Raw genomic sequence first — 144,179 nt, forward strand, 5'->3', positions numbered from 1 at the left:
CTGATTAATATCGAGAGCTTCTTCATAGGAAGAAATTACTTCGCAATAGTTGAAGTCCTGCCAAATATAGGGAAACCCATGGCTATTAACCCTTCAGCAGATGTTGAATCCAGTTAGGTACTCAGTGAGCACTGTACTATAATGTTCTGCAAGTAGCAGCTAGTGATTTCTAAAAATATTTTAATTTTTCAAAGTTATGGATTTTCTCAGTGAATCATCATTGTTTCAGCAAGAAACCCTCAGCTACATGAAGACAAATGTTTAGATCTGCATTCACAATTCTTTGTGGCCAGTCCATTGCTGTGACAGGAACAATTATGTTAAAACATATAGTGATACCTGAAAAATATACAGTCAATGTTCTTAATTTATTTTCTTGTCCTCTTTAATCAAGCAAGATTTTGTACTGGTTTTATAGAGGAATGCTTCCTGAATAGACCAGGACTCTGTTATGAAATAATGAACCAGCTTCTTTGAAAGAAAGCAACTTTATTTAGAAATGTTACAATATAAAGTGTGTTTGTGTATATATATGTGACTCTAAGATCATTGCATCTATTTTTTCCAATTTTAATATTAAAGATCTATCTTTTTTAAAAAATTACTGCCTACAAATTAACTGGACTTTCTCAGACTCCCAAACTCCACTAAATACCAGCTTCTTTCTATTTATAACTCCGCTTTTGAAAGATTTATTTGTTTTTCCAGTTCTACTTATCTGGAGCCACAATAATTAACTTTTAGAACATTACATGACGGGAAAAAAACAATTACACAAATTAGAGAAATAAATAGTTGCTAAGGAAAACATACCTGGTAAGGCAGATAATTATTTCATGGCTGTCACACTTTCCAAGGATGCTGCTTCTGTAGTTGTTCCATTGAATGAGCAGATTTCAGATACAACAAATCCTCTCTGAACACTGCGAATATAAGAAGCCAATCCCCATTATGAGAGGTCAGACTAGTTCTGCTCTCTGAATTCCAGCTCTGAAATTAACTTATCCAAACAAACACCAGACTGAGTTTTTCTCCTGCCATTGACTGGAAATCTCTCATATAAGGAAGAGCTTGGTGGAAGCAGTTTAATGTGTTTTGTCCTTCTGCATTTTATGAGTGCAGATATAATCCTGTGCAATATTAGTCCTATGACTGATTTAATAGGGAATAGAAAATATGCTGGAAAGGCTGTCCATTGTGCAGTCAGGAATAAATGGGCCTCTTAAATGACTGTACTAGGACAGTGTTTAATTTAGATGCACTGTAGTGATAGATACAGTGATAGACTGACCAGCAAAGTACTTCCTGGGCAGATGTACTGTACTGACTGCAAGTCACTGGCAGCAGCACAATTTTGCTTGTATAAAAACACTTAATCTTTATATTGTTTGATGTTCAAAGAGCTGACACTTTTTTTTTTGTTCATCCTCTGTGCAAAACATATACTCAAATGCATATATACATATGAATAACACATTTATCATATTCATATGTAAAGCAGATGCAACTAACTGTCAGGACAATACAGAGGCCAAATCTAGTGTGATAGCCACATGGAAATGATATTCAAGGTTTACAGTGCTGAAATGCAGAATATACTGTTTTATTCTGCCCTGACAATGCAGTTTAAGGTAACAAACAAACAAACAAACAAACAACAAAAAAAAAACCAAAAAAAAACCCAAAAAAAAAGAAAAAAAAAAAAGAAAAAAAGAGGTGTCAGAAAGGCAAAGTTTCCTGAATTACTCTAGATCTGAAACCATTTAAAAATTTCTAAGGAATTCCTGGTTACCTGCACTATCACTATTACACACCTACACCAGAAATGGACAATATTATTAGAAGTAAAATTATGAATTTAAATGTTGATTTTTGTATTCAAATCTGCCACTGTTTCAGTATGTTCAGATTAGATAGCAAAGAAAATTGTGGAGTTGGAGTGCAATGGTCTTAATGTGTTTAACACTCGTCTAAGAAACAAGCAGACAGGAGAGTGTTAGTAAATGTTTATGCATTTCAGAAATGCCTTCTGCACCACATACTATGTACTCAGACTATGAATGTACATAGCAACAGTGCTGATTGAAAACAACCCATTTAATTACTGTGATATATGGAAGCACACACTCTAAATGCAATTTGTTGGTGTATTTTGCACGTAAATGATCTTAGGAGAATCATGGTTAGAAGAGTTAGAATAAGGAGTTAAGGACAAGAGCAAAATCCCACTGCCCTTGGAGTTAATTAATTGCTCTTGTCAGCTCTGAATCTTATTTCACACAAAAAAATTAAGCAACACTGGTCAGCTGAGAGGAAGGGGAGATACTCCCCTCAACAGCATCTAGGGCTGTGAGGGAGAGTGTATGATATTCTTGCAGACCTGAGAGACCCCTTGCTTTCAAAATCTCCACTAATGTAAATTGTAGCAATACACCAAATTATTTAAAAAATATTTCTGAGTGATTTAGCTTTTACATAGAATGATGCATATTTTCTTCCAGCTTCATTTTTGCATTAATTGCTTTTAACTATTAACATAAAATCTTAGTTATCCTATGGTGAAAAAATCCACAGTATATTGTAAAAAAATACCGTTGCAGTGCACAAGTGATAAAAATACCTCATTTGCATTAATTCAGTTCCTGTGGAAGGATATTTCATTGTAATCCCTGATGTCCATTCTTAAGAAACTATTTTCCACACCACATTTATACTCATATTCTTGGTGTGTTCATTCAGGGAACTACAATTTAAAAAATATTATTTCTTAGAAATATTTATTTTCCATATTAGAGCTAGACAGGAAGAAATCCTGTCTAGCTCTAATGCCAAAATGATGCCAAAAGAGAAAACCCAGCTCAGCAGCTGGGCAAGGGGGTTTAACAGGTCAAGAGTTTTATCAGTGGAGGAGATGTTGCTTTTGGAAAGTGCATTCTATCAATACCAGACAGCTGAAACTGTGCTGTGTCCTAAAGAGGAGCTGACTCGCTTCCAAAGTGTCTGGAAATGTCAGCACATGTCTTCTGGTTATCACCAGCATTTGGGTTGATGTGTAGATGACAGGTCTGTTGCAGAAATGAAGCTCAGGAGACACAAGTCCTCCTGCCGACAGGTCCTTGATCTCCCAGTCCTGCGGAAAAGTGCCCAGGAGCGGCCCACTGATAAAATATTCATCTCCGCTATCGGTCACTTCCACCCGGCTGGAGCCCCCGCGGTGACTCGCCAGTCACGTCGTGCCCGGAGCCGAAAGGGGCCCTGCGCGGCCCCGGAATCTCCGCGGCCTCTCCGCGCCAGGTCCCAAGCTCTGCGCTGAGGCATGGCCCCATCTCTCCCTCTCTCCGTCCCTCCCGGCCCTGTTTTCCATCTCGTCCCCACAGTGGTGGCCCCGGGGCCCAGCGGCAGCCCCGTTAGGCGGACAGACAGACGGACAGACAGACGGTCAGACAGACGGTCGGTCTGTCGGTCGCCGCTCCTGCCCGCTGCCGCCACCGGGGGGCGCTCCGGCACCACGGATGGCCCCGGCGCGGCGCTGGGGTTCCGGGACGAGCGGCGCTGCGGCTGGGAGAAACCCGCAGCTTTCCCCCCTCCCTGTTTACCCCCGCTCCTCGCTATCTCTGTTCCGCGTCCCGAGTGTGCGCACCCGCTCCGAGGGGACGGTGACATCCCGTATTTTAGCCCGAAGGGGTCCCGGAGGACCGCGAGCGTTAGCGGGGATGCCGTTCCCCACGGGTGTGGGAGCAGCCCCGCTGCTGGCGCGGGGCCCCCTGGGATGCTCTGTCTGGGCCCTGGGGCAGAGAAGGGCCCGGCTATTTCGCCGTGTCACTCTTTGGCACGGCGAGCTGCATAGGCCGGAACACGTCGGGTGACCCGCGAGGCACCCTAGAGAGAGACCCTCGCGGAGCCTGTCCCCCAGCGAATTATCTGATTTTGGAAAGTGAAGTTCCTGAAAGCACAGAATTTCAGACATGGGTTACGGGCGCGGATTTTCCGCGGGGTCCGAGGGAGGGTGGGTTCGGCCGTGCGCCCCGTCCCTCAGCCCGGGGAACCGTACCCGCCCCGCCGCAGGCGGAGGGCTGTCGGAGGGAGTGTGTATTTAATGCAGGTTTAATGTATGTATGGCTGCATAGCGTTGAGGCTAGACACACCTGAACCGTGTCACAATGATTATTATCACCTTTGCCCTCAAGGCTCCCGGGAGCTCAGCCCAGCCTCGGGTCCTCCGCGGGGGCGGCGGGGGCTGCGTGGAACCCCCCGCCCGGGGACACCCTCCGCGCCGCCGTCCGTCGAAGCCTGCCCGAAGACTCAATTTTTCCACTGCCCTCCCGTGTCCTCCCCGTTTGGGAAGCCTAGGGGAGGGAGGGGGCGGCGGGCCGGGCCCCTGCCTCCGGGCGCGCTGCCGCCGCGGCTCCCGTCTCATGCCGCAGGAATGCGCGGAGGTATGCGCCAGTTTCCAGAAGTGGATCCCCTTCCTTGCTGGAGCACAGCAGCGCATATATCACCCGGTGGCAGCAGTCCACCTTCCCTGAAGTTTCGTAACCGCTTACGAGGGTAAATTGAGAGTTGGGAACAGCCCTCTATTAAGTAGCAGATTGAGAAGAGGCTCTTCCCACTTGGAGAAGGCAAGTCTTCCCAGACAGACCCCTCGCATCGGGAGCTACAGTAATCGAGACGCCTCCTCTGCGCTCACTGTTGCCGCTGCTGCTGCTCCTCATTCGCCGCTGCTGCTACTTGCTGCTCCCTCCACAAGGTGCCCCCGGAGCTTCATCCTTTATCCTCCTCCCTTTATCCAGGTCCGACGGTGCGGCTCTCGCCGCTGCGGGCACCACCGGAGTCATCGCCGGAGGATCTGTCCCGTCACGGACCCCGGCGCCCTGCGGCCACCCCGGAAGGTCTGTGTGTGCCCGCGCAGGAGCGGGGTCCCCTGCCCGGCCCGCCGCCGAGCCCCGTGTCCCGCTCCGTCCGCACGCAGCCCCTGCCAGTGCACCGTGGGCTGGAAGCTGACACGGGATTAGCAGGGAGCGTGTGTGCGCGCGTTGGGCATGTCAGAGCCGGCTGCAGGCGTGCGGCCGGGCGGGCGGAGAGGCTCAGGGCACAGCGCCCCGGGGCTGCTGGCTGTCAGCCCGGCAAAGGCACGGGGAAGCCCGGCGGGATGCCGGCCCCGAGCGCTGCCCGGCGATGCTGGGCAGAAAGGCGGGCAGGGGCGGCGGTGTCCCCGAGACGGAGGCTCAGGGCGGCCGGAGGCTCCAGGCGGAGCCGGCTGTCAGCGCCCAGGGCGCCTGCAGGCACGCTACCGCTGCGGCTTTGGCAGGAGCTCTCGCTTCCCTCCCTTGTGTGTGCAGCTGCCGGTGATGCTTTATGCTGCTTCCAGTTTTTTATATCTTTGATAGGTAGTGGATTTTTCCTGCATTTTTTTTTTCTTTTCCCGTTTACGTTAGTTTTTTCTTCTTGGAAATGTTAAATGTCGTGCATTGTGTGGTTTAGAAATGCTTTGGCTAAGTTTTTGTAGGTTGAATTAGCCTGAGGTGGGACTGGCACTGTGAAAGCTCGGGTTTGACTTTTTCTAAGTGGTCTCCAAAGATCAGTGAGAAAACCCTTAGTCCTGACACGAAGTCTGCTGTGTCCCCGCTGAGCAAGGAGGTGTCCTCTGCCACCTCCAGGGCTTCTTTCTCACACCAACATTCGCGAGAAGGAAACAGGTTTTTAGGTTAGCAAATGAATGCTTTAACTGAGGTGGTGTATTTAATGAAATCAAAACGTGTATTAGGAATGGTAGACCTGCAGCAGTGGAGAATTCCTAGATGCCTTTGTGAGATGATTAATTTCTGTTGCTTTTCAAAATGATCAAAAGATGGCAGTCAAAGCTCGCACGAGATTGTCAGGACAAAATGTCCTTTTGCGTTGAATTTAGGCAATCCTTAAGCTCACTGCAGGATGCTGTAGATCTGCCCAGGGGCAGCCGTTTCCCACGCAGAGCAGTGATATGATTTTGAAGCTTTCAGAGCATTTTAATACTAACCTTGGCCTTTCTTGTGTTAGTGACATTATGGTCAATATTACTCTTCTGTTTAGCTGCTGGAGCTGCCATTAGACTGAAACCTTTGCTTAGAGTTTTGTTGAGCTTTTGGTATTTTTGTGTGCAGTTAAGGCATTTGGCTAAGGCAAGTATGTACAGCTGCTGAAATGAAGCCTATTAAGCTCAGAGTCAGTAACTGGGAAATTCCTGGATCTCCATAGCGTCTTCCCACCAAATGTGCCTTGCTGGGTAGTTCTTTAGATGGTAGAAGAATATTGTTTTCCCTTTCAGTTGTTTCTGCGGACTAATGATTTATAGGTTTTCTCCTTTTGTTTTGCTCTTGGAACATTCCTGATAAAATCTGTTGCCTAATTGCTTTTGGAATTCTCTTTCCCACAGCCTAATCATGATATATGAAGCATGTATGACTTTATTCATACAAATTGCCACTCTCCTACTTCTTGAGATAGAAAATCTGAAACTATAGAAACACTTACATGCATGTGTAGGTTCACATTAGGCTTTACTTAGACAAGGAAATAATTTGGAAGTTTTGCTGGAGTAATTGGCAGTAATTTTACATGAACTAGAGCATATAGTTATGAAGGTATGGCTGTTTGCAATTAAGAGCCACTAACTTGGCCTAATCCCACTTCTTTTTCTAGACAACCTGCAGTGGTTGTGAGACTTTTATGCCTGTCAGCTTTATATAGCGAATTTTAAATATATTTTCTCTCAGGACATGTAAATGAATTATCAGATGTTGAAACATCATGGCTAGACAGACGTGTCAAATTTCAGATGTGTGTTACACACACTTCTGTATAACCTATTTCAGACTTTCAAGAAATGAAGAATAGCGCAATTGTAGGCAGAACTCCTCAAAAAAGTTTTATTACAGTTTCCAAACTGCCTTGAGACCAGTAAAACAAAGCTAACTAAGTGGTTCAACAGTTATGAAAAGGAGCCGATTAAAATCCCCAGCTGAAAGAGACATTTAGTTGATCCAAAGCAGGAATGACCTCTGAATTAGCTATCATCACATTCAGCGATGAAGTCATGGAGCTCCCTTCTGGCTCCTGCCTGTGCGGAGGCACAGATCTTCACTGCTCTTCCCTGATCAAATTAACCCTAACTAGGTTAAAGCTTCATGTGCTTACTGTGATTGGAAAGGGTTCAGCAACAAAAGGCACATTATTGCGAGACGAGACTCTCCAGTTAGTCATACAAATCATTTGTCGTCTTGGACAGCTTTCAAGTCTAGAGGTTTCAACCTGGTCCCGTGGGTGGGGGGCTGGGGATAAGGGAACAATATGAAATCCACGGTTTGTCTTTTTTATGTTTCATGAATACACCCACGCAATCCTTTAATCCACATGTATCATTTCCTTCTTGTTTCTCCCCCTTCCTCCCTTCCCCATCATTGCAGATTCATTCATGTTGTTGTGATCTGAAAGGGCAGAAATGAAGACAGCGCTGTGCTCGGCAGTCGCTGCTCTGTGTGCAGCCGCCCTCCTCTCCTCCATCGAGGCTGAAGGTAACCTTCTCCTCCCTGCCCTCTTGCCCCGGTGCCCTGCTGACCAGCAAACCTCCCAATCAGCCTTGAGCTATTGGTTCTCTCCCTCTCTGTTTTTGAGTGTGAATACTTCACCTTCTTTCTTTCTCTCCTTCAGAGAAACGCCTCTCCTTCCTTGCCCAGCTCCTTCTGTGTTCTGTTTCTCCCGGCTAGTGAGCCGGACCGTAGCTCCCTCTCTCTGTCCCTCTGGTGTGCTGTCCACACCACCCCACAGACAGGACGTGGGCCAGCTGCCGTGGCCACCCGGGCGCAGCGCCCCGAGGAGCCCTTTGCCACTGGCGGGCAGCCCGGCGTGGCCGGGGACATGGCTCTGCCCCCAGGATGGACCAAGAAGGGCTGGCCTCTTTTAGTAATTTTGAGAGAGGAAACAGAAAACCTACTACTCAACAACCTGCATCTTTGAAATAAAATGCTCCAACAGTCTGGCTCTCTGCGCCTGTGTGTTTTGTCCAGCTGGACGCCTCGCCCCTGCCCCTCCGGCCTGCCGGTGCATCGGCCTCCCCTGCTCGGCGGGGCGACCCCCGGCTGAGCCTCGGGGTGGCCGGACCCTCCCTCAGGGACACCTCAGCTTCTGTGGTGGGTCTGACCCGGGGAACACGCCTGGGGAGGTGCTGCCAGCGCTGTGACACGCGTCATGGGCACCGCTGAAGGGAAGGCTGGGCCAGGCCTTGCTGTGGCAGCCAGGGCTCCAAGGTTCTGGCAGGCATGTAGTACTGTCACCTCCAAAAAGGCTTTCCTTTTCCTTCTCCTCCTCCTCCTCAGCGCAGTCTCTCTGGAGGCTGAGGCCCCTGGCAGCCCTGGCAGCATCCTTTCTCCAGCTGAAGACATGGGGAGACCCATCTTCACTGCCACACTTGCCACAGCGTGGCTCAACATGGCCTGGCCTGGCATTTGCTCTCCAGTGGATTAACAGCAGCTGTGTCCTCTGCCCTCAGTGTGAGCTGCTTGGCTTTGTGGTCATAGTCATGGCATTTCTGCCAGCAGTGGCTTCCAGGGGAAATAAAAAGGCTGAACGTCCTTCACTGAAATGACTTGATCTGACCTCTGGGACCTGACTCCATCGTAGGTGTGAACTCCCCTGGATTTACCGGAAAAAAAAAGAAACCAGCAACTGATAATTCTATTTTTTTGCCTTCCTTCTCTTTCTGTCTTGAACTGAAACAAATTCCCTGATCATGGCTTGCCACACGATCCCTTGTCTGGACCTGGTAACCTTGGCTGATCTCTTCTAAAACACGGGGTGTCAGAGCTGCCTCTGCAGTGTTTGCCCCCTAAGCATTAGTAATAGTGCTTGCTTGGGGCATGCAGATGTAAAATACACTGGCTTTCTGGAAAAAGATGGCATTTTGGCCAGTAGTGCAACATCTGGTCATCCTAGGAGTGAATCAGTCCACTGCCTTCCTCTCGTGCTGTGTTGCTATTGGCAAAGGAACCGAAGAAGGTCATTTGAACTCATTTCAGAGTTGCATTTGAAACGCAGGACTGCTGTGCCAGAGAAAGCAGAGAAAGTGTACATTTTTGATGGAGGAAGGGAGTGGATATGTTTGTGCATTCTTCCCCATCTTAGAAAGGAGCTCACTTAGAGCTGGAGTAATATTGCTGTTATCCTGCACTATGATTTACATATGTGGAGTATGTTATTTTGGAACGTAAGTGAAGGTGTTTTATTTAGCTATAGTGTAGACTAAACCAGCCATAGCTTTAGTACTGTTAAAGCAAGCTACAGAAATATATTTGGAGCAGCAGAGTTATAATAGCAAATCTTGACACATAGCTGGATGACCTTGATTAGATGTTGGAGGATGCACTATTGCCAAGCAAAAGAGTGGATAAAACCTGATCTTGAGAGTTGTAGAGGGCTCTTGGACAGAATTTACATTACTTTGCACTCAGAAATGTTTGATAAATAAAATACCTAATTTACAGTGATCATATTTCTATGAGAAAATTCTCCTAGCTCCAGAGTTTTGAAGTAAGAGTAGGGAAGTGTGGGGTGAAAAACTGTGGTGCTGAAAACAGAGTGAGAAATAGTGGCGCTGAAAATGAAAGTTCAAAACTAGGAGTGCCTTAGAACTTGCTGTGGTGGGAACTGCTTTTGCAGAGATTTTTACAGTGGGGTTTTTGTTTGCACTATACTGATCATTCTTCTATACTGTTTTAATTTTGTGCTGAAGTTTGCATAATTTTGTAAATTGCATCTTATTTACTTTAGCAAGTTATTTCCTTAATTATTTATTTACTTTATGTTGGTGTCATTGCAACTTGGATCCTGTCTTCTGAACTGACTTCGTCCTGTGAGCATTTGTTCCTTGGTCTTATTTTTCCAAATAAGACCAAGGAACAAATTTTTCACATCACTTTGTGGCAAAGCTATCTTCCCAGTCAGTCAGTCAGTCAGTCAGTCAGTCAGTCAGTCAGTCAGTCAGTCCTGTTTCTCTTTTCTTGCTTCTTTTTGACTTTCCATGTACCTTTCACAGGACATGCATTTTAAAATTTCTTTCCCAAAGATGTGGGTAGACACTTGATGGGATGAAAAAGTGAGAGCAGAATAAAGGAGAGGGCCATTTAATGTGATGAAGATTCTTGATGTGGAAAGATGGGGTGAGAGCAGAGGAAAGAAAAAGCTTAGTTTTATTTTCTCCCCTCCTTCAGCTTTCATTTTTCAGTCTCCCCTGGGAGCAGATCTGGTGTTTATCTGATGCTGCTGTCCACAGATGCCTGAACTTTCAAGTATGAAACTGATTCTTCATCAGCATCACAGCTGCTCTGAAGTCCTTTGTGAGGACTGTGCTCTGCTGCTCTTGGCAATGAGCAGTAAGTGAGCTGCAGTAATGGCATTAGAGCTTTTCTACAGAGGTACAGCAGAACAGGGGCTTCCAATTGGGCAGTCAGTGTAGGAGTAGAGAGGGGAAAGCCCACATATAGTCTAAATGCCTTCATGGCCTTTCACTGGGGAAGTTGTTTGTTTACGGTGGTCAAGGAAGCGAATCTGTTTCCATGCTCAGCATTTTTGCTCTTTTCTTTTACAGTGAAATTCTTGCTTTATTTTGCAATCCTTCTGATATCTCCCAGTTTAAACTCCTTGTGTGTGATTCCATATTTTATACTTACACGTAAAGTTGTTTAAACATAAAATTGTTTTGTGCCTTTTTAGTCCAGAACAGCAGTATTCCAGTGCATTCCATGTCTGTCCACATGTCGGAATTTCTTTCTGTTAGAGTATTTTATTCATCTGTGGTCACAGAGAGCCAAGAGCTCTTATTCTAGTCATAGTTAAGTACATTGGCATGTGAAGAATCTATTAATTATAACCTCCAGTTGCTGCTGTGCTGTTGTCATGGCTTCTGTAGCATATCATGTTTCTTAATATAGAGGGATTTTCAAAGGCACAGGAAAGAAATGAGGAAATCATTGGTTTTGTGTAGTCTAACTGAGCTTCTGAAAGTGCTGACTTTATAGTTTTTCAGGGATTGGTTCAGACCTGGAAAAGTCTGTTTTCTAGGCTGGAGGTAGGGAAGGAGGGCATCACTGATCCAGGTGTGGAACCTTTGTGTTGCACATAAAAAGGTTTGTCTGGTGAAAAATTTGTTACCAGAACACCAGTATAGTAAGTGACAAATAATTGCAGCATAGCAGTTGCAAAGGATTGGAATTTTTGGCTTGTAATAAAGCTGTATTGAGTACATTAATTTTCATTGACTGAATGATTCAGAGGTGATCTGGGATAGCTAAAACTTTTGAAGTTTTGAAACTGGTTGGTAGAACCATTACTTTATTGTCTTTTGATGGCAATATCTTTTGAGAAAGAATCTGTTGATTTCAAAGTTCCTAAATAGAGAGCCATGTAGATTGGCATTGGAATTTTTATGTACATGAGGATGACTATACTTTTTCCTGCTGCTAATTAGAAGCAAAATATACATGTATGTGTAAGTGTATATACACATGCATATACATATATATGCACGCTGGTGTAAAATTGGGTAAATATTCATACATACAATGTGTGTATATATATATGGGTTATGTTGAGATATGTATGTCTTTATTTGTATAGGTATATAGTTTTATATACCTTTTTAAAAGTACATTTATGAGCTATGCATCTTCAATTTTGAAGAAGTTGCATAAACATATAAAATATTTAAAAATGCAGAGATACCGATGGCAATGTTTCTGTGTTATGATTGGCAATGAATAGCTAACAAGTGTAATAACTGCTCTTTTTAGAAGCTGCTCTTTACTACATTTCTAGGCTGTAGGTCATTCCAGTCACGTTGACAATGCAGGCTTCAGAGGAGCTTAACTGGGGTCATGATCTAATTAGTTGTACCAAATTCCTGCCATTTCTGAAAAAAAATAGTAAATAAAGAGTTCTGGCACCTTCCAGCTTCAGCAGGCCTTATCCCTGAGATGGTTAGGCTGAGCTTACTCTTCAGCTTCTGTAGATTGTATGATATCTTAGCATGGGCTAATGCATTATTTTATATGCTAATTATAGTGTGTCCTTTCCAGCGATAGAATCACAAAATATGTTTCACATAGGGATTGTGGATGGCAGCTACTTCAAACTTAATATCACTTCTAAATCTGGTTCTAGATATAAATTACTTGATATTCCAGTTTAATTTTATTTATCTCTTGTTAAGGTATTAATTGGATCCACTAGATACCAATAACATTGTGTTATCTGCAAAAAGCTGTAAAATTTTCATATTTCCTGTGAAGTAATACAAGATAATATAAGACATATAAGACCTGCATAGCATGAGAAAGATGCTTTGCCCTCTTTTTTTTTGTTTCAGAAATCATAACCTTATTACATGTGTATATAACACAAAAACGGGCAATATTTTAAGTATATTATGTATGATTTTTTTTTCTTTTGTTTTTTTTTTTTTGTGATGCATAATATAGAAGATCCAGTTAAGGAAATTATCATAACACAAATCGTAATTTACACAAATTGTCAAAATTAATGCTGTGGAAACATGATTGTTGTACAACAGGATATGTTTTTGCTACTCTGGAAACCTGTAGGGGAGCCATGCATTTCTGTGCATCAACAGCTGAATCACTGTATGAAGGCAATACCACAATACCATGACACATTGTGATCATGATCCTCTACCTTGACAAGTCAGTGAGAGGTTTGGCATGGATTTTGATGGATACAGGATCAGTGTTGTGATTATGATCCTGTACTTGACAAGTCAGTGAGAGGTTTGGCATGGATTTTGATGGACACAGGATCAGCAGTGTCACTACAATCAGAATAGGTGCAACTTCACTGCTGCAAGTAGCCTGACATCAAGACTGCTTGCTGGAGTTAAGCTGCATGCACACATAAGATTTAGTTATGTGAAGTTTTAAGGTTTGTCCCTGTAAAGGGGCAAACTCCTACTACAACAAGGGGCATTTTTTTTCCTAGAGTCTGGTTTGATTCAGTATTGCAAATGTATTATTTTTCCACTTATGAATTCCTTTCTGGAGAAGAATTTTAATGAGATGGAGTAACAGTTGCCCTGTTTTATTATCACAATAAGGTTTTTATAATCTAAACATTTTTCTGTACTTCAGATCAGCTTACTACTTTCAGTCATATGACCATGGTTTGGTCTTCACCCCACAGCTGGTTTCACTTGGGTGAAATCTGACCCCTGTGAAGGTCCATGGATGTTTTGGAGATTCTGTTTGAATATCAAAAGCTCACAGGCCATCTGGAAGACATTTTGATGACATTGGATCCAAACAGCTTTTTTTTCCACTCAAGAAAGATTCCTTTTTGGATTTCTATGGGAGAAGTATTCAGTGCTTGAGTTTGATAAGCCAGCCATAGGCTGAGAATGAATGGATTTAAAGTACAGCAATGAAGGCAGGGATTAGGTGTCAGAAATAAATATGATGATAAAGGCATTGAGGTCTTGGTGTAATTTCTGTGGGAAGCTGTCAGTCTTGACAATAGTGAAGGTCTTTAAGAATGATCTCAGGAAAACGTCAGGAATGACACAAGGTGGCCAATCTTGTCTTGACCATGGGATGGACAAGGGGACTTTCAAGTTCCCCTGCAATGCCATTGTTATGATTACCTGGATGAATGGATACATCACTCATGTGTCAATGTACTATTCTTGTTACCTGCCAAGACCCACATCTGAATTTTCATAAAACAGAAAAACATCCTTTAAAATGCTAAAGACTTTTCCTCACAGTCAGCTTTTTCAGTTTATCTGGAATCCGGTCATTTGGATATCAACAAGCTGGGCTGCTGCTGTCCTTCAGCAGTTAAAGCCTAAAGTCTCTGCTGCAACATGCCAATTTACTTGCAAGGTTGGTGGTGCTATTTTTTCCATGTACTGAATTTTTTTTAAAAGCATGCTCAGGTCAGTTGTCTCTGCCTTTGCATTAAATTTGTCCTGAGCCATTGCTACTGAAACAATATTTTATAATGATATTCTTATAATCTAAATGTATTTTACTATTAACACATGTTGCATGATTTTGATACTAAGTAACTACCCTGCCATCTCTAGCATTGTGATACTCATAAACTGAATGATGAATAAACTGTGCATGCAGGTTAATGGTCTAATCTCACTGCCTGTGTATGGACAACAGGAAACATAACATTTACTTCAGTACTAGTGTTATCTATTGTATCAATATTATAAAGCCATATTATCCTATGGTTGGAAATTACAGAAAATTAAAAGGAAAAAATGTCATCCATTTTTAGCTCAGTTTTATTTTTTGTAATTGGACAGTGTCTTTTCATATTTAAACATTCTAGCATTTACTACTTTATCTGCTTTTAAAATTATATTCAAATCTGATATGAAATCTGACATATGATGGACATCTTCTATGAAACAGAAGATCTGTCTTTTAAAAATGCCTGCAAAACTCTCTCACTAGTAGTTAAGGAAAGTATGGCTGGATCTAATCTTACTTTGTAGACCTATTTAAACAATAATATATAATACACCTACCATGCACTGACAGTGAATCAGTAAAATACTGCATGAATAAGCATGACAATTTTAAAAAGAGAATATCATTATAAAATATTTATTAAATGTCTTTGTGTAATGAATCTTGTACATGGAGGCTTTGTCCATTGTGGGAAGCTAAAAAAACAATAATCAACATTTCATTTATGTATGCATGATGCTGCAAATAAGCATATATAAACTATTTCTTTCTGTACTGTTCAGTTACTTCTGTCATCAGCTCCTACAAGTTTTATTTGCAGTCATTTGTTCAGTTCACTGGTGCCCTCTTTGCCGTTTCCTATAAATTCTGTAAAATAAATGTCCTTAAATATATTTTGATGTTGTCTCTTCATAATTAACCATTGTGTTGTTTGGAACCATACTGGCATTTTATGTTAAAATGCCGCTATTAGTATGGGTACACCTGCTGCAAAGGGAACATGAAAACATAGTTTGCACCTTTGAAATTGTACAGAAATCTGGTGTAAACAGGTAGAATTTTATTTTTGAGAACTTCGCATCAGCTTGAATATTTTGGCAAATTGCAACCACTACTAATGCCATTGATTATTCCCTTAGTTCCTAAATCCTTTGTTGCTATATGCAAAGTATGTCACTTTAGTGGCTTCTAGGAACAAAGGGGTGGAGTTCTCCATATTTTGTAATATAATGATACATCAGTGTATCATTATTGCTGATATACATTTTGCATGTATATGCCTATCTAGACCCTAACAGAAATTGTTTTACTGAACATAAAATGCCCAGTCTTTTCTTATATTCTTTAAATAGTTTATTTCTCTGCCAAGTTTCTAGTTTCAGTGAAATTGTTAAGAAATATAATACGCAGAGACTATATAAAAAAAACCTGATAAATTCTTTGATGTCTAATTAAGAAGAGTATTGTGTTCTCCACATCCTTAATGATCTCATGATATTGTAAGCAGGTTGTGATTTGGCATGCTTGTACGGATTGCACCCAGCATGTAAAAAAAATTCCTTTAATTGTTATGTGAAATGTTTGCATATGTGGTGATTATCTGTGAACTCATTGTACATGTATCCAAATGTGTTTTCTATTGTGCTTGATTTTGCTGGCCATTCTTGAATGTCTTGGCAACTCAAGAAACATATGTTCTGTGCTGTCCTCTGTAATGCATATACTCTGATGTTTTGTCATATTTTGTCAGCTTTTATTTTGCTCTTTTTCCAACAATATATCTTTATATTTGTTGGAAACAAATTTATGCAAAGACAATTTTAGTAAGCTTTGCTCAACATTGTCTTATTTATTAATTTGCCAAAAATTGTTCAAGATTTTAAACATCTACCTGATATAAATCTTTTGCAGTTAACCCACCATCAGACTTGAATTTTACAATTATAGATGAACATAATGTTCAAATGTCATGGAAAAGGCCACCAGATGCAATAGTGGGTTACAGAATAACTGTGGTTCCAACAAATGGTGAGTTCTGTCAAATTTTTTAATGTGATTACAAGCTTTGAAATGTTGAGTTTATTTTTGCCTGTATCTAACTTAGGTATGAGAGTAGCCATTAAAATCTTTTGTAAGTTAGTGATCAAGCCTGGGTAGCAGCAAAGGGCATGCAGGAAAAACAGTTATTCTTCCAAGTTAGAGCTATTCTTGCATTAGTGTTTACCATTTTGGAACTGCAAGTAACAAGTTTTGGATGCCTTTGCTTTGTAAGTGGCAAAAGAAGGTTGAATCATCATTCTGCTCCTCTTCTATGCTTTCACCTTAAAGTTCAAGAATTGTATTATGCCGTGTAAGACAGCCATTATTCTATTTCACTTTGAGAAACAATCAGTATAAAAATGATATTGAATCAGAACAGGACATGATTTGTTAGATGATAGTACATTTTGTATGCACATTTCAAGTTTCAAATTTCCTGGAATTTATTAAACACTTTAGCAATTTTTTCACTATAAAAAAATTACATTGGCCTAAAGTTTCATGTTTCAATATTTATACTTCATGAAAACAGAAAGTGTATAATTCTAAAATTATTATTGTGTTTGAGATAGGTTATTGCCTGTTGCATTTTGTTTTACAATCAGCTTATCAATATTACTGGATTTTAAGGCTGCATTGAGTGTTTTATATATTTATTGCAGATGGACCTACTAAAGAATTTACTCTTTCACCTAGCACTACCCAAACTGTCATATCAGATCTTATACCTGATGTAGAGTATATTGTATCAATAGCTTCATATGACAACAGAGAGGAGAGTCTGCCTGTTTTTGGCCAGCTGACAAGTAAGTAGCTGCAGTACAATTAGAATGCAAATTAAGAAATCTGAGCGGTCATTCACAAAACTTGGCTTTGATTCAGTTCTCCAACCAAATTGCCACATACCTAAACTCTCCTTCAATGGAGCTGCCTGAACAGCTTTTTTCCATTAGTCCTAGTAGAAGCAGAGAAAATTTGCACGAGATCAAAGGACACTAACATGGATATAGTGTCTGCCAACCCTACATAATTCTTGGCAGGAGGCCACTACGTTTTTTGAGCTATACCTACTTCCAATAAATTGCATCTGCTGAATTCAAGGGGAAGACAATCCTTGACCTCAGAAACAAATTAATTGAACTGGCATCCTGTGTGAGAAAGCAAACTATATTAATCAAATAATAATAAAATGTGACACAATATAACTAAATGCATACTAAAATATGGAATTTAAGCTTTAATAGTTTATATGAATAATTAAAAAGCATAAAATAAATTTAATTAAATAAATATGCATAGCAGACTCTTTTCTATGACACATTTCGTATCATGTCTCAGGCTTCACAAAGAACCATGGGAAAATTATCAATTCCCCTAGGTGTTAGAGACGGGTAATACTGGTATTTCTTCCAGGCATGTTGCAGTTAATTTTCAGGAATTTTGTACATCTACAAGATGTACCAATACAGAAGTTTCTTAAATATTTACATTTTTGGTATTTTGTGTCATGCCGAATACTACGTTGTCAAATCTGGAAGTACAGGTGGTATATTCAGGATCTGCATTTATGTTTTTGTGTTCTGAGGCTTGTTAGATGCATGTCTCTAATTCCTTATGTGCTTTTCTTTGATGTTTAAAAATTTAACTCTGTTTCCCCCATTCATTCTGTCTATGTTGTGCTTTGTGTAGTTCAGACAGGCGGCCCAGGGATACCAGAGGAAAAGAAGGTTGAGGCTCAATTACAAAGTAAGGTGCTTTGCTTTTCGACTTATCTGACATTTATCTTATCTGAAGTCTAGCTCGCAAAGTTAAACTGTGCTTCTGTGCTACCTACCAAGAAGTTAACTTGTAAAGTTGTGCAGAGTTGAGAAAACTTGTGAAGAGACTTGTGATAGAAAGACAAGCTGCACTTAAAGATTAAGGTACAAAGTTGGCATTGAAACTAGGGATTTCATGCAACTAACTTGAGCAAGCCCATGAGTGTCTTGGTCCTATCAACAAAAGGTGTCGTGCTGTGAATAAAAGGCTTTGCAAAAGAGCCTGTGCAGCTACAATGGGGAAATAAAGATGTGAGGCACAAATGGTAAAAAAATAAATTTTTTCTGTAACATCAAATCATTGCAAAAAGTTTTGTATGGGTGTTTTCATCTGTTGTGGCATAACGGATCTTGTGGATTAGCGTGAAAGGTGTCTCAAAGCAGTTCCGTTTTGATAATGGCTGTTAGAAAACTCATATGGGTGTTCACTTATGTGAGTAATGTTTCTCCAAGCAAAGCATCCCAGATAAGATCAATCTTTTAAATATTGCTTTGGCTTTTACCTACTAAGTTTCATTAGACATTTCTCACTGATTTGTAAGAATGCAATTGCCAATTTGCTAATAGAGTTGGTTTTCCTTTTTTCCCTGTTTTGTTTCAGGATGCTCCATAAGTGCGATGACAGATTTAGTTTTCCTGGTAGATGGTTCATGGAGTGTAGGAAGAAATAACTTCGGATATATTCTGGACTTCATGGTTGCCCTTGTATCAGCTTTTGATATTGGGGAAGAAAAAACGAGAGTTGGAGTTGTTCAGTACAGTTCAGATACAAGAACAGAGTTCAATTTAAATCAGTATTTCAGAAGAAGTGATCTCATTGATGCAATTAAAAGGATACCTTACAAAGGTGGCAACACAATGACAGGTACAGATTTCCCACATACATGTTTATTCAGCATTTGATTTCATAGTTCAAATTTGCTTTAAATCCTAGTTCATACAAGTCTAAAAACACACAACTTGTGATGTTGATTTTAGGTGAGGCTATTGATTACCTTGTTCAAAACACCTTCACCGAGTCTGCTGGAGCAAGAAAAGGCTTTCCCAAAGTAGCCATTGTCATTACTGATGGAAAAGCTCAAGATGACGTAGAAATTCCTGCAAGAGAGCTTCGTAACATAGGAGTTGAAGTTTTTTCCTTAGGTATGTTGAGTTTTTCTAATGATTGAGAGATTAACTTTCATAAAAAGTTAACTTATAAGTTTTGCAGACAGTTTGAAGAATTTCCTTATGCCCCTCTTTTCGTGTGTGCACCTTGAAATGGGTCATTTGTGCCCTCCAGAGGGGAACACACCAGTTATGTTAATTTGATGGTAAATATGTAGCTTCTACATTGAGATTAATATGACTGACTAGCATGGTTTCAACCTTGGCCTAATTGTCCCTTACACCATGTTATTTTCCCTGGTTGAAAATTGAGTCTGCCACTTCATTTTATTAATCATTATTTTGTAGTCTGATTGTTGATCATGACAGAGGCAGAACTAATTTAAACCCAGATTTACCCCAGGATGTTTTAATACTTCACAAATACGTTGAAGGTGTATGTATTTTAAGGCTACTTAACCATAGCCCTGTCTATTACAACTTCTAGGTATCAAAGCAGCAGATGCAAAGGAACTCAAGCTAATTGCATCTCAGCCATCACTGAAGCATGTGTTCAATGTGGCTAATTTTGATGGAATTGTGGATATACAGAATGAAATTATCTTGCAAGTGTGCTCCGGTGTTGATGAACAACTAGGTGAACTGGTTAGTGGGGAAGAAGGTGAGATACTTTATAAAAAAGTATTTGTAGCTTCAGTTTATCCCAATGTCTGTTGAGGAGGCTATCCCTACTTCCTTTGCTTTATTTCTAGAGTTTCATCCGTTGCCTCACTTAGCAAGTGTGGAAAACTGGTTTCAGTTTTGTGTCTTTAAACACAGGATAACAGAACATGTGATGTAGCAGATTTGGATTAGCTCCATTATTCCCTAGTTTCAAAGGCAACACAGTGATGTGCAGTTTGGACATAGGTATCACTTCTGTGGAAAAATGTGTTAAAGGGAAAAAAATTGCTTGGTGAAGGGTCAAAATATGTAATGGATGGAGAACCAAAGCATGAAAACTGGAGAAAACTAAGAAAACAAAGCCATGAAGCTGTATCACTGCAGATTTCTTGCCCTGTAAAGTTTTAATAACTAGTTATTTTTTGGCAAAAATGGCAGTAGAGATGACTCTGCTGTTGTATTCTGCTTAAGCTGCATTTTTTCACACTTTCTAACGTGTTCCTTTGAGTGGTTCCTTCACTTTTGGTTGAAGCAGTTTTAGAGCTGGGCAGCACTTCTCCTGGAACTTATGCCTGAGGGACCACAAATGCATTGCTCATATTTTTGCCTTCTCACTGATGTCTCATTTGGACTGTCCTGTAGTTAATTTCTGTCTATTTATGCTAAAAAAAAAAAACAAACCCAAAAATGATTTCAGTAAAAAACAAGCAAAGATAACTAAACTTATTCCAGAAATAAAAACTGTTAAGAACATATGTTTATAATTGTAACTAATATTTTGGATTTGCATTTGATTTCTTTCAGTGGTGGAGCCTCCTTCAAATCTGGTGGCAACTCAAATCTCCTCAAAGTCTATTAGAATCACTTGGGATCCATCCACAAGCCAAATAACTGGCTACCGTCTGCAGTTTATTCCAATGATAGCTGGGGGAAAACAACATGTACTGAGTGTGGGTCCTCAGACAACTGCTCTGAATGTTAAAGATCTCTCTCCAGACACAGAGTACCAAATTAATGTTTATGCGATGAAAGGACTGACCCCCAGTGAGCCAATAACGATAATGGAAAAAACACAGCAAGTAAAAGTTCAAGTGGGTAAGTCTGGACCCACCTTATTTTCAAATTGTAGCTCTTTGTTGGTGGAACCTCTGATGCTTGTTTTAATATCATACCTTTATTATTTTTGAGAAACAGCTTTGCTCAGCATCATTTACATTGTTTATAAGCAGCTGTGCGTGATACACGAACTACAGATACAATTGTAATGCTATGTGGCTATTGAAAATGCATTTACAGTGGTTTTTCTTTCTCTTTGCAGAATGCTCACGTGGTGTGGATGTAAAAGCTGATGTTGTGTTTTTAGTGGACGGTTCCTACAGCATTGGTATCGCCAATTTTGTAAAAGTAAGAGCCTTTTTGGAAGTGTTAGTTAAAAGCTTTGAGATATCACCTCGAAAAGTGCAGATAAGTCTTGTCCAGTACAGCAGAGATCCCCATATGGAGTTTTCTTTGAACAGATACAACAGAGTGGAAGACATAATTCAGGCTATTAACACCTTCCCCTACAGAGGTGGATCTACCAACACAGGCAAAGCAATGACATATGTGAGGGAGAAAGTGTTTGTTACCAGCAAAGGATCAAGACCAAATGTGCCAAGAGTAATGATTCTTATCACTGATGGAAAATCGTCAGATGCTTTTAAAGAACCTGCAATTAAGCTGAGGGATGCAGATGTAGAAATATTTGCAGTTGGTGTGAAGGATGCAGTGCGTACAGAGTTGGAAGCTATCGCATCACCTCCTGCGGACACCCATGTTTACACAGTGGAAGATTTTGATGCTTTTCAAAGAATATCATTTGAACTTACACAGTCTGTCTGCCTACGAATTGAGCAGGAGCTGGCTGCTATAAGGAGAAAATGTAAGCAACTACTATTACTTAGAGGAATGTAGAAAATGCAATGAAAAGAGGATCTGAACCAATGTTTTGTGCTTATAGTTACCTTAAGAATTTATTTTGATGAAATTGTCCATATACAAATGATAATTTTAATAACTGGGGATTTGCTTTCATTTTCAAATATATTAAAAGCAACAGATGAAATTAATGGATAAATGGAAATGAAAAAAATATTAGAGAATTTTTTCCCCCACCCCTGCTAGGTATTTAAAAAGCTAATAAAATGTGTGTCTATTGGAATGACCTTAGTGCATATGCTCTGCTTTTGTATTCAATGTCTGGAGTAAAACAGTTACCAGAGCATTCTTTTTTTAGCTCTACAAAGAGAGGTGGCAAGTCTAGGCTTGTCTTTTAGATGCTGAAAGGCAATGAAGTAAGGCCAACAACTCTAAAGGGCAATTTGATAAAGTTTTAGGGTAAAATTAATGGCCCTCTGGAACGGGCTTAGACAAGACAACTTGAGACAGAAGATGCTAGGTGATAGTGATTGCAATCTAATGGTAAAGACTGAAGTGAAGAGCACATGAAACCCTTCACATGCATCCAAATTAGGCCAGCATGGATAATATTTAACATTCAGCAGTTTTCTTAATTGCCAACTTTGGTCAGATAAAGTTACTTATAGTTGCACCCATAACGTCCCTACCTATGCTTAGCAAGACACTAACATTGAAAAGTCCCTGTTGTTGAAAGCCCAGTTCTCTTTAAAATGAAACCTTTTGTTTCAGGATAGCTTTGAGGAACAAACCAGCAAAGCAGCCTTTGTTTTAGAGGGCTTGAATGGTTTTAAGATCCCCACTGACAGGATGGCTAGGCCAAGCAAAACAAGCCCAGGATGTCAGATTTGTGTTTGTGCCTAGTGTCAAATTCCTTGATCAAGTTCCCCCTTTGACTTCACTCCTGAAAAAATACTGGGTTTTATTTTGTCTTGTTTTTAATCTAGATCTGAAAAAAAACCCCAACACTTTTTAGTTTCCATTGAGGACATAATGTTATTGCTGTTCATTGAACACATGAAATCGGGAACCCAGTTTGATAATCAGATTCTAAATTAAGTTTTCATAACTATATATTTTTTTAGAGTCACTGTTTTCATTTGATCTAGAAATCACTGAGTTGGTGCTTCTACTTACTGTGAATGATTTTAGGCAACCTAGATATGATGTTCTTGAAATTTGATAGATATAAGCAAGTGTAGAAAACAAATCTTGTGTGCATGCAAAAAAAAAATCTGTTAAATTAGAATAAGTCAAATGATCGAGGAACATTTAATTATTTGTTGTAGAAATTTTGTATTTAACATATTCTTGCCAGTCTGTCTCATATGCACATTTTTGTTTCCATACAGCTTACGTACCTGCAAAGAACATGGTCTTTTCTGACATAACATCGGAGAGTTTCAAAGTGAGCTGGTCTCCAGCTGGGTCTGAGGTTTTGTCCTATCTCATTAAATATAAAGTAGCAGTCGGTGGAGATGAATTCATTGTTTCTGTACCAGCTTCAAGTACTAGCTCAGTTCTCACCAACTTACTACCTGAAACTACTTATGCAGTCAGTGTGATTTCTGAATATGAAGATGGTGATGGCCCTCCCTTGGATGGAGAGGAAACCACCTTAGAAGGTAGGATTCCCATTATTCTCAGACACAAGGGAGCCATATGTTCAAATAAGAATTTCCTTAACTGGAGAAAGGGGAAATGAGGAACAGCCAACGAAGGCCGAGAAGCTGTACAGCTGTGCAGGATGAGAACAAACAATGTTGTATCTCAGTGCATTCAGTGAAGATTTAAAATTCCAATAATATGCAAGCAAAATTGCTAAGATTGGACTTTAATTTTTCTGAGGTTGGATGTGTTCCTGTGCTGTGTTCCTTTGCAGTGGCAAATTAAATAGTGTGCTCTCAACATTAAATTCCATGGCATGAATTACTGTCAATATAGACTCAAGTTGGACTAGATGAACATTGCAAATCCTTTCCAATGGAACTGTTCAGTTCTATTCTATTCTATTCTATTCTATTCTATTCTATTCTATTCTATTCTATTCTATTTAATAATTATGAGACTGATGCAGGAATGCATGCTGACTTCAATCCATTTAAACACAAATATGTGCCTATGCAATTTGCTATGTCTACTAATATAACACTAATAGAAATCTTGTTCTATATACAATAGGCTTAAAAGGCCTTGAGTTTTAGTTAACTGTTTTTTTATCAGAAATTAATTGGTCTGATCCAATAACTGGTTCAAAACTTCCATTGATGTCAGTATGTCTTTTATGTGATCAGTGGCTGTAAATTTGGTAGCTTTACTTTCTCTTGATAGAGTTGCCATGATGCATTTCTCCTGATTGAAAAGAGCAGCATGGCAGTGGATTTGATAGTCTATTCCAGTAGTTGAACACTCAGTCTACTTTAAATTATGCTTTTAAAAATATTGATCTACTCTTTTTCATTATTCCATGCTGTCATTTGTGACCTTTGGTGACACAAATGGTTCCAAAGAGCAAAAGAAACAGCTTGAAGATTTGTTAGTTGCTCTTTCCTCTTAAGACTGATAGAGATAAACACTTTTAAAATTGCTTAGTTTGGATGTTAAGTTTGGAAGATACAGGTTTCACTGTCAGTGTGCACATTTCCATGACTGTACCAGAATATTTTGGCCACACATAATTTTCCCTTAGGAAAACAGACAAACTCTTGGCTGATAGAACATGCATCTTGTGTGCATAAGGGACAGGAGAAGGAAAAGATTTAATAAAAATAATCTGTCTTCCCATTTGTAACTGATACTACCTTAAATAATTATTAACATTGTGATCTGATGATATCCCAGCACATCTCAGAAGACAGAGTTCTTCTACAGCCACGTAAACATCAGCAGCTCTCCATGCAGATCTAGCTGACAGTTTGAGCCAGATGGCTTTCTTGGCAATTAAGTTTGGTTTCAGGCTTTTAAAGGATTTGAGGTTGAATATTGTGTTTCTGATTAATAGAAAACAAGTTTCTTTTTTTTAAACTGGGATTATTAATTACTCCACTCTTAACTTTGAAGAACAATACTTATGGAATATAGATAGCAAACAACAAAAACCCAGAACTTTTTCCTCCTACGTGACAGTGCTATGTACTGCTAGGCAGCATGCAGTACAGTAGATCTTTATTTCTGTTGGAAGTGTCAAGCCTTTTTTGCTGTGCTCACTGAGCTCATCTGAACTGCTGTATCTTTTGTCAAGGAGCAGGCTAGGTTAAAGGATTAACCACAGTTTTTTTTTTCTTTACTTTTTAGGGTAACAAGCCATTTCTTTGAGTTAGAGACTAAATTAGGAAACCTTTTTAAATATTAGATGCAATTCATATTTCAATGAATATATTTTTTTGTTTGAAATATTCAAAGAAATAGAATTGGTTTGGTGGGGTTTTTTTTCCCTTTGTTCCTTGTTTGTTCTTGCAAATAGGATAGCTGAGCGTGTAGTCAGGTGTATCTGACAAATGCCATTTTCTACCTGTAAATGGAAGAGGTGCAGAAGCAAAGGGCCACAGCAAGGAAACTTGTACCATTTGTTGTGTTAAGAAGTTTCCTCACTATGCCCGAATGTCCCCTTAGACTGTTCAGTTCTACTGTTACCACTAAACACAGTCAGACTATCTTAAGTTTCAGAAGCAGTTGTATAAACTGGGATGAATGTACTTTTGGAGACAACTTCGTTCCACTGCTGAATGTAACTATGATCCTAAATTTTCAGAACTTACTAAAGATGTGTGTAACCTAAAGCAATGGTAGGGCAATATAAGCAGTTTTGGTAAGCTGGATGAACTAACAGAATGGTTGACGTGGTTTTGCTTCAGATACTTCTTCATTAAAGGCAAATATTTACAACTTACATGTGTATATTTTTTGTAGTTAAAGGTGCTCCTCGAAACTTAAGGATTACAGATGAAACTACTGATAGCTTCGTAGTTGGCTGGACTCCAGCTCCAGGAAATGTTCTGCGGTACAGGCTTGTTTATAGACCACTTACTGGAGGAGAAAGGAGACAAGTGACTGTCTCAGCAAATGATAGGTCAACTACTCTGCAGAATTTGATCCAAGATACAAGATATGAAGTGTCTGTTGTTCCTGAGTATCAGTCTGGGCCTGGGAATTCATTGAATGGATATGCAAAAACTGATGAAGGTACATGATCAATGTTGTGAACTTAGTAAGCATGAGAAAAACTCGCTGCATGTTGACATATTCATACTGAAAGGAGAATAAGCCATATAGTCTATATGTATTATCATAAATGAACAGAAAATTATAATATTGCTCAAGCCTAGCTGAGAGATAATGTAAGACAATGGAATTTATCAAAATTGCAATATTTCATTTTAAAATACAGTGTTTTGAACCTGATACGGCAAGGTAACTTGGGTGAAGAATCTACTTGTATGTTTAATTAATTGTCTCCATGATTCTTCATATAGTCAATGATATAAATTATATACCTTTTGAGAAAATTAGTTTACACTTTGTGCTGAATGTTTAGCAATAAATTAATGGAACATTTAATTTTCTCAAGTTATCACTGTAGATTTAATATATGTGAAAATCCATGATCCTTTAACATGTATCATGCCTTATTAAACAAAATCCAGAGAATACTGAAGGTATGGCTGTCCTGATCATTGTTGAAGTTTCACTGATCCATCAAAGTCATTATCAAAAAGACCTCTTTAGGAAATCAAAACATGTTAATTTCACATTTCATTTGTCATCTTCAATTTGATTCTGAAGACAGTGACTTCAACATGGATCTTTGTTGAATCTGAGCATATCTAGAGGTGCTAGTATGTGTAAGTGCTCCAGGATTGAGCCTGCTTTAACAGGGAAAAAAGAAATTAAGTGGACCTTATTGTGCATTTTTGCCTAAGGAGGGTGGGGATGAGAATGTACAGTCCTGATTACAGTAAAGGTACACTGTAGCAGTGTTGGTCCAGCCTATTAGAGAATTATATTTTAGCATAAAATCCTATGTAGTGTTAGCCTAAGAGATAAACCAAGAAATTAAGCTTGCTTCAACTTGTTTTCAATATCTTTTCACATTTGCAGTCCGAGGAAATCCAAGGAATTTGAGGGTTTCTGATGCTACAACATCAACAATGAAGCTGTCTTGGGGTGCTGCTCCTGGCAAAGTGCAGCAGTACTTTATCACCTACACTCCAGTCGCAGGTGGTGAAACTAAGGAAGTGACTGTGAAAGGTGACACTACCTCTAAAGTGCTGAAAGGCTTGGACCAAGCCACTAGGTATGCACTGACTGTGTCTGCCTTGTATGCCTCTGGAGCAGGAGATGCCCTTTCTGGAGAGGGAGAAACACTTGAAGGTAATTATTTATTGTTTCTGTTATTATTTATTCATTATCAGACTGATGTTTATGGTGTCTTAAAGTGTCTTTCCAAGTTTTCTGTAGAAGTAAATATCTAAATGAAAAGTAGATGTGGACACTCTCCTACTTTGCATGGACTTTCCAAACCTTCTGTCCTTAGAGAAGAAAAGTGGGTTAAATCACTAGTTGTGGAGATGACTCTGTGTCTCTTGAAAAAGCTATTGCCAGAAGCACCAACCACAACTGACTGTACTTCCACACCAGCCTCCATTAAATATTTTGTCTTATAACTATTATCTTCCAAGCTGTTTTAGTGGCATATTCTTCTTAATGTAAGGATTAATTAATTGGGTTAAAGCATCCATTTGAAAATTTGAAGCATTTCTACAGTACTGAGTTTGAAAGATGTTCAGGAGCCATTTTGGCATCAGAGAAACACATAGTCTTAGGCATGTGGAGTCAATTTCTGCTTCTAACAAAGAACCTGAAGCTAACCATAAACAGAATGCTGGCAAAAACATAAGTCAGACCCAAAGGCTTTCTTATAAGGAGGAAAGGCTGTTCTTTTTCTGACATTGAGCAGATAATTTCCCAGACTAATTCTCTGTGAGCATTCTCAATGTCATCTGTAGATTGTCAGAGGATAGGGAAAGCTTCCTCGTAGGCCTTGAAAGGAAGTGTGACTCTGCTCTGTGCTGGCCAGGGATGCACTGCTGAAATCTGGCACTGCAGCTGTGTAGATGAAGAGATGAAAACATTTTATGGATGAATTATGTGGAATTAAGTCTTGTCTCTTGATGCTAGTCAAGTTACAATAGGAGTATACTTGATTCTCAGTATCTCCACCAGTTCAACTTTTTGTTTATTACATAGGTTATGAAAAAATCCAGAAAACTTATTTTAAATAGGAAAATATAAAATAAAATAATTTAAAAAATCACTTTCAATGATTCATCAGTGTGCTGAATTCTTCCTACTAAAATGTAGGCACTTGAACACTGCTGTTTGCAGCATGGGCTCCCCAGGATTCTTCTGTGATTGATGAAGAAAGGCAAATACTTCCAGTAGGCAGATAGTCCATCTGAGATATAATTTTTCCTTCAAATGAGCATTTCTCAGTCCACTGACTATACAAGGAGTAAGTGGGAGATCTAGATACTGACTGCCCATCCCACTGCCTGAGACCCGCTTACTCTGATGGATACAGCTGTCAGAGAATTAGGCACCTTGCAGTTCATGCTGAAAATTTCCTAACTGCCTTGCTTTCTCTACAAATGCAAGGTCCAAAGAGATCCTTTTGTAGGAGAAAAGAGCCTGTCTCCTGTTCAGAACATTGCTGAGATCCAGGTAAATGAAATCAGGTATGAATATTCTGCCCACAATCCCCAGAAAAGCCAGAGATGATCAGGACATAATGAACTTGCCTGTCGGTGGTGGCACTGCTATTTCCTAGGTCTAAAATTTTTGGAAGGAAGAGGGAGGGTGAAAATGTGGATTTTGTGCTGTGTGGGAGAGTTTGAATTCACCTCCACACCCCAGCAGGTTCACAATACTGCAGAATATATTGGGTAAGAGTCTCCTTTATTTTTTCCACTGAACATGAGCCATTGTCCATCCAGGAATCAAATTTCACCCTTGGAACAAAAACAAACTGGGTCCCAGCAGACAAAGGAAGCTGACAGCCCTGCTTTCTGCTCTGTGCTATCAGTGTGTAGAGCAATGCCTCAGTCTTCCTTTGCAAATCTTAAGAAGCCTCTGTCTCACTGTTAAACAGACTGAATGGTTCACTTCCTTAGGGACATACCTCAAATTTTAGTAAAGGTTTGACCAAGTTAGCTGTTTACATTTGGTAGAAACATTTTCATTGCGTATGTTTGCAGTAAACTTAAGAGAGCTCCTTTATTAACATGGAGTCGTGGAGACACCAAGTGTGTTTCAAATTCATAAAGTAAGCTTAGCATTTTATCCTATCATAAAACTTGAGCAAAAGAAAAATCTTTTAGGGCACTGCCCAGAACTGCAGTTAAAACACATCCTAGAGAGAGTGGTGAATGAAATACAGTAGAATCCAAAAGCCAAAATCATCAGAAAAACAGAATTCAGTCTCAAGTACAGATTGTCTTGTCCTTGTGCTCCCTGCCCTGTATCTCTCTCAAAGGCTCTGCTTCTTATTTGGACTTTCTGCATTGCTAAATTGTTAACAAGAAGAAAAACATTCTCAACATTGCCTAAAGAGCTAAATAATTTAAAAGAATATTTTCCTCTATCTTAAGAATAGGCTTATATGCAACCAGATGAAGTTTAAAATAGGTGTTGGACTTAAAGGGTCACCACAGCATTTCTGTAAGATATTTTGCTCTAAGTAACTGAATTAAAACATTACATTAAAATTCAGACAGATTTCTTCTTGGGATAAATATGAATAAAGGAGCATCCTATCACTCAACTGAATGACTTATCCAGTTCTTCAGCTGGGAAAAAAACAAATTAAAAATTACTTACTATTTTTACATGTATAGCTTTATGACTCAAGTGTAAATTCTTTGAAGATTTAGCAGGATATGAAAATCCTTTCAGGATGTTCTTCAGAAAACATTACTCTTCATATTAAAGCTGTCTCTTAAATTTTCTTGGTTAGATAAAATGTTAGTAAAAGCACTGTAGAGATGTCAATCCTTACTGAGTGATCAAAGGGAAGTGTGGTTAGATAAAAGGTAGGAGAATAGAGACAGTGGTGAAGGTAATCTGGCCCCTAAAGAGTTACAGCTGTGCTAATTATCAAGAACAAAGAACAAGCCTGCCCTTAATAGGCCACAGCTGGATCCAATTAAGAGGGGTATTATAAAAGAGCAGGTTGGTTGCTCGAGAGATGAGGTGCAGTTTGTTGCCTGTGCTGATAAGAAGGAGCTAGTGCTGTGAGGAGCTGCTCATGAAACTCTCCAAGAAGGTATGAAACCTTTGCAGCAAGACAAGAAGAATTGGTGACCCCGACGTGATCAAGGACCCAGGATGGTGCTGGGTTCCCCCTGAATGGCAGTGTGTGCAGCAGGATGTGAGCTGTGTGACAGAAGTGGCAAATGGCATGGCCACAGCAGCAGGGGGTGCCTCAGCAATAGCATGGCCCCTGAGGAGTATGGGGGAAGGTTTGCTAAGTCATTGCAACACGAGCACTGGAACAAAAGCAACATGGAGCTCTGAGAGGCAGAGTCAGAGCTGCACAGACAACATGTAAGAAAAGCCTTCTAAAAATGTATGGTGGCCATCTCCACAGTAACCCAACATGATTGGGAGTGGGCTGTAGGGCAAGGTGCAGCTGGAGATGGAGCCCAGTGTGGCAATGAGAGCAGCAGGGGAACCTGCCTGATCTGGACTGGACAGATTTTGACACCTGAGGTACAGGTGAGCCACTGGGGACACAATGAGAAATAACATATTGAGTGCTGAACAGATTGTTTGTTTGATATACATGGAAAGGAGAAAAAAAAAGAAAAACACACAAAAAAACCCAAACCCCAAACTGTGATATTCCATAAGCATAAGTTGTACAGCTGTAGATATTGTCAATATAATGGTTTCTGATTATATGTAATGTAAGTTTGAGTAATCAATCAGTAGAAGAGTTTCTGATGGTCTGTAATGCAAGTTTGGGCAATGAATTAAAGTAACTTTGTAATTGAAAGAAAAGGGGGAATTGTGGTTAGATAAAAGGTAGGAGAATAGAGACAGTGGTGAAGGTAATCTGGCCCCTAAAGAGTTACAGCTGTGCTAATTATCAAGAACAAAGAACAAGCCTGCCCTTAATAGGCCACAGCTGGATCCAATTAAGAGGGGTATTATAAAAGAGCAGGTTGGTTGCTCGAGAGGTGAGGTGCAGTTTGTTGCCTGTGCTGAGAAGAAGGAGCCAGTGCTGTGAGGAGCTGCTCATGAAAATCTCCAAGAAGGTATGAAACCTTTGCAGCAAGACAGCAACAGGGAAGCAACAGAATACAAATTTCTTTTTGCATGACAGCAAAGACCTAATTCATGATATTTCCTCATGGAATATCTATCATGTATTTCAGTAATCAGCATATCTGTGGTTTCATGGGGCAATAAAAGTACTTGAATTAGGCCAGGACTCTTTGAACATAGTAATAGATATTTTAAAAAAACTCTCTAACAGTATGAAAGGTTTTCAGAATATTTGTTGCAGCATAAAAGACAGTGTTTCACTGTATGGCCCTATCTTACCACAGTGAAGAATAAAATAACAAAACCTTTAAAGAAACCCAGACAATTATGAATAAAGAGTTGCAATTTTAGAACTGAAAGGTAACATTCAAATTTCAAAGCTTAATATAGAAATTTACATAAAAAGAGATGTCATGCTGGCTGGGAAGCTAAAATAAATATGGTTGGACCAGGACGAAAAGTTACATAGATCAGTGAAGTGAATACTTCACTAATGAGTAGCTGAAATAACTTGTCTGACTGAGGCTGGAAATAGGACAGGTCTTAACTTCTGGAGAAATAAACTTATCAACAGTAATGACAAAAAAGCTGTGAAAGGAAGCATAAAAAGTGTTTAGTATTTTAGTTAGTTTTTCCATGAGCCATGGTGTCTGAGAAACAAAATAGTGTGGTGTGTGTTTTTCATTGCCAACAACCCAGAAAGAGTGAGCACTTAAGTATTTTTCTGTATCAGGAATCCCTATGGGGCTTACTTGATGTCTTCACCATATGAATTCTCACCAAACCTATTCAGTCAGTGGTGCCATAGTTGCTCATCATATCAGGAGCTAGGCTTGAGATTGCCTTTCAGACTGGTATGGTTACTAGTTCATGGAATTGATATGTAGCCTAAGAGGAGTGAATTTGAGTGTAGAGAACATTTCAGCACTAATAGCAAAGTGAGAAAAGAGCTGGATACAGTATCTTCTCCAACTCTCTTGTAGTCAAGAGGCAGGAAATGAAAAATCCAAACTCTCAGATGTTTATGGAATTTTACTGAATCACTAAATGGTCTCCTGTGATTAAAGATGTAGGCAAGCATTCTTCCTGCTTTCAGTAATGATTTCTTTTGTTCTGTATGTAGTAGTAGAACCCACATGGGCAGTTACGCTCAGACAAGAATGTCCTTCAGCAGAGAGGAAAAGACCAGAAGTTTTTAGTCTGCACTAATCTGATCTGCATGGACATGTCTGGCCAGGAATTCATTGAAGGCCCTTCAGTTATATTTGTTATCTCCAAAATATTTTGGAGCAGTTACAGTTTGCCCCCATATTCCTCTGCTTTGCTCTGCATGGTAGTTTTGCAGTGTTTTGAAGTAGTTTGTTTGTTTCAGGATTCATGGGAAAATCGATCCATAAAAACCCAGAAACGATTCTGTGTACTTGATATAATTTACCATCTGGGTAATCTCAGTTTCTCCTTGTTTGTTTTTTTTTTTTTTTTTTTTTTTTTTTTTTGCTAAGCATATGCTTGCCCTTATTGCTTCTCTGCATAACACAGAGAGGGCAAATATTCCCCCAAGTAACTGTAGATAATCTCTTTTATAAACTGTTTGCATAGCTCTCTGGTCCAGCCCTAAGATAAACACATGCCAGAGGATCAGCATTTTATGAACTGTTCACAGACAACACAGTGTAGAGAGTTTAGCAAATGAGTAATCAGAAAATGACTCATTTCTGAGAGTGCTGTTCCATATACCAGGTAATTGTTATTCAGAGAGAATTGATCTTTCTTCCTTTTTTTTTTGTAGTTTTTGAGCAGGAAAAGGGAAACAATGTATTTGCCCCTTTGTCGAAGAAGTATGCTTTCCTTCTTCACTAATCCAGATTTTAGAAAACCTATAATGTACTCATCTTTTATATGACCTCTTTCAGTCATTGGCTGATTTTGTCTACAGTTATGAAGTACCATCCAGAGGTGAAAATTCTGGAGCTTTATATTTCATACTGCTTTAAACATAACTGCATGTGCAAAATATGTGCTGTAGAAAACTCTCCACTCTTATTCTCTCACTTTCAAAAGTGCATGGCAATCCATCACTGGGCAGCTTTGCTTGGAGCACTTCTATAAAGGTGCCATGGAAAAATTTTCCTCAGACATACTTTTTTGGCTATGATTCCCCTCAGCTCACACAAAGTTGTTGAATCTGCTAAAGTAAATGCAATCAGTGAATGCTACCATTGGCCTTGGGGTGGAACAGGGCTTGTGGCAGCTGGGGGAACTCAAAAAATTTGCCCTGGTGGTTATATTTGATGTTATGTAATACAGATTGAAGAACAAGCAAGAAACACCTATGGAATGTCTTAGGGAAAAGTCTTTGTCTTATCTCCAAACACTCCAAACCATTTGGCTTTCAATATTTCTTGGGATCGTATGATCTTTATGCAAGTCCTCATACACCAGAAATAAAATACAATGAGAAACATGGTGAAGGCAGAGAGTCTAAATGCAGCAGATGGCAGGCAGTTTGTGAGAGCTACTGTTTTTCTAATCTGTTTTTTAATAAGAGAAGTGGTTTTAAGTCTGGCAAGAATTTGATTTTCTGCCCAAATGCATGCTGTCAGATGAAAAGAACATACTGTACATTAGCTGCTAAGCAGATTAACTTTCATAAATTGCAGTTGTTTTAAAGACTAAAAAATTCATTGCAAGATTAAGCAATCAATACAGAAATGCTTAATCCTAATAAATGTCTTAAAAGCTTGAAAGCTGAAGATCTGTTTTATGTGTCCTTTTGCTAGCAGATATATGGTTTGCAGAAAAGTTTTAAGAATGTTTGAGTAACTGCCTGTAATCAGGGAAGTTATTACACTTTTAAATACAAATTTCAGAGAAATTTAGAAAAAAGGCTGATTCATTTTTTTCCCCAGAAAAATATTCAGTAATCAAGTTTCCATCTTGCTTGCACTGCGAAATTTCCAAGTATTTCCACTTATTATCACTGAAGATCCTAGGCTAGACACGCTGTTGGTAAAAAAGAACAATTTGGCATATGTGAAGTTGCTGGTCTCCATTAGCAGAGATGTCAGCCTGTTTTGTTTCTTATCTTTGTGCTTTTTAGAATAAGCAAAAAGAGATGCATTATATTCAAGAGAGTATAAATAAAATTGAGAAATAATTATGTCATTGTGTCTTCTGCTTTAGAATGAGAATCTTTGTTTCAGTGATATAGGACCCAAGCCTTCCATCCTGTTTGAGGAGTAGCTATTTGTGTTGTGAGAATTAGGCTGTACCAAGAGAAGATATGAAAAAAATGTTGTCATAACTGGGTCATTTTCAGTTTGAATTAATTTTCTGTTGTATATATTTCTTATCGTTTAGGCTTGGGGATTTTGGAGGCAGTCTTGTTTTTGGTCAGAAAATGAGTAGCAGCTCTTTGCTAAATAAATTATTCTTTTTTGCTGTTTCTGTAGTAACATAAGAATGCTTTAGAAATGAATGGCCTCCTACAGACAGAATAGTACAAATTCAAGTGACATTTTCTTACAATGAGATTTTTAGCCTATCACAGGCACTTTACGTAATGGTCAGACAGCGTAGTGCTGCTTCCATCCTGACACAAACAAGGACTCTGTGTACTCAGGAGATTTAATGCTGTGTCATGCATTTTTAAAATTATACATTCCAAGACTTTTGAGTGTGACCTTTGAAATAGACTTGATAATCTGAGGAAAATTGTGGACGCCCTGGAAAATTATCTTAGTTTTTTCTAGGAAACGAAGTATGTATCAGGAAAAAATCCCAGCAGGGAAAGGTTGAGTGAATAATATTAAGATACTTCTTCATAGTGTTAACTGAATAACTTTTGGAAAAGACAGAATATTAAAGGGACTGAATGTGAACACCTGTTAGTATTATCCTACATCAGGGACTCATTGTTTTGAGTTAGAACTCTCCTGGTTGACATCTTCTTGCCTTTCTGCAGAAGAGAAGAAATCTGCTTTCATGGGGTCATGTGAGGTTGCCCCTGTGTAGTAAGTCTTTGGCTTTCCCCTGCACCATGGCCACATCCCCCCTCTACTTGCCTGAGGCTGGTTGCTAACTGCTTTATGTCTTGGAGGGAGGGATATCAGCCCACCTAAGTGATTGCCTCCTCCAGTGCTGAGAGGAGTTTGACCATTAGAGTACCATCTACTATCTAGAGTATCATCTACTATCATCTCATCTGATGCATACACTTGGATCCTTGCCTGTGGCAATCTAGCCTGCTTGACACCATGGGATACTCCCGACACAATGGGATTCTCCTGACTTTTGCCCATTGTAAGCAAGGAGCACTCAGGCCAGAACATTTTGGTCTATTCCTCTAAGAGTGAAGGCTTATTTTGTTGATTCTGACATTTTAGGATGCTAGCTTACAGAAATCCTATGTTTAACTTAAATGAAACATAGCTCTGCACAAAATTTACCACTGCAGATTGATTTTGAAACCCAGTTCTAAAAAAACACAGACAGAAAGATGTTTACAGTTTGGGCCCAAATTGCATGTAAAAATCCCACTGAGATCAGCTGGAGTTGTGTAAATGTCTCTGAGGGGAAAGGCCATTTGAATAAGGACATTTGATTTTTATGAATGTCAACATTTTAATTTTAGCTGATTCAGTCTTGTGTTCAATAACAACTGTGATTGCTGGAGAGCTATGGGAAGTATGCCAAGTGGACAGAGGGAAACTGCTTTAATATCATATTGTGTCTCTGGCACACTACAGTGGAAAAACTTAATATGGAAACTGGACATTTCAGAAGTCCAGAATAGGGTATTAAAGCACCTGACTGAAGGTTACCAAGTGAATTTTTCAGTGTGTCTGCTCTAAGTGATGGTAAAGTTGTACAGGGGACTGCAGGCAGTGAAAAGTGCTCTGAGATAAAAACTGCCAAAGTGAATCTGACAGCCTGAATCTGGTGCCTGGCTTGCTCTCCCAGGCAAGGGTATGACTTGTCCATGCAAGCACTTTGTTTTCCTGTGTACGTACTCACCATGGCTTGCAGCTGTGCTTACACCAGCTGGTTTGATGCTCCAGAGTGTCATAGGACTCATGCCTGTTAGGGAATAATTTAAAAAAAAACAGCTCTGTCTTTGTTTGCTGATGTTTTGGGGGCTGTATGAAGTGATGAACATACATTAGCTTCCATTTCCAGTCAAGGAAAAGCAGGAGTCCTTTGCTAGCCAGCCAGCACTTTTCTTTCTCATGATGTGTGTTGTCTCTCCATGCTCCTCAACTATCCTGTTTAAACAAGGAGGCAAGAAGTGGATGTTCAACAAGCATTTCTGAACACATTGACCACAGACAAAAAAAAAAAAGGTTCAGGTGTTACAGTTGAAGATTTTTGTATGTACATGAGATATAAGCAAGTTACCTAGGTGTGGAGACTCTGTGGGGCATTCCTGGTTGAGGGAGACATAAGAAGCTTCCCTCAAAAATCTGTTAAGACTTCATTGGCTCCTTCCCCTTTTCCTATGACCCTGAGCCACTTCCTCCCTATTTCTAGGTATTTTGTTTTAATCCAAGGGAAGAATATTTCGTAGGTCTCATTGTATGTTTGTTAGTGGCCACATTATACCATTGTTATTGTGGAGGACAAATGTATTTCTTGACTCTGAGTGTAGCAGCATTGATATTATTATATTATTCCAGATTATATTATGGAATCCTAACAGTTTAAGACTTAGAGTGGGAGTGCATCTTAAACATAGGTATTCTCCTAATAATAAATTAAAAAAAACCCCAAAACAACAAAAACAACACTGTGGGAGATAAGTGAAGCAGAAAAAAGCTGTGAGTGAACTTCCACCTCACCTGTGAGGTGCAAATCAAGTTAGTGTGTTATGTTGAAGAAATGTTCTCAGTTGCAGAGTAACATATAAAATGTCCAATTTCCCTTGGTAGGTAAGTTGTCTTGTCAGCAGTTTCCAACTATTTGAAGTAAAAATTTTCCATTTAGTTCTAGTGGTTTGGTAGAAATCCCAGTTCCTTTTCCCTCTTTTACCTTGACTTATAAAAAAGACATTTAGTTCCAAAGAATATTTCTTTCAGAACCAACATATTGCAGTAACTGCTGTTCATTATAACCCATTCCAAACAAATTATTTTCCTCTGTTATTTAATGACCTCAATAATGACTTAATCAATATGGGTTTTAAATAAGAGGTTATTTTTGCAGTATTTCCAACATATATCATTAGCTGTAGTATCCAAGAGTAGACTTGCAAAAAATTGTGCTGTGGTAGCAGATACTTGAATACTGAAATCATGTTGTGGCAGAGCCGTGTTTTAAAGTAGCCAAAATAAAGTGACTTGTATATTTATATTACATTAAAATATGGAAAGAAAGGTTTTTATTGTGAGACATCTGTGCATTCTATCAAGTTAGGTTTTCCATATTTTTTCCATTTGGATTGCCTTAATATTTTTTTTATTGTATGAAAAAGCCAAGATTTGAGAGTAGGAGCTTAAGAGCAGACAGAAAAATTGTTGTAATTTACTTTTGAAGGCAAATCTTTTTTTCAGGCTTCCAGGAAAATTGTTATTTGGAGCTCAGATTCTGCCTTGGCTTTCATTTAATGCAGCCACTGAATTTGGTGAGACTTCATGAAGCATGAGCTGAATTGTGCCTTTTCACTATAACTTCTTCAGTATATGCAATCACTATTGTGAAATGTTAACTGAACTTTACCAATCCCTCTGTATGTTAACCTTTATTTGAAGAGAAGATGCCATAAATTGTGGTAATTTGTATTATGCTGCTAGAATTCACTTTGAAGAGTACAATTTTAAGAACTGATGCAGAGTTAGGATAAAGAAAAAGAACTGTGTCCAGAAACTCATGATGCAATGTCCCTAACACTGAATTAAAATCAGAACCCACCACCCCCCCGCCCCCCACCAACAACACATGTTCTGTTAGCTGTATTTGGGAGTAATCTTTGTGATTGTTATGGTACTCTCTGATTATGCATTCTGTGTAGCTGGTGAATCTTTGATAGGTTGACATTCATTTCTATTCATCATTAAGTCAAGTGGGATTAGTTGGCTCACTTTTAATGAAGTTGCACCAGCAATGAGATGTTTCTAAAACAAAACTTTCTACAGATAATATTTTTCTGTTCCACTGGGATTGTGTTTGGAAGTGTTGCAGATTGTGGTGGAAGTAAAAGACAAATTAATATGAAAAGTGAAAACTCAGACTATGACTTTGAGCAATTTGCTGTTCAGCCTGAAACTGCTTCAGGCTTCTGAATGTAGTGAGGTCTGCTCTTGCAATGAGACTAAGTAGTGGAAATTGGATAAGTATTGAATTCCTCTGTGTTCAAAGAATTTTGATTCTGCTCCTGTGACTGCTATGGATTAGTATAAGGATATATTTTTATCAGTGAGGTTAAAACATCAGTGATGCCATGAGGCCACCCCAAGTGTTTAAGTCATCTTGCTAAGTAAGAGCCACTCAGGAATGTCCTGTAGATTGAGAAATCCCACAGAGAATACACACCAAAGAACTGAGTACTTCTTTGTCTATGTGGGTCTGGTTTCATAGAGCCCTTTTGCAGATTTTTCTATGATGAGGCTGTAGCACTAAATCTACCAGTCAATGCTCCTTTCCTGCTATCAAAAGAAAGCCATTGCAACAGGAAAATTGAACATATGTTATAAATGTACATTGAACATTAAGCAGAGGCACTCCTTTCACTGCACAACTTTAGACCAACGAGTTTCATTTTTAGGCAGAGGAATTAGTCTGGTGTGTTAGGTGAGACTCACATTTCCATCTGACACTGGATTTCACAGACTAATGAGCTGCTTCCTCTGTTCCAAGCTGGCTGAAACAAACTACAGGGAGGAAGGAGGTACAGGTCTTATGAATGGAAAGATGGAGAGTGTTTTCTAAAGTCTGGGATGATGTAAACACATGCAAATTTTATGTGAACTTAAAATGAAATAGCTGATCTGGTAAGTGGGACTCTAGAATATACTAGTACTAATAAATAACAAAATAAAGTTGTCAGAGAAAGGACTCTGACTGATTAGAGGCCTGGGCAATCACCAAGCATATGAAGTTCAGTAAGGGAAAGTGCTGGATTCTGCACCTGGGATGGGCAACCCTGGATGTATGGACGGAGCAGGGCCTGAGATGCTGGAAAGCAGTGTCAGGGAAAGGGACCTGCAAGTCCTTTCTGATGGAAAGTTGAATATGAAAGGGAAGACAGGAGCTGGCACTGATCTCTTTTCTGTGGTGACCAGTGACAGGACCAATGGAATAGCCTGAATTTGGGGGGACGTTTAGGTTGGATATTAAAAAAAGGTGGTTGGGCACTGGAACAGGCTCCCCAGGGAAGTGGTCACAGCGCCAAGCGTGACAGAGCTTGAGAAGTGCATGGACAATTCTCTCAGGAACATGGTGTAACTCCTGGGAGTTAGTGCTGTGCAGGGCCAGTAGTTGGTGATCCTTCTGGGTTCCTTCCAACTCAAAAGATTCTGTGATTCTGTGAAAAGTCTTCATTATTTAACCCTAGGAAAAAAGTTACACACATAACAATGAAAATGAATGAATGAAATAAAATCTTTTTTTTGAGAGTTAAAATTTGCCAAAGTTAGCTGCACCACATTTAAGCACTGGCTTCATTCCATGCCTTTAAATACTTCCATTTTTATTTTTCATGTTGCAAAGCATGACTGCTAAGTATCTTACATGGTAAGGATAGGATCATTCATAGTCTAAAGTTTGCTTTAAGCATTATGTTGAAACCTTAATATATTTTCTCTTGGGACTACCATTGTATATTATTGAAAATAATATTGATGGGAAAAATTTGGTTTAGTTCTTAAGATCATTGAACTTTTATATTTGTACTTTGCTAACTTTTGCTATTTGTGTTTAAGAGAGATTTTGCTGTTTTCTTTCTTGCAGAACGCGGTTCACCACGTAATTTGGTTACCACAGACATAACTGACACTACAGTTGGGTTATCATGGACACCAGCTCCAGGAACAGTTGACCATTACAGGATAGTATGGAAATCACATTATGATGATACCATGGGAGAGAAGAGAGTCCCTGGAAATACAGTGGATGCTGTGATAGAAGGCTTGGAGCCAGAGACTAAATACAGGATTTCAGTATATGCAGCCTACAGCAGTGGAGAAGGAGACCCAGTAGAAGGAGAGGCTTTTACTGATGGTAAGTGTAGTACATTACCACCATTTGTAATGTTGTGTTGTGGATGAAATTATAATTTTTAGAAAAAATGGACCTTATTTTTCCTTTTTTTTTAATGAAAAGTTTCTCCAAACCAAAATGTCACCTCAGCTCAGCCAATTTTGACATTTTGTTGGACCATAAAAAACCTACAAAAAAATCTCTTTTATGTCATATTGGTTTGGATACAGCAAGAATTACTTCCAAGTTAAGATATTATTTGGTCTGTATATTACTCTGAATTCAGCCTTTTATAGGTTTGGTGTGACTGCTGAAAATCAGGTGAAGGAAATATGGATAGAGGAAGGAGGAAAGATGGGATGCATTCCCACAGAATCAATGAGTTTCCCTTCCAAGTTATTACCCTTCCAATCTCCACAGTCCTCAAACTGAGGCTCACTGGGTGATTTTGATGTTTGTTATTTACCTTTCTGGGGCTCTTCTTTTTCTTATTTGCCAAACACTGTTATATTTGTCAAAGCAGGCTCAAGCCTCTCCAGTGTAGGCAAAGTGAAAAAACCAGAGACCAGGAATGGCTTGTTTCTGTGTAGGAGGAACTGCAAGTAAAGGAGTCAGAATGAATGAAGGGATGTCCTGGATAAGGCTTGACATTTCTGTTTGCCTAAAGGGGCCATGTGAAGACAAAGCCTGAGGGAGGGCTCTGGGGAAGCATCATGTGTGTTTACATGTTCTTCTGCTCTGTCCTAAGCATCTGTTTTGACTACTGTTGGAGACAGGCTGCTGAATTACGTTAACCTTTGTCCTTGACCCAGTGCAGTTGTTCTTAAGGTTTTGCAAGAGTAGTGATTGCTGCTGTTAGTAAGAGCTGACTCCCCAGAGTCAAAGCAGACTGCTGTCCCACAGCTTCCTTCTTTGTTCAAGCACAGCAACACTAGCTATTCTAGCTTTTCCAGGTTAGGTGGGTAGCCTAGCCTTATCATTGGCGTTGACTCTCTCTGTGCTGACTGAGGGAACTTGCCTACCAATAGCCCCAGACCTGGGCCTGATAGCCTGAAACTATTGTATCTTTCTGGTATACACACAGTTGGAGATTGTCAGTTCCTGGGAACTACAAAGCTTACCTTACTGTGTGTTGAAATACTGACCAATTCCACCATGCCAAGAGGGTTCAGCTTTCCCAAAACCTAGATGGCTTATTTTGGCTGACAGCCAGCATTGCATACCTGTCAGTTCACTCAAGATTATTTATATTATACCATTTGTACAGTCTGGAAAATATCTCTTAGAAGCTGAATACAGCAATTTGTCGAGAAAATGCTTTATTAGTTCAAGGGCCTATTTCAGCACATATGCTATGTTGTGATGAGTGATTTTCCAAGCATTTAGAAAGTCACTCACCTCTATTTGAAGGACAGTATGCATGGGGTTCAACCGCCAGCTGTTTAGGTGTTCACCAGTACCTTATCAGACCTGTAAAGTCAAAACTTAGAAAATCTATAGGACATGAAAAATCAATGTCATGAAAAGTTAATTGTGTTCATGAAAATCAATGACTTTATAATTTATCACTTTCATTTGAAAGTGCTGAATCCGTTATTTAATGGATTACTGAAAAACATGACTAAATAAAACTCCCAATTATGCTGTGTCATCATGTGATTTATACTTCCCTTTTTTGGTCTTAGCAGTGAAAACCACACTTCTGTTTGTTTAGTCCATTATCATTAAAAAATAATTAACAATGGCCTGTGAGATTCCTCTGTGTCTTCTTCACAATCAAATACTGTAATTTTTAAAAGGGCAATTTTATTTTTTAGCACAGCAGAACTAATTTTGTAGTCATGCATTTGAATATATCTGCATATGATAAAGTAAAAATTTATCCATATTTTTACACTGAAAAGTGTCACCAAATGCCAGGACTCTGACAGTAGACAACGAGACAGAAAATACAATGAGACTTACGTGGCAGCCTTCACCTGGGAAAGTCTTGTCTTACCGTGTGAACTACAGAGCACGCAGCGGAGGAAGGCAAATGTCTGGAAGAGTAAATGCTCCTGCCACCAGCATAGTGTTAAAGCGACTTAAGCCCCGCACTACGTATGACCTAACTGTTATTCCAATTTATGATTTTGGACATGGGAAATCAAGAAAAGGAGAAGGAACAACAGGTATGTACCACAAGGTTGACCAGGATTTCATAATGCAACTTTTGTGCTTAAAATTAATAAATGGGAAACAGAAAAGCATGGTGGAGTCTGCCAAGATCATGAATTGACAGGAAAATTGAAGAAAATATTATGAGTTGAGAAGAGAGGTTGATTTGTTTGAATTTCACTGTGGCATAGCCTGAGCACAGCTTTTTGCTGTTGATATGAAAAGGTGTAAGTACAGTGTAAAATCTGTTTAAAAATATTAGAATTGTTTTGAAATGCTGTCATCAGAAGTTCAAATAAGGTGTTTTGTGAGGAAGACAGGCTACTTAATTGAGTGTTGTCAGCTGTTGCATATTTTGCCTTTTGCTTGTGGCTATTGATTAAATAGCTACCCAGCATCCTGTAATTTAGGTTTGTCTTCTCTGGTCACCATATTTTCTGTGGAACACCCAAGGTACTAAAAAGGGGGAGTAGACGATTTTGAAGATTCATCTGTGGAAGTCTGACTTCATAGTCTTTTGGACAGGCTGTCTTCTCCCTCAGAAACTGAAACTTTAAAATGTTTATTAAGTCTCAGTGAAGGCATATTTGTGGAAAAAAGCAAAACTCATTTTCTACTCTACCTTTAGTAGGAATGTGATGCTGGCCTTATATTTTGTAAGGAAGTGTTCTTTATATGTTCCGATCAATCAGATTTAGTGTCAATTTTCTGCTTCCGTAGATGGAAAGCTATTACCTAAAGAGAATCCTTTTCAGGATGTTTCTGCCAGTCTGACACTAGTGCCATTCACTGAGGTACTCTGAATATAGCTCATGCCATTCTCTATTTTCTGAATATATATGTTATATTGAACGACAGGAAGTAAGATAAAGGTATCCTAACAGTGGAGATATGAGCACCTCAGTTACTGAAGAAAGGTTTCTTCTTAACGTAAAATGTGGTTGATATAGAGAAGTCATGAGAACTTGATCAGCTCTTGACCAATATGTGGTTGTTTAATGCTGAAAATTATACTGAGATAAATTTTAGATCATCCAGCTGCTTTTGATTTTTGAACTTTTCATCTTGATACAGATATGCTTCTGCTTTCAGTCTAAATAGCTGTGGTGGTAATCACTCTTTTGAGGCAAGTGAGGCCTGAGTCATCTTTTTAGTTGAAGTTATCATGATAATTCAGGGAGTATGATGAGAGATGAGACAGGGAATCTGTACTTTTCCTTGTGAGTAGGAGTGTATCTACTGTTTCTCAGCAAAATTCACATTTTGAGGACATCTATGATCTTTTGCCTACAGCTAGACAATTGCATATTCAAAGGGATGAGGCCATTTTTTTTCCTCTGTCTTTCAGGCCAAAGCTATACTGGTAGATTTTGTTTACTCTAATTCCCATTTTATTTTTTTTAAATTTTGAGCTTACACTGATGAATTATTTTCCATGACTGCACTTCAGAGTTGCACACAAGCAAAAGTTGCACAAAATGCAGAAGTTAGCAACAGCTTGTTAACCATTGTCTGTGAGTACTGCCCTGCTGTGGGCAGCTGTTTGTTTTCTGAGAAAGTTGCTGTTGACCTAAAAACCTCAAGCTGTTTGGCTGGCACTCCTCAGAAGAATTGGTTTTTGACACACTGCCACACCTGTGGTTGGTGAAGTTGCTTTAGCTGCCAGGCAATTTATCCCTCAGTACACTAACTGCAGAGGGAGCCTCAACAAGAGACTTAGCCAACGTACCTATTGGTTAGATAGCTAAAAGTAAGTGTCATCTTTCATCTCTTAATACTTGCCTTTGTGTCTAAAGAAAGGAGCAAAGAGCTTAGGACTGTCATTAATACTAGATTTGCATATATATATACATATATACACCTAAAAGCATACTTGTTGATTTTTTGACATGTGCAGACCTGATCTAAACTCTTTTTGTTTCCCACCCTTTCAGCCTCTCCCTTTAAGCCACCTCGAAATCTGAGAACTTCTGATTCAACTATGTCAAGCTTCCGAGTAACCTGGGAGCCAGCCCCGGGGAGAGTGAAGGGCTACAAAGTAACTTTCCACCCTACTGAAGATGATGGGAGCCTTGGAGAATTGATAGTGGGGCCATATGACAGCACAGTAGTATTGGAGGAGCTGAGGTATGGTTATTCCCTCATATTGGTTTTTGTTTTGTTTCCTTTAAATAACTTTAGCCTAGGATTTTGTTTAATTGTGATCTGGTATTGAAATGCCTGGCAATATCTACTGTAAGTTAGGCAAGTAATTTTGTCAATTAGCTATGAAAATCCTGTGATGGCATCTCTGAAAGGTACCTGGCAGGTTTCTTTCTAAGATTATCCATTTACATCACTTGTGGTGTTCTCACAGGAACTGAAGGAGGCAAAGATATCAGCTGGAACTGTGTTCTGTATTTCACAAATGAGAAAGATAATGGAATAATGAAGGATATTTGGGATTTCTAAAGTTTCCTCTCAAAAGTTTCTAGTCTCATGTTTCTCAAAAGATGCTTAGTTTAGCTCTTGATTCAATTTCTCAGAGGCTTGGATTTTTAAAGCAAGCTTCACGCGAAGTCAAAATCTGTTAGGCAAGTATACTAAATATAATTAAAATAAGATCATCAAGTCAAAGAATCATACAGTCATAGAATGGTTTGGGTTGAAAGTAACCTTAGCGATCATCTAGTTCCAACCTCATTGCTGTGGGCACCTTCCAGTAGATCCGGTTGCTCAAAGTCCCATTCAACCTGGTCTTCATGCCCTGGCATGGGACACCCACAATTTCTCTGGGCCACCTGTTCAAGTGTCACACCACCCTCACAGTAAAGAGCTTCCTGCTATCTGATCTAAATCTAGTCTCAGTTTAAAGCCATTACTCCCTGTCCTATCACTACATGCCCCTGTCAGAAGTGCCTCTCCAGCTTTCCTTAAGCTCTCTTTAGGCGCTGGAAGCCTACCACAAGGTCTCCCCAGACTCTTCTCATCTCTAGCCTGAGCAACCCCAACTCTCAGCCTGTCTTCATAGCATAAGTATTCCATCCCTCTGATTATCTTTTTGATCATCCTCTGGAGTCATCACAAGAGGTCCAAGCTCTTATATTGGTGGCTCCAGAGCTGGACACTGTATTTCAGGTGGAGCGTCACATGAGCAGAATAGAGGGTGACAATGAACTCCCTTGACCTGCTGGTCACTTGCAGCCCAGGCATCACTCCCAGTCCCTTAATTTTCCCTCTGTGACCTTCCAGCAGTGTGGCTGGAGCACTTTTCAGTGAAAACTGAGGCAAAAATATAATCCAGTACCTCAGCCTTCTCTACATCCTGGATAACCAGGTCTCCTGTTTTCTTCTGGAGGGGGCCCATTTTCTCCCTAGTCTTCCTTTTATCATTGATGTACCATAGAAACTTTTCTTGTTGCCCTTGGTGTCTCTGGCCTGATTTGATTCTATCAGTGCTTTAGCTTTCCTAACCTCATCTCTGGCTGCCTGGGCAATTTCTCTTCACATTATTCAATTAAATAACTTGAATGAGGAAGGCAGAACATTTAAGTATAGAGTGTAAAATCAGCTTTTAAATTGTTGAAACATCAATGTCTTGTGGAAGAGCCAGTATTTGGGCTTCATGTTTGAGCACCTTCTTTTCCATGAGCTATTTTTTCTGTGAGAATTTAATAAGTGAAGTGTTTAGCATTTAACTAGCCAAATGACTTTAGTTAAAGTACACCTCTTTGACTATTTCAGGGCAGGAACTACCTATAAGGTAAATGTTTTTGGGATGTTTGACGGAGGAGAGAGCAACCCTCTGGTTGGACAAGAGATGACCACCCTTTCAGATACCACTACGGAGCCATTTTTATCTAGAGGTAAACATAAGTGAATTGAGAAAAAGGCAGTCTTGTATTTTGGATTAAAAAAAAGATAAAAAGTTTACTGCATTTCCTTTTTGTTTTCCTAATGCACATACATACTTGTTTACAGGATTCAATATATTCCCTTCCCTGATGATATAAACCCTGTTCTGAAATGACCACAAAGCATGGTTCACAGTTCTAGTCTTCTGCACCCTCCAGATGATCTTACAAAGATGATAATGCAGGCAATCTGTGTTTTGCTGATTATTCAAAGCCATCTGCATTGCGTTTTCAAGCTGTCCACATCTGTGTTAGATCGCGTAAGGTCAAATTTTTGAACAGAGATCATGGCTCATCTACAGGGGTCTTCACAGGAGTAGAACAAGGAATTTTAAGCAGATTGTTTGCCCTTTTCTTGTCCTTACATGGTGACTTTTCCTTTTAAAACTAAGATGATATAATAAACAAAGATCTGATAGTTGGGAATGAGTGTTAATGTATATTATTTAAGTTTATATTCAACATAGTCATTGTTTAGTCTTTTGGGTTTTTTTCTATAGTAGGAGGAGACTTTTTCACAGAGGCAATTGCAGAGTGCTCTCCAGTATTTCCTTGGGAGCTTCTCACTAGTAAACCTGCAGCTATTAAACCTTTCTTTCAAGATTTCTGTGAATATGATGGTATTTACCTCCCTTTGGTGTGGCCTCTGCATGTTAATATTTGTGATCATCATACTCTCAATTATACCACCTGAAGAAGGTTTCAGGGCTCAGTCCTTCATGGAAAGCATAAAAAAAGCAGATCTGCTTCTGAATAGCCAACTATACATGAATAGGTAAAGCCTTTTCTCCTCTGCCATTTCAATGCTTGGGTAACAATCAGAGAGAATTTGGTGAGGAGAAAGAACCTAACTGCAAAGATCTTTCAGAGTTAAATAAAGAAAAAAAGGTTTCTGACAGTTGCCTGTATTGTTTTTGCTTGGCTCACATTAGGCTATATAAAAAATACTCATCTTGTATCTGACTTTATTGAAACATTTTTAGAAATGTGTCCTATTCTGTCTAATAATAGAGGGTAAAACTGAAAAAAATCCCCTAAAACAGGCCATCAGTGGCATTAGACTAAAGCTTTAATAAGGCTGGCAACAAAAAGTTGCATGAAGAGTGATTTGTTATTTTTCATTGTAGCAGCTCTCATTTCTGTCTTCAGTGTTATACTCTTTAAGCTAATTAGTTTTATTAATGCATAGATTTGAGTCATGGTTAATGTGAAAAATTAATTTATGTCTTGGACTGCAAATGTAACAGTAAATTATTTATTAATGGGGGAAAAAGTCACCCTAGATCTGGCACATTTACTAGAATTTTCCATGTGGGGGACTACAGTATGTTGGAAGAAACATAAAAGTCAAAATAGATTAACTTTATTGTACATAAATACATTATATTAACTTTAACTTTCATATTAAAGTTATGCATGCGATTTTTTGAACTAACATAGTTTGACTTAAACCCTACTCCCAACTGATTTTATTGTCCTGACTAAAGACTAGATCTATATTTTCTGTGCAGAAGAGGATCATGCTTTTAACCCCCAGGTACATGGAATAGTTATATTCATGAGTCTACAGTGTTGGATCAATTCTGTGGAACATGTATGAAATCACAATATCTTTCAACTGTGATGAGTGTGGATGATTTTTCTCAATGGGATTTCTTCCATATAAAGACCAGAAGCTCTGATGGCAGGAAGCCAGAAAATTTGCAGCTGGTAACAAAATCTACAAGAAAAAAAGAGAGAAAGGATTTTGGCTTTTTTTTTTTGTTAATTTGCAAATGGCTGTGGATAAAATTGTGTCATTCTGTTTTGTATAAATATTTTGTGATTTTCCTTGTGATGAGAACAATATGATGCATATTTTATTTTGTAATTTGTAAACTGAAGATATCTGAAATAACTTCCTACCTTTAGAAAACATTGCAGCTTTATATGAATGTTTGTTCTTGTTCCCTCTATATCTCTTGACCTATGTTTACGCTTGTATGTCTTCTCTGGATTGTGCTCTTTCTTTTCTGTACATGTGAACTTCTATACCACACGTATTATTATGTCTTTTTCCCCTGAAAATTGAAGAATTCTATTTATTTGAAAGTGATTGTAATACATGCTGTTGATCCCACTTTTACATGGTTGAAAATTAATCAGTAGTTTAGCTATATGTGGCAGACTACAATACCATAAAGTTGTATAATCTAATAGTGCTTACTGCCATATCAGTGGTTCATTTAGTAGTCTTGTACAAAACTTCTGAAATCAAGTAATCTAATAGTGCTTACTGCCATATCAGTGGTTCATTTAGTAGTCTTGTACAAAACTTCTGAAATCAAGTAATCTAATAGTGCTTACTGCCATATCAGTGGTTCATTTAGTAGTCTTGTACAAAACTTCTGAAATCAAGTAATCAGCCATATTTAAAGGCCAAAACAGACAGTGACATGACAATGGAGAGCACTGGCCTTGACATTTGCAAAGACTTATTTTTAAAAGGAAACATACATGAAGGAATTTAGACAGCTTTTGCCATGGAACCACTGACTAGTGTGAATAATGCTCTCAAATAGGTCATACTTGATGGAGTGCCAGTGAATAAAACTAGAGCTATTTTGGAAGCTAACTCATGACATATGTCATCTAAAAGGATGGGGAAAGAAAGCCATCATGCTAAGGCTATATTTTTCTGGTTGACACGGCAGGTTTAGAATGTAGAACCAGAGCAGAAGCTGATATTGTGCTGCTGGTGGATGGCTCATGGAGTATCGGGCGGCCAAATTTTAAAACCATCAGGAACTTCATTGCCCGTATTGTTGAAGTTTTTGATATTGGTCCTGACAAAGTACAGATTGGTAAGTTCTCATATGTTGGAAGGAAAATGGAGCATAACTGCTACAGAGACACATAACGACTGAGTAAATGATGGCTTTTTTCCCAGGTCTTGCACAGTATAGTGGTGATCCCAGGACAGAATGGAATCTCAATGCTTACCGAACCAAACAGTCTTTGTTAGAGGCTGTAGCAAATTTACCATACAAAGGAGGCAATACTCTGACAGGTATGTCACAGTGCCAGGATTTTACTTTAACTCCGGTGAAAGTGATTCTAGTAGCTGACCCTGATATTGTTCAGTGAACTCAAATGTGTCCCTGATGAAAGGGACTTAACAGTTCAGCTCAGTATGGTTGGAAGAGGCCCAGCATAGGTTATAAACTCAGGACAAATGTGTTAGAAGAGGTTTTGGGTGATGAAGAGCTTGTGCTGCTGTTGAGCCTATGAGAAGAAGAAAGGTCAGTTCTATTTCAGGGTTGGGATGAAGACAACCAGGAACCAGAAGGAGGGGTAGTGGAAGTCAGGAGGGAGATGCACACCAGGTAGGAGAGCACCTGAATAGTATGAGTGCTGAGATGTAGATGATGGGCTGCAATTAGATTCAAAATGCTTCTAGAAGGAAATAAGCTGTGGAACTATGTTTTCAGAGTGAAGTCACTAGGATGCACTAGTTTCTTTTACCATGACTACTATATGAATAGTTTACAGTGACGGTTACTTTTTGTGTCATGCTAGGAATGGCCTTAGATTTCATCTTAAAAAACAATTTCTTTTACCATGACTACTATATGAAAATAGTTTACAGTGATGGTTACTTTCTTTGTGTCATGCTAGGAATGGCCTTAGATTTCATCTTAAAAAACAACTTCAAACCAGTTGCCGGCTTAAGGCCCAGAGCTCGCAAAATTGGTGTTCTCATCACTGATGGCAAATCACAAGATGATGTAGTCGCCCCTTCAAGAAAGCTCAGAGATGAGGGAGTGGAACTGTACGCAATTGGTAAGTACTCTATGAAGGCATGGCCTGCAGCAACCCCCTCCTGCTCGTCTAAACCCACAGAGAAGTGGCCACATACATAAGTACATAAAAGGTTATTTGAAGAATGTGTTTAGGGACTTAATTGCATGTTATTGTGTTTCATGGCCATCATTTCTAACAGGTTTTTCTTTCTTCTTCTCTTGTAAGGTATTAAAAATGCAGATGAAAATGAATTGAAGCAGATTGCAACAGATCCAGATGACATCCATGCTTACAATGTTGCAGATTTCTCCTTCCTGTCTACCATTGTTGATAATGTAACCACGAATCTGTGTAACAGTGTGAAAGGTCCAGGTACATCACACTTTCAGTCGATTTAATTCTTTATCCTTTTATGTGCTTGCACCGCTAGTTCCTTTTTATTACTTATTGGGAACACTGTGTTAGCTGTGGGCTGTTTTTTCAGCTGCTGGTGTGAGGAAGTTGTGCAGACCACCTGGACTACCCTGCAGGGGTCCTTCCTTTCCTTCCAACAGTGAATCTGTTATAACTAACACAGCATGACATTCCTGGATGTGTCTTCTTTTTCTCCCCAGAATTGTGAAGTATCTTAGTGTGTCAGCTTTTTATTCATTGTGGCATGTTTTTTGATGTTACTCATTCAATAAGGAAAATTTTAGCAGCCCTGTTCAAGTATTAATGCCTGACAGCCCAAAACCAAAGCTGAGCATGAAAAAAAAGTAAAGTTAGCTGATGGTTCTTCAGTGAAACACAGGTGTTGAAGGTGGAATAGGAGTTACAGGGAACTTTTTTAATCTTGAGTTTAATCATAAGCTATCTCTTCATGCAGTTGTTTTAAGAATTCCTGAGGAAAAAGAAATATAAGCAACTACACAAAGTGTTTTTTTTTCCCCTTCTGACAAGATAAATTAATATCTTTTTGATTTGCTTCCCTCTTGCAGGTGATTTGCCACCTCCTTCAAATTTAGTTATTTCAGAAGTAACACCTCGTTCTTTCAGACTGAGATGGAGCCCACCTCCTGAGAGTGTTGATAGATACAGAGTGGAATATTACCCTACCTCTGGAGGTAGTCCTAAACAGGTCAGTATTGTATGTTCATCTTTTACCAGTATAACCCTGGACTTCCATATCATGGTAATATAATTCTGTATTTGTGCTGAGTAGGGTATAACAACAACTTAAAAATGCTCCTGAGGTCAAGAATATTATGCCATGGTAAATATTAGGAGTATATATATTACTTTGGTTGTTTTAATGTCATGAATCCAGAAGTAAAATATATATCTTATAAAGAGTTGTCTTCTAACTCTAGTAACTCCTTTATTTTTATCCTCCACTGTCATATATTAGTTGAAATATTTCTGCGCCAGAAATTTTCTGACCATTCTTGTGGGTAGGCCCCCCCCATCCTTTTAATGTATTTCCTGCTTTGTAGAGAACAAGACAGTGGGGGATGGTTGTAAGAAGTGCTCAGATTAACACTATATGACTCCAAACTGATTATTGCACAGGATCAAACTTATCTTGTGGTTACTACTTCTCTACACAGAGAGCCAGTGTCTGGCAACTCTTGGTCCTGGGAAATCTGAATTGCTCATTACTGTTTTTAACCAAACAGAATAAGATCTAGGAAAATTAAGTGTTTAGAAGAAAGTAGTTAGGTCCCTCTGTGTACCTAGCTCTGAAAGTCCCATCTCTAATTGTGGCTTTAAATCATATATTTGGCTCATGGAGAGTTCAAGATTTGGCCTTTGATTAAAGTTTGAGCTGTTGCTCCAGTGCACATTGACTTTACAATTTCACTTGTTCCAGGCATTTCTGTTCTACAAGGTGTTTCCAATGCCTTGTGCTGTAACCATCTAGATTATCCCAGATTTTGAAATTTTTCCTGAAGTGGCCCTTTTTTTCCTGGTCCTTTCTTTATGTTCTTTAGTGATATAGAAGTGTAAACCATGTGTGAAATCAGAAGGCACTGTAAGTGATGCTAAGCAGATCCAGCACAGTTTGGAACAAGTGTCCATCTGAGATTTCCCTACAGCTTGCTTTGCAAAAACAATGTTATATTGTCAGACAAAATGTATACAAAATTAGGACCAGACTTATCTCTTTGTCATTGATTTCTGCAGTTTCACAATGAATGATTGCTTTTCTTAGAGATAAGATTACAAACATATTTTTCTTACAGTGATTAACATTGCTTCTCTTGCAGTTTTATGTAAGTAGGATGGAAAGAACAACAGTTCTGAAAGATCTGCAGCCTGAAACAGAATATGTGGTTAATGTGTTTTCTGTGGTAGAAGATGAAAGCAGTGAACCTCTGATCGGCAGGGAAACAACTTGTAAGTTAGGAATGGGTCTTGAATAACATGTTAACAGCCAGTTTGGCACCTGGGGAGCTGTCCAGTAGAACTTTCAGCACTGTGGGTTTTCTTCTTAGCAGAAGTAAAATATTTAATTTGAATTACCAAACTGCATTGTGTTACTCTGGTTGTTCAGACCTTGTTGTCTTGAAGACTTCAACAAAGTGAAACTGCAGTGGGGTAGAAAATATTGGTCCCAGCTTCTTTCTAGACTCATAAAGCACAGCTGTACAAAACTAGAACAACAGACATGAATTACAAGACAGTTTATAAATACCTGAAATCTGATCATAAACAAATTGTTTATGTTACGTAATTAATTCCTTCAACTACCAGACAGAATTATTTCTAATTAACACAAGCTAATTTAACACAATTATGCCACTTCTGTGAGTTATAACTCAGCTATGTTTCTCCTATGAGCTGTCTACATTGATTTCAGGTATATTTATGCTGTATGCAACATAGGGTGGCTCTTCTACCTGTTTAATAATATTGAATGTCTGCTGTTCATTTCACTTCTTTATTTTGTATTAAGCTTGTCAAAAATCCTTAAAATATATATAACTTTTATGAAGTCTTCATTACTTTTTCTTATGGTTTCATGGAAACTTTTCATTTATTTAGTAATTTGAGAAATATAGAAAACAAAAAGAAAGGACAAAAATCCTCTCTGTATAGATCGCAAGCCAGTCATGTTGTTTCATATTAGAATTTTCAAGTGAGTTAATGTTGCTTTTTACAAGATTAACATGTTCCAGTGCAGACTTGTAAGAGTTTTAGCTGTGTATGTAAAAAATCTGTGGCCACATTCAAAACAGTATTACCATTACCTCATTCTTAAACTAGGCATTTAAATACCACTGTTTGCAGATCACCTCTCTACTACACATAACATGCCCTAATACCCATATGCAATATTCTCAGTGGTATGACTTGTGATATAAAATAGTAAGAAGTTGAACAAAATAAATTAATATGTTTTTTTTTATTTGACAGTGCCAATCTCTTCAGTTAGAAATTTGAATGTTTATGACATTGGATCAACCTACATGCGAGTGAGATGGGAACCTCTCAATGGAGCTACTGGTTATTTGTTAACATATGAACCTGTGAATGCCACAGTCCCAGCCACAGAGAAAGAGGTAAGAGAATTTATCTTTGCTACCTGTACCATACCAAAAATAAATTAAGAAAAAATGTTAGACTATCATAATAGTCAAAAGACTGGCATGTGCTTCTTGAAGTGCAGTGAACTTACTGGGATATTATATACAATGACATCAGTCAGGAAACTGTAAATATACTGTGAATCTCACAAACAAAATTCCCTTGAAGTTAAATCATTGTTTGCTTTTCTGCCATTGCTTTCTTCAGTTTTTAAACATGGTGTGTTATTTTTCATGCGCAGATGCGTGTGGGACCATCAGTGAATGAGGTGCAGCTGGTAGATCTCATCCCCAACACCGAGTACACTTTAACAGCTTACGTATTGTTTGGTGATATGCAGAGTGACCCACTCACCACACAGGAAGTGACATGTATGGGCATCTTGATTTTTGCTTTATTGCTTCAGCAACACCTAATTTTAATTATATTTCATGCAACAGTTTTTATATAATCTGTTTCATTTATAAGACCATCTTAACCGTGTTTTATGCATTTTCTAACACACATTTCCCAAAGACTTCAAAGGCAATTTCAATGAGAAGGGTCCAATTACTAGAAGGGGAACATGATTTATGCATTTTCTAACACTTACACATTTCCCAAAGACTTCAAAGGCAATTTCAATGAGAAGGGTCCAATTACTAGAAGGGGAACAATATAATTTTAAACTTAAAAAATGAAGGAAATCTCGAGATCATAGTGTTTTTAAAAGGTTTCAATTTTGCTTGTATTAATTTAAAAACCTTGTTCCCAAATTCAGGCATCCTCTTAAGCATAGAAAATACTAAAGAAACATGCTATATCAAAAAAAAATAATCTAAATTGGCTTCCTTTTTTATGCCTTTCCTTAAAATTTTCCTATTGACAGAGTTATGCTTCTGGTATAGATGCATGCAGCATGGCTACTTTTATGTTCTTAAAAATTTTAAACCATTAACCATAGATGAAAAGTGGCTATTGTAACCAAACGTTATCGTCTTAATCCCTGATACTTTTGGAAGTATTGTGCTCATAAGTTAAAGTTGAAACTACCATAGTTTATAGCTATTTTACTCATTGCTGGGAAAATAAACTTCTAAACTCTCTCATCTAATGCCCAGGACAATGAACTTGTCAGAAAGTGGTTGCCTCCATTCACTGAAAAGACCTTAACTGAAAGACGTGAAGAGAGTTCACTTCTATCTGTGAGAGACCTATACCTCTGCTATGAATAGCATTCACTTACTATTATAATTTTTTTTACAGTACCTTTGCCTGGACCCAGAGGTTTAACAATTCAGGATGTTACTCACAGCACCATGAAAGTCGTTTGGGATCCTGCCCCAGGAAAAGTTAGAAAATACATCCTAAGATACAAAATAGCTGATGATGCCGATGTAAAGGAGGTAAATTTTTTAAAGTACTAGGAAAGTTTTATTTTGAGAAGCTAGATTACTAAAATAATGATAAAGGTAGTCTTATAACTCACCAGTGAGAGTGAAGAACATCAGTTCATAGTGATTGCAGTCTGGAAAGTGTATGGATTTCTTGGAAACTGAATGAACACAAGATAGATTTCTTGGGTACTCTCATCTTCCTCCTTCTCCTCCAGAGAGGAAAAAATCCTCAAACTGGCTGAAAAATTTGAATATGTTTTGGTAAATAACCATATATATGCTCTGCTTAAATATTGTACTGCCAAGGTCTAAGAACAGCTTACAATTAAGAGGACAGGATAGTGGAATAAAGGTATGTTAATCCCTTTGCCTACTGACAGAACATGTGTGAGCATTGCTAGAGATATCTTTTAGTTAGGTACAAGTTTTTCTTAATTGTGCTGCTAGGCATAAATCAGCTCTTGGAGAATTAAATTTTTTAAAGGAACCAGAATTTTCCAAAGGTTCAGTCTGCATCCTTTTTTCTAAATGAATAAATCAGTGAATAATCCACAAGGACTATGTTTCTCTGATGTAATATGTTTTGCAAAGGAATTAGTAGAGTACACTCAAAATTTAGGTGTAAATTTAAGGGCAAATGGTAAAACTTACTGCAGAATACTTTGTTTTTCAATGCAGGATTTTCTGCCGTTAGACCAAATGCAGAGTAAGAAATAGAGCAATTTTCAATCCTTTAAGTCACTATTTTTATTCTTAGGTGGAACTTGACAGACTCAAAACCAGCATTACTCTCTCTGACCTTTCCTCCCAAACACTGTACAATGTAAAAGTTGTTGCTGTATATGACGAAGGGGAATCCATACCAACAAATGCAGAAGCTGTTACTCGTAAGTTTCCTAATAATCATTCCTGTGGTTGTTTTTGCCTTATGTTTGATTTAAATGGTATGTGTTGCAATATGCTACTGAGTTTATGTGAAGCTCTAATTTAATCTGAGAAATACTTTATTTGCACTTGTAGCATTATTTGCAATATAATAAACTGCAAAAATCTTAGATGAGCTGTGTCCTACTGCCTTGAACACAGCATTGAAGTCTGCAGAGAGGTGAAGAGCCACTAAAGTAAAACTATTTCTATTTAAAGACTGAAGGAGAAGTGTAGGTGTAGAATCTATTAGAAAATATAAGGACAATAGAAGAAAGGTTTAGCAAGTCTTTGCAGAAATCTAGGCAAGTGAGTCAGAAGCTGGGCCATATGCTAGAGGATCAGAGAGACACAATCCTGCCTCTGATGCAAGAGAGTTTTTGCATCATGGAATGCTAAAGCAGCCTTTACTTTTAGACAGTCATAAAGGTGGCTTTTGAATAACCTCAACAAATAAAAGCAAGGAGATGGAGCTGCACAAGCTGTAGGAGCTGATCTCCATACAAGAGATGTGCCAGACTGAAAGGAGAAAGCAGCTATCACGCAACTTGTCATCTTCATCAAAGCACAGGATTTAAGAATATAGTTAACCAGAAAACTTACAATAGAAAAGAGTAATTTTACCTTTTCACTGCCCCTCCATCTGGGGGGCAGTGAAAAGGTAAAAATCCCATTAATATTCTCTCTCATTTTTTCTTCTGAATTTTTCATTTGGTAGTCTTATGTGTTTTAAAATGCTTGTGAGATTTCCTGCTTGCTGTTGTGCTAGTCTTTGCTCTGTAACTGTGGTTTTGTGTGAATGTGTTTGTAAGGAAAGAAGAGGAAAGGTCTGCCAAAGAAATTATTTCAAGTTTAATTCTCTGGTTCTACCTATTTACATATTTCTTCCCAGTGGCTATAATATTTTCCCTCCTTAACCTACAGTTAACCTCTGTGAATTCTTTCTAAATAAGTGGCGACTTATTTGGCTTATATAAAGAATTTTAAGATTTGTGAGAAACTCCTGCTGGAACTTGACCTGTGTCTATGGGAGTTCATATTCACTCCATGTAACTCCAAAATGTAACAGCCAGGGCTTCAGTTGTTTGAGTAGGCATGTGAGTTGTGACATCTGCTGAGGTCTGTTTTATCAGACAATGACCTAATGATGTGACCTTATGAGAGATAATTTGCTTTGTGGACTAGGTAATACTACTTTTTGTGTTTGATTGTAGTCATTAGAAGTGTGGTAGCTGAGAGATGAATCTTCTACATAATCTTCTAAATTATTTGTCTGAGTAATTCCTTTGTTTAACTGTATTTATTTTGTATTTACATTTTGTGAAATATTTTTCCTTTTCTCATAATAGAGCCTGTGCCAGCACCAGTCAATCTCAGAATCACAGATATAACTACGAATAGTTTCAGAGGTACTTGGGATCATGGAGCTCCAGATGTCTCTCTATATAGAATAACATGGGGGCCCTATGGAAGAGGAGAAAAACAGGAGGTAAGAATAATCAAACTCAGTTATATCCCACTCTGTTTGCCTGTTTCATTTGTATGTTTTGGGCCACCCTATGCTTTTGTGGGCAGTATCTCAGAGGCTGTATTTTTAAACTCAGAAATGTAATTGATAAATGGCCTATAACTTGGAAATTCAGTGGGAAGGTGTAGGACACATACTTACAGCATGTCCAGTAATGTTACTGAGTAAAAGCTCAGTTATATCCCACTCTGTTTGCCTGTTTCATTTGTATGTTTTGGTTTTGTTTATTTACCTTTTCCTTTTGTTTTTTTTTAATTTATTCACAAGACTATCTTAAATGGGGAAGAGAATAGTTTGGTCTTTGAAAATTTGAATCCAGATACATTATATGATATCTCAGTTACTGCCATCTATCCTGATGAATCAGAAAGTGATGAGCTCATTGGCAGTGAAAGAACATGTAAGTAAATAAAGAGATTCTGCATGTTGTTATTCATAGTTATTGAAAGAGAAGGCATACACATACAAGAATTCTGAAAATTCTTTCTACTTTTTTCCTAGTACCCTTGGTACCTATCACTACACAAGGTAAGAATCTGAATTTCCAGGTACCATTTTATTGAAGGAAACTCATAACTCTGTTTTTCTAAACTGTGACAAATGTTGACATTAAAAAGCTGAGATCATTTAATAAATATTATTGTGTATTTGGAAGAATACTAAACACTAGATTACCACATGTTTATTATTTTACAAACATTACAGTTTATGTTCCCCTGTACTTAATACATTTTCCTCTTGATCAGGCATTTATGCAGCCCTAAAAGTAAGAATTAAGTGTTTGTCTCTGCTCTTTGGTGAGCTACATATTTATTCTCCTCTTCATTATGCTTCTCAGCCCCAAAGAGTGGCCCACGGAACCTTCAGGTGTACAATGCAACTTCACACAGTTTGACTGTCAAATGGGATCCTGCCAGTGGTCGAGTGCAGAGATACAGGATCATTTACCAGCCTATCAGTGGGGATGGCCCTGAACAGTCGGTAACTAATTTTTAAAGTGCTAAAGTTATTCAACCTTAAATGCAACCTTCTGCAAAGTAATCCATTGGAAGAATTTCTTTTCGAAGCACAACACTGAATATATTCATTACCTTTTACATGAAGATTTTTATTTGTAGTGAATAAGTATATAATCCTACCTTTTTTTCCTTCCCTTTCAAATCCAAGTTAGAATACTCTTAACTGAGCAGCAATAATTTTGGATGAATCCCATTATCTCAAAAATCACATAATCATAGGTTGGAAAAGATCTTTTGAGTTCACTGTTTATCCATGGATAAAACTAAAATAAAATGTGTTGAGGACTAAGTCAATCAGCATCTAAGGCTGGAACTCACAGATAGAGGTGTCAGGACAATCAATAATATGAACTACCATGACTACTTTCATAGTCCAGAGTTTGCCATCATTTTCATAGTGTAGTTCCCATGTTACCAGAAGACTTTGCCATGGAACATGCTGTGAACAGTTGAGACTCTCTCTCACTGCTCTAGGGTCAGAATAAACACACAGAGGTAGCAATTGCAAAGAGAAATACAGGCAAAACATGTGCTGATGAAGTATTGAAGGTATTTTAGACTCTTTTAATGTGATGAGAAGATGTAATGCTATGAAGAGACAGTGCTTTAAAATCAGCCAGTTTTCCCTGTGTTGTCAGTGTGAACAGTTTTGGCTACTGGCAGCCTATGCAACACAGCCTGGGAATGGTAATTCAGTCAGGCTGTTTATCAGAAGTGTGTGCTACTTAAAAATGCCCTATTCTGTAGTGGGAGGCTGTTGTGGTTACTGTCAAATGAGTCAGAGGAACAGTCTCAGATGAGAACCACATTCATCTAGCTCGCCTCTGTAATCGGAGATCACACATGTTCAGAAGTATATCTAGGAATATTTACTTTAGAATCAGTTGGATATTTACACGCCCTTTTTAACTCTCTTCTGCACAACATGCATTTGAGTTGAGGTAATTGCAAAGTATTTTGAGCAAACACTATTTTAGTGAGAAATCTCTAGAGGAATAAGGAGGAACAGCAATATGTTTAATTAACATCTGTAATTAATTGCAGGCAGTGGAGTAAAAAGGGAATTATAATGATTCTCTTGAAATCTGTGCAAAGAATATGGTTAATAAACTTAATTGCTTACAGCTGGATAGAGTCAAGCAGTGGCAGTTGGAGAAAACACCTCTATTTAAGGAGAGCACACAGAACTCTCCTACTCTGCTCATGGCATTTAATGTCTGTTTCCAAATGACTTGCAGTCATATGATTATAATTCCTTGTCTGCTTTTGCTACTCTGATATTTTATTAAACTGTAGGTGCTGGGTAGGCAGTACAATAGTCCCACCAAAGTATTTAAAATATAATTTCTGGATTTTTTTTGGTTGCCCTGTCTGACTTTTAATGGCTTCAGCACTAAGAGGAATCACAGGTGATTTGAAGACAGAAAAAAAGGTCTGCCATAACTGCACACAGAACTGCAGAGACCATCATGATCATTTAGTGTCAGGTTTTGAAAGGCAGTCACATACTAAAATGTAGAGGCAGCCATGATGGGATGATGAAAGCATTTGTGCTTTGAAAGGAGCTTTGTACACTTGAGTGCAAAAACCCCCTTTGATTCTAAGTTAAAATAGTCTGCTTGTAAATGAAAATAATCTACTGCTATGAAATGTGAAGATGAGTAAATGCTCGCTCGTTGTCAGTTCTTCAACAGCAGATGATTGGAAATGTTATGCTGAACACGTTAGCTGAATAGGCTTTGAAAATGTGCAGATAGTCTTAAAAGTACAAATAATGATAGGAGTTACAATATCCATTTGTGCGAAAAGGAGCTTTGTACACTTGAGTACAAAAACCCCCTTTGTAAGTTAAAATAGTCTGCTTGTAAATTAAAATAATCTACTGCTATGAAATGTGAAGATGAGTAAATGCTTGCTCGTTGTCAGTTCTTCAACAGCAGATGATTGGAAATGTTATGCTGAACACGTTAGCTGAATAGGCTTTGAAAATGTGCAGATAGTCTTAAAAGTACAAATAATGATAGGAGTTACAATATCATTTGTGCTGGTACAGAACTGGGAGTTTATATATAATTGTAGTTGTATTCAAGTTTGGAGATTTTAAAGAACAGTGGCTTTGTCTAAAGTCTTAACTTGCTAAAACCAATATGTACTAAATATTACTACTGTTCAATGTCTACTGTCAGTGCCAGTCACAAGAAAATCGCAGCATTGATACACACTGTTTTCCACTCTGCATCAAATACATGCATTCTTTACTGTAGCAATAAGCACAAAAGAGAGGAGGGTATAAAAGGTGTGTTTTCCACTCTGCATCAAATACGTGCATTCTTTACTGTAGCAATAAGCACAAAAGAGAGGGTATAAAAGGGATTTTAATATTTTCCTTTTGTTTTGCTGCAGACTACTGTTGGGGGACGACAGAACAGTGTGGTGATACAGAAGCTGCAGCCTGACACACCATATGCTATTACTGTGTCATCAATGTACGCAGATGGTGAAGGGGGACGAATGACAGGACGAGGCAGAACCAGTGAGTAACATCTTCAGGTCTTGTACAAGAAGACCTATAGATACAAGACAATATCCATATATTGCTTTTCAGAAGAGCTGAGAAAACTTTCTTGTGGTGAAAATGTATGTGTCATTTTTCCTTTGGTGGCTTTCAAGTTTCTGAAGTAAGAACACCTGTCAGTCTACTGGCTGTAGAGGAACCTTTGACCACTGCCTTTGACTGGATGCCCAGTTTTTAAAGCTGAGAGAAACCCAAATCTTACTATGGAACTTCTTCTTAATTTAAATTTGTTTAATTGTTTTATGCCATAATTTGGTAATAACCTTAAAGCATCTGAGGGCATGTTACTCTCATATTAGCGTGCTTTTAAGCACCTTCAATTGAGAGGCTGACCTTCATAGTGTGAGCTTTAGGACTCCACTATTTTATATTCTTTTGATCCTGCTATAGAAATCACTGAGATTTGCTATCAGAGACACTCCAGGTATAAAACCCATTTCAATGTATTTACTTAAATAATTATATAATTGTAAAATTATTAATTCAGTTGCATTTACTTTAATTACGGACTTGCAGTGGAAAGTCCGACACAGCAATAGGTTTGGTGAGGAATGAAGAAAAAATCCTAATGAAATTATTGCATAATTCCAAAGTAGTGTCCAGAAATAAATTTTTAACTAGCATTGTTTGTGGTGTTGGATAGAGCTGATGTGTTCTGAGCAATGAAGATAAATAAGATTTAACATGAGCTACTAAACCTATTTTCAAAGTTTCCTAAGGATACATTACAGAGATGTGATCTGACAGCAAAAAGGAGAGAATAGGGTTCCACATTTCTGACATCTTATTGATCTGTTTCAGAACCTCTCACCACTGTGAAGAATTTGCTGGTTTATGACCCAACCACTAGTACTCTGAATGTTCGATGGGATCATGCAGAAGGCAGTCCTCGCCAATACAAAGTGTTTTATGGACCTACAGCTGGAGGTGCAGAAGAAATGGTAAATTCTTCATGTGGATCTCACTAACCATCTCAGATAAATTACAGCTCATGGTGGTAGTGAGAGAAATGCTGCTGGGTGAAGTAGGTCGTGTTTGCCTATGCAGTGGCTTTTTTTCTGTTCATAGCCCCTCTGGAGAAAATGCATGGCAACTCCATGAAAATTTCTCCCATATGTATTACAGATGTTTGATTTTATAAAGTAGACCATCAGTGATTAGTTCTTAGCGTGGGATTTAATACCACACACAGTTTTTTGTTTCTTTATCCCTAGGGCACTGTGTGTGAATGTAAAGCTGACTTGAGGGTGCACAAAAGCTTCTAAAGTTGGGAGACTTCATTTCTACCCATCTTTACTGCTAAGAAGTCATGTGACTGTAGGCTTCAATGGTATTGGTGGAAGCAGAAAAGTCCACATTCTCATCCCCCAAAATTATTTAATTACTAAAGAGCTAAAAGAATCCTGAAAATAGGAAACCCTTGCTGCAGACTGGGAAATATAATTTCCTACTTGTGTTTCTTTTTCTACATCAGTGCAATTTTATGTGCACATGAAATGAGTCATACATGAATGCTATTGTTTCAATAGGAACTGAGGTGCTACTGATGACAAATATTCTTAAGTGTTGTGGAGTTTTATTTCCTAAGATGAGCTGCTCATTATACTTCTTGTCATCAGCATGTTGTAGTGCTATGTAATGTTTTTTTTTTAAACTTAGAAAGTGATATTTTAATGCATCTGAGCTGCTAAATAGTAGTCATTAAAGAGATTATGGCAGATTCTGCTACTTTCATTAGTACAGCAGGATCTGGACCCAAAAGTGGAGAGAGCTGTAAAGGAGCTATATAGGAATGCATGGAACTCCTTTGTATTAAGTCTGAGAGAGAATGTTCTTGAAAAGCAGTTTTAGAAGATACCACAAACCATGTTATTTTGAGCTTCAACTTTTGTAAAGTTTTTATCACATCCAGTCTGTAAATTAGATATGGTAGGGGAATAAGTGATAAATAAAAGAAGCTTAAACTATTTTTTGGCATGTTTTTGTAAGTTTCTTGACCCTTTCTTTTTAAATTTATAGACCACAGTACCAGGAAATACAAACTATGTCATCCTGAGGACTCTTGAACCCAACACACCTTACACTGTGACTGTGGTTCCAGTTTTCCCAGAGGGGGATGGTGGACGTACCTCTGACACTGGACGCACCTGTAAGTAAAATAGCCCTTTTCAAGAAAATATTAGAAATTTTTTATGAATGGCCTCAGATCATTAGAAATTGATTTTGCATTAAAAGTTTACCTGTTTATTTTTGCAGCTTTGTAACTTATTCTGTTTCCCTTGCTTATTTGTGTGGAGGATTTCAGTCCACTTAACTCAGACAAGCTTAGCTCCAAAAGTTGTGCAGCACACTTAGTGTTTACTTCACAGAACAGTAACATTTTAATTGTAGTGCTCGTAGAAATACTTGTGAACAAAGAGTGAATATTGGTGTTAATCCATGCCAATGTCCATGCATGTACTTAAAATTTTCCAGGAAGTTTGGGCTACTAATGTCAGTCAGCTTGACCTAAAATGTGTAGTTTGGGGTAATTTTTCATACATATCTGATGAACAACAGGAAAACAAAGTGTTATGATCATAATTTCAATTTGCAGTACGGACATGTACTTTGCTGCCTGGTATGGAAGTTTGGAAAGCCTGAACATGGAGATTGTCAGCTTTGTAAATTTTGGGCTAACAAAAGTAATGTGTTTATCTTGGGCTGAGGTACTTTTCAGCTTCTTTTAAGTGCTGTTGTATATTCTTTTTGGAATAGAACTTACACAAGCAACTTTGTAAAACTTAATTTAAATTATCCTTGATCTAGTGGAGAGAGGAACACCAAGAAACATTCACGTTTACAATCCCACACCAAACAGCATGAATGTTCGTTGGGAACCTGCTCCAGGTCCAGTACAGCAATACAGAATTAATTATGCTCCACTGTCTGGCCCAAGGCCATCAGAATCTGTAAGTAATTTAGCTTTTATACTATTAGTCAAATGTGTGTAGAGAATACTGCTTCCTTCAATGAGTGTAAAAAATAATAGTAAACTCAGGCCAACTGTGTCTGCCCAGGAGAGTCTCTGCAGAAAGCATAGTGTTTATAGGAACCTAGTCCATTGTTAAAAGAGGCTTAATTTGGTAAAATGAGAGAAATAAGAAATAAGACTCTCCCATTTAAAACTCTGTATTGGTGGCTGAGTATCCTTTATCATATTGCAGGTAAATATGAGTTAAATAATTTTTTTTCAAGAGAGTCTGAGATAACAAATGCTTATTAGGATTTGTGTAATTATGAATCCAGATGCCATCTGCTTACCCTAAATTACTACTCTTTTGTGGGGGTTGGTGGCCAGTGACATCTGGATATAGGTAAAAAAGTACCCTCCAGGTGTGAAGTAGGACTTCTTGGATTTCTGTAGAAATAAGTGCAGTTTTAAAATTTCAACTATAAATGTACTAACGTAAAATGTACACCCGTATTGTAAATGTAGATGTACATGTTTTTATGTAAGGAATCGTAAGGACTTTTGATGTCCTTTATACACAGTAAATTGTGACAGAAATTACTTTTTTAGTTTCTAAGTGTTTCTCTTATTTTTTCTGAACTATTTTAATGTAAAATGTAAAAAGTAACAATTGTGTTTGCAGAATGAGAGCTCCTTATACTGTTTGTTCTTTTTTTCACCTGCTATTGAATTTTTATCAATATTGCACGTTTATTTTAAACTTGTGTTATTTTTCTTAGCGCGCAGCATGGTCATGTTTCCAATTTTTTTATATTTCATTCAAGTTGTTTTCTAAAAAGAGATGGTATAAGCTGAAACTTTATTTATATAGGTGCTTGTTGTTTCTCTTTTAGATTGTGGTGCCAGGCAACACTCGTGATGTGATTCTGGAGCGCTTGACTCCTGACACTGCTTACTCAATAAATGTTATAGCTCTGTATGCAGATGGAGAGGGAAATCCAAGCCAAGCACAGGGAAGAACCTGTAAGAGACATTACTTGTGTTGTGAAATATACATCACAACTCGTGTGAAGAATGTATAAAATTAGTTACAATTACAAATAACGTAAGCTATTTAGTGCAACTCTGAATTATGCATCTGAATTATGCCTGCAGCAATTATTGGTCTCTGCGGCAGGGGACTTTTGCTATGCTGTCAGTCAGTTGTGGTACTTGAGTAATTAGCAATGTAATTTTCAATTGGGAAATAAACTTAATTTCAATGTGTAAGAGTTAAAAAGCTCTTTTCAAAATCAAATTACAGGTGAATAACAATTTATCTTTTGTAAAAAAAAAAAATAGCCTAAGATGGGTAGAATTAGTTGTCAAAACTAAAAAAAGGGCTTCATGTTCGGGGTCTGATAAGTAATTGTACATGTCGGCCTCCGCAGCTGTTTGTTTTTTGCTGCCCACACCTAAACACCAAAATCTCCTTGTTACAACTTCTCACAGGATCTTGGTTGGGTTATGCTTAAACTCTAAAATTCATACTAGAAGTAACAGGTACAGAACCTGTCAACAAAAATAATTTTGCTGCTTCTGTGTTTTCCCTGTAACATCCCTATATTCAGCTAAAACTTGAAGATATGACAGGCTATAGTTATACTTGTCTGCAGGAGTTTGAGAAACAGAATGTGTGTAGAAGCTCACTTTGCACATCTGGATGTTCTCTCCCTTTTGTACTGCTCCAATTTGGCTCTCTTTCTATTTAAGACCTTCACACACTGCTGCATGAACATTGACTTAATCTGCCCATGTATATTCATTTATTCAGGGTTTCAGGAAGGGCCCTTGACTTTGGCTTCAGGGCAACATTTGAATTGATGAGGGTGACACAGATCTAGAAGTATCATGCCCCATACAACCTTCTGTATTTTCATTTTTCAGTGCCTCGCAGTGGTCCAAGGAATGTGAGAGTATTTGATGAGACTACAAACAGCCTTTCTGTGCAATGGGACCATGCTGATGGGCCAGTTCAGCAGTACAGAATCATTTATTCACCCACTGTGGGAGACCCTATTGATGAATATGTAAGTTCTGTAATTCCTTAGTAAGCACTGAGATGTTTTCAGTTAATTCTTTAGGCTACAGAAAAGACAAGATGTGTTCTACATGTAGTACACTGTGCAGGTTTTCGGGTCATTGTTGTCAATGTTAGGAAGCCATGGTTTGTATGAAACAGGATTTTTTTCCATGAAGTTATATATGGTTTCTTGAAGAAATATGTGTGTGAAATAATGTTAAATATGTAAGTCATGCATTAATCAGAAGATTCGGAACAGAATCTGCTTTCTGGCATTTCATTGAAGTGTGATGGATTGAATAGCCATCTATTACTTCATACTGTATTCATTACAAAGTCAGTGTTCTAGGATACAGAATAAACATAAGTCTGTGTTTCATAAATTGAAGAGAATTCACAGAGTCTCATAAGACAGCAATGGTAACTTTGATTCAGCATCTACCTTGCTGTTCTAAGTTTCAGTATGAATTGTGTTTCATTTCCTGCACCTTAATGATAGCAGAAGTTATTCTGAAGCTTATAAAATTCACAGAGTGTTTATAGCAAAGCTAAGCTCAGATCCTATAGAGGACAAGGGCAGAATTCCTGCCAACTGTCACCAGCCAAAATGATATTTTTATTGCTTTTATATTACTGTATAGCATATGCTGAAAATTCACTGTTTGAAAATTCCTTACTGGACTCATTAATCAGGACACACATATTGTCAACGCACATATCTTCTTTGCAGAAAAGATTAGACAATCCATAAAAACAGCAAGTCTCAAACAACTGAAAATTTTAATCAAGTATTCATAGCAAGTGCTGACAGGCATGTGCTTTTGAGAGAGATACCTCAAGTTACTTCCCTTAGTTTCAGAGCTTTATATCTTCTTTATGGAGCAGGATCACTTTTGGGTTTATACCGACATTTTCATTAGAAAAGAGAGTGCATGGCTGCATAAGGAAGTTGAGATTGAGGGATGCATAACTAGGGACATTTTTGTATGTCAATATATTTAGAGCTTCTCTCTCAGAATAACTTGTTTCTGCCAAGAAAAAAACCCACATCATTATGGCTTCTATATTTCTATGAGGGAAGAGTACCGAAATCTTGATGGAGAACTGCAGCATCTCAGTCTGATGTGAGTGTTGGGACTGAAGAACCAATTTGATTTATGTTTTTGTAATGGCCACAGTGTTTTGTATTTCAAAATAAAAATTGATAATTGTTTATAGGCTATAACCCTTAAGGTATCCTGAATGACTTTTTCTATGATGGACATAAAACATAGTGTGCCAAATGTCAGAACAAATTTTTGTTTCTAGCTACTGTCACTACTGATCAATTGCAAGACTGTGAATCTATTTACCTCTGTTTTTTTTGTGTTCTAGACAACAGTCCCTGGCATAAGGAATAATGTGATACTGCAACCATTACAGTCAGATACGCCATATAAAATTACTGTTGTTGCTGTGTACGAAGATGGAGATGGTGGACAACTGACTGGAAATGGCAGAACTGGTAATCATAGTTTTCATATTGATTATTCTTTTTTAAGTTTAAGACAGATTCCTTGAACACTTCAACATTGTAAAGGTTTCATTAAGGTAATTATGTTCTTGATGTGATTGTTACCTGCAGAGTGAGTAACAACCTGCATTTCTAAAAATTGAAAAACAATTACTAGCCTAATTAGAATGGGTTTTTTTTCTTTTTAGTTGGCCTGCTTCCTCCTCAAAATATGTATATAACTGATGAATGGTATACACGCTTCAGAGTTTCCTGGGATCCTTCACCATCCCCTGTTCTTGGCTATAAAATTGTATATAAGCCTGTGGGTAAGAAAACTTGTTCATTCTGAGTATACCACTCTTAGAACAGTGAGTAGCTAATAGCAGATCACAGTAGAAATCATATACATCATTTTGTGTTAAAGGAGCTATTTATTTCATCTGTTTACCAATTTTCATGAAAACTTTAGTCTTATGATCAATTTGTATAATAAACACAAACTATCAGTTGCAGTTTCATACATTCAATTACAGGGATTGAATTGTATATTTAAAACTTTATACAGTGACCTGATTTGTTTTTAGCCTCTTTAATGGTTCTTGTCCTTCTAAGGCTATGAACTGGTATATATGAGATGATATTGGACAGGTATATGGCTACTAATGGCCTGCAGAACTTTTGTTTTATGTAGGCCTTCCTACAATATACATATATTTCTAGAAGCTGAACACAAACATTGCGCAATAGTTTGTAAAGCTATGTGTATGTTCTGTTTGCAACATTGTAATATGCTAAAATTTAAGAAATCAATATGCTCTGTTTTGGAAAAAAAAATGAAGTTAACATTTACTGATGTGTGAGAGACGGAATAGTTTTGTAGCTCATGTAATCATGATTCTTTCTTTCTTTCTCTGTTCTTAATGCTTCGTTGATTCAAGGTTCAAATGAGCCCAGGGAGTTTTTTGTGGGAGAAGTGACTTCCTATATTTTGCATAATCTGTCTCCCAGTACTACTTATGATGTGAATGTTTATGCCCAGTATGATTCTGGAATGAGCGTACCTTTGACAGATCAAGGCACTACATGTAAGTCAGAACAATTTTGTTGTAGTCATGCTAGATACATATGCTGGTATGAAATAACATTGATTAAGAGAAGATTTTAATGTCTGGTTGCTAGAGAGCCTGAGCACCCTCTCATAGGGAATACTTGTCATCTGTCCATGCGGTAGATATTCATATTTCATATTTTCATTACTCTTTCCAAGATTAGTGTTTTACTAATCTTGGAAAGAGTAATGAAAATATGTTTTGAAGTAATGACATGATGAAATAAAATTTTCTAGTCTATTTCCTAAAATTTTGTTATACTATACTTGCAGTCAATCTTTACCTGTCTCCAGGGTACTACAGAATCTAACCATGTTACTAAGCAGGCTTAGTGATAGGCTTTTTGATATTCTGCTTTTACCTCATAGGAATGTCCAGTGATTTTGATGATGCCCTCAGCTAAGAAACTTCTAAAAGTTTCTTAATTATGATGACTCAAGTACATTATTTTCATGCTGCTATATATATGAGTAAAATTTTTATTTTTGGAGGTATTTTATTTTGTAAAGAAATCATCTTCATGTGAAAACTCATAAAGTGGGCTGTTACCCATTATGGGATCTGGGTGCAAATAGCTAGGTGGGGATCTGTAGGGTGTAAAATAAAGAGATTTGACTAGAACTGCTCTTTCTTTCTGCAAGTGTTTTTAAAAATCAAGTTCCAAACCAGCACTGCTAATACAATTTTCATTTTGATGTGCTTTACCTATTACATACTATTTTCCAGAGAAAATTTTCTCTCTCTTTTCACAGTATATTTGAATGTCACTGACCTAAAAACTTACAAAGTGGGTTGGGATACTCTCTGTATCCGGTGGTCACCTCATCGGTCAGCAACTTCCTACAGACTGAAGCTAAACCCAACTGATGGTAAGTGTGTTCTATTTTTTGCATTTTCTAGAAACATAATTGTGTAATGTCCGTGACAGCACCACTTATTTGGATTGCTGGCAAGCACCAACCATATGATACATCTGGTTGAGTTTTAAAGCTCTGAATATAACCTGTTTTTCTTGAGTGGTGAAAAAGCTGCAAAGAGGGAGTACTGCTTATGTTAAGTGAACCTACATCTCCCAGTTGCCTGGTTTCACATGTGGGATGCAAATGTACTTTCCAGTGTGCTCCAGGGTTCAAAATCACTACAGGTTTTGGTCTAGAAAGGTTGTTATGGGACAAGAATAAGAGTGCTGTCCCAGCCTCCTCTCAAGAGGTTTCTTCATTTCTACACTTGCTGCATTAGAAGGGAAGTAATAGGTTCTAACTTTCTTTCTGTTGGGCTTTTTTTTGACAGGTTCCAGAGGACAGGAGATCACAATTCGTGGGTCAGAAACAAGCCACTGTTTTACTGGCCTCTCACCAGACACAGAATACAATGCTACTGTCTTTGTTCAGACCCCTAACCTTGAGGGACCTCCAGTCTCTATGAGGGAGCATACGGGTAGGTAACAGATACAATGAACTTTAAGTTTTAGCTATAGATTTTGTCTTGTTTCAGCTGTAGAATAAAATTATTATTTCTTTTCAGTCCTCAAACCTACAGAGGCACCAACTCCACCACCTACACCTCCTCCACCTCCCACAATCCCTCCAGCTCGGGATGGTATGTTTGTTTCTAGAATTATTCAATATTTTTGTATAGTTCCTGTACTACTTCATAGTTTACCTCCATTTTTCATAACGTTAAGTGGATTTAAAACTAGCACAGCCTTTTAGCAAAATGAAGATTCAGACCTTTCTTAATGCCATCCCTTTGTTCTAGAGCTTACTAGACTTCAGCATTTCCTGGTTTACAACAGCAAGCTGCAAACCTTTGGGGAAAATATTATTGATATGCTATAGTTCTGCAGAAAATCTATGAGATTATCTGATCTCAGCAGACAATTAATGTTTTATGTAGCTGATCAAGGAAAAAAAGTAATTTACAACATTTACATTTTAGTCTTGAAGTCTTTCACTTTTCTTGAAGTTTTCTTTGATATATTTTAATAAATGTTTTTGTGGAGTGCATTAGTCATGTGCCAGGTTGAATGTGTGGTAGTAGGACATTTACTGAATATTTGTCATTCTTGAATTTTCAAATTTTGAAGCAATATTTATTTCATGGTGGTATGGTTGATGTATTTTAAGGGTTCCTTTTCTTGGACTTTCAGTATGCAGAGGTGCCAAAGCAGACATAGTATTCTTGACTGATGCTTCCTGGAGTATTGGTGATGATAATTTCAACAAAGTAGTGAAATTTGTTTTCAGTACAGTAGGAGCCTTTGATTTAATCAATCCTGCTGGAATCCAGGTAGGTTTATTACTCCCATTGGGCACACTTTGGAGGGAAATTGAAGATTAACTGAATTGTTACTTTCAGAATGCTGTCATTTTTTATATTAGATTGCTGTAAAAGACATGTATATGGGTGTGCAAGCCTATTATTTATTAAATATATGTGGCATTTTATAAATACAAGGGAAATCCACTCTATTTTGAGTTGCTAATATTCTGAAATACAAAAGTTACAGTTTGTGGGAGTCCTCCAGGTAGAGAAACTGGGACGATTTATGGTCAATTTTATATTTTTGCTTATTTGTATACAGCATCCACTGGCACACTGCTTAGTTTGTATAGCCTAGGTTTTGTCTCTTTTGTATCATAAATTTTTTTTAGGTACATTCTAACTTTTGATTGAGGGCTACATTTTAAATTCTCAGTGTAAAAGATGAGTCCTGTGCCTGGAGGGTCCAGCTGGCTTGCCATTGCTGAGCTCCCTAGAATCCCACTGCACTAAGTAGCAGCGTGCCTTAAAAAAAGGCACTCACAGAAACCTTTTCATGCTGTGCTAACATGGGTTCACTCCACAGTGGGCATAGTAAAATATGAAAATGTCCTCTTAATGAATTAGTGCATTTTGAGAGAGTAAACAGAAATAGCTAACGAGGGATAGACTTTCAGGAGTCCTGGGCTGCTTATAGTTCTGTCAAAGTAACTTCCTGTCAGGCTTCTTACCGTAAGTGTTGCACCATTATCAGTTTTCTTCTGCTGGTAGGAAGCTGGATGAAATCAATGTCTAGGTTCCCATAACCACTTCCCTTTCACTAGATGAAATTAATGACATGAGGTCTAAGGGGGTTTCTTACATGGTATTTCTGGTTGCAGAGAGCTGCAGGTGCAATGCATTTTCTTTCGTTAGAAGGCTGACAGGATATTTACATTGTTAAAGGTCTGCTTTTCAGCTTCTAGGCATATTTTTAGTCATTTGATTCCCTATCTTTAACTCTCTAGACTTTTAAAGGAAAGACACTCCTTAAAGTCACTGTGTGTCAATGTTTATCATTCTTAGCTCTAATCTACACTGGGTAGTTTTCCTGTTCATTTAGTTTCTGTTTCACATATTCTTCTTGCTAATATATATGGAAGTAGAGAAGACAATAAAGGTGACAGACACATGTAAAGACTAATGTTTAGTAAAATAATGAAGTCACATACCACTTGAGATGCAACAATCTGAGGTTTTTAATTGAAATTAATAATTTTTAAAGGGGAATTTACTAAAGAAATGTGAATATATACATAACAGAAGTATTTATATTCAGCATTAAAATAGAATGCTGTAATATTGCAATTTTACAAAATATTAAAAGGAGAAAAATAAAAAATAAAAGTAAAAATTATGTAGGAATAAATTTCTAGTGATTGTATTTCAGTGCTTAAGGCAAGCGAGTATGCATTTATGTGTGTACTCAACTTTATTGACATCCTATTGACGAATTCTTTTTTATTCTTAAAAAAAAAAGCTGGAAGAAGTTTTGTAGATAATGTACATCTGCTCAGAAGTAGAAAATGGGCATATATATCTCACCATAATAACAGGAAGAATTTGATTGTATGCATTTTAGGCCATATTACATTTTATATATAGAAGAGAAAGAAAGTAAGAAGGAAAGAAGAAAAAAAAGATGTGTGCACATTGGTGTGATGTCTATATTTAGAAATATGTATATGTGTGCGTAATCGGACATATTTGAAAAATAATTTTTGATTATTTAAAAATTATTTATATACAGACTTACATATTTCAACGGAGACAGTTGGCCTGAATGTGGAGGTGTGAGACTGAACACTTTGTTGTTACATTCCATTTCAGGTTTCATTCGTGCAGTACAGTGATGAGGCAAAATCTGAATTTAAGCTGAATACATTTGATGACAAAGCCCAGGCCCTAGGTGCTCTTCAAAACATTCAATACAGAGGAGGAAACACAAGGACAGGTAATTCTGGGCTGTAATTATATTTATTTAAGATAAAATATTTTCAGAAAGTATGTAATTATCCTAATATTGCATGACTGAAAAAGTAGGTTTTTCTGTGGTGTTTTAGCTCTGTGGCTGTTGCCTTTAAGAAGTAAAAGAATTCTTCTTTTGTGGATAATATGGATGATTTCTTGTTTATTGTATACTCCACAGGCAAAGCCCTAACATTTATCAAAGAAAAGGTTTTGACTTGGGAGAGTGGCATGCGGCGAGGTGTTCCCAAGGTACTTGTTGTTGTCACAGACGGTCGGTCTCAGGATGAGGTGAGGAAAGCAGCGACAGTCATACAGCACTCTGGTAAGCAATTCACAGCACCTGGCTCTTTCTTTTCTGTATTGCTTCAATTATCTGGGAATCCTTTACTCATCCTTTATGGACTCGGAAATATATTCGGAGTATTTGGGAAAACCTCAGAACTATTCAAAGAATTTGTGCTCTCTAGTCTTACATTTTCTTTCTTAAGCCTTCTCTCTGGGGAAGGATGCGGCTTCCCAAAGATGTCATATGCATATTACTTCAAAGATGTAGCTTTTGGTTACTTCTTCCTCTTTTTGATGTTTGGATCCCAGAAATCATTGGGAAGTGTACTCCATACTAGAGCTTATGTTTTAATGAGCCTGGTTTGCTGAGGTTTATGTTTTATCTGGTATAAACCAGTGGATCTCCAGTTTAAGTAACTGCTTTTGAAGGAGCTGGGTCTTAATAGACTCCTCTGTTGGCTTTTAAGCTAAGAAGCACTTCCTCACCAGATTTGATGATTGTGGCTTATGTGAGTGCAGTAATCTGTTCCTGTCCCAGCACTTGGCATTTTGCATTTCAGTGCGTGAACCACCTAGTCCTGATCTCTGAGCAGGGGGATGTTCCTTTTGGGAATCACATGCATGTAAAGCACAAGTGGTAATCTTCTCTGTCTCTTTAATCTGGAAGAATTAGCTCTGTCTAGATGGTTTCTCAGTCTCCCTGGACAATATGCTTCAATGCTTAACTACCCTACTGGTAGGAGACCTTTGTCTTGCATTTCACTTAAAGTCTTTCTCCATGCTAGTGAGATAGTTGTCTTCATTTACCTAGTTTTAAAGAGAAAGATACTTAAAGTCTTTCTCCATGCTAGTGAGATAGTTGTCTTCATTTACCTAGTTAACCAGGAAAGAAACTGATCACTGTTCACTGTAATGGGCCTTTGTATTTGAAACCTCATTTCCTCATTCTGTCTTCTCTTTTCTAGACCAAATGAACCTATTTTTCCTTCAATGTCCTGTTGATCCTGTTTTTGAAACCCCTTATCATTTTTAGTTTCCTCTCTACTTGCTTTGTTTTCTACAAGCATGCTTGAAGCTGGACAGAGTATTTCAGTCAAAGTTTCACCAGAATTGGCTACAGGGGAATAATTACCTTCTTTAAAAAAAAAAAAAAAAGTTACTTTTATTGTTTGGAATAAATGTGAATCCCAGTTTCAGTCTCCAACTGGCTTTTCCAATGTCTGTGAAGTTTCTCTTCAATGAAATTTACACCTGGTGATATGATTGACTTCTATGGTCTGGTTCTTCTCATTTAACTTAAGACATCTGACAACCAAATGTCTAGTCCAAGGTCATCATGTAGGAACCTTTTATAACTGGTGAAGAGAGGAACAGATAGGCATCTATAGACAATGACTTTTCCTATCCTGAATTCAGCATGTGAGGGAGCTAAGATGAATTGCTTTCTGAATCTGGCCATGTCTATCCAGTGATTATAGAGAAAAATTAGACAACTTGGAAAGTAGAAGTTGGTGAGGTGAATGCCACTCTAAGAAAGAGAAACCAAGAGGCATGAAATGCAAGAGATGGAAACAGATAGACACCTGGATAACTAATGGCCTGTACTGCAGTTTTTGGCTGCAGAACAGATTTAAGATACTGTAGAGTTGAGAGAATTGTATGTTTTGTATTAAAGAGTGAGGAGACTATGTAGCCAAGGGCACATGAGATTGGATAATGCCCCAAAAAACAATGAATGAGGAGAAAGTTTTGAAAGAAAGATGTGAAACATCTTTCAGAGCTTTGACAGGGTGAAAAGAGATCTGGAATGTGTGCTCATCACAAGTCAATGGTTTGTGAATATTAACTTTAAAAGTGTTAATGTATGTTTACTGCGTTTCAAGTAACAAGTGTTAATTTACAGGCTTCAGTGTCTTTGTGGTTGGTGTGGCTGATGTGGATTACAATGAACTGGCCAAGATTGCTAGCAAGCCCAGTGAGCGTCACGTATTTATTGTTGATGACTTTGATGCCTTTGAGAAGATTCAAGATAACCTCGTCACCTTTGTGTGTGAGACAGCTACCTCAAGTGAGTAGAAGACATTGGTTTCATTTTTCCCAAATTAATATGTTTGTTTATATATTGCTGAAAGTGAGTGGTGGGTTGACCTTGGCTGGATGGACTTTCACGGTTTGCAGAGTAAGAGCCTGCCTCACCATAGCCTTCACCACAGGGAAGACCAGGAATGCACTGGAATCTCTGCTCTGGTGCCTGGCAGAGTTTTTTCTCTCACACATTCTCGTTCCTTTCTCCAGCTGCAGGCTGTTGTGCCGTTCCAACACACACCCCTCAACCCCAGCCACCGCCCCTTGTTAAATGTGTTATTCCCCAGTCACTACCACCACTGCTGGTGGGCTCAGCCTTGGCCAGTGGCAGGTCTGTCTTGGAGCCAGATGGAACTGACTGTGTTGGACACAGGGGAAGTGTCTGACGGCTTCCCACAGAAATCACCCATTAGTAGCTCCCCCATTAGCAAAGCCTTGCCATGCAAACTGAATACAATTTGCCACCTTATTAGGTGGCAAAATTAGATCTGGTAGATCAGAAGATATGTTCATATTAAAAAGTTAGATTTCAGAATAACTGGATATAGTTCAAGGAAGCAAGTTACTTTTTAAAATTTTGAAATGAGTGTTGTGTTTTATGTAATCTAATCTTGCATTTCAAAAGTACTACTAGAAGAAGAAAAGATTAACAGTCACTGACAATGTTAAGAAGTAGAATGATGCCTAATGTAAACTGCAGGGCACAAGTCTCTTATTCACCCCTGGACAAAGTGCTAAAGATGTATAGCTCTACTGTGTGACATTGTTTTAAAATTATCTGAGTAAAGCTCAGTTGTTTATTCAAGTGAAATCCTTCTATGGCAAAACCCAGAAATTCTCAGGCCTGTCATGTGCAACTGCATGTTCTCTAACTGCCTCATCTGCTGGCTCCCGAGGAGCCACATAAATTTGCAGTTATTTCTTGAGAATCTGACAGCTATTATGCAGCTTGACTCATGCCTTAAATATTGATGGAAAGACTGTGTCATTGTCCTCCTTTCTTCTTATGAATTATAATCTTAAAATATTTGGGGTTCATTTGTCATTTCATATAATTTGTCAGAGTAGAAATACCCTACTAAAAGTGATGAGTAGAGATTCTGACATTACATCTATCACAGGACACAGTGTGACAAATGTAGCAAAGACTGTCCCAGAATTAATAATAGCATAGACTTCTTGATAATAAAACTTTCTGAAGTATACATATGTTCATATTCTGTTAGGCTTAGTAGTTTTGAATTATATATTGTTTCATATCTTTCAGCTTGTCCCCTTATTTACTTGGAGGGATACACTTCACCTGGTAAGTAATTGTCTAATATTTTGGCATAGGATCATTTGTGTCTTTTACAACTCTACAGTGTTTGTTATTTTTTATTTTCTTTCTGGACTTAAAGGTTTCAAGATGCTGGAATCATACAATCTAACAGAGAAGCATTTTGCTTCTGTACAAGGAGTTTCACTGGAAACAGGCTCTTTCCCAAGCTATGTAGCATATAAACTCCACAAAAATGCCTTTGTTAGCCAGCCAATACGGTAAGTAAACCTCAAGACGTCTTATATTTAGGGTGACCAGGTGATGAAGGATTAGCAGAGTTTATAGATAGCATTTGTGTGTTATGGAAGATGCATTAATTTAATGTTCTTTTTACTGAGCTTCAAGAAATACACTCTGAAGCACATCTATCATTGTTTTCATTAAATGTTAATCTATTTCTTCCACTGTGATCATAGCTCACTATTAATCTAGTTGCTTATTTTTCTTTGAAATTATGCCTCTTAATTATTCAAGTTGCATATAATCCACAGTTTATACCTAGGCAGTTGAACAGCAACCCCCTTAGTACAATGAATTCCACGTTGCTGAACAGAAATGGTTTCAATATGGAAGGATTAGTATCATTTTTTCCAGAAGCATTGTTCTTACTGCAGTAGGCAGCACATTGATGCCATTGACTTGGGATAGTTTCTCCTCTACTTGTCTTGCCTTATTTGGCAAATGGAGCAGAGTTTTCAAGGGCCTGTGGTCTTAGAGCTTGGTTATAGATAGGTAATATGATGGTTATGGCCAACATTTTTTCCCAAAGAGAAAAAGGACTTAGTTAGCAGTTAGTTTTACTAGAAGTGGAGCAGTACCTTTCTCCCTCTTTTTTTTTTTTTTTTTTTTTATTTTTTTCTATTTTTTTCCTTTTTTTTTTTTTTTTTTTTTTAATTAGTTTCTCAGTTTCTCTCCCATTTATTTAAGTAAATTTCAAAAAAGGTTGTTCTGGTTCAGACAAGATGCCTAAATATAGCCCATTGTTCCCATTAAATTTAGGAAAATTTAGTTTTCAGGGAAGCCTTTGAAATCGCCTGCAGTCCTGCCAGATTGGGTAAAGATCACAAGCACAGAAGCTGAAGTTTATAAAGAAATAATTTATTTTTGCTAGCCTTCTGAGATCACAGGTTCAAAAGTTGTGTACTTGAGGATTTTTAAGTTCATTGGCATGCCATTAATACCTATAGGGATGATAGGTCTATGATAGCATGGATTTTTGCAGTCTTATACAGATAATCTCAGTTTTGCAACTGTCTTGCATTGGTAGATTTAGGATAAACTGATGAAAAGATAATAAAAAGATAGGCTTCACATTTATTTCATTTTTTTAGAAATGTTGTGGTACACAGTCTAATGTTTGCTAAAGTGGAACTTATTTTTCATGAGAATCCAGAAAATAAAACTCTAGACTGAGTCAGCAAAGCAATAAACTCATACTGATCCTAGTGGCATCGTTGCTTTCATATCTGAAATAACTTGTTATCCAAATTATAAATTGTGTTGCTATATCTACTTTAAAATTTGAATTCTTTCACTGTGCTGTGTGATGTTGTTGACTTAGCGATATGGTTTTTATTGCAGTGTTACTAATTGTATGGATTCATAAACTTTGTCCAACATACAAAGGAGCTCCTCTTTTCATTTTAAGGTTTTTATGTTTATGTTCATGTGACTTCTGAGCTCCATTATAATGGTTAAGGAGAAGCAGTGATCACCTCTTTTCTTGACCTTCTCTTCCTGCATTCCCTCCTTTCCCCTACAGAAAATTCTGGAGGTTGTTTAATGCATGTTTTTACCTACTTTTGGCTCTCTGCTTTTTTAACGTGTAACAGTCCAAATATCAGAAATTTAAACCTGAGCCACTAAAGGATGAGCTGGAGCCCAAACACATCACCAGTTGCAAAGAAGACATTAAATATTCCATCACTGTAGCTGTGCTTGAAGGGCAGCAATAGTTAAATGCTGTTGCCTGACTGAAGCAGGCCAGATGAAAAAAATTAGTAAAGCTGTGGTCTTTTCTTTTCTGTACTTATCAACAAGGAATTTAAAACATGTGTAGTTTATACAGAATTTTGCCACAAGAATACATGCCCAAGAGTTCTTGGTCATATACTGGCAACCTCTCTAATTGTGGTGCTGGGACCAACTGAAGACAGTTGTGAGTTCATCTTAACAAATAACTATATTTTTATATCACAATGTTTTTTTCTATTTGAGAGAGTAGTTAAAATGCTCTCTTCCATTAAATACTGTGGTCTCCCTGTTACTCTTGTGTCTTTTCTTTGAAAAAGAGCAAATAATGATGATCTTATTTTTGTCATGTGTTTCCATGTGAAAAAATGCCTTTATGTTGTCTTAACAGGGAGATTCACCCGGAGGGGTTGCCACAGGCGTACACTATCATTCTGTTGTTCCGTCTTCTGCCTGAATCCCCCAATGAGCCTTTTGCAATTTGGCAGATTACAGACAGAGATTACAAACCACAAGTTGGAGTTGTGCTTGATCGTAAGGATGATTATACTTATTGCATAGAGAAGTTACATGTTACATTACTTTGCATGTGTTCTTACCAAATATTTCCAAACCCAAAGCATTTCTACATGATAAAAGGATTATACATTTTTAGTTTTAAGAAATTTCTTTTAAACTTTGTACATCTATAGATCAGCTAAGAATAATTAATCTGAACTGTACTTCAACTTTAATATTAACTCTAAAATCAGTGGAAAGTACATCTATATACTTACAGGTCATTAAGATAATCTATTATTTGTGTTTACCCAATAATGGGTAAGCTAGATTTTATCTGTAAGGTTATATTAGTATGGTGGTTTCAGTAGTATGTATGAAATTAAATGTGTTATTTTTATTATTGCAGCTGCCAGCAAAGTGCTGTCATTCTTTAACAAGGATGCAAGAGGAGAGGTTCAAACTGTAGCTTTTGATAATGATGACGTAAAGAAAATCTTTTATGGAAGCTTCCATAAGGTAAAGGATTGAAATTATGATGTTGCTTTCTGGAGTACTGTTATTTTAAATAGAAGAAAGCTAAGCACAAGTCACTGTCAGGTGGCTGTATCTGGTTTTTGGATAGTATTTTAAGTTGACATAAGGACCTGCAGATCATGTCAAACAAGATCTCTGAAGTTATAGGTCTTCTTCAATACAGTGTAAGAGACTTGTTAGGAATTTGTTAAGATTGTGCAAGTGGAGGGATATATCTGAAGAAGAAATTGTAGCCTGGTTCCTGCCACATGAAAGAGGAAGAATAAAAGTTAAAGTGGAAGAAAGAAAGAAAAGGAAGTTGTGGTGAGAAAAGATTGTGTGGGAGTGTAATGATTTAAAATCATTCAGAGCAGAGGAAGATACGGCCAGAGAAAGTGAGTAGGCAGGGAATCAGTGTTGGGAGGTAAATAACATATTGAATAAGATTTGTATGTTTAACAAACATAATACATGTGTATGTATATATTTATGATTTTTTTTGTTTTGTTTTTCACTTAAAAACACTGGGCTTGAAGTATTCCAATGTCATGTTAACTGAGGAAGCAACAAGAAGGAGAGAGAGCCCATAAAAGTTCACATTATAATTTAGAATGAAACTTACAGTTTTGAATTGACAAAATGGCTAGTGAAATCTTTACATGTTGCTGCATCTGCCTTCACTTGTCATAGCTCTGTGCTTGCTTTTCTAATTTTGTGCACCAAGTTATGAAAATTTGATGTTCCCAAGCTTCCTTGCCTCTAGTCATCAGGAGGTGCTTGACTCAGGCTACACGTACACCTAAAAATAGTTTAAAAATGTTTTCTTACTGTGTTAAGTATATATGTTTAGGGCAAGAAAGCGAGCTGAAATTGCAACATTTTTGGTTAGCTGAAACTCACATTCCCATGTTTTCATTTATCTCCCTTCTGCTTAGTTTAGTTTTCATCTGATGACTAAATATGGCTTGAGTATAGCATTTGTTTTCTTTATGAAACCATCTTCTACATGACTTGTCACTACCAGCATTCCTTTGAGGATACTGATAAGGGGTTGCCTCTTTCAGCTTCCAGACACTGGAGGCCAGATCATCAACTGAGCTTTGCTAGACTGAAAGCCAGGAAAGATAACTGGTGCTACCATTATAATGTTTTGTGACTTCATCTGTTTAAAACACAGGTGATTATGAAAATAATACAGTTCTATAAAAGCTATTGGTTTCCTCAGAATCTGCAATAACTTCCCAAATTGGTCTTATATTATATCCAGTTATTCTTGTTTTAGAATTTATGCCTGGTTAGTTTAGATTTTAGGCCTTATTATTTTTACTATACGAAGAAAGTTTATGTCATTGACTTTGTAACTGATAGTTGAGTAGCTTTGGATCATACCTACATTCAACAGCCTTTATTTTGTCTAGTGGTGTGGAGCTCTCCACATGCTGTTCTACCAGCAGTCTGTTTTAAATATCTGTTGCTAATTTAGTTGATGTTTAGAATCATGTTTTCCCTTAGTTTCTCTAAATATGATAGAGCTGAGCAAACTTATCTGACAGCCCTTACAGTGATGTTCTATCATTTATCAGAGCAAATGGATAAAAATTTGTGACCCCTGCTAGCTGCCAGAAAGTAGCAGTTATGTAAAATTGTCAAAATTGTCTATTACACTTTACAGTAAAAAAAAAAATAAATTACAGGGCAAATAAAAATCAAAAATTTTGTATGATTTTAATAGCTAAATGCAGTAATACATATGGAGAGAAAGTGATCCTAAGATGCCAAAAAATGAACAGGATTATTAGTGATTTGCAAATTATCTTTAAATAAAGATAAAGCTTTACAATTACGAATTCTTGCTGAAAAGACTATTTCCTAAGAAAAAAATTCTCAGTTACTTAATGCAATGTGTAATTCCCTGTCTTTTTTCCCCAGAAAGGAATCAAAAGTTCAGATTTTGATAATATTTAAAGTAGTGGGAAGAGCCTTGGTTTAAAGCAATATTAGGGAGTTTTCACCATGAAACTAAGATTACTTTTCTGGCTTCTCTCCAGATGATTACTAAAATTGCTATCTCAGTCGGGTTGTTAATGATAGCATAGTGGGCTTCCCCAGCCCACCTGCTGGGAAAGCCTTATGCATCACCTGTGTTGTTTAGCTCCTAATAAGGGATAGCAGTAGTTTCAGATGAATGAAGGAAGGAAAGTAAGATTAACACATTTCTAAAGGTACGTTTGCAATTCCTCCTACCGTCCAGTTTCAAAGAAATGACAAATCTTCACAATGCAAGAAGAGGTTTTCCAAAATATTAAACATTTTTGTGGCTTTCATTTGATGATTTACTGGCTTATTCACTGAAATACAGTTAACTACACCTAACTGAGGGGAAATTTACTTTGGCAGACTTGAAGGCTCTGTGCAGCAGAGCCATGGTGAAAGCTGTTGAATCTGGCAAGTTTGGTAGGAAAAATTCAGACTGCCTGAGACAGTCATTAAATTTCTAACTGATGTTTTGGAGAGACAGATGACTTCTACTTTCTTATTCTTACCACACTAGACTTCCTTTTAGCTTGCCATTTTGCAGTAGTTAGCAAGAGAAAATTTGATAATGAGTGTATATCTTTCTGCTGATATACAATGGGAAATTAGTTTGCCTGGCTTATTGATGAGATTCACTTAGCAGCAGATCAGAACACCATCAGAATTTGTCTTATAAGGCAGCTGGAGAGAAAAATTAAAGAATGTTTTCTTTCCTAAAATGTCATAAATGAAATAAATAGTCAGAACAGATTCTTTATGTTGGTGTGTTAGAAACTGTTGAAAACAAAGTGTTGGAATTGAATACAGAGACGTGTTATTTACTGTAAACGGCAGATGCCTCCTTTAATTAGATTTATTGCCTAGGCCATGAGATTCAGGCTGAAATGCAGATCTGGCAGTAAATCAGTGTTTAAGTGACTGAGTCAATGACTTGGGAGAGCTCTCCTTATTTTTGATTGTTGGGATTGCTTCTTCTTTGGATGGATAGGTGATGCTTAGCAGTTATTCCTGTTTGAACCTTTTCAAGCTGATCTCATTCAACATTCTGATGTAGAATTACTTTTACTAAATTGGTTTTTAGTGCTAATGAAAATAATCTATATTTGCTATGCAATGTGTTTTATTTTGTTGAAATTGTGACAAATACTTAATATTCCAGTAGAAGAACTTGCATATTAGATACCTTTCAGAGCTAGCAAATTACATCCGTGGTGTGTTTAAACTGGATGATGCAGTAATAATTTTTCATTATTATTATTCGTTCAAGGAATACGGTTGGGAATTTTAATTAAAATCCCCACTTGTATACACAGCACTGAGATATAAAATGTAAGCACATAATTTAAAAAAAGAGTTTTAGATAAGCTGTGCTGATGCCTTGGAGACAAGTCTGCATGGGAAAATATTCAAAAGGGACAAAAAAAAGAAAAAAATCCCAGGAGATTATTCAGGCACTTATTGACTCAGGACATTTAGGGGAATCTCTCAACTTTACGCCAGTTTTTAAAGCAGTCATCAAATAGCAATATGCTTCTGTATGGTTATGTACTGTGATAAGAGAAGATTTAAAAAATAAATACGTGCTTCAGGGATTCTTTACTTCTGATCTTAATGTGTTGATACTTTAACAATTACGTAGATATTGTAATGATGTATATGAAATATGTGCTGTTGGTAAGGTATATAAAGCCCCTGAAAACTTTCTGTTGCCTGAAATGCTCTTGCATCAACTGCATATTAGATGTACTGAAATGGCCCTTGTTTATTTCTCAGAGACCCCTAAATATTTTCTGTGCTTTCAGAGAAATGTTGAAAATTAACTTTTGTAACATTTGCCATACATATTCTAAATGTTGGGAAAGATAATTTTCGCTTAGGTTTTGTATGTTTCTCTGTTTAAGGCTTACTGTTTTCCCCCAATCTCTTCATTCATGTCTCCTGGTAAATGTACTCTCTTTATTACAATAATTCCTTTCTCCCTCCTAAGTGTCTTCTATTTCCAATAATTAATTGGAATTAATTCCCTTCATATTCCCTGTTTCCCCTTGTTTTGGCATATGTTTGTGTAACCAGATTTCTTTTGTGGAATTTTTCTCTTGCATCTTCCATTATTTTGTCTTGCTCTGGGCAGGCTTCCTTGGTTACTTCCTGGACCTCAATACAGTTAATGCCTCTGTCTGAGTCATCTGTGGAAACTGAACTCTGTATCTTTGGGTCTGAAACAATCCACTCTCTGAGCTACAGAGTCTGTTAGCCAGTGGGCAGTCCTAGGCTTATAAACATCTTGTGTGGTCCCAGCCATCAGAAGAGAACAAGAAATTCTTATATTCACTTCCTTTCAAAAGTTTTTATTTTTTTTATTTTATGCCATCTTAAAAGTTTGTTGAGGAAAGCTTTTAAAATAGTTAATAATAGTCAACTATTACATTAAATAGTATTTCTTAGCTGTGCTTTTGTGTTCATCTTGTTGACCTTCAACACATTCTAAAGAGATTATAAATGTCATAGACTTTCCCTGAGTTTGAATTTTTCCACCAGTTGGAAGTAAATCAGGATTACTGGGAATAAAATTTAAAATAGTACTATTGAATCAGTGAAATACTATTAAGGCGTTAAAGTAACTCTGTCTGTGTGCCATGTCTTAATATTTTGTTAAACTTTTTTCAGGTCCATATTGTTGTTACTTCATCAAATGTTAAGATTTATATTGACTGCAGTGAAATAATGGAAAAACCAATTAAGGAGGCTGGCAATATCACAACTGATGGCTATGAAATACTTGGGAAGCTTCTAAAAGGCGACCGAAGATCAGCAACAGTAAGCAAGAAACATGAATTTTTCCAAGACCTTGACATTTTCTGAGGATAGAGATTAGGGATTGTTGGGAAACCACTGTTGCATCATCCGAAGCTTTCAAGCATCTGTACTGTCAAACCCAATGTACTTAACTGAGAAGTTTATTCTTTGCAGCTTCTTGTTCTAGCAGAATTGCAAGAACAGAAATGTAGTAGCTGGAAGTTGCACTCAGGTAAATTCAAATCAGGGTAGGAATTCTTTTTCTTTTAATAGGGAAAGCTGATAGTGATTGAGTGCATATATTGTGGACACTCAATCACTAGAAATAAATGGAGGAATCATTTTGAATGATAAAGTTGATACATTTCATACTTTACAACATGCCTAATTTAATGATCTTTCAAGAGTATTACTTTCTTTTACAGTTAGAAATCCAGAATTTTGACATTGTATGCAGTCCAGTTTGGACTAGCAGAGACAGATGCTGTGATCTCCCTTCTATGGTAAGTATAAATGAACTAGAGGCTATCCAGAAAAGTGTTATTGACAGTAAATTTAATAATATTATTATTAGGCTGTTATTAAACCTTGTGTACTGACAACTCATCTAAATCACAGTTGTCAGAGCAGCCAGTCTTATTTCAAAGTTTTGTGTCTGAGACAGTAAAGCTGTAATGCTAGAATCGAGCCCCTTAGAAATTTTGCAAAAAAATTGTTATATTTGTATTCCAGTGATGTTTCAAATTCTAGGTACTATAAATGGGAAAATTATTATTTATTTATTTCACCTGTTCTTGGAGTGGCCTTTAAAAAGTAACTGTTCTGTGTCAGCACAAGCTGATTGTCAAAGGCATATAAATACTAGAACAACATTTTCCTTGTGCCTCTATTGTTAATGCCTTGCATAGCTCAGAGAAAATTTGCTAAAAATATAAAAGATCCTGTAGAAACATTTGGAAACCACAGTTTAGCTGTGAGTGTTACTTAGAAACAGGATCACAGAGAATCTTCCTGATACTGTTTCAGAAAAGCATGCTGCCACTGAGTACATTTCTTTAAAAGGACAGTAATAAGTTGTGATTGAATTTTCAGAGAGATGAAGCAAAGTGCCCAGCTCTTCCAAATGCTTGCACTTGTACTCAAGACAGTGTGGGACCTCCAGGACCTCCTGGACCAGCTGTAAGTTGCCAGCTGTAACTATTCACAATAGACAAATTTTCTGATTTTTAAATTTATGGAAGTAGTTTTGTGTAGGTCTGTGGTTTTGTGAAACAAATGCCAGTCAGAGACATAGTTTCTATCAACATATCCTTAACAACATGGTAATCCCTCCCTTTTTCATCAGCTCCTACCACATTTACTTGCTTGTATGATCTTTTCCTATATTTCCAGTGTGATCACTGAGATTAGCTTCTCATTGTTTGATATCCTGAAAGACTCTGGCCCACTCTCTTGCACATCATGTACAAGGAATTTTTAATGGACTGAAAAAATATTTTTCCTAAATACAGAGTCAAGATTTCAGTCCAAGGAAAGATTCTTTACTCTGTCAGGGAAATAAATTATGTTTTTTGGAGAGAGATACTAATTTATGGAATGGACATAGTCCTGTCAATTGCTTTGAATATTAGGGAGTTATAGTCAGCCCAGTAGTCATACTTTGAAACCATCAAAAGGTGCTGCATGAGGAATCTAAAGCCCAGTTAAGTTGTCTGGTAGTCTACTAGAGAGGTATTCAGAGTTTTTGATGAATATAAATTGAAGTTTATGTCTGCAGAGACAAAAATCAAAATAATAATTTTTCATGGGCTGAATTGGCAAGGCTGAACCTGATGTGGTTTCCCTGAGTTCCTGATGCATATTTCATTGTACTACTCTTTTTAGCAGTATGATCTGTACACTTCAAAACTTTAGGGTTTCACTTAAGAGTTTGTTAAAGAGAATTTATAATGCACACAAGTATTATGCGCCTTTGATTTCCGTGTATTAAATACATTTTCTTTCCAAATACTTAATATAGGGTGGCCCAGGCGCTAAAGGTCCCAGAGGTGAAAGGGGTTTGACTGGATCATCTGTAAGTATGTTTCCCAAAATGCATCTATAATGTTGTTACTACAGGCTTACCTGTATGAAAAATTTTATGCTTAGTTTAGTATATGCTTTAGTCTAAGAATGTAGATTAAAAATTTAGTTGAAAATGTGCCTTTATGTTACTTATGTGTACCTTATCTATTTGAGACTATATATCTCAGTCTATATAGCCCCAAAGGCATTGACCACACATCATGATACTGGGATTACGTGCATCAGAGTATTAATACACACTCTACAGAATTGTTGTTCTGTCATCTGTACAGAGGACATGGCAATACTTCTAATTGGCACTGTCAGAGGACATGTATTGGCCTGAGACTGCCCACATGAATCAGAGAATAACTTATGAAAGAGTATGCCTCTTGAACAGCTATTTCTACTGTTGTTCTGAAGTATTAAATGTGTCTCCAGGTTTCTGAGTTACCTTAAGTGTCTAACCCAAAGCATTTTGCAGTTATGGATTTCAGATGAGATTGTAATTTACAATTTTGTTTCAATTTTCTGCTTTAAGGGCCCTCCTGGTCCTCGTGGTGAGACAGGTCCTCCAGGCCCTCAAGGTCCCCCAGGTCCACAGGGTCCCAATGGGCTGTCAATCCCAGGTGAACCGGTGAGTGGCCCTTCTGAGTGCTATCAGCAGGCAGTGACATCAGCTTGTGTGGAGCCAGAGCTGCCCGTGGGGATGGTGGCCTTGGGAAGAGGGTGGCAGCTTTACCAGAGCATTCATTTGTCCCTGCAATGCAGTAGCATTGTGAAGCACATATTTTTCTGAAACAAGACTCGTATTAAAATAGCAATTTCTGCCCTGAATGCTATGTGTACTTATGGGATTCTAATGAAGGGACAAGGTCTGAGTGCAGTAATGTAAGTTGTGCTTCTCTGCTGTCAGTCTTAATGGCTTTTTATTGAGAGTTGCTAGGCATTCCAGTTTAAGGACTCAAAACTATCAAACTGTGGTACAGGAAGATTAAGCATTCACTATTACTTTGAAGACTTTTTCACAGACTTACATGTTCAACTTCTATTTTCTGGCTTAAATCAGTAGCTAGGGGTTTTCTTGGCAACAGCATCCATATTTTAGCAAGATGCTATTTCTGATTTCATGTGCATACCTTCAAAGTCAGAGTAATTCTTATTAACACTATTGAAGTCTCACTGTGTTCTGGTTTTTATAGAAGACTGCATGCATAACACTGCATTGTGAATGTATTAAGGCTGCTTTTGCCATATTTAAACTAATAAGCACCCTAAAAGCAATAATATAATTCTGATGTTCTCTGTTTAGGATTAACTTGAATTTTCATATATTCATGAGATTTTTTTATGAAGTCTTTGATCAAAATAGAAAGTCTATGGAAAGAAGAAATGATGTCTAATTGCACGCTGTGTCATTTTTCATTTGAAAGTTGGTTACCTGCTCCATCTGTAATGGAATTTGGGAAATGGAAAACAAAATGCGCTTTAAGATAGACATTAGGAACATGTTCTGTTTTGTAAGGACAGAGTAGAATGATTTTGTTGCCCTGTGCAGATTGTTTTCATGCTTTTTTGGGTTATATACACTGTGAGGAAAAAATTATTAAAGAAGATCTAGATGTATCAAACAGCAAGAAAAGAAAAACATTCCTCTTACATAATAAGATAATTTGTGTAATACAAACAAGACTTTTTGTCACATTCACTTGAAAAAGTCTGAAGAATGAAAACACCAACATTTGTGGAATTTCTCATTAGCTAACATGAATTTAGGGCATTTTTGAGTCATGTACTTTTGTTTTTCGTATCAATTGCAGACCATGTTCTCAGTCTGTGTTTACAAATTTTTTGATAAGTACCACTTGTTAATGCTGGATTATAATGCAAGCCACTGTAAAAAAATGAACGTTATATTGCCAAGTTTAGCTCATGTGGGTTTGGACTGTGCATTTATGCTACAGTGATGGAGCATATAGGGAAGACAAGCTAGTTGTAAAAGGCAGCACATTGCTCCTTTATGTGCTCCTACACCTTGTGTCCTAGAAGTATGATGTATTCTGTAACCATTTGTGAAAACCGTAGGGCCGTCAAGGAATGAAAGGGGATGCTGGCCAGCCTGGACTCCCGGGGCGATCGGTAAGTTGGCACTTAGACAAGGTAATGTCATTTTGCACTATTCCTGATGCAGCTTGGCTGCTGGACAGTTGTCTTTGACATCACTAGGAGTCATGGGCTCTTCTCATACTTCCTTGGGCCACAGTTTTGCAAACACAGTTATTTTACACTTAGAAATTGGAAATATAGGTAATAGTAAACCATTCAAAATGGCAAATGTGAAAAAAACAGCTGTGCTTGATCAAGCCAAATGTCCATTTGGCTGTGAATGCACAATGAGAGACTGTTTGATTAGGAAGAGTGCTCTGATAATTCCCCAGGAAGGTCTGTCATCTTCTGACCATTTGCAGTTAAATGTCTTCTAAAATACAGATTGTAGAGCCTTTGCTGCACCCTTCTTTAGCAATGTTGTCTAATTACTTTCTACTTTTGGAATTCAAATGGCCTTGGGCCATTAATTGTATGCTTTCTGAAAGATGAAAACAATATCAAAGTTCAGTTACATGCAGGTTTCTGTATTGTAAACTCTACAAGGAGGAGAAAAAACTAGGATCTTTTTTAATTGGCCCAATTTATAGATAATCTAAGGTCATTGATCTGCACATGTCCTGGCATGATGAATATTCCTGGGTTACTGTATTGTCCTTAATTTACTGATGATACAAAGACTACATGAAGAATGCTTAAGTGTTGTTGTGAACTTAGTTTCATATATCAGATAAGGTCAGCCATGGGCCAAGGGCCTTGTATTCCTTATCTGTTTCATTAGTCCTTATAACCCTGAGCAGTATAATTTTAGGGATTGGTAATGTCCTTTTAGGAAGCAATGCTACATGTTAGTGTACAATGACATTAGACAGAAAGGAGGAAAGGACATATATACTTGTGATATATGGGATGACATAGCAGTGATATTTGTTCTGTCATGGATACAATTTCTCACTCTTTCTCCCTGCAGGGAACACCAGGTTTACCTGGACCACCTGGACCAGTGGGACCTCCAGGAGAAAGGGTAAGGTTTCCTCAGTTTATATTCTGAAAAGACCAAGTAATGTAATTTTTATGTTTTGTCAGTTTTTTCCTATTCTTTATATATCTTTCAATTTTCAAATGTTTTTTCAAGAGGAATCCTTTTATCAGCATCCCTGCTGGAGAGAAAAAAGCAGAAGGGTTGGAAACACCTCAGGGGTGAAAACCTCTCCAGACAGCTGTTGGTAGCCAGATAGGTTCTGTAAAAATTGCCCTGCTCCCTCCCTTGATGAGGTTCTCAGCTGCCTTCACCCTTAGAGCAGTGTGTCCCCAGGGCAGGGCTCTGCCAAGGGACTTGGCCCTGCTGTCTTCCCCACATTGTTGCTGCTACAGGGAATCCCTTTGAAACTCTGCTTATGTCAACATCTGGGAGATGCCATATTGGTAAGGAATCTGTCTGTGCCAAACTTGCTGTGAAGTTTAGGCTTGCCCCTAAACCTTTGGCTGTCAGGAGCTTCTTTGGGTGGAGAACTCTGAAATGTCTTCCTAATGAAGGGCACATACACAGGTATTTCATTGTGGAGTTGTTGCAATTCCTTTCTTTGAATTGGAGTCAAGTAAATCTCTTTGGTTGTCGCAATGGAATATCGCCTTTAAGATGACTGAATCAATTATTTGCCTTTACAGTCAAAATTAATAGCTGACACATGCATTTATAGCTGTCCTTTAGTGGGAATTCATAGCTGGAAATGAAAACAGATGACCATGTGATAGCCAGTTGCCAAAGAGGATACTGTTGGATTGCTGGGTCATGGGCCATCAACATCCACTTGTGAATGCTATGTCGGATTACTGAAATGGGATTTCTCAGTCTTCATTCTTGCAGGGGAAATATCTGAGGGGGAGTTTGCTTTCCAGTTAAGTATAAATCTGTGATGGTCCAGTTAAACCATGAATGAGAGTACAGTGAGAAGAGAGATTTTGCTCCTCTGGGATAGAATAAAGATTCCTTTTCTTAAAAATATTAAGAAATATTGATTTCATTTTCAGTTAATCAACAGCAGCTGAACATCTGAAGTGTCTGAAGCTCATTGTTCCATAGCCTTCTCCAGCATGATTTGTGATAGCTATTTTATAACTTGTACTGTGGATAGGTTTTAAAAGAAATGCCAGTAGTAATCATATATATACAATTATATAATTGTAAAGACCACTTTTCTCTAATCTTGCTTTTGTTTTTGAATAGGGTTTCACAGGAAAAGATGGTCCCACAGGTCCCAGAGGCCCACCAGGACCAGCGGTAAATATAATTTTGTCTTTGATATACTCTGAATTAAGAAACCTGAACCAAGAGAGGGCCATATTGACATTTTCAATTTCTGTCAAATATGAAATGGATCCTTTGCTCAGTCTCCTAAATGGGTCAGAAAAATTCTTGGTAGAAGGTGAGCAGAGAGCTGGGCAAACCATATATTCACAAATGCTCATAACAGTGGTTTTGAAACTGATTTCTGCCAGGGTAAATAAGGGAAGAACCAGTTTATCTGGTTATTTAGCCATGATCTTTAAATGCATAGCTAGGACCAATTGGCTTATTACTTGTACCCTGGTGAAAACAAACACTGCTAATACTAGTTTTTCTTGACAAGACCATTTGAGGATTAGTTTTTGCTTACAGAGCTGCTTCATTGTGTTTTGTGGGACCATGCTAGAAAAGAGGCTGGCTGCTAGAGAAAAGCCTGTGTTGAGTCACACAGCCTGAGATAGGCAAGTGCTGCAGCACCATGACACTGGGTCCAACCTATAGCAAGTTGGAATGTGCATTTCCAGAAGGCAGATGTACACAGAACGCATATTTGCATTATATATATAGACAGCAGTCTCTGAGGCAGGGTAGTATTTGGGCTGGCCCCATGCCCCCACAATTGTCCTCCTCATGTTCCTTTGTGAATGTGCAGATGAACTTTTGTCACATAATCTGATACTGGTCTTTAATTTTTCTTATTTATCTAGTATCACTAGAACGGCTTATGGTCTTCTAGTTGTGGATTTTTACATGGATAACAGATCTGCTAGGTGAACTTAGAAGGCCCAACTGTTTTGTACTGCTTTAGGAATCGGTCATTAAGAATCGTACCAAAAGCATATACACCCCCTCTGCATCTTTCAGTGCCACAACGCCTGTTAAACCGTGGCGTTCCATAAAAGAACACATTTCTAAGAGGAAGCAAACTGTTTATTCTGTAAAAAAATTTTCAAGCCTGATATGTACCTAGCAGAAAAAAACCTGATAGGAACTACTTTCAATATTTCTTTGTACTCAATACAGTAACACATTTCTTATTAGTGCTTAGGTAATTGTGTATTTCCACAATTCATTTTACTTGTCTTCTGTTGCAGGGTGCTCCCGGAGTTCCAGGAGTTGCTGGTCCAAGTGGAAAACCAGGGAAACCAGGAGATCGTGGGACACCAGTAAGATAATGATACACTTAGAATATCAAATTTAAAATTACAGTCTGTTGATGAACATGAGACTTCTGCTGCTTGAAATAGTTGTCTTGCACTTATGATGGTGGTTAATACAGTGGAGCTGACCTAAACCCACAAGTTTTTTTTTTTTAAATAATTTTATTTTTACAGTATGCCATTTTGCTGAGTTTAATAGTTGGGGCTGGAAATTGTGGTCTCTGGTTTCCACTAAAAAGATTGTAGGCTATTATGTGCCAAGACATATATTCATCCCTATACTGCATAAGCATGGAAAACTAGGTCAGCAAAATGATTGTAAAGTCTTTACACTAGTGCATGTGTGTGTAGTAAAAAAGTGATAAACTGCTGAAGGTGGGCAATCTTTGATAATATTACATAATCAGTTCTCTTTTGCAAATGTTTCATTATTTTTACAATGTTATTTCACAATTATTTAGGAGTGGTTTCTGTAGGTTCTATTCAAACTTTTAAAGTGCTTCCTGAACAGGGAGAAAGAGCAGGAGGTGCTGCCTCCCACCAACAGTTTCAGGAGAAATTTAATTTGATTCATTCATAGGATCTCTGAGAAGTTGTGCTTGAGTCAGGAGTGGAGACCGCAAGTGAAATGAGAAGTCATTCATTACTTGTGAATAACGTATGGCAGTCATCTAGAATTTTCTATCCTGCCTCAGTATAGTTGTATATAAAAAAGCTGGACAATTTGAAAGACTATGTAGTAGGCTGGGAAATTTGATGTCCATGAAGTGGAAGCTCACAGGAGCACCTGGAAGCAGAGTAATTTTCTCATACACATGTTGAATTCAATTTGTGTTTGCTAGACTATAAATTACATTTCTCCTTGTAGTAGAGGACATGGAGTGTCTTAGGAAAATCTTGAAACTTTCCTGCTTTTAGATATACATTGCTATTGGGATATTTGTGCTTGGTTACATGTTGAATAGACGCGGCTGGAACACAAAGTGCTGTGCTTTGTTTACGAGGGAGCTTTAAATTGTCAGGTGTATCTGATTTTTCCTTCACCTAGGACAATGGATAGCTGACCCAGTTCAGAAGATCTTCTGCAGATAAATAATGTGTTTAGAAGGAAATCTGGCTATAATCCCAGTTTAAAGGCTTTTGCAAAGCAAGACAGTCAACTCCTGTCCAAGCACCATGTCTAAATTCTCCTGCACTCAAATTCTTGAGTTCCTTTCAATTAGAAATAAACGTTTTCCCACACAGTTATTGCACTTTTTTGTAATGGGACACTGAGCATTATATTTACCATTTCTAATGTTTCTAGAACAGATCCCAGCAGGAATTCTGGCTTGTACATTGTACAGATGTTCTATCAGATTCCTGGTGGACAGAATTTCAAGGCCTTCCTTTGTTTGCAGTATTACAGCTGCCAAAGGTGCAGCCTGACAGCCAAATGCAACTTGCACTGTCATAAATAATAATTCTGCCTGAAGAGAAAGATAATGAGGCTTCACTTCACCTTTGGTAAATACAAGGAATAAATAATTTTTCACCACATCCTGCCAGTTTTTCTTCTAGCTGAACAATCTGTATTGCTAGTACTGTTAAATGAAAGTGAGGAGAAAGACCCCTGCAAACCAAGGGATATTGCATTCCAGGTAAAAGGTATACAGTTACCTGCAACTTATGAGCAGCTTTGGTGTTCTGAAGTTGCTCCCAGTGAATGTGGTCAGCTGGAGCTCTTTCCTGTTGTATTCAATACCACTAATGTGCTAAGCCAAAGGCAGACCACACTGTAAACGTTTCTCTACCTCACTGTGTACTTATACTAGAACAAGTAAATCCTAGAAGTGTTAACTGAATTTTCATGGAAATAGGAAATTTGGCTTTTTGGTCTGCTTACAAGTACCTCCAAGAGAAACTTAGCTGTTTTTTCCAGTGTAGCAACAAAATGACTGAAAAAGGAACTGTAAGAACATAAATGAGTTGGTAATTTATTGAGAACTGTATGCAGACTATCCTAGAGGAGACTAAAATATCTGTTGTCTGTCTGGTCAGAGAGTGAGAATTCCATATTGGTTCATACACATATCATAAGGTAACAACCATCAACAGTAAGACTCATTAAACTAGAAGAGGATATTGGTTCAAGAAGAAAGGGATATGTTTTCTATGAATAAATATAATGGGAAATAGAAGATGTTGGACTATTAGAGAGGAAAAGTTCCAGTACTTGTTTTATAGGTGTGAGACTGAAAACAGTAAAAATGGGTAGGCAGACCAATCTGTGTTAAGGTAGAGCTGTCCTGTTTATAAAACAGACTCTCTGACAACAGGGTCTGACTTTGTTGATTTAGACAGTTCCTGGGATAAAATGCAAGGCATTTAAATTTTATAAGTAAGGTGCTATTAAACTGATGCCTCCAGGACCAAATAAATTGTGAAAACCTTTTAAGGGTAGTCCAAGTCTGTTGTGAGTTACGTGCAGGTTTTGAGAATTTTGCATTCTCTGCTGCCATGTGTTCACTGCTGTTGCATCCATCTATGCAGATGTCTCAGATGAAGTCTCAAAAAAGCGCTGCTTTGGGAGCAATGAGCTGATGGTTCTTGAGGGAAGCAAACATTCTTTTGGGAAAAAACAATTGAACACATTATCTTTAAAAGTAAAAATAGCAAAACTTCCTTTGTTTTGTCCTCCTTCAGTAGTAGAACTATGCTGCAGCCCCAGCCTTCATCCCACAGCTCAGAAAAATCCCACATGCAGCATAAACCAGCTTTTCCTTGCACTGACCCCAAGTGACTCCCTCACTGCAGGATAGCAACAAAACAGAATGCCAGCAGCAGCTGCTCTTTCTCTAAATGCTGTCAAGCAGTAGGCTAAACTGCACTTTTTTGTCTGTTAAAAGAAAATTAAGTTAAATTTAAGAGGCATATAACAAGGGAGGGAAGAAGACGCAAATAGTAACTCAGTAATTGCAGTTGTAATTATTTTTTAAAAATTTGTTTCTAAAATATCTAGGTGGAAAATGCACTTTATTGTTAACATGGCCAGTCATCCTCTACTCTTCAAATTTTGAAGTTAGTTCCAAATAGGCTCTAGACTTCCAGCCACAAGGCTGAATCAGTGTGTGTTTGCAAGGTCACAAATTAAGGAACGAGGCTCATTTTATTTTAGTGAAATTTAAAATTGACTGTAAATGGCATTTGCATTTTCCTAGCTGGGGGACCTCATTTCCTTGTCTTGCCCTGCCTTGCCTCCTCCCTCTCTTCTTACCTAGTGAATAAACAAAAGATGTACTGTATGATTGCTTCTGGTAGAAGGTCTTACTATGAAAGCCATAGAAAGAATGAGAATAAAACAAGCATGTATTATTAATACATACACAGCAGGTAATTTCAAAGGAATATGCTTGCAGGAAATAGAAAAATTGGCAAGTTTCAAACAGAAAGAGAAGCATGAATAGTTTCTTTACCATTTTTCCCCTCCAGATTTTCATGTAATAGACCAATGCAATTAAAAACCTACAGTTCTGTTCAATTAATGCTTCAGGTACATGTAATAATTTATGAACGAGATGTTAATGTCTGTTTATTTGGGAATCAAATTAAGGTTTTTTTAGTTTCAGTACATCATCATTTACCACAATGTTAATTATTGGAGAATGACAGACAGAAATGTCATATTTTCCTGGTGGTTTTAGTTGTTACCATTTATTTATGGAATGGCATTTACAAGTCCATAGTCTGTTTCAGCATGTGGCTGTAATAAGCCAAAACTAAAAGACAAACATTTCCCTGTGGACTTCAGAGTAAGAAAAATATAGATGGAGAGCAAAGGACAGAAGGGAAAGGATATTCATCAGCTTCATGGGTATATTTTATACATATTAGCAGCTGCCTCATAGGTGGCATAATTTATTCCAATGGCACATTTATGGTGTCACCATTCTAAGTCTTTCATTTGAGTCTGTACAATTAATTTTGCAAGAACGATCTGTTATTCATGATGCAAATGTAGCGTATGACAACTACTTAACTCGGTGATGGATGAACTGTCTCATATTTTCTGTGGCATGTCATGGGGTAGGTGTGTGCAGCTTTGCAGCAGAGAAGCTCCGAGACCACACTAAGCTCACACCCTGACATACCCCAAGGGCATTTGTCTGCCCAAGCCCTCGACAGAAGTCTGTGAAACAGTGTCACCACATTCGAGAGGTATCTGCTGTGACCTCAGTGGAATGATTTTGTGTTCCGTGTTGTTGAGATTAATTGCGGGTACTGTAGGAATGTTATGAGAAACAGCTGCAGCCCACACTTGGCCTTTGCTTTGTTAATGGTGATAAATAGATTCCTTAAAGAAATACTGCACTGCAAAAAGCAGTAACACCCAGGACGTGTGTGTTACTACATGGAGAGCCATGCAGAGCAGCAGATGACCAAACTGATCTTTCACCTTTGTAATATGCCTTATGCTTAAGTAGTAATTTGGTCTAGAAATCAAAATCCATGTGAAATCATGCTAGCCCTATCATTATTCCCAGTATTTTTCACATGCACATACATACATCAAAATTAGAATCAGTCCTCCTGGTTTGCTTCTTTCATAGTACTCTCGAAAACTGAAAACCCCACAACCACTAAACTATTCAAAGGCAAATGGAAAGTGCTGCTAGAGAAAAGTTGACAAATGTTAGTTATTATAAAGGAGTTCAAAGTAAGACTTCTATGAGACATTTTAAAGACTAGAAATGGTTGAGAATTAAGAGGGAAACTGTCATTATAAATAGAATAAGCACTCTCTCCATGTTATGTTTCATCTCTGCATAACTCTATTTCACTTAATATAGAATCCTTTTTAGATGGACTCAAGAATACAATTACCTTTCCTTGACATGTGTTATTCTTCCTAACATGCTTTCTGTAATAAGTTGTCTAAAACTTAAAATTAAACAGTCATATACTCCTACAAGATCATTGATCATTTACACAAATATGATGCTAGAAATTCAACTTTGAAATTGACAGTGTGATCCAAGTGTCAGAATACATACATTTTTTTGTCCTTTTTCTTCTGCATCTATTAGTGTGTTTGATGACACACCAAAGATCATTGTTTCTCCACTCTTTTCTGGTACCTGTTTTAGCATCTCTGAAATGTGAAGTTCAAGAAGAACCAGATCTTCTTGAAGGAGTAAAACTTTTTCTAGAATTTAACGTCTCAAACTTGTAGTTGGGATGAAATAACATAGTCCTTCAGTTGCTTAATTTTTACTTATTTATTTTAGGGTGCACCTGGAATGAAGGGAGAAAAAGGTGACAGAGTAAGTCTGCTTACAAGTCAATTCTTCTCATAATTTTAAAATTAAAGACTATGTATTTAAAAGTACAAAGTGCTAATGAAACACTTGTTTTGGATTTGATTATTTAGGGTGATATTGCTTCTCAAAACATGATGCGAGCAGTTGCAAGACAAGTTTGTGAACAACTGATAAATGGTAAACAGTGTTGCTTGCTTTGTATCCCATACAAGTAATTAACTATTTTCTTAAAAAGAGAAAACAATGGTTCAAATTTGAAGTGACAGATATTGGCCACAGAGCAGAGGAAGAGCTTGACCAATCTGATAGCTGTCCAATGCAAATGATTTGATGGAAAAAATGTAGCAGCAAATTTTTGCCAGATCCAGAGGCTAGCTGGATAGTCACAGAATAACAGAATAAGCTGAGTTGGACCTAATCTGTGGCCTTTGGAAATACACATGCAATCCTAACATTCTGGTGAGGTTCCTTTTGTCATTTTGGTCCAAATTTACTTTATCTTTGCAAAAAATTCAGTATATATTTTCTCATTAAACATGTCTTATCTTCAAGAGAAGGGAATCAGTAAGAAAAAGGATGCTTACTGCAGGTACTTTGCCAGCAGGGAAACTCAAATGAGTGATGGTTAAACACTTTGCACAGAATCAGTGGTCCTATGCAAGTAGAAGCAATATTTTGAAAAATATTTGGAAAAGGACTTCAAATTTAATTTCAGTCCTCTACTGCCACATAGTGCAGCTCTAAAGCCCATGAAGTTGCTCTTTACAGAGGCTTTCTCTCTGATCTTGAATTAGCACTTTTGCTATCAGTAGACCTGCCAAGAAAGACAAAGGCAAACTGGTTTTTAATATTATATCTATTACAAGGTTAAGTGCTGACTGAGGAAAACAGATATACCTTTTGGGTCTTTAAGAGCGCCTGTGTACAGGGAGGAGGATTGTATGGTCTGTGAGGGCTGTTAATACAAACATGTCTATTAGTTAGCCATCACAGAAGAAGTAAAGTACATTTGTGAATGTGTTAGGTTTATGAACAAGGATATCATGTCCAAGATCTTTTAACATTTCTTAGAGCATTCTTGCCTTATTTTTTTCATGTTCAGCTGATCTCTTTCTTCAGTGTTATGCTAGGACTGACACATTATACTAATCAGATGTGTCCATTAAGACTTCCTTCCGGCATAGCTTCAAAATGGTGTTGCTTTTGTTCACAAATCCTTTTATTGGAAATGAAATTTGCCCATATGCAGAAAGGGTATAGGTACAAGCCTGTGCCTCCTACAGGCTTAAGAAAATGACTTCATCGACTGTGCTGCTAACTCTACACATGAATAATTTATACTGCCTCTGGTAGCTGCAGAGGTCTGAAAGCACAGAGAAATGTGATACTAGTGGAGCAAATCCTTTCTGTTCTTCAGAGTAAAACCAACCTCTAAATAGAACTCCAAGAGCAAGAGCACTGTAAAAAATTGCCTCTTTTTTGATTTTAATAGTTTTATGATAATTGTTTTAATGTCATTGGCTTCCAGAAGCTCCCTTACCTTCCCTCCCTGACCCACTCCCTCTGCCATTTATGTTCAGCTTTCTTATTGGACATTCATCTTAAATCTTTCTAAATAATCTGTACTAATTTATTGAAGAGAAACAAAAATAGGATTTAATTAAGAGAGCTAATATTTTATTCCTTCCCACTCTGACAAAAGATTTTCACTCATTTCACATTTTTATTTTCTTTTGAAGGTCAAATGAGCCGGTTCAACCAAATGCTGAATCAAATTCCAAATGATTATTATTCAAACCGAAACCAGCCAGGGCCACCAGGTCCACCTGGTCCCCCGGGAGCTGCTGGGACAAGAGGAGAACCTGGACCTGGAGGAAGACCAGGATTCCCAGGACCTCCTGGGGTTCAAGGACCACCTGGTGAAAGAGGTAAATAAACTCCAAGGCAGCTGTAGTGTGGACATAGTGCAGAGGCTGCCAGAGGAGCAGCCTGCTCCCTTTACCATGTCAGACTAGGAAGCCCTGCTAGGCCAGTTGGTTTCCCTGAGGGACACTGGTGTACTGAAGGGCAAGGTTACATAGATCAGTGCTTTCCTGTCTCTCTCTTGCTCAGGTATCATGAAATACAAGTTGGTATAACATTTTGGCTGCTGTCTGAGACTTCCACATAATATCCCAGGAAAGTAAATGTTCTCAGATCTCTTCTGGCACTATACAGCTGCAGCTTGAAAAGCTGTTTGGAGTAAGACAACTCTTTGCAAAGTAGAACACTGATTAAGAGAGAAAATGAGTCATTAACAAGTATAAATGTAGACCATTAAAGAATTAGATCAACACTCTTAGCTCTTTACAATATACTGAGGGAGGGAAGCAACTGAACTGAAAATAAATATATGAGTAAACCTACTTCACATCTATCTTGGATCACTGCAATCACCTGGGGTGTCTGTAGTGTAGTCTTTTGTGGCCTTTGCTTATTTCCACTACTCAACTATAGTATAGACTCAGTGCTATGTTTTCTAGGATATATTTTATACACTCTTTTAAAAAGGTTAGAATAAATCAAGGAATTCAGAAGAATTTCTTAAATTTTTTTGATTATAACTGTTCCTAAGGTAGTGTAAACCATCCTTTATAGCAGATGTGTGCAAGACTGAAAATACCTTTCTGATTGTAGTTTAAAATAAGATTCTGTGGTGCTTCACTATCTCAAAACTTTTCTATGTTTGAGAGAGTTTGTTCATGCTAAGTTACATCTACATCCTATTTTATTCTTGGATTAGTATATTTATATGCAAATTATTTTCACAAATTCGCATTTGAACATCTGCAGAATATAATTTTTAACCACTCTTGTTGTATTAAATCATGGGTAATAAAAATTAATGTCAGTGAGAGAATGTGAAGAAATATCTGTTGGTGTGGTTTCCTTTCTTTGATTTTCATTGCCTTTTTATTATTCTGTAGGAATCCCTGGAGAGAAAGGTGAAAGAGGAACTGGATCCCAAGGACCACGAGGTTTGCCAGGACCACCTGGTAAATATTTTTTGTTTAATCAGATTACAGAAAAGTAAGAGAAAAGCAAATATTTCTTCATAGAGAACTAGACTTGATATGGTGAATGAACACCCTTTGCCCACTTCATGGTTTTGACATATATTAGAGTTTACTCTAATAAATTTGTAGGAAATCACCACAAAAATAGCAATTTAGAAAGATTTTTGGTCATGGCTAATAGGTGCTTATCTTCATCTTTTAATTTAGTCATCTGACATGCTTGTTAATGTGAAAATGTGTATCATAAAATACATTATCCAAATATTTGACAGATATTTTTCATAAGTCTTGTCAGATGATTCTTTTGTAGTATGTAGGTTTTTTTTTTACTTGCTGGACTACAAATTACTCCCAAATGCAGAGTTACTGGATAATAGAGACAGATTATTTGATTATTAGTTTTGGTTTTTGTGTCATGAAATTTTGTTTATGCCTTAGCATAAATCAGTTGCATCACTTATTTCTGCTCGTAGTTTACTAGGCTACTCATTACAGGAACCATAATATGCTGGCAGCAAATTGTAGCCCCAGTTACTTGAAGCTTTACTTTTCTGCTAACCATAATAAGACTGGTTCCAAAAACAACATTACCTCATCTATCCTGGGGCTACTGGGCAGTATAATTGATGTACTCCTATATTTTAATAGAAATCCAGTGTGCTTGTCTAATCTAGTAGTTTCCCTTGAGATCATCATATCTTACACAAAGGGGAAATTAACCAGAGAATGCATTGGCATTTCTTTCTTGGCTCAAACCTTACTAAATTAGTTTCTAAGAATAAATACTTAAGTAAGCCACACACAGGGAAGAAACTCATGATGAGTCACACTTTTAGATTTCTTCTGTATTTCTTTCTGTTGACCCCCATACAGCAACAGAGTGCGAGTGCTTTCTCACCGAAGACAGCCTGGGCTGTGTAGTCTAGACAGAAGTATTGTTAGCTGTTTTATCAAGATATCTCTTAAAAAAAAAAACCACAACCAACCTCTCAATTCTAAAATTAGGTCCACAAGGAGAATCTAGAACTGGTCCACCAGGCTCCACAGGATCACGAGGACCACCAGGGCCGCCAGGCCGTCCTGGAAATGCGGGTATTCGGGGTCCACCAGGGCCACCAGGATATTGTGATTCATCCCAGTGTGCTAGCATCCCTTACAATGGCCAAGGATTCCCAGGTAGGTTATGAACAACTTAACCTTAACCTTGCCCTAAATAGCCTTCACAGGTGTGGCTGTTCTTACTGAGCTGCTTTACATGAGACAGTCCTGCTAATCTGAGCACAGTGAGTCAGGAGGAGATGGGTCAGTGAGCAGGCCTGCCTCATTGTAATGTTCACGTATATGAGGAGCCATTTAGACTTTGGTCTAGGATTACTTGATGTTATGCATGATTTGTTTTAAATAGGAAGTAGTGCGTAAATATTGTAGTCTTGGTGGTTTTAATTTTTTTTTAAATTTTATTTATTTAATGTAGATGGTTACTAGCTGGTAGTGTTGCTCATAGGATTTAAGTGACCAATTTCTTCTCTTCTTTTTTCCCCCTCTATCACCACCCCTTCCAACCGTCTTCAGAACAAGGTTGAATTCTCCATGTTTCTCTTGAAAAATAAAAGGAATGCTGTGGTTGGCAGTTTCCATGTGTCTCTTTTTGAGCCATGTTAGGATTTATACAAAATTGATTTCTGAAATAAAAATTTTCCACAAGGGAAATCCATTTGTTAATATCAGTGCAGACAACTGAAAAGCACCACTGTCCTACAATATCTACCAAGTTAAATGCCACGGAGTCTCTGATTAACCCTGAGTTATATAAGCCTTCCACTTTGTGACATTACTCAAAGCAGTAGGCTGCTTCTGGAGCCAAAATGAAGGGTCCAGTGACCACCAATTTTTGACTGGAAAGATTCTAATATATTTTAACATGGGGATCCTGCAGGACCACAGTATTGTTAACAAATTAATATGTATGCCTTGCCAGATCTCAAAATTAGTGTATGTGATACTACTATTGGATGTGGTTTGCCTTTAGCGTAATTGTGCATGTATCAATGAAAAGAAGAAAAGAAAAAATATATATATATATGTACACACTTGCAGACTCAGTGATACTGGTTAAAGAGCCAGGTGGTTGTGCAGATCTCACAAAAAATTCTTATTTAAATGAAAAATAAAGAAAATTGTGCGTGTGATTCAGCAGTGTTCTTTCTAGCAAGCAGCTATGTATACATATATAAATATATGCCTAAGACTTAACTGTTATGTATTTAGTTGGATGAAAGTATGTTTTTGCACTTCAGATGGACTTTTTAAAAGACTAACATCATCTTTGACCTGTTTCAGGTTTCGGCTAACACATTTTCTAAGTCGCCAGTGCTGCTTACAGTTTGAATACATGAAAATCCTGTTTCTGAGATGTTTGCGCACGTGCTTATTAGAAAATGAGTCCGTATGGATATTTCACCACGGATGTGGTTCTTGAACCATGTTGACCTCATAGAACGGGGAGATACTTTTACTAACACAACTCATGAGTGAGATAAAGGACGGTGACATCAATTCATTAAGCCTATTGCATTTCAATAATAAAATAGACAGTCTTTCTTTCTTAAAAAAGACCTAGACCACCAAAAACCTCAGTGGCGAAGGAGGCTTGTAAAACTACTAACCAGCAAAGGTAATGCCATTAGAAGAGAGACAGATTTAACCTGGAAAATGAGAAATAACTTATGTAAATAGTAAACTAATTGTGGCTTGTAGATGATTTGTATGGGACTGTATCCACTAAAATCTGTTAACAACTCTACGTGATACTTTTGCATAAAAGCCTGCTGCTGCTTGCTGTATGCCAGAATAACATCTTTGACAACTTATGAAACCTACCTGTCTGTTGCTTGTTACCAACATGACTGAATTGGGGCATATACCTTTTTTTATGTGTAATCTTGTTGGATCTGTAACTGCAGTTATAAATACCAAAGTTTTATAATAATTTTTCTTCTGTTTTGCTGTAGTTTTTGGTGTTCCTGAAGCACCAGCTGTAACTCGGTTTGTTACGAGGAACAGCACGACAAAATGACATGTACTGTATATTGCCGCTGGTGATAGTTATGTCTACACTTACTTTCCCATTCTCAGAGAAAATTAGCATATACCAAACCCATCTCTTCATTTTACCTGCTCCATGTCTTTTAATTATGCAGTTTAAAATAAAGACCAATGCTTAGATTTACTGAAGTAGCTGTAAAATAGTAATTTTACTTGATTTTTTCTTGGTTTTGTTTGGGTTTTTTTTAATAGTTTTACCATGATTTGTCCCTTGCCTAATTTATGACTCTTTCTGCACTGTTTTGTGTATTATAAATACAAAGTCTTTCAAGATGAATTTAAAACCTTTTATTATTTTGCTGCCAAAAAAGCATTCATTGGCAAAACTGAGAAATACCCCCAGTGAACTAATTATTTATATATATTTATTATGTGAAAATAAGGTTGAACTAACATTATGTAGAAAGACTAACTTTCATTGCATATGTGGATTCAAAGACATGCGATAACTATTATGTTCAATCGGACAACTATTTTCAACCAGAACCATACGTGCCCGAAAGTGGACCCTATCAGCCTGAAGGTGAACCCTTTATAGTACCTATGGAGTCAGAAAGGAGAGAGGACGAGTATGAGGACTATGGAGTTGAAATGCATTCACCAGAATACCCTGAGCACATGCGCTGGAAAAGGTCACTGTCAAGAAATGCAAAAACAAAACCGTAAAAGATCTGTGTGTCTTGTTTTGGTTTTTTTTTTTTTGGTTGGTGGTTTTTTTTTTGTTTTTTGCTGTGCTTGCATTTGCAGATACACACAGGAGAGTGCATAATTCCTTTTGCAATATGGCTTTTCTGGTCTTTTCATATCAGACGCACCCCTGTTTTGTATCATGCTTATGTGGGGATAGCAATGTGTGTACCCAAACACTTCATGTTGCTCTGGAAATGCTTGTAAAATACTGTTGCTTATAGTGGTTGCATACAGATTAAGGTGTGCATTCAGTTATCCCAGTGCTGCCTTTTCATTAAAACAATGTAAAAACAAATACATTAAAAAAAAAAAAGAGAAAACTGAAAAACCAAAACAAAAATTACCACAGAGCTGTTGCAAATTTTCTAAGGACTTCTTTAGCTCTACATTTTTCTTCTTTTTCAAATGCATGTCTTCAGTTCAGTCAGATCACAGGTCTGCAATATCTAGTTAAAAAGAACCAAAATTTCCCTCTCCTTCCAGTATCATTGTAATTTTCTTCTATTCTGAGTTACAATCTGCAGAGCATATACCGCTCTTATAAATCTCTTCTAAACACCACAAACATTAAATAGCTGAAGTCATTGTATCAACTGGATACAGTTTAATAATGCCTGAAATCTCCTTGTTTGTAGACACAGTTACATTTATGCCAAATTGCAGTCAATCCTGCAGAGATGGAATTGCATGTTTATGTTGTATATTTAGTATGGATTTTTTTTTTCAGAATACAATGTTTCTTAGTTACCAAAAGCAGTTGGAAATTGTTTGCAAGACTATGGATATAGAATTGCTGCTTTTATATTTTAACTGCAAATTGTGAATTTCACTGCCTTATATTATTTATTTCTGAAATGAAAGAGGCATTTTTCAATAAAACTACTGAAAATGTATGTGTCTATTCATTTTTTGAAAGGCATTGTGGGACTGATATATTTGTATTGTATTAGTGTTATTTACTCAATCTGGAAATGCCAGGCATCAAAAATCAATTAGGATGGGAATAGTCTAACTGGTATTTGGGCTGTGGTGGCTAGGCATGGTAGGATGAAAGCAGGAGATGCCTCCTCTGTCTGAGGTATGAATAACTTCTAGGAAATTCAGTCTGCAAGGCTTTTGGCGAGGAAACTGAGATTGACTGTGAGGACTAATTGCTGTCTTTTGGGGAGATTTCTGGAGGATGGCTGCCACAGGGAGAGAGACTTTCCACCTGAGGAATTACTCGATCTGCAGGGATTGCCTAGGGTTACACATGCAGGGAGAGAGAACTTTTCACCTGAGGAGCTACTTGAACTGCAGGGAGAGCCTAGTGACTGGTGGCTGGTGTGCTGTGAGCATTGTGGCAGTGCTGACACCAGCAATCAGCTTGCTTGAGGAAGCAGGGTGTGGTGTCTGCCAAGTTCCATCCTTCAAGGACTGTAGGAGAACTGGCTCCTCCCTCCTTGGGAGGTCATCTTTGTTCACACCAGCTCTGGTGGCTCTGATGGAGCTGTGTTCACACCAGCCACCAGTGGTGGCTGTGATGGAGCTTTACCTGCAGAGGGTGATAAGAGTGATTTGGGAGAGAACAGCAGTGAGCCAGGGGAGTGGCTAACTGAGGAGGAAAGAGTGGATTGTGGTGATCCTTCTTTTCCACGGCATCTCCACTGTCCTCCTGATAAGTAGAAATGGCTTTTGCCATAGGACCTGGAGCAAAGCCTTTTGACATAACTGGGAAAGCTGGAGCTGTGTTTCTCATCATGCAAGACGTCTGTCACAGAAGTGAAGCTAGATGTGCAGGCTGGCTTCCTGATCACTGAATCTGCACTGGAAGCTGCATGGCAAACTTTAGTGTCCACAAATGGAAATTACACAACTCCTTAGATTGCCTGACTTGTTATCAGTGACATGAAATACAAAAAAGTGGCATTTCAAAGAGTGATCCTGATTGCATCCACATGTTTTTTTGACTGCAAGAGACAAATTCTGGGTCAAACTAAGGAAGGAGAATCAAAGCTATTAATTCTTTATGCTTTTTTTCTAAGTGTTCTGAGTTGAATATCAAAAACATGTTTTGCAGTTTCATACAATAAAGAGAGGCATGTGTCAGGTAGAAAAAGTAGAAGTTTGGAGAAGTGATTAAAAGGTTTATCAGAATTGTATTTGAAAATAATGACATCTTGCATTGATCTTGCATCTGTCTATCTGCTGCTAAGTGTTTATATTTAATTTAAAAATCCCCATAATCCCCCAAGCTGCGTAACACTTCTTTCACTTGTTTGACATGTGTCAGAATTCTGACTACATTTTGAAGCAAAAAGAACTTTCACTGGGCCATCCAGAATATGAAGAAAATAGTTTCGATGTTTAGGCAGCTTATAAATGAGTGTTTACTGTTTGATGCCAACAAAGAAGAAAATTTATTTCCAGGAATTCTCAGGTGTATGGCTCTAAGGGGGTGGTAGGGGCTACTGATGACACTTCTGCGAAAGCTGTTGGAAAGGTGAAACGAAGAAATCCTGGAAAAATACAGATTCAATGGAAATACAAATAAATTTCAGTTCCTGAATATTTCATATACAATTGAGCAGTTTACATAGACTGGCAGTTTGAAAGAAAGAAATTGTTTGAAAGTAGAATTTTAATTGCATACACATTTCCTTTCATTTTGGCAAAAGCTGAGGATCCCAACAAGCAGGTGGGAAAGGGCTGCTGCTTGCTTGCAATCAGTGTGGAGCCCTTGCTAGGCTGAGGGAGTTGAGTGTGTTCAGCCTCCAGAAGAGAGGACTGAGAGGGGAACACATCAAGCTCTGTAGGTACCTGCAGGGAGGGTGCCAAGGGGATGTTTCCAGGCTCTGCTCAGTGGTGTCAAGGAACAGGACAAGAGGCAATGGGCACTCTTGTACAGGAAGTTCCATCTGAATATGAGGAAGAGCTTTTTTACTTGTGAACGACTGAACACTGGAACAGATTTCCCAGAGAGGGTGTGGAGTCTCCCTCGCTGGACATATTCAAGAAACATCTGGATACAATTCTGTGCCATATGCTCTAGGATGCCCTGTTTGAGCAGGAAGGTTGGCCCACATGACCCACTGTGATCCCTTTGAAACTTGCCCCTTCTGTGACTCTGTGATTTTGATTCCATGTTTGCAGAGAGGAGCTGAATGAAGACAGTCTTTGTTCCACAAGCCCCCTGCTCACAGAGCAAGTGCTTTGCATTTCTGATAGCATGGATAGCCAAACTGAAAAAATACCTAATGTTACTGACTGATGAAGGCTAAATACTGTGGCAATGCATCTCTGCTGAAATCTTTGTGCAATAGTGGGCAAAAATGGAGCAAAGGAAAGGAAGTAATAGTGCTGTCCTTAATTTTTACTTTTGCTGTGGTTTTGCAGTACTCTGCTGAATTCTCTAGTGCTGACTGCACAGAGAGACTTATAAAAGAAGATGATACAGGGAAAATAACTGATTTGGCCAGACACAAAGGGTTTCAAAAACAACACAAGCAGTTGATCTTTGTTCCCATGAAGGCCCCTCTTTGTAGTAAAACAAATTAATATATATATATATTAGTCATAAATTGATCAATCTCTATGGATCTTAAAGGCAATAATTCTTATTAGCAAGTGTCAAAATATTTTCTTCTGTGGAAAATACATTAAAGAATGCACATAATCCTTGAGGTTGTCCCTTGTTGTTAAGAAATGAAATAATGTGTTGGCATTTTTTGACTGCAGCTCAGATCACAGCTATGAATGGGAAAAAAATTGTGAATATGTTGCACTGTGAGAATAGAAATTTTTTTCATGTCAGCTTTTAAATGAGAATGAACACCTCATGTATAATTTTATTTTTGATGTACCACTGAACGTACTGATATGAAGATCTTTGTATTTCTGGTCTTCAAAGTAAAGAAGATCATACCTTACATAGCTTATAGCCATCAAGAAAACACAGCTTCTAATACAGGGTTTATTACCTTCAGTATCCTGCAGAAGGGTTCACAGTTTTGCCTTGACCAACTAGTTAAAGAATGCTTACTGATCACTTTCATGTTCTGGAAAAGGACTTGAGGATTAAAAGAAATTCTCTTGAATGCTTCTCCAGATCTGAATATTTCCTAGATGACACTCAGCTAAAAAGAATAGAATACACCAGTGATTTTAGTGCTGATACACTCTTGGCATCTGAAAAAATATGCTCAGTTGTATTTTCATTGATTTATGTTTAATATGTTTCCACCTTTTTGTTTTTGTTATTTTGTGCTGTCATTGATCTAACTCTGACAGTTACATCTCTGACAGTGATTATGAAATTCTCTTTTATGATCAACTATGTTTTTCCCACCAAATTTAATGAGGTTGCATTTTTACTCTGGCTTTGAGTGACCAAATCTTTTCCCTAAGCTTGGAGATTTAGAAAGCCCTAGTAATCAGAGATTTGCTTTTTGATGAGGAAATGCAGCAAGACTCTATTGAGCTGTCACACAAGCACTGGTCTCAGTTTCATTTATGTGTCAGCTTTGTGGTTCTGAATTTCTTCATTCTTGAGCACTCCTGTTTGTTTCTGGACTGTCTGTAAAGAATAGTTTTGTGTGCAGTTTGACTCCCCCATTCCTCTATAGGTAGTCCAGGATGTCTTGAGGTTTTTATTCATTACCACTGTACATTTTATTTGTGAAGCTCATATTTATTACTTCCTGGGCTGATGGAAGCTACTCACTGGATTTTCAAGAGTTCCTAAAGTTTTAAGAACAGGACATTTCTGGGTGCTTACTTTGAGACACCCATTGATCTCTGAGTTCCAGAAAGCAATATTGCCCTAATAACTTGGCCTCTTTAACCAACCTTGAGTTACCTTCCAAGTCACTACAAAGATATTTCTATAATATTAAATATTGAACAAATCAATGAAAATGGGATAGAGAAGAAATAAAATACTTTCTGTTTCTCATTTTTAGAGTGTGTTGTCCCTGTAAAGTTCTGAAGTTAAAAATAGTGAAGGAGACGTATTTTCTTCCTTCATCTGTAATGAAAGTAGAAAATCTTCAGATGCACAGGAAATACCAGAAAGAAGAAAACAAAAGCTGTCTCTTTTTCCATTAGAGAGGGAACATATCCAGGGCCTACTGTCATGAACTTCACGAGAATTATTGGTCTCTGAGCAAGAAACAGAATGCCAGCATTATGAAAAAAAAAGTATTCTTGTCTGCGATAAGCAGAAGTATATAAAACTGATAAATACCTTGAGTAATACCGGTTTTGCTGCTGCCAAACTGAAAAAAAAAAAAAAAGTTTATCAGTTTTAGTGCCCAGATATTTTTGCCTTATAGCAACCTCTACTAGAAAATTGCAACACTTTATTCAATGTTTGCAGCTTTGGGTTCTGTTCATGACAATGAACAGAGCAAAGTAATTAAAATTACTGTACATTGTACAGGAGCATTTTTGTATCTCATGCTTTGCCAATGTGTCGTGCCTGGCACAGTGTTCCTTCTCTTCTTCCATGCCCTCTTTCCTTCCTGAGGCTGATGTGCTGTTCCCCACTCTAAAGGCCTCCTGCCTGTTCAGCTCTGGGGAATGTGAGGGATAAGGGCATGTTACAGCTAGTTCATCTGGGGAGCACCAAGGGGTCCAGGAGCACCTGCTGGTTGCAAGAGTTGGGCTTGTTTAGCCTGGCAAAGTAAAGTCTGACAAAAAGAAATATTTCTGCTCTCTTCCACTCCCTTTGCCTTCCTGCTATTCCAAGCACTTGCTATTTTTCTGGCAGTACATGGACAAAAGGTTAAGAAGTCTCTAGGGTTCCTGAGTCATGTACTCCATGTGACTTGCATTTTGTTATTGCCTGTCTCGCATCCAGAACTCCAAAGCAGGGGACTGGACACAGAGTTTCAGGGTTTCTTATAGGTGACACTTTTATAAGTATCGGCCTTTCTAAGTCTCCCTGTATCTTTTTGAACTGTTAGACCTCTTCCAGCTTTTATACTCCTGTTATGATAGATTAAGAAGTGGAAAGTCTTCTGGGTAGATAATATTAGTTTCTTCTTATGTGTAGCTTTACATAGTTGTCAGCAATGAAGTGAGATGGTTCAAGACATGATTTTAACCCAAATCTATTACTTCTATGCAATTCCAAGGAACAAAAGTACTTTTTGGTGCACTGGAAAACAGTGGAAAAGAAGAGTCTTTTAACTACAATAGGCTTTAATCTAAATATTGGTTTGCATTATGGGTAAATAAGCAAAGAGATAAAACCATAACCAGGGTTTGAATAGAAAGCAGGAATCCTGGCCCAGAATCCATTCTTAGATGTTCATCCTTTAATTTTCAGATCCAGAAACCCTGTTCATGTGAAAAATGTCAGCATAACATCAAATAAAGGGTAATCTGCAGGCTTGTTTTCTTTGGCAGTTCCTCAGAATACCATGAATACTCTCTGTTGTTATTTGGCAATGCCTTTGTGTACAGTATGTTTGACAGAAAATGCCTGTAGATTGTAAAATCCCAGCCAGTACATCCTCTAAGGTAGTATCCTGCAGTTATATTTCTCAGTCTCCTGAACTGATCTCTTTTCAGTAGCAACAAAAGTCAAAACAGCACCAAACATTTCCTATATCTGTCCAGTTTCTGTCCACTCTGAAAGATGTGTCTTCCTTTTATGGCACTTGCTTCTCTACAGAGGAGGCAAGAAATTTCCTAGTGAAATAGGAAGCTTTAAGAAAATTGAAGAGAAATATGTTTAAATGTATAGTAAAGATCAAAATCTTTCCTTAGTGGTACAAATTTAAAGTGTTGTCATGATTCATAACAAGTGCTGGGGCAGGGGCTGATTGCCCCAGGCTGGGCTGAATGGCATCCTGGAGCATAGAAGGGTGGGGAAGTCTCCATGTTTGTTTGGAAAGGACAGTCAGGCTCAGCATTTATCTCTGAAAATACTATTTTCTGCTCATGCAGTGTTTTAACAATATTTAGTTTGGGAAATCATTAAATGTTTGTCACTGAGACTATTCCTTCACTGGGTTGGATGGTAAAAGTGTACAAAACCTCTCCCTTAAGACAGGTTTGTATGGGCTGCTCCTACTAAGGCTGAAGGTGTGCTAGGAGGGACAGTGGCTGGAACGTGACTCAGCACAGCTCAGTCTTGCTGGAGGGATGGAAGAGTGTGAGTTTGTCACTAAACAAAGATGAAAATGAGGCCTCTGCTGGAAGCAGAGAAGTGGAATAAATTAAAAACTGAGATATTGCACATAAAATACTTGAATTACAGACACTGAAGTAGAAGTAAAATTTAAGAAAACCCACAGTTTTGCTCACAAATCTTCTTGTTAATATTTAAGGCATTGCTTTGTGCTGTGATTAATTGAGACTTACTGGGAAAAACTAGTGAAGATTGTAGCTGATGATCTACAGAAATATAAAAATAGAAGAGGCCTATGCTTTAAAATAAATGCACTCACCATCCCTTTCTGGCAGACGATACACAGACACAATTTCTGCATATTCTAAAAGTACAGTAATTGGAAGCAGAATGTGATTGATATTTTTTCAAAAGGGAACATGTTAGAGATGGGAATGATACCTGCCTTATGTACAGTATACAGAAATATTCCTAGAAATTTGGAATGGATAAGAGTCACAGTTTTTATAAATAGATATTTTAGACAATTCTCATTGAAATTAGCTCTAAATGGAAAGACATTAAAAGGAGACATAAATGATAAATCTTTCAGCCAAACACTGACAGTGTCGGTAGTGATATTGCCGATTTCCTGAAAAAAAGATTTTCTTTAACAACCTTGCTCATTCAGCTGTGTGACTGACTCAGTCCATTTTTGATGTCTCAAACTCAGTATAAATGCATTACTCAGACTTGCAACTTATAATTTTAAATTTCTCTTTTAAATGAAAAAATTATTTTCTTAGTTCTGAATCATTCTATGTCTCTAATTCAGAGATGAATGGGTAATATTATGGCTCTATATATGTATGTGTGTGTGTGTATACACATATGATTAGGTATCACAAGATTTTCCTATTTTCTGCACAGTAATATAATGAATTTTAATAGATCCATCTTGCATATTGGAGTAAATGAAGGGTTCTTGAGATCTCAAAATTATTCATTCCTACTTAAAAATACTGCTGAGATGGTCTCATGAGATGGTGGTATTCAAACTGAACTTAGAAATGCTGAAGTGGTAAAAACCCTCTGGATGGACATATGCAAGAACAGCTTCATTTCAGATCTTACCTAGAAGTGATCAAAAAAGGCAAATCTCCCTTATTTTTCTTACCCGTCAACTGTCTTTGTAAGATTTTGTGCATGTATTTCAAGGCTTCAAAAATGTGCGGAGGTCAGGATATAACACATTGGTTTTGTGGTAACTTACAACACCATAACTTTCATTAAAATATTTTTCATTTTGGAAGAATGCTTCTATGATACCTAGACATGCCACTACATGGTAAATTAAGAAAGTGTAGTCAACTGTGCTTTTAGAACCCCAGAAGGTCCCAATAGCTTATATTTCACATGTAAATGGCTTTGTTTCCCCCTTGCTTGGCACTCTGTGTAAACAGAATTAATAGAATGAGAAATTATGGTCATTTTAACAAATTATGATAATTACAATAAAATGTGTTCTGTGATTCATAAGTTGTATATATACATATATATGTCTTATATACATATTTCTCATATACAACTGAGTTTTCTTTTGCAGTTTTAAAAATGGCTCCAGCTACAGCAGCTGGGAAGATCTTACTTTCATACCAATATTATGTGGCATTTTGTTCCAATTTAAAATTCACCTTTCTTTCTAAGCTGTACTGGATCTCATTCTTGCTAGTTTTTCCCCAGGTTGCACACCTACACAGATTACTGCAAAAGGATACATATTTCTAAAGCTGAATGAATCAATTCAGCTTTGGCAGCCAAATTTTATAACCAACATTTCTCACTTAGAATGCAGGTTTTTTGCACATTACATTGGACTATGGTTATCCTGTAACATTAGTAGCATTGTGCATTGTACTGTGGGAAAAGCCACATCTCATTGTGGTGGAAATGCCACTGGAGAAAGAGCAAGTTCCTTCCAAACCAATTGAGTTTTGCCTTTAATAAGCACATTGGAAATGGATCAGCACAGATTTCATGAATTATGGACAGATTTTCAATAGGTACCCTGAGTTAATTTTTTTTATCGCGGAAAATTCAGCTTCTGTTTGGCACTGGGACTGGTTGTGCTCTGGTTTCAGACATGAACTAGCTTTCTAAAGAAGCCTGTTTAGCTGTGCTGCCATGGTGCTGAGCCCTGGCTAGCAAGATCTGATGATGGCAGAATATGACAGCAGTTTTTGCTGAGATCTAGTACCACATTAATATATCAAAGTAACTTCTGAATGGGAGGTGACTTGTAACTCCCCATCTTCAGATGCAGGTCAGGATAACATGTGTCTCTAGTCAGCCTTAAATTAAATTAAATGGTTGTGTTTTCAAGAATTTCTTCCATGTAAGAACTCATTGTGAGGCTTCCATGAACATGCATATAGAGCCTAGAGCACTTTACTTGTTCGTTTACTTGCCATCCATATATACAGCAAACTCACTCTCTTTAAATCATGAAACTGTGCTTTGCAGTCACCCAGTGCTTTCCATGGGGAAGGAGGAGATGCCTTCTTGCAGAAAAGTGGAGAGACAAGAGTAAAATATGAAGCCTTTTGCTAAAATCTTTTCCTCCCTGATTATCCAACCAGGACATTTAGACAGGAGCTGCATAGCAAGTGCTCTGTGGTGGGGATCCCGTGCCTAGTTTATGTTTTGGGATACAAAACCTCAGTTCCTGTTGAACTTTATCAAGTCCAAGCCTGGGAAAATATAATATTTTAGTGGGTGAATTTGGATCTCTTAGCTAAATATGTTACACATATTGTACAAAAGCAAAATGCAGAATAATTTTCTTGTCGGCAATTATTAGTGTAGAAACATGAAAATGCTCCAAGGAGAAATACAATAGATAAAAGAATTGTGTCTTTCATGTTAAAAATATCCATCCATCTTTCCTAAGAAGCAAGACACAAACTGCACATCTGCTCAGAGTGTCTCCCACTGAACAGAAGCATATGAGCTAGCTTATATAAAAGACAAATTATTTTAGCAAAAGATGAATAAAAATGAAATCAGTTTTATAATTCTTACAAACCTCTCTGTCATCACATTGATTTAAATCAAATGTAGGTAGCTGAAAAAGAACAATTTACAAAACACCAAAACCAACAACAACTTATCTCTCTGCCTTCTTTTCTACTTTACAGTATTTTCAGAGGTTGCTTCCTATCCACTTGTGACTTCATGTGTATTGAAAAATGAGGTCAACTTTAGTGCTGCTATTCTTAACTGGGGAAAATGTTGATGTAGTAAAGCCCCATGTTGTAATCATCTAAACACATTTCAAAGGGCACTGGGCAGAGGGTAAAGAAGCAAGAGGTCAGATTTACCAGCTGGACATTTACACTCAAGAAAATGTAACGGCAGTGGGCAGAAGAACCTGGCTGGACTGTTCATTCTGAGAAGGCAAGAGAAGGCTCAGGGTGGATCTCATCAATGTGTATAGACACCCGAAGGAGGGAGAGAAGAAGACAGAGCCAGGCTCTTTCCAGTGGTATCCAGTGACAGGAGCAGAGGCAATGGGCACAATCTGAAACACACCAGGCTCCATGTGAGAATCAGGAAAACCTTTTTCACTGACTGAGTGCCTAAGCAGTGCCACAGGTTGTCCAGAGATGATGTGGAATCTCCATCCTTGGATAGACATTCAAAAACTCTCTGGACACAGTCTTGGGCCACTGGCTCTAGGTAGATTGGACCTCCAGAGGCTCCTTCCAGGCTCAACAGTTCTCTAATTCTATGATTCGGTAATAGGGTCCTACTTAATTCTTGTGATGCAAAGTGGATTATACCTTCATATAAAACACTTGGGCAAGTGCAATAAAATGAATGTATATTGAATTTCTGGCACAAATCCTCATGCTGTAAAAATAATTGTTGAAGTAAAGTACAAAGATGTTATTAGCAGTGTTCTATGATTTCCTCAGATTTTGATGTCTTGCCAGTATAGCCTTCCCCCGCAGCTCCCACTGCAAACTTATCTCAAAGAAATGTTGAGTATCCATCATAAGCAAAGCAATTTTCCAAGGATTGTGAAATGCGTCATGTAAATTTATGTAGTCACTGTCAAAGCATTTAAAACAGAGGCTTATTTTCAGAAGTGAGCCCTTAGAGAGGACAAAATTTTTATGCAAACAGATGACAAAATACTAAATAGTGGCTGCAGTTTTTGTAGAGGATGTGTGGAGACGTGGCTTATAAGCATCTCTTCTGGGTCCTCCATGGACCCAGTTCCTGGGACTGCATAATTTCCCACCCCAGGTTATCCAGCATGTCATAGCTCTGATCCCACACACAAAAGAACTGTGTGCTTTGTTTCAAACACCAGTTTCTACCATGGTTTGAAAAACTGCAGTTCTGAACTGCTTTGTGTAGAATTCAAAATTGAGGTGATTTATTCCATGGAAAAGCTTTTAGGGTAAGGGCCATCTTAGGACCAATGAAGGGAAATGGAATTGGTAGGTCATAAAATAACTGATTTCTGACTGTACTCATCCAATTCCTGCTCTTAACCTTTTCCCAGCACCTTGCAAAATAGATAATTGTAGACAGCATGAGAAGTGAGATTTTTACAAGAAACTCTTTTATTTTTAGACTTTAAAAGTTAGGCAATAATAGATTCAGCTCATTTTTGTCTGATTTGGTTCTCTTTCCTAATAAGGGTCTGAAAGCAATGGAAGAGAAGGAAGTTGAAGACCAATCTTTCCCTTCACTCAGATGCTCTGCTTTCAAATTAACCATTAGCTGCCACTCAGACAAAACTTTGGAGCATGGACTCCAGTACTACCTGGAACACCAGTGACTTGCCCAAGGGGGAACCTTCTTGTCCATTGAAGGAGTTGTTTGTTGATTTTTCAGATCACTGACATCTGTCTCTCAGTGGTTTGTCAGTTTGTGGCACATTATTGTTTGGATGGAGCATATTATTTTGACATTATCACCAAATTGTTCTTTCTAGAGAAGTAGATTTGGGCCTTTCAGTGGAGGCTTGTTTTATTGCCAGGCATTATCACAAACACAAATGTTTTCAGTAAGGGATGAATTATATGTTTATATGTGGCTAAGCAGACCCTCGTGGTTCTGTTACTGTCAATATACTGTGAACAAACAAAAGCATCTGTTCTTTCAGAATATAAACCAGCAGCTCACCTCCCTACTAGGAGGGAAATCCATGCCTCATAGCTCTTTCTAGCTATTCTGCTCTTCAAGAAAAAGGCTGAAATACAGTGTCAGTTGGTGGGAAGCTGCCTTCAGAACTTGACGAATAGAGGAAATCTTGATGGCTCATTTTCCTTTCCCCTCTAGGGTTATTCAACAACTCAAGTCTAAAATTAATGTTTATGACACTCAAAGCAGAATGAAACCCTAGCACTGTGATGTCATGCCTAGAGACAAGTTTGTTTATGTGGTTGAAGGGGGATTTACCAGTCTTTCCCATTGCTTTTTGTCTGCCCGTGCCAGTACAGTCTGTTCTTGAAGAATGTTGGGTTCTCACACATGGTTTGGAAAGAAAAACAAACATTATTTTTATATATATCTATGTCTAGATATAGATCTATATCTAGACATCTTCTCTTCTGATCTTTTATTGTCATTTAAACTTTTCTGATGGGTTGTTCGAGTCCTCCTTGGCACTAATCCAGTATTGATTGGATTGGCCAGTGGCCTTGATTGTTCAGTGTTTACCTGCAACTGGAAAACCAGGTGGATTTCTATATTTTCCATTCTTATTTTTGCATCCCCAAAGAAAAACTTTGGTTTGTTGTGTTCAGATTTATGATGAACATTTAAATTACTTCAACCTTACAGTCAAATTTGGGTAATTTAAACCATAACACTACTCCAGAACATTTGGAAATTAATGAATCAAAGCACTTTGCCCTACCTTCAAACCCAGGAGCAGCCTCACAAGAGCAAGGACTCAATAAACAGATGGTTTTCATGGCAGTACCTTGGGCTCAAGAAGGACTTAGACCATTCTGATGTCTTTGTGGCAGTGAGAGCTGGGTCTTCCTCAGTGGGGAGCAGCAACAGGGCAAGTGGTACAAGTGGGTGGATGTCCTGTGCCTGGACACCAGCGCTCCAAGTGCCCACATGTCTAGGCAGGGCAGCAGGTTCACCTGCTCTGAACCTGGTGCCCTGAGGTGCTCCTTGGAGATTGAATCTGTTCTATTACTATTAACCCCTAATTTTTTCTTGTGCTGCTGCGGTGGCCCTAGATGTACATGCTGGTACTTGTGCTACCTCAGTGAGACTGCTGTGATTCCATGGGATGGAGACTCACCAGGGAAACTGCTGCTTTTCACAGCACCAGCTGTATTCCTGCAATTAGCCCATCAGTGTCCCAGAAACTCTAGGATTTCCACTCTCCAAAAAATCCAAGCCCAGCAGCCTCAGGCAGAGAAGTTCCTGTGCTCCCTCTCTCAGACACATTAAGATCCTTTCATAACAGTTTGCAGGGAAAATCTCCTTTTGCTCACAGGCTGTGCAAAGAGCCCAAAGTTTTCAGTGGGCCAAATTTTCCTGTTCTTTCAGGAGCTCAGCTCAATTGTCACTCTTGATGAAACATCTTGTGATTATTTTACAATTTTGGCATATAACATATCTAACAATATTTTTTGTCAGTGAAAACAATCAATGACTTCCACTAGAAATTGACAGAAATGTTTTATTTTTTATGTACAAAAAATGCTGTGTCTGTGGCTTCTAGGGTAGAGTCCCACATTATTCTCCTGTTAATTTCCGTGGCAATTCTGATTGCTGCAGTGTTTCATAAATGGATCAACTTTTGACAGACTCATGCCTTCATAGTGGTAATCCTGTTTCAAAGCTTTTCTGTCTGTTTTCTGCACATTATAGATGATGTATTATCTTTACTGAGCATTTGCTACTTACTGATTTGCTGTTTTGGGTGTGGTGACTCACAGTTGCTGTTTATGCCCTTTGGAATTTTTCTATGAAGAAGGGAACTTTGTGCTGAGGCACTTGGGTCTTTGTTTTGGACCATTATTTGGAAAATACTTGAAAAGGCAATATGGATGTGCTACTACGTGGAGAAAAAGCAGCAAAAGACAGCGTGTATGTTCTAGCCCTGTGAAGTATTCCTGGTCCAGAGAGAATGGAAGTCAACCAAAAGTCTTTCCATTGACTGTAGTGGGTTTTGGATCAAGTCTTGTGTATGTAAGTGGCGTCCAAATATCTGAGCTGTTCACAAATGGTGCATGTCTGTTATAGTTACCAGGAAATGCAGGCAGTGGGCCAGAGTTCAAAGATTCAGCTTTTTCAAATCCAAGTCACACTTACAAAAAGAAAGATGCCTTTATCCAACCTGTTCCAGTCCTCCAGGGTGCTGAGTTTTCTTGTGATTCAAGTCCTCAGCTATTAAAAAAATAACAAAAACTTTCCTAGCTAGATGCATATTGGGCAGGAACTAGCAAATCTCAGGAAAGGTGGAGTGTAATTCTGAAAATGGCCTAGAAAGTCAGAACACAGTGACTTTTGAAAACAGACCTCTGGTATAAGCTAAACCTACAAATGCACTGAGTTTTGAGATGAGGATTGGTGAGTCTAAGGAGGGGAAATTGATTCTGGAAAAGTTGGCAGCCAGAGAGTGTATTAGGAAGGGATTACATGGTCCAGTGCCTGCCATTGTGGGGACCAGGCCCAATGAATATATTTATGCTGTGATAAATACACTGGAGACTGCAAGGCATACAGCAACCAAGGGAGCTGCAAAAACACACAGGGGAAATTTCTGTGTACACTCTATTAAGGTACTCAAATAATCTCTTCAGGTATAACACAACATCGTACTGTACTGAGGAACAGTCGTGGGTCTCAATTTAAAAGTTATTTCTCATGTAGATTTTAAGTGCAACATTTAAGAGATTGTGAGTGCTTTGAACTTGAATTTCCCATCATTGCATTAAAAAATACCAGAAACCAATGACCTGAAGAATCCTGTTCACTGGAACAAATTAGACTATTGGTAAGTCATTTTAAGGGAACTTAACATGCACAGATGGAAAACACTGCAAGAATAATTACATAAACAATAACCAAAATAATTAAGAATTTGTTTATCTTTTCTTGAGAAATGGTGGTCTGAAAGACAGCTGTTTGCTATACTGGCAGCTTGTTCCCCAAAAGTATTCCTGAGAAGTTCATGTTTGCATCTCCAGGTGAGCATAATCAATTGCACAGTTAAGTGGAACGTAAACTGCATTCAGCATCTGCAACCTTTTACTCACGTTGGCTAAGAAAATAAAAATTATTTCTGGCAATGCTTCAGATATTCCCAAGAGGTTTAGTGTGTATAAAGAACAGGAGTGAGAAGATTGGAAAGCTTTTGCTCCTTGCTTAGAAGTGCTTCAAAAATTATTGCCAATTGCTTTCTTCAGAAGGAGTGCTATAATCTGGCCTGGTTTATCAATCAGTTTCAGGAATACAGAAAAAATCTTCATCTTTGTGGCACCTTCCTAAATATGACAGAAGTTGTTTAAGACTGGGTCATTACCAGTGTGTCCATTGAGAGGAGTGCTAGACATCAACAGCTGAACACACAACAGAGGGCAACATCTAGTTAGACAATTATTCACTGTTCTGGGAAGTCATGGAAAATTCTCCACCAGTTAGCTGGGTATCATTATTATTATTTGATTAAATCCTGAAAAGTAAAATTGCAGATAAATCAAAAGATGAGGTTTTGTATATGCACTGGTTACTCTTCATGTCTAGAAAGCATATAGATTTTGAAAAAAAAAAAAAACAATAAAAATGGATCAGGTAAAGCACTTGGTCTTCAGACTCGCAAAAATGCCATGAGAAAAGTAGTACAGAAGAAGAATTTGTCTTACAGTTACAGAAAAACTATTCATCCCTATTTTCATCTGTGGTGACAACAAGAGCCAAAAAATGCTTTACTTACTGCTGAAAATGAAAGGTGACTCACACAGGCAGTGTGAGTAAGTAAAATTTTCAAAGACTGCCTTTCATATTTGACCAGTTTAGTGATTATGTCGCAGACCTTTTATGGATGATTTGGAGTACATGTGAGCATAGAATGAATGTGGGGGTGAGGAACAGCTTTTTTCCCACACATCAACCCTAACCACATTAGTCTTAAAGGAGCCATAAAGCCATAGTCCAAACCAAGCCCACCTGCACTGGATTGCACTGTAGATTCTTCTAAATTTGCAAAAAGAGCAGGAAACAAGAACTTGTGCCCTTTTCAGAGTCTGTTTAGGACAAGACAACATAAATCCTGGAAGACTAGAAGCAGAAAAACTGCTGTCTTCCCTTAATCAGAAAGGCTGTCACTCGTGGTCAGGTTATGCCCATTCTATTCCCATCATAGATATTCTTGGGGCTATTTCTCCTCTCTTCTGCCTGGCCAACCCCTTGCAAATTTCTTTTTTTTCTCTGTGGATCCAATCTGAATTTGTCTGCAGCTTTAGGGACATGAGGAAATTTCTAATTTATCTGATCCCTCCTGTTGTCTGGCTGTTGTGAAGGAAGAGTTTGGTGAAGCCAGAGTTGAAAGTGGTGACATAATAGAACAGAACAGTGCAGCTAAAGCGTGGGACACTGATTAGGGACAGAGAAAACACATACACCCATTAAATTCTTCCAGCAGTTATGTTTTCCTCTTTGGATTCACTATGAGTAGCAGCACGTCCTCTTGCCATATAACCTGCACTTTCACTTCCTCATGAACAGGAGCAGCAGACAAATAGATTGTATTCCATTTCAGGGGGGAAAGAATCCCATTATATGCAGCATTATCCTATATTTGATACATTCATGACCCTGAGGCACTAATTGTGGAAAATCAATACAGAAGGAAGGCAAGGAGCATTATCTTTGACAATCCCCTAATCTTGGGAAGGTTTTTCTCTTACTGTGGCCAGGCATGCAATTTAACATCTTTTTGTAGCCGGAATTGCCAAAAATCCCAATGACAGTTATAATTTTTTTACTCAGCTTCTAAATCTACATTTAAGTCAATTGGGACTATTGTTCCTTGCAAAATGGCTCCTTTTAATGGTGAAATTTTTAATTTCCTGTTCTAGATATATCACTTCCACGATCTCTGAGTTACAGAAGCACAATCCAAAATGTATAGTTTAAAAACCAGTTGAATTTATTTTTGGAAGTTCTCTGGAGATATACCAACAGAGAAAGAGGAAAGAGGCTGTTAGTCAGTAGGACCAAAGCTTTTTATGCATGGTAGCATTTTCAGTAATTCCTTCCTGATTTATACCATATTAGTGTTCTGATCAAATTACATCATCACTGCTGGGGTTTTCTCACTATATTTTTCAATTTCAGAAACTGTGTAGTATAAGATATATCAGAAATAGAAATAATTATGATATATTGTCCTTCTGACATTTTTTATGTTAGTGCCCTTGTCAGGATCATCCGGCCAATCCCTCTTTTTAAGCAGGTCACTGCTAGAAGTCACTTGACAGCATCTGGAGTAGATTGCCTGAAGGAAATGTAGGCGATCTTTGGATGTCTGGCTTTTGTCTATACCACTGTAAATATTAATGATGATATGATGCAAGCAAGGTCCTGCTTTCCTGCAAGCAAAGTCCTGCTTTCCTGCTCAACCTTGTCTGCACGCGAGTTCTTTAGTGTTACTGTGAGACCAGGCTGTTTAATCTGTCATGTAGGCAATTTAAGGATTTCCACTGCCGTTTTCTCCCACCAGCAACTACAAGAATGAGCAGGACCACACAGTCATAAAGAGCCTTAGGATGTGCGTACCAAACCCAGCTAGTCTAGGGTTAGGATGTCTCTTGTCTTGTTCTTGCATCAAGGTTTTGGGGTTCTTTTGAGCATGTGAACACTAATGCATGCAGAGCAGGTGTGTACTATTTGATAGTTCCTTGCACTCTCTTTTCTTGCTACCTAAATGCAAAGAGTTTGAAAGGTAAAAACCAAAGAATTTAATTAGAATTTTCTATTCTTGGCAAATCTGGGTCATATCCAACACAACCCTATGGCTACTTTTAGCTTGTAAGACTCAAGACAAAGAATTGTGAAGGGTTCTGTGTTTTTTACTCCTAATTTTTGATATAAATCACAACAAATAGGCAAGGATCCTGAGTCTTTGTTTGGTATATTCAAAATTCTGCTCTGCTCAGTACTTTTTGGGTTTTTTTCAAGCAATTGTTAACTCTGCTGACAGCTGCAGGACATGAGGCTTCTATGAGGCTGCTTTGAAGCTTCTTGCACTGGTTTGTAGAACTCCATCAGAAGTTCTTAGCTTGCAACAAGGCTTTTTGTCTGTAGGGAGGTGAGCCAGGACTCAGCCCTTACTCTGAGCTCCATTTGTGTTTCCTCCACTGCACTCTTTGGCAGTCCAGTCTGCTGTAGAAGTCCTCCAGCTCTCCAGCTGGGATAAACATTTTTGAGGAGCTGCTGTCTCAGGTGCAACTAAGTAATGCATTGATGTCCTTCAGAGTCGAAAGGCAGAGCAGACATCCCTTTTCAGTTCTTGCTGTCCACCAGAAAGTCTGTCAGCTCCTGGAGGGGCGGATGTAGCTGGGAAATTATGTAAGTTGGAATAAAGGATCTGTTGATTAAACCTTTTTCTTAACACAAATTTAAGCCATGTAGAACCATTATTCAGGATATTGAATAAATAAAAAGGTTGGATTTCCTCCTTTGTGATTGCAGTTTGGTCTCATATTAGCATAGTATTTTAGCACCTGATCTAAAAATGACATGCCAAATATTTTGGCTCCTAATTAAGAATGCTTCTCCAAGTGTTATTTTCTTTGTTCTTTCCAACTGCATTGAGAAGATGTTTTGTCATCTATTTATTGCCAGTGCCAGCTCTATGCAATACAGTACCATTCTCCTACCATATATTTATGAGAACCATCTTCATGCATTTTCCCAACTTGCTCTTCTGATGAGATAGAAACCTCTTCATATGTATTAATAAATTAAGTAATCCCAGAGATGTTTTAGCATCTGCCTTTTCTATAGTACCTGAGAGGCTCTGAACTAGTAGGTGAAATGCTGAGAGAGTTCCTATCAGGTTAAGTACTATCTATCTATGTAGATCTAACTATTGTCTCTTCCTTTATATAAATTTTCTGTTTAGTGCACAAGGGTTCTGGATGTGACTGGCACACAGAGGTATCACTAAAGCAAATAATCAGTGTAAAGTAGCAGTAATAATAGTCACTCGTCCATGTGTCAGGGGATGAGGTTCCATCCTGGGCTCCGTTCAGGGGAGAAATGAAAAATTATCATGTGTGCAGGAAAGGGAGAGGAATCTAACATCTGTTATTAACATGTATTTAATCGGGCTGTTTCAGATAAGGCACGAGTTCTTTGGAAAAGGTGAGATAGAAATGACACAGACACACACTGTATTTTTCATGCAAATCTGTATGAGCATATGCATGCTCACTGAAATGTCCTTCTATTTTATGACTGACAAGAGACAATTAACAAAAGAATTGATTTGCTGAGCTAAGGAATGTTTATAAAAACACTGCTATTGTTCAAACAAAAATATCAGAGGATGTGGTTTTCAAAAAGCAGTCAGGGATAAGGTTTGATTGTACTGAGTTATGGTTCACCATATTCATGGTACTTTACATTCTACTTTTAAAAAGAAATCTTGTCTCCCTGATTTTCTGATCTAACATTCCCCTCAAAAGCAATGCAAAACTGCACAAACTGCCATGTCATTACTATGTAGCACCCCTGTTTTGAATATTTATGTATGTAAAAAACTAGAGGCACATCACAGTGGTTTTGTTCAGGTCACCTATTACAAGCTAAAGCACATTACCCAGTAACTAACATTATGTTCATGTTCCATCATTTATTAAAACAGTTTCCCCTCACTTCTCCACGGGGATATCAATTTAATTTGCTGAAAAACTAAAGCAGCTTATAATAAAAACCAAAAGGTCCAGCAGCTGGAAATCAAACCCAAGTAAACCAGGTGACACTATTGACTGTGAAAGTAACTATTAAAATGTTGTAACTAAGGAAATGTAATTTCTCACAATTTAAATCTTTAAGTAAAAGCTGTGCATACTTTGGAAACATATGATTGGGTTGTGGGAATAACTCAATGAAGATCCATAAGCGGAAGAGAGAGACAGTCACGAGAGAAGAAAATGAAATGGTTTTCTCTAGCCTGGCTCAGATTTTCCAGGCTTCTTGGCAAAACAGCTGCTATGAGTATTGGCTTTGTTCCTAATGACACATTATCTGGACTTGAAATCACCTGTGATCTAAAGATTGAACAAAAAGAAGAATATGTTAATATTAGTTAGTTGATATCTAATGTATCCCACAGGATGTACCCTGACGTGGAAAGATAATGGACTTGAAAAAACCAGGTGAGTGGAAAAAAGGTCAAGTCCCTGTGTCAGAGAGAGATGGCTCACAAGGTCTCAGGAGTCCCTTTGAAGTTTGTGTAAATCCTTCACAAAGGCCAGAAGCCTTGGGATCGTGTCCAAAGGCCTGAGTTACCTATGGGAAGCTGCTTTCCCCAAATGGCCACCTTTACAAGCAAAGAAGGGAAATGTTTATGTTTCAGCTTACTGCTTTCAGGGCCTTCTCTCCTGAACAGAACAGTTCTGGGGTACTGGATGAAATTTAGCTCTTGGGAATGTTTCTTTTGGTACTTCCATTCACTTCTAAGCAAATACTCCAAGATGGCAGAGTTTTCCAGTTTCATTAACTCTGCTAACCTCTCTGGCTGATGAGTTTAAGGGCTTGGATTATTAAGAGCAACTGTTCTGTCTGGGTCTGTATTTTTCAATGTCTGTACTGCTGGGAGCAATATTGCTCAGAGTAAGCAAATATTGCATTGACCCCAGAGGAAGCCTGGAAAATACTGTTTTGGATAAACTGCATTTTTGTATGTGTCCAGAGTTTTTGTCTTGTTCCAAGTTTGGTTTACCATGATGGGTCATCGTGGTGGCATAAGGCAGAGGAGGAGCCAAATCACATGACTCTTGCTAGAGCTGTGTCTCTGTCAACATCCTTATTTCGACATTGGCTGGCTACGTGCCGGCTTGGATCCTTTTCTGCAGGGACCAGCCTGGCAGCCTTGCTTGCTGGCTACTGCTTAGCCTCACCCAGTCAGATGTTTGGCATCTGTGACTGGGTCACTCATCTGCCGGCACACTTACCCAGAAGGAAGGTCCAAAAAGATAGATTCCCTTGGGTTTCCCTAGGAATGTAGTCGCAGATCAGTATATGAAGCTGTGGTTTGAGTAGAAGTATTGAGAAGAGGGAGGGCAATGTTGTGGTTGTGATTCAGAGCCCAAGAGATCCAGCACTAATTTAGTTCCTCTGCTGCTCCCTGAGTAACTTCAAGGAAGTCACGTAGTATCTCCAGGCTTTGGCTTTCCATCAGTATGTTGAGTTAGCACTTCTCCTTTCTTAAAATTTGTCAAGACATGGTTTCTGAAATAGTGGGGCTTTATGTACTAAGGTGAACTAATGTAACTACAGAGAGTGTATATTAATTAGTCTTCAGTGGATAAGTAGATTTAATTTCAAATTTAATATTAGCACGTTCTGTTCACGTAGTCAATATATGGCAGGAGCACAGGCCAGAGGAGGAACAGCCATGCTGACTCAGTCCAATATCCTTTTACAAGAGAAAGGGGAATCCTAGAGGGAAACAATAGGAGGTATTTCTCCCAGATACTCTTCTCACCTCCAACTATTTCAGCCCAGGGAATTTCCTGAGACAAATATCATACTAAACCATACTAATTAGAAGTGTCTGTTATGAGCTAAGTCGGGCAACAGAGCCAGGTACATACAATGTGTATCCAGCTGTTCAGAGATTGTTGGAGGTGGGAGCCTAAACAATCTGCTTGGTGGTCTTCTCTGTGCTCTTCTAGATTGCCTGCTCGGCTTCCAAACCCTCTACCCTTCACTGCTTTGTAAAGCTGGTTGGGACTTCTGTTCCCTGCTAATGCTGGCTTTAACAAAGAGAGTAGTTTGATTAAATGTAGATAAAGTACAGATAACTGTTACACTGCCAGTTATAAAAGCCTGTCCAACACAACGCCTCAAGGACAATCAGAATACCATACTGAGCAGTAAAGAATGAACCACTTCCTACTCAGAAAAATATGTAGTCCCAAAATATCTGTTTGTAGATCTGCTGCCCTTAAATTTGTTTAATATCCTTTTAAGCCTGCTGATATTTCCTGTCTCCACAAACTCCTGTGACAAAAAGTTCCAGAAGTTCACTACCTTTTGTATTAAAAATGTACTTCAGTTTAGAGCTGTTTCATAATAACCTCCTGCTAATTCAGCCAGTACCTGCTGTTATGGTCTTGTGGATTATGCTGAAAAAAGTTTTGTGTTCTTTTTAACCACTCTGTAAACCTCATGAATATATCCTTCAATCTCCTACTTTCCAAATTTAAATGTCCCATGGGTTTTAGTTTCCCACTGTATGGCAGCTACTTCATCCTCTTGATAATTTTAAGAGCCTTCTTCTGCACTTTATTTATCTCCTGCTCCCTGCAGAGGTGAAGCTCAGAACTACACACCTTATACCAAATGCAAGTGCAACAAAGTTTTCTGCATTGGCAAAATTATGCCCATGAAATTCTCCATGCCCTTTCTAGTGACACAGTGCACTGCAGTGCTTCTTTTTAGGCTGCTCCTGCATGCTTAGCCAGTTTCAGAGAGCTGACTCCAAATGTTTGACTTGCACATTGAGTTGCTGAATTTAGACCTGAGCACTGCATCTGTACACTGCACATGATAGACATAATTTCTACTTCAAAGAATTACAGAGTTGCAGAATGGATAAGGTTGGAAAGATTACTGGAGGCCACCTTGTCCAATAGCCCTTCTCAGTCAGGGTCCCCCAGAGTACCCTGCACAGAGCTGTGTCCAGATGTCTTTTGAATGTCTCCAGAGAAGAGACTCCACAGCATCTCTGGGCAGCTTGTTCCAAAGCTCAGTCACCAGCATAGTAAAGAAGTTCTTCCTAATATTCAAGCAGGACTTCCTGTGTTCTTTTTTTTCCTATTGCCTCTTGTCCTATTGCTCAAGCAGAGCCTGGCTCCATCCTCTTGACACCCTCTCTTCAGATACTTGCACAACTGAAGTGATACAGGCCCCAAATCATATTTACAGCCCTCTACTTAAATGTATCACCTTTTTTTTTTTTTTTTTTTTTTTTTTTAATACTGAAACTCACCACGTTTTGCCCACCCACTGAATATTTTAGTAGGTGAAAGGTTTTAGTATCATTGCCAGACTTGGATAGTTCATGATGTCATTGTATAATCATGTTCCTCTCAACAGATCACTGATAAAGATGTGAATTTAACCAATCCAAAGAGCACATCCCAAGGGATGCTACTATTGAAACACTGCTTCCTCTTGTCTAACCAACTCTAATTTCACAATAAGACATTAGTACACTTCTGTGGTAACTTAATTTATCTTATTGTCAGGGTCTGAGGGCAGCAATAAGCCTTAATTGCCTTGATCATCTTCACCTGGGGCCACATCCACACCTATAACTGAGAGCCCAGAGGCTTCAGCTCAGCTCTAGCCCTGGGTCATGCTGCAGGTAAATATTTTTCTTGGCCTCTTGTCCTCCTGGCTTTCTGGGTGAGATTTTACTGTACTGCTGGCTTAACCTTGTCTCTAGACCTGTCTCGTGGTTGAGTCTATGCTGTAATCTCCTGCTATTTCTCCTATTCCTCCTGGCTGGACATCCTGAACCAGCCCTGAGCCTGATTCAGTGCCTGACTTTACCCTGCCTGATCATCACTGAGTGATGGGTGTCCCCATGTTGGACATGGAGTGATGGAGCCTTGGAGTACTGTGGTTCAGAGCCCAAAGATGAAGACCCTTCTTGGACTGTAGTTACACTTGAATGTACTTACCCCCTTCATAGAACAGCCCTTCTCCTGCTGCTTTCTGCCAATAATAAATTTATTTTGGAGCTTTTTAAAATCTGAATATATTATATCTGTGGGCACCACATCAGTGAGGCAGGATTTTCCCTTTTATGATGGACTTGATTTATCTAGGTTATTTGAGGTCTAGACCATAATTATAGACCCTGTCATCTCACCAGGGCTGAAAATCTGTCTCTTTAGTCTATGGTGCCTAGGTATTCCTGCAGAGTCCCTTCTGTGGAAGGGAATTGTATCTTTAGGTCTCTGGCATGATGGCTACTTGCATGACAGGTTGTATACCTCAGTTCAGCTGTACAGGTTGCATAGCCAGCAATTCTGCAGTTTTATGTCAGAGCTACTTCAGAGTTCTTGAGTGAGTGGCACCCTATGTTTTAGCACCTTTAAATTTCTTTCTGAGTTGCAGAATTTACCATTGAGGTTATTGGAGTATGCTGGTGTTTTTTGAAACATCTTTAGTCTGCTTGAAAGGATCTGCTTTTGTGATTGCATTTTTTGTGATTTTGGTGTGTGATTTCTTTTTGTTGGTGCTTTGTGATTTAATTGTTTCTTTTGTTGGTACTTGTTTTTCCACCCTCTCCCCTAATTTTTTGACTTGGGAGAGTCCTCTTTCATGAAATTCCTTGCGATGCATTGGTTTACTTTACTGGCTGTCACTACCAGCCAGTAATAACAATTGTAACCAATTGTATTGTGAATATTACTGCAGAAGAGTCTTCCCATTAATATGTTTTGAACTAAGCCCTGGGAACACTCATGGCCAAATCTGGAATACTGTCATAGGTCCCTCAGCTGGATGGTTGAGGAAGAAGTTTTTTTTCTGTGAAGCTGAACTCTCTTATTATAACTGAATCTTCAATATTATTGCTTCTCTATTCCTGTTCAGCTTTTCCTGATTGTTATTTTAATTCCAAAATGAGCTCAGTAAAGCAGCTCTAGTATTATGCTTTTCTTTTTACAACTTTTTTTCCCCTTAGAAACTTCAGGGTGTTTATTTTTTCCTTTGATACTGGCACTGCAGCATTTCAGGTGGAGCACTACTCCCCCACCTATTCATCCTGCCCCTCTCAAGCTGGTAACCTACAAACAGTGCATTGCTCCTTTCAGGAGGCCTCTGATGGGTGGCTCTGTTAGGGTGACTACTCATTGTCTGCCCAGAGCTTCTTCTGTCCAAATTTCTGGGTAGCCATCACTGGAGTAGAAATACTTTCAGGCCTTGCTTTTGGCCTTTTGCCTTGCTGTTTTCTTCATTGTTTATGCTATTTATTTTTCTCTTGAAGTTTTTGGATGTCTCAGATGTGCCAAGCTAACTGAACCTCTTTTTATTGCTCTGAGCCCAGAAAACAACTTCACCCTAATGTAAACATTCTGTTGGCAGTGGTTCAATTACTTTTGGCTGCCTAAAATTATCCTAGATATTTATGTTTATGAATCTGAGACACTGTCAGTGGGCCAGGAGATATGGTACTGATATGAGCCATGACCTTTGAGTCCTGCAGCAGGAGGATGTGTAGAGTACTCCTGAAATGGCATCAGATGCTTATGTGTGGAAAGATGACTCAAGCTCCTGCCACTAGCAGCATGCTCAGTGCTGATCAAGGTTATAATATACATCTGTTTTTTCTTGACACAGCCCCATTACACGTACATCTGTGCCTGAACACAAGGGCAGAGGATAAGCATTTTTTTAAAAAGTGTTTTTCATGGTCTTAGCATGAGATTTTTGGGGTATCCTTGTGGGAATGTAAAACAAGAAAGACTGCTGTGTGATTGGCAAAGACTGAAAAAGCTGAATAAAAACATCAGGAGGAAGAAAATAATGAAATAGCAGGGCAACTGAAGCATTTCTAAAAATATTTAGCTTTTGGAATAATTTTTATCATTTCCCTAATGGCCATTTACTCTGCCAACATTACTACTATCCACTACAGTATTACTTCCTACAGATAAACAAAATTTCCACAAAGACAGAGCTACATTAGCACTGCTTAGGGTAAACCCTACTCTGAAGTTTTTGACTTATGGACATGTAAGATACTGTGCTTTTTCTAGGAATTAAGTTGTTAAAAAACCTTGTCCTTAGACAATTTGTCATTGGCTTACATTAGAAGAGAAGTGAAATATCCTAGAAGGAAGATATGTTGGAAGTTTTTTTCTTTTTAATTGTGGTTGGCTTATGATATTGTGTAGCATTGAACTTTCCCTTCTTTTCATAGGCCCCAAAATGTCATTGACATTTCAGTTGAATAATTGACCTTAACAGATTTTTAGGCTTATACTCAAATTCACTGTATGCTCTGAGTAGTCACTGATCTCAGGGAAGGAATTTTTTTCATCATTATTCTGGTCCTAACAGAAACCCTTTATACACATCATATCCATAGCTCGTGCTCTTACACAAGTAGGATTGAAATTTAGGGAATGGAGAATAAATATTTGGTGGATCAACATGGGCACTGTTGGAGGAGAATGTATGAGAGGTGATTAAAGTACTTCATTAGTTCCCCTGATTTGAAATCTTACTATTTATTGCCCTTATGTTGTGTGGGGTCAAGGTGATAGAATGTCTTTAAAGTCTAAACTACAAACCTCCCTGTTTGTAAGAGTCTGGAAGTCTTGGATGATCTAGTATCTCAAAAATATTTTTGGAAAACAGCATGTTTAAAAATTACTCTTTCTACCCTCTGGATATCAGTGATGTTCATTGACCTAGTTCTACTGACCTTGGAGACGTGTCCAGAACACTCCATAAATAAGAGTCCATGGGTTAAAATTACATTATTTCTGTTTATGTAAACTCAGCATCCTGGCACCATGGCTATTTCTTACTGGTTTGATACAAACACCATATCTGGAAAAAAACCTCACATAATAACAGGCTAGTGACAAAGCCCAAAAAAACCCCAAAACCAAGAAATAACCACTAAAATATTTGAGGAGTGACATCTTCACTTTTTAAGGAGCGTAAATGTAGCAGCTGGTGGAATTTTATTTACAAGAAAAGAACATCAGTGGAAGATTAATTGTTGAAGTCATCCTTGAATCCAGAGCAGAATCTGAAGAGTAGTGTCCTTTTTGAAGTCAGCTGTTAGTGGCATTACTAGCTATTATTACTAGATTCATTACTAAGGATAGCATCAAGTAAGGACAGAAGATAAATTCCTACATCCAATCATTTGTTCTAAAATATTTAGAAGCTCAGTGAATTGTGGAAATGCTTTAAAATATGCTGTCTGTATTGGGTGACCATTTTATTGGTAAAACAGAGAAGATTAACAGAAATCATCCCAACAAAAGGGTCTTATTTCTGTTTTGCACTATAATAATTTTTCTGGTATCTTTCATTTTCCCCCCCTATGTATCCTTTTCTAGACTTTCTCTTTGCTCTCATTTGTACTTTCCCTAATTGATCCACAGTTTTGTCAAAGTGTAGCACCTTTAACTGGACAAAATACTTCAGCCAAATTCCTGTCATCTGGACCATATGAAAAGGATTTTTTTTTTCTTCCTGTACTTTTCAGATCCCCATTTCTTTATCAGAATGAGATTTTTCTGTTTTCTTCAATAATGAAGCATAGATGTCCATTTCAGTTTAGGAACCACCAAAAATTCCAGCTCCTTCCAGAAGACATGCTGCTGAATCCAGCATTTCTCAAGTATGTACTTAATTTACTTACAGAACATTCAGGGATAGCCAGAAGGGCATCAAAAGTATTTTAGATGTTTCTAGATTTAGGACTGGCCAGACTGGGCAACGTTGACCATTAATTTAAACACGTTTTACATGAATCATGTCCTAAATTTACAAACCCTTTGCCAAAAAAAAAAAAAAAAAGGCAAGGGATGTGCTCAAGGTCTCATGGAGATATGTTACATGAGCTTCTATGCAAAAGATAAATGCCCCCTGAGACATTAAGTATGAATGAGACTATCACAGTATGAATTGAAGGGTCCTTAACTTCCACTGACCTATTACTCATAAAACTTTTAATGGCAGGGATGATTATCTTTCCTGTGGACTTAAAGGGGTTCACAACAGACTGTGTAATCAGTCAAGTCCAAATACAGTTTTGTTGTGGTAATAAGCTGCTCTCCAGACCAGACTTTATAGTGAATTATTAAAAAAACAAACTCTCAAGAGCTTGTTACTGCACAGTACCATGGCCTACACAGCTCCTGTCCATGGAGTTGAGCCACAGAAGAGGAAGAATGCTACCTGAGACAACACAATCAAGGAAACTTCCAGTTGTCTATCTGCCAGATTACCTTTTTAAGCAGTTGGTGCAAATAGTCAGTAAAGGATCACCATTGTAAGTGAAAGTTGGCCAGTTCTGTATGAATGTTTACTAGCAGCATTTTGAATTGGTCATGAAATAATCTTCTGAACCCCCAGACACAAACAAATAAATCCATTTTATAAGCCCACACTGACTTTAGATTTATGACCAGACAGCATTAGAAATGTAGAGTAAATTGGAAAAGATAGCTGTAAGGAAAAGAGTTGGTTATCAGAAACAGCAAAGATTAAAACTTTGATGAATGTCAGGATGTGTGTATGTGAAGATATGATGAAACAAAACTCTTACATATAAGTGACAAATCATAGAAGAAATGTATGAGTGATTAAAAGTACTTTGAGCTTCTTAACTGAGTTTAGAAAAATCAGAGGAGCACCTGTGAACATACACCACAATGGCAAGTAAAGAGAAAATCTTCACCAGTTAAATTCTGGGGAGAGAGGAAAGTTTTGAGAATTTTTTTGCTTGGGGTTTCTTTTGGGTTTTTGTTTCGTTGGGTTTTTGTGGCTTTTTTTTTTGTTTGTTTTGTTTTTATTTTTTCTTGGTTTTGTCTTTTTTTTTTTTCTGTTAACAGAGTTGTAGTCTCTGAAGATAAAATAAGAGAAACTGATGGAAGAGACACAGGAACATTCATTTGATGTGCCTACTACATTATTACTGGCTGGGCAGCAGGAGAGGGCCCCTTGTTGACTTGTCCTGGATGCTGCTCTCTGGGACAGCTGTACCTTCTGGGAGATTTCTCTTGGACTATCTAAGCATCTGGAGCAGAAGATGGAATGGTCAGTATGGAGCATGAGGAAGGCAGCTGGAGGGAGTCTGTAGTGTTTAGATGTTGGAAGTTTTCTGAGAGGTTTAGGGAACAAATGCTCCTCTTAAAGGTGGTGGGAAGAAGACCTTCCCAGTGGACCCCATGCAGACTGCCCAGTGTTTGTTGGAACCTAGAGCACCAGGAGAAAGCTGCTGGCCTGAGGAAAGGCTGGTGAAAATCATCTGCATGCCAAAGGGCAGCTCTGTTTTCTAACCTTGTATTGTAATCTTTCATCTGCTGGATTTGACTCAATTTGATGTCAAAATTACTGCTTTTTGGGCTGCGTTTTCAGAAATTTTGGCTGCAGAGATCTAAACCTTTGCTATTTTTGGCACCCTCCCTGGAAGTGCAGACAGATGCACCTCAAAGTAGTGGCTGGGTTGCAAGCCTTTCAGAGTCAGCAAGGCCTGGATATGTCCATCTGAGCATTCAGCATGAGGCTGAAATAATTAAAGGAAGGAGTAACCTTTCCTAACTACATTTCACTGAGCAAATGTATGTTTCAGTGGAAACTTCATCCCGAGGAATGCATTACCAGGCACACAAGAAGCTGGCTGAAGGACCAGCAAAGGGCAGACCTGTTGCTCCTGGTGATCACCCCAACATCTTGTGAGATGCTAGATGCCAGGAATTTATCTCCAAGAGGGCAGAAATTAAAATGCCTTCCTGAAACTGTACAAGGTTTTCTCCGGCTGTAAAAGGTGGTTGGTGACAAGGTTTTTCTTATTCTCAATTGCCATTACATTGGTGCAACGAGATAAACCCACTGTTAGGAATACTGGATCCAGGACACCAGCTCTCATCCAGCATTCTGTGTTTCTGCAATATAGATCAGGTATCTCTAATAAAGGACCTTTCTGTTAATGCTAGCAAACAGTGCAGTGTTCTCTTTTACAGCAGACCCAAGGCTGTTTAAAATCAAGGAGAAACATTTCAGGTATTTACTATATGTAGTGTCTCTGCTTCCTTTGTTTGAAAGTTCTTGTTGAGGAAAATGAGTAAAGAGGTAAAGTATGGAGCTCTAAGTGTGAGGATAGGACTCCTGGGTTCCTCCCAACCCTTTTGGGAAGCTGAGTTTCCTACATACTGCCTAAAGGAAAGAAAATAGACTGGTATCAGAGTCTCTTGGAAAAATTCTTGCTTTGACTAATAGGAGAACTTGCTAGAGGGTGGCCACTGTGTAAGAGCAGGCTGCAGCTTGTCTTATCTTTTGGAAGAGTGTTTTTTAAGAAAAAAACCCAACCTATTTTTTAAAAAGAAAAATTCTCTATCCTCTGCTTACTTACTTATTCCATAAACAGCATTTACATGTATGTCTCTTCATAGTCAATATCTATATATTTCTGATGGTTGCATATTTAGTGTATACATTGGATTGCTATTAAGAGGTTTCTGCCATTAGTCATGATTGCTCTTTTGTTTTTAAAACTGAAGAATAAAAATTAAATTGATTTCTGCTGAACATTAACCAATATACTATCTATCAGTTTAGTCAAGATAAGTAGGGGTTTTTAGTGAAAAAATATAGGTTTTGCAGACCTGTGACCTCAGCAAAGAAAAGGTAGTGTCTGGTGAACAAGAACATCATTTACAACAGTCGAAACCAGCCTGGAGCCCATGAAAGCACTGCAGGGGATCCCAGCAGACATGCATGGCTAATAATAGCAAGAGGCTTTTAAACATGTACATTTTCAAAGTTATGTGAGCTTTTAGCCTCCTGACAAATGTGGTGAAAATCAGTGTGTTAACAGTCATGCAATGCTGTAAAAATGCAGAAGATTAGGAACATCTGATCAGATGATATAAGAACCATACAATTAAAGTGTCTATAATTCCAAGTTCCAAGAGAATGGCATTTTTTAAGCCTCTTTTTATATCAAGAGACTGTAAATACCTAGAGGAGTGCAGTGGGAATGGTGTGAGTTCAGAGAACACTGCAGTGCTTGAGTAGATGCATCTACAGCTATGAGTCTGTAAGTGAAGTGAGACAAGGTAAATGGATTTTTGTCCTTTTCCCCCCACATTTCTTTTTTTGTCCCTGCATTACATTCCTATATATTGTAGTACAGTGCTCAAATATGCAGGTTTTATCCACAAAGTTGAGATAGAGGCTTATATTATCAAGGGTTTTGATGCATCTATCACAATTATAAAGACTTACAAATTTTATAAGTCTTTATAAACTTTATAGACTTTATTACAAATAGTCCATCAGTGACCTGTTGTCCTGGTTTCACCCCAGCCAGCAGCCAATCCCCACATAGCAGCCCTATCCCAGCAGTGAGATCAGGGAGGAAATTGGAAGGCTAAAAGTGAGAAAATTCATGGCTTAATAGTTTAATAGGAAAAGCAAAAACTACACACAAGCAAAGCAAAACAAGGAATTATTAATTCAGTGCTTCACATGGGCAAGGAGGGGTTCCCCTCATCCCCAGGAGAGCAGGGTCCCATTGTGTCTAATGGTGACTTGGGAAGACAAAGGCCATCAGTACAAATGTCCTCCCTTCTTCCTTTTTTGCCCCATTTTATACACTGAGCATGATGTCACATGGTCTGGAATATCCCTTGGGTATGTCAGTTGGGATCACCTGTCCCAGCTCCTCCCAGCCTCCCAAACAGTCCCAGATGCCTCACCAGTGTGGCAGTACAAAAAGGAGAAAAGGCTTTGGCTCTGTGCAAGCCCTGCTCAGCAATAACAAAAACATCTCTCTGTTATCAACTCTGTGTTCAGCATGAATCCAACACAGAGCCCCATGCCAGCCACTGTGAGTACCTGAACCAAAACCAGAACACCTGTGTATAAAGAAAAATAAATTTAAAATATTACCACTATTGTGGAATGAAAGAGTTACTGATGTACACAAAAGAATAAAGAAGATGATAAGAAAGCAAATATTTATCTAATATTCACCTCAGCTTTAGCTGTCTGAACTGAGGTGTTCATGTTGCAGTAGTTGTTTCAGCTTCTAAGACAAAGCAAATGCCTCTATCTAATTAGATGCCCATCTTATCCCATCTTTTCAGAGTTTACATCCTGAATGCAGCTCTGCCCACCCTATTGTCATTTCTACTTTTTCAGGACTTTCTTTTCAGTCTGTTCACAGATCTTCTCTTAATTTTTAATTTCTGGCTCTGTCCTCCCTTCATTGTGGTTTTTTTTTTCCCTTCAGAAGTCTTGTTTGTGGTGGTGGTTTTTTTTTTTGTTTGGTTGGGGTTTTTTTGTTTGTTTTGTTTGGTTTTTTTTTGGGGGGTGTTTTTTTGGGGTTTTTTTTTGGTTTTTTTTTTGGGGGGTGTTTTTTTGGGGTTTTTTTTTGCCTTTCAAAAGTCTTGTTTGTGATGGTGGTTTTTTTTTTTGTTTGGCTGGGGGTTTTTTGTTTGTTTTGTTTGGGTTTTTTTTGGGGGGTGTTTTTTTGGGGTTTTTTTTTGGTTTTTTTTTCTAGAAAGAAGAGGAATCGGTGACAGATGGGTGAATCCCAGAAGTTTGGTTCCTTATCTGGTGTCTCTTACTTTATGAACTTTTGTATATTCAAAATTGGCCTACAAAGTTCATGAGAACAGAAAACTCATGAGAAAAGACTGTCTTGCATGATTTTGAGTATTTTCCCCTTTTCACTTGGCTGAGGATACAATTTGAATGGAGGACTTTGGCATTCTTACTTGTAGAAGTTGCCAGAAATTGGAAGCACAAAAACATGAAAAATGAAAATAAATTAGCCAAGAGTTTTGAAGCTAAAAATAATTTGGTTTGCAGAGTTCAAGTTTTAACAAAAGGTTCAGAGTCAGGAGCTGGAAAATATCTAATTTGATATGGATTAAATTTATCCATTGATACAGTTTTCTGAAGTTTTACAATATGGACCTTGTATTCAACATGGGTTGAAAGAAAGGAGAGTTGTATTTATTCTGTCAAATTTCTGCTTGTCTGGGGACCAATGAGCTCTGTTTCATGCACCAGGTGCATTCTTACACCACAGAAGTTATGATCACTATCATAAAGAGGATGCACTGCAAGCAGGCAGAAAAAAGAGGTTTATTTTCCAGAAAATACAGTCACAAGGAGTGCTGGTGGCAGATGCAGGTGCAGAATTCTGTTTAGAAGCAGATCACCACGAGCCATTTTTGGCCTTTAAGAACAAAGCTTTCTAACACTATTAGTTCTAACAACAACCTTAACTGCAGAGGCTGGAGGGTGACTGTAAACCACATGTGGTCAAGGGTTTCAAAGCAAACTGAGTGTTACAGATGTGTGATGAGGCTCATAGTGATGCTAAGTGCCAATGCTTCTAATAGGAGCTGCCTTCAGCCACCTCTTAAAAACCTTAGACTTTATGAGAAACTACAAGGTGTTTTTTTTAATGTGATGGAAACTCTAATTTAGTTTTCCAGAGTATTTTTTTTTGCCTAAAATAGTGATAATGTAAATCTAAAAATATTTTCTATAGGATTGGATGGTGCCTAATTTTTGTTACTAAAAAGAATACCTGAAGATAATATTGAATTTTTTATTGAAGTAATAATTTTTCAAACATGGAATGGAATGAAATAATAGAAACATGGACATCTCAATGCAACTTGGCTGTTCTATACTCTTTTTGAACACCATATAAGAGTGAAATACTGCACTCTGCTTACACTTGAGCATTAGTTTTTGGATTGTCTTCCTGCTGCTTATATTTGTATGAGTTATTAATTTGAATTTCTAGATGAACCCAGAAAAGAATTAAAAAAACCCCCTAAAATACAAGAATTCCAAAATCCATCTTATAATAAATTTACTGGTAAATGGATAATATGCCAGAGCAGAAACAAATATGAATAATGGAGCACAGCACAGTCTTTCAAAGAGAAGTCATAAAAATTTAATGTGTCTGGAAGAAAATGAAGCCCAAATGTTTTACATTACATTTAGGAAGCCAGAGCATTTTAATATGACTTAAAATTTTTTACTGTAGAGTTTGTTGTAATGCATAATATAATTGCTAGAGGAAAACTGAAATATTTTAAAACAAACTGAAAGTAAAATTATGCTAGTTGCTAGTTGCAAACAAAGCTACTCATTGACTGTAAAATAAAATTGATGCACAGATGCTCATACAAGTGCTTAGTATTATTGTGAATGATGTTCAATGCAAATGCAGAGAATCTGGCAGTTAAAAGAGCCACAACAGCTAAATTAAAGCCTGAACTAGTAGAACTTAGTAGAAAAGAGATTTAAGAGTTTGGTATGGCACTTCAGCTGTTTCTTACACAAATCTAAAACTTAGCACAAAGAACACAAGCCCTGGAGTCAGATTATGGATCCAAGGATGAAGAGCACAAATTTGATCTTAAGATTCTAAGCTGAATGCCTTTTATTTACCTCTGCTGTTTATGTCAATATGCAATTATATGCAAATATTAGGCGTTTTAGTACAATTTAAAAATCCCATTTGCATAAGCTATTCACTTCTTTCTAGTTTTATATGCCTTCATTTAAATATCTAGAATGTTTCACTGCCTTTGGTGCCTTTAGTGACCTCTCTTGATGAAGCAGGAGATCGAGGTTTGTGGAGACAAAAGGTGGGGCTGGTCTCAATCAGGGTCTGTTCACATCAGACAGGGAATATAAGGAAGGTAATCCATGGAGCAAAAGGCCACTGAGAAGTGACATCCAAGGAAAATAAGGAGCAGATTATCTGTTATATTCACAGGGCTCTACAGGGCAAAACTAGAGGCATGCTAAATTGAAAGCTTCTGCATCAGTTTCAGAGAGGAAAGTAAAACTGAGGACATCTTGGAAGTCTGCCACAGACCTGATTGATAGGAAACAGGGGAAGAAGCCTTCTCCAAACAAGAGTGGAAGCCTCCCACCTGCAGGCACCTGCATTTATGGGTGGTCTCAGCTGTCCAGACAAACTGCTATGAGGTCACTGTGGCTTCATGCAGACAGCCCCAGGCTGCACTGCGTGGGTGACACATTTCCAACACAAATGTTAGAGAGGCTGTCCGGGGGTGCTGCTCTCTAGGACTTACTGTCCACAGACTAAGAAGGACTGACAAACACAGTCACTGGTGGCATGTTAACGTGCAGGGAGCACAAGACAATGAAGCTCAGGATTTGGAGGAAGCCTGGAAATAAAACTGCAGAGAACAGGCCTGGTTATTCAAGGAATTGCGAAGCGAAGTCCTCTGTGAAGCAGCCATGCAGCAGCAGGGCTGTATCCAACAGAGCTGTATGACTCCTTCAAATCCTTCCTGGTGGATTGTGAACAAGACATGCTTTTATGAGGGAAAACAACAAGTTTCAAAACAAGACCAGCTTGCCTGAAAGGGTGCTTCTTGATGAACTGAAAAACAAAGTGAAGGTGTTTGAAATGGAAACAAAAACAGGCAACAGAGGAAGAATATGAAAGGATCACTAAGGTGCTTAGGGACAAAATCAGGAAAGTCAAAACCCTAAAGCCAAAAATAGCTTAATTATATTGAGCAAGAAGAACAAATTGTAAAGGAGATTTGGGGCTGCTGGTGTATAAGAGACAACACAGCGTTGGTTCTGTGGAAAAAGCTGAAGCATTCAGGGCCTTTTTCACCTTCCTTATCACAGGCAGAACCTTCTCCCTGGTCTTTGCAAGTATCAGAACAGTTCAGGTAGGAGCCAGTGCTGTGTGAACAAGCTAGAAACTGCTTCATCTTGGCATAGTCATATTCCTGGGAATGACCTAAAGGTGCTGGAAAAGTTGGCTGCTGTAGCTGCCTTCCTGGCTGCTGTGATTCCAAGGCTGCTGTGTATTGTCTGTGAAAAATCATGATGAATGGAAAAAGCAAACAATACAGTCATGTTCAAGAATGACAAAAAATAGGATCTGGAACGCTATCAGCTGCTGGCTTACCTCAGTCCCTGCAAAGATTGTGGTGCACGATCCTCTCTTGGAACCCATTTCTAAACTCAAACCGGACAAGGAGGTAATCAGAAACAGACATCCTGGTTACTTTCTGTAGTGAAATGACTGGTTATCAGAATGAGGGGAAAGGGGTGGATATGCCTTTAGTAGGATTTCTGACCCCAGACCTCTCATCTGGAAGCTGAGAAAGGATGGGCTGGGTGATCAGACCATGGGATGAATTGAAATGGCTCTGTGCTCAGGTAGTGGTCAGTAAAAAGCAAAGTATTCCAAGGTTGATAATGGAGCTGATGTTTCTCAGTATTTTTGTCCATGACTTGTATAATAAAGCAGAAAGCACTGTTCAGTAAATTTGCAAGCATCATTAAGACAAGAAGGAGCTGCTGATACAGCAAAGGACACAGTTTATATTCAGACTGAGAAACTTGAGGATTGGGCCAGCATGAATTTCAACAAGAACAAATATCTGCATGTGGAAGACTGGGAACAGGCTGGCTGAGTAGCAGCCTTGCTGCAGGAGACCTTGGGAATACAGTGAAGGACAAATAGTTACACAGGTTGAAAAAGTGTCTGGAGGTTGACTTGTTGAATTTTTTGGCATTTTAAGATCAGGTTGCTTAGGGCCTTGTCTTACTGTATTTTGAAAATCTCCACACTTCAACTTGATATAGTGTTTATCTACCCTCATGTTAGGAATTTTCACTTATATTGAGTTGGAATTTTCTGCACTGTCCTTCCTGCATCTCAGAGAAGAGTAGCCCTATTCTCACTACACTCTCCCAGTACACTGTAGGTAGCAATAATATCTCCCACAGCCTCTTTCTCCATACTGACCAAACCCAGCTCCTTCAGTTTCTCTTTGAACATCCTGTGCTTCATCCTACTGACTACCTTGGTCACTCTCCTGCTGGAGTGATCCCAAAGCTGCATATCTTTCTTGTACTGGAGTGAACCCAAAACAGGATACAAAACATGTGGCCTCACAGAGCTGGAAAGAGGGAATAGTCACTTCCCTTGACTGTTGGCTAAACTCTTTAAATACAGCCCAAAATCTGGCTGTCTTTCTTCCCTGCATGTGCACACTACTGACTTTTCCACAGGGACACCAGAGGATTTTCTGAAAAACTACTGGAATAAGAGACAAAAGTGCACTGCCATAATGAACAAGGAGAAGTGGATAATGAGCTATGGCGCACATTAGGAAGGTGGGGTCAAACAGTTGGAGGAATTTATTATAACCCTCTCCATGGCTCTGGTGAGACTACATCTGGAATGCAGCAACCTGTTTTAAGTACTGCTTTCCAAGTGGATGTTGAGAAATGGCAAGAGTCTGAAAGAGGCTTTCCTTCTTCAGTGGGCAGGGATTTTGAACAGAGGGCCTTTGCAAAGGGCTTAGGTGTGGAAAAGGGGCATGGAGGGATAGTCTGGCAGCACCCTTGAAATACTTGAATCGTGTAAATCTAATGTCTTTACAGTAGTGGCAAATGATATGAGACAACAGCACAGAGTTCAGCTTGAGAGGTTGGAGGAACAGGCCTAGGTCAGCCACAGAGCTGATGGAGTTTCTGTTCTTGGAGGTTTTCAAGCCTTGGGTAGACAAAGCTGATCTAACACTGGCAATTGTTTGTCTCTGAGTGGGATTTTGGGATGTGCAGAAGTTTGTTTCAGAAACATTTCTGTTTCTGTGATCTGATGCTGTTAGGCAGAAAAACCTCATACGAATAGACTGCACTGCTCACCAGAAATCACAGATACTTTACAACATTCAAGGTGGCACAGCTTACCAGCTTTCCACTGGTAAGTGACAAGAAGAATGGAATTCTTTTTTTAAAATTTGAACTTTTCTGTAGTGATTCACATGTGGATTTTGACCTTCCTGTTTAATCTCTGTGGTTGTCTTTATCTAGAAACTATAGCATTTACCTTACAGTAGCTAAAAATGACAGAGAATTAGTGACTATTCTTCTCAAAGAAGTTTGAAAATCCTGTTGTTACTTTTCCTTTACTTCTTTCACAGAGATTAGTGTTCTAAAATGAAGGATGGTTAGGAGGGTGTATCTGCTTGGAAATTCTGGTGAATATTTAGAAGCTGGTAGTAAGGGCTATTGGTGTGATGACTGTATTTCCCAATGAACCTCACTGTCGATTTAGACAAAACTCTAATAAAGAATCCAGACATTTCAAACAATGCAACAAAATTAATTAATTTATTCCTCAAACTGCTGCTAGTACAGATGGAAGTATCACTAGAGAAAGAAACCCATATCTTAATTTGCATTAGCTTAGTAATGTTTTTAGTATACTAATAATGTAAGCCTGTGTTCAGTAGATTAATCCTTTTTCACCTCAAATATTACTTGATAAGGGAGTACTGCTTTATGTGTCACATTTATAGATGAATGCGTTCTCCTGGCATAGGAATTGCAAGACATGTTGGAAAAAAAGATTCTTTTTGTTTTAGGTTATGGAGCTCAGTACATGTAGGGTAAAAGAGTTCATGCCTCGTATTCCTTATTTTGAATGAGCAGGAAGCATGACCTGAGCTACTTTGTTTATATGTGTTGGCCAATAATGCATATGCTGCAGGGGAACCTAGTGTTATTGACAGCATTAAACTGCTTGTTCTCTGCAGCGAGAAGTGGGCATTGAAGTTATGAATTGTTTATTCCTACAGAGACAGAAATAAGGCATGGCTGCCTGCTCAGAACTCTGATATAATAGAATTTTAATTGTTCTCATTTATGAAAGTTTTATTAAGTGCACATATTTAAGTGAAGTTTTTGCCAGCATACCAATAACTGTTCCAAGCTGATCAAGTACTTGGAATTTTTAAAAATATTGTGGTCTATGATGTTTATTGGAGTCAGACAAAGAGACAGAGCATTTCCAAAACTTTTACTCCTGTTCCAAACAGCAGGTTAGTTTTTAAATGCTTAAACAGCCTTCATATCTAGACCGAAAACAATGTAATACTGCAATAAAAGCAAATAAGAATTTTTTTCAAAGAGAAAGCTTAACTAAAGAGCTGGAGACTATGCCATTTGGAATGCAGATATAAAGTTAATCACTAATCTGTTTAGATTGGAGTAATTTAGAGAATGGGAAATTTCAAAATGTTTTGGATTAGCCAATATTGTTGAAGAGGTGACCTGGCAAAGCATAAAGCCTGTATGCCAATAGCCAGAAAACCATTACATTGTGATTTTTCTTGAGCCTAGAAAAGGCTTCCACACTATAACCATAAAAATTTATTTTTCTTTTAATATTTAAATCTCCATGCCTTTACTTCAATATTTCCCCAATAATAATACCAAATGTTCAGTTGTGTACAGTGTATGACCCCCAGTTCTACAAATACATATGAACTGCATACTCCACTAATGAAGAGTCTTAAAACAATGGAAATATTTTCGCATGTGAAATTAATTATGCATGTAAGTGGGAGATTGAGGCCTGAGCAGTGTATTTGCTTTCTTTCATTTATATTATGTTAGAGTCCTGCCATGGGAAAACCCTGAGGTGTTTTTCAAGGAAATCTAGTTCAGAAAATAGCCCTGTTTCAAGGATCGGGGTGAAGTCAAATACAGGCACTTCTGTGTCTCGGAAAAATTTCTCTTACCTAAAGGCTAAGAAAGGCAGAAGCTGCTGAGAGAGTTCAAACTGGGAACAGGGCCATAATGGTCTTTTTATAGCATAACTACCTGGATAGATATAACTGGCTGTCTGCAACATCCAAGGTATGCAGAAAACAATCCAGAAATGCCTTATGACCTGACTTCTGCAGAGCTTCTAATAAAGACAAATGGTGCAGAGCATAGTCTGACCTCTGTCTCAATTAAGGAAGTGTGATAAATACACTGAGGCTCTGGTTGCAATTTTTAGCCCAAGATCTGCACAGTCTCCAATTGGTGGTGCCCAGAAAGTAAACTCTTGGTTACTTTATGGGATAAGCAGAACTAGTGCAGTTATGAAAGCTCTCTTTTGTACTA

At 38.1% G+C, this 144,179-nt stretch overlaps 1 protein-coding gene across 6 annotated transcripts; it reads left to right on the plus strand.

Annotated features, from left to right (window-relative positions):
- The first annotated feature begins 4,369 nt into the window (after window positions 1-4,369).
- On the plus strand, window positions 4,370-105,000 carry COL12A1 (collagen type XII alpha 1 chain). Of its 6 annotated transcripts, XM_039728835.1 has the most exons (67): window positions 4,370-4,436; window positions 4,791-4,889; window positions 7,443-7,550; window positions 15,933-16,049; window positions 16,724-16,867; window positions 17,751-17,807; window positions 18,480-18,743; window positions 18,857-19,021; window positions 19,473-19,646; window positions 20,453-20,743; window positions 20,967-21,569; window positions 22,957-23,229; window positions 25,514-25,786; window positions 26,702-26,974; window positions 39,872-40,141; window positions 42,025-42,291; window positions 44,212-44,404; window positions 46,001-46,122; window positions 48,864-49,013; window positions 49,100-49,219; window positions 49,828-49,992; window positions 50,179-50,325; window positions 50,934-51,073; window positions 52,203-52,332; window positions 53,353-53,498; window positions 53,765-53,894; window positions 54,769-54,908; window positions 55,657-55,786; window positions 57,173-57,312; window positions 57,619-57,751; window positions 57,853-57,879; window positions 58,190-58,332; window positions 60,774-60,903; window positions 61,747-61,886; window positions 62,965-63,094; window positions 63,754-63,896; window positions 64,792-64,921; window positions 65,825-65,967; window positions 67,335-67,464; window positions 67,662-67,781; window positions 68,394-68,540; window positions 69,317-69,433; window positions 69,855-70,001; window positions 70,089-70,163; window positions 70,714-70,853; window positions 72,696-72,819; window positions 73,015-73,158; window positions 75,025-75,189; window positions 76,474-76,512; window positions 76,607-76,745; window positions 78,890-79,032; window positions 79,406-79,515; window positions 84,214-84,363; window positions 84,768-84,845; window positions 85,435-85,521; window positions 86,363-86,416; window positions 86,948-87,043; window positions 88,492-88,545; window positions 89,483-89,536; window positions 90,740-90,793; window positions 91,894-91,965; window positions 97,227-97,262; window positions 97,370-97,436; window positions 98,999-99,187; window positions 100,226-100,294; window positions 101,321-101,491; window positions 103,905-105,000. In XM_039728835.1, exons 3-67 carry the CDS (start codon window positions 7,478-7,480, stop codon window positions 104,084-104,086), a joined length of 9,369 nt encoding a protein of 3,122 aa, XP_039584769.1. In that variant the 5' UTR covers window positions 4,370-4,436; window positions 4,791-4,889; window positions 7,443-7,477; the 3' UTR covers window positions 104,087-105,000. The 6 variants fall into 6 exon arrangements, with proteins under 6 accessions (XP_039584769.1, XP_039584780.1, XP_039584799.1 ...); XM_039728846.1 differs by lacking the exons at window positions 4,370-4,436; window positions 4,791-4,889 and adding an exon at window positions 4,453-4,747; XM_039728865.1 differs by lacking the exon at window positions 4,370-4,436 and having other exon boundaries at window positions 4,626-4,889; window positions 102,656-105,000.
- The last annotated feature ends 39,179 nt before the right edge of the window (window positions 105,001-144,179 follow it).

This window comes from Passer montanus, unplaced genomic scaffold (assembly GCF_014805655.1).
Source record: "Passer montanus isolate IOZ18808 unplaced genomic scaffold, ASM1480565v1 scaffold11, whole genome shotgun sequence".
NCBI classification, from domain to species: Eukaryota; Metazoa; Chordata; class Aves; order Passeriformes; family Passeridae; genus Passer; species Passer montanus.

What these genes read in the sequence shown, in the direction of transcription:
- COL12A1 (XM_039728835.1), top strand. Translation starts at nt 7,478, where the DNA reads ATGAAGACAGCGCTGTGCTCGGCAGTCGCTGCTCTGTGTGCAGCCGCC. An exon ending in ATATGCAAAAACTGATGAAG is followed by an intron (nt 25,787 to 26,701) that starts GTACATGATCAA and finishes TCACATTTGCAG; the next exon opens with TCCGAGGAAATCCAAGGAAT. An exon ending in GGAGCCATTTTTATCTAGAG is followed by an intron (nt 46,123 to 48,863) that starts GTAAACATAAGT and finishes TTGACACGGCAG; the next exon opens with GTTTAGAATGTAGAACCAGA.